We start from the raw sequence: 135,443 nt of genomic DNA on the forward strand, positions 1-135,443 counted from the left end.
CGGACTGGCTCATTTACATTAGTCACACAGTTTCATTTATTAATTGCGGACTTCGTGTTCTAAATTACGTCGCACAGAATAGAAAGATTTAGTGTCAGGAACTGTCTTGGGGTATGACAGTTTAGTAACAGCTTTTCGTTTTTTTTCTTTGTCACGACTCAGTACAGTTTCTGTCAGGAAAAGAACAAAATGTGTGATGACCCAGGACAGCCTCTGTCAGGATTTCTGTTCTATCTTCTGTCGTAGACCAGAAATCCTGACAGATTCTGACAGAATTTCAGAGAGATTAGAAGTAATTGCAAATGTAGTACACGGAAAAACTCATGTAAGTGTGAATAGTATTTGACGGGACCCCTTTGTGACTCATTTCGTGAGCTGCATTATTATTGCTAAACTATTACTCGATTAGACTCCAATATGACGGATGCGCCTGGCGGAGCAGGACGTGTTTACTCTGCTGGAGAACTTGATGTCATTCCCGCGCTTATATTGCTTTTTTGCTAGTGTTTTACTTTATTGTGAGTGACATCTTATTGTCCTTATCTTCAGGTTTTCTAATCTTTTTGTGTAATCTATTTCGTTTGGATTTTCATTCTCATTTTGTGTGTGTGTGTGTGTGTGTGTGTGTGTGTGTGTGTGTGTGTTCACGTTTAATCATGTTTTTGGATTATGACGTATTTGAATACTCCCGCTAGTACTGTTGACGCGTCTGTATATTATGACAATATTTGAACGACTTCTTAAAATCTCAAATAACAATATATAGCTAAAATATACAAAGATTCCTGTCTAAACTGAAACTGTATACATGCACCAAACATCTTAAAGAGGTAGACCTAGGGTAAGGGACATAACTCTTGAAATCAGTGATATATTTTTATCATATTCAATTTCACCAAAGCCTATCAAGTTTTCATTTGAAACAGAATGAAATCCGTTCAAGTTACTTTGATGCTTACACGAGATTGATGTAAAATGCTAAATACAAACATTCCTATGATTGATTTGTAAAAGTTGTGTCCCTTACGCTATATCTACCGTCTTAACCAGGCACTTGTACATGTCCCTTTACATCAATTCAAACGTGAGTTGAACCTTGGTAGACCAAACAAATCTTAAAGTAAAAACTCATTTAATTTGGACAAATTTTACTGTATTTCAAACAACTTCAAAAGCTAGATAGAATCGTTAAATATATGGATGAAACATCTGAAAAGGTGGAAATTGTTCGATATTTTACTTTCTAATAGGTTCATTACTATAACTTGACAAAAACTTTAATGTAATTGTTTACTACAAAAGTGTAATTTTAAAACTTTCCAGCCCTAAGATTACTTTATTTGCTTTTTCATTGTACTTTGTTAAGATCTGATGATGATTATAGATTCAACTTAAATAATGCAGAATAAATTCGATAAACTTCAAAACATAGAGAAATGTAAACAGATGAAAAAAACAAATTAAAATATCATCTCATCTAAATCTTTTTGTCCTTGTGTATTATTCATTCTAGTCTAGACTAGAATAGTGCAACATCAAAGCAAACACATAATTGTAGAATTGCATGCATTGAGATTGAGAAAGAATTGTCTTACGTTTGTTTTATTGTGTCATATTTTCCATTTTTTCGTTATTATTATTTGTTGGAAGTTATAAATTCCACTATTATTTTTTTTAGATGAATATTCAGGTTATATCAATTTAGAATAATGGCAGTTGTGTAATCGAAACAAAAAATCACACAGGGTGTATGTAGCTATTCAAACTGACATTTGTTCATTTCATCGGTGATGTCACAGTCGATTTGATGTAACGTTGTCATGGGTAACTCAGATATTTTAGTATTACAGCATTAGCTTGATATATAAAATATACACCCGCAATTTATCCGATAAAAGTTGCTTATTAACATTTATATTCCTCGATGTGTCTTGTATACGATAATACATTTTATGTTTGTGAAAATCGTGTTTATTCTGAATTTTCAATATAGGATATGAAAGAAAGTACGAAACAGAGTAAGACTTCAATATTAAAACTGCATACAAGCACATTTTACACAATTGCAATTTTAGTCACATTTAACATTGGCTATATACTTAAAAAATGATACCAATGTCTGTTCTTAATATTCTCAGCAAGATAGGAAAAATGACAACATTGTTTTTCATACGTTTTAAAATCACATGAAAAAGCTATGTTTATCTTTTTTTCAGATGTTTTTTTTATGACCATCATGAGAACATATGTTTCAGACTTACGAATTAATGCGTGAAAACAATTTGATAAATATCATATGGCATTCATATGATTTAAATAGGGTTTCATATAAGAAAATTGTATGATTTATAAATGATTTTCAATAAGTCCGTGTATTTTTAAAAACGCAAACAAATATTTTAACCATTCTAGTCCTAAACATATGTTTAAATGTTGCAAGTTTTCCTGTGTATATCAACATTATCAAACAAAAAGTGTACAGTCCCCATTATAAATTGCTCTAATCATCATGTTTCATATCTATACACATTCATGAAAAAAACACTAAATTCCTAGATGTCCAGTAGAGGTTTTGAATGTGAGTATAAAAGACTGTTGCAACAAGTTAAAATTGAGCATATTGGAACTTCCAGCAAGATCCGAGGTAACAAAATAGTACATACACATCCATTATTTAACAAACACAAAATTACAGAGCAAAACACGTGTACAAGATTACTATACAAAGTCGATATTCTTCATACTAAAACACACGAGTTCTTTATCTGACATTCTATTATTAATTTTAAAACAAATACGAGATTATATTCTTATAAAGTAATACTGACAGTATATAACACTTTGGTCCCACCTGTTTTCCTATCCTTGCACGAACTACCTGTTTTATTGTTCTAGGGTCGATATAGGGGGCCACTAGTGGGGAAAGTGTAAAACATTTCAACACGTCGTATGAAATGCAAATTTTATTTTAAAAGTGATTAGTATTGCAATATGAAGTCAATAACAGTGTACTGACTTAAACTAAAAACGGTATACGTCAAATAGTCTTTATTTTTTGTAATATGTCCCGTTTCAATATGGCTTATATCTTGAAATGTTAAAAGAAAATAGAAATGATAAGGTCTACTGAAAAGGAATTTTTCTTTTCACAGGCAAATTGTTTCAGTTAATTTTAATAAATTTAACATGATTTTAAACTTAATTTATCAATAAAATGTTGTATATATGCAATGTAAACCTCATGATTTATTTGGTGAAAATAATATTTTTCATTAATTCCATATGAAAACTCAAATTACATCATTTCCAGGTAAAAAAAAAGATAAATCCCAGCAAACTAAACCATATTTTAAAAAGGTGATACATGAGTCTCATAATCAAAATTTATTTCTAAGGTAAAAGCTTATCGTTACCTACATTTAACGAGTAAATGACCTCACTTCGTTGTGGTCAATTTCATTTCATCTTAAACTGGTTTACGTTTCGGTCTTTTCTCTTTGCAATTTAGTATTTGGGTTTCATTTGTAAATTTCAGAATTAAAAAACTTTCTTATCAAACCTTTTTTGGGCTTATGGTAGACGCATATGTTAAAATAAATCTAGAGAGATATTGAGCAAACATTTTAATACCATAGTAAGTTTATTCTTAAGTTAGTGTGAAAAAAATAGCAAGGTAAGTTTCAATATTTTAAATAGAAAAAGGAACAGATATGGCGAAACACAACAAATGCACCATCGTATAACCTTTATGTAGTGGTAAATCATTATAGGGGTCACTAAAACGTCTTAAATAAGTGTAAACACACCTTCAAGTAATCTCTGGAAGGCCCGGGCAACAAAAGTAATTAAATCCTACGCAACATTGTTAAAATTTAGAGTTGCAATTAAAGTTTATCGGAAGAAAATATCATTTCTATCTGAAATAAAATTGAAATTCTGTCTATCTTTTTATAATTCATTCAGTTCTCCTTGCACTTTTAAAAATATTTGACGAGAATTTATTTAAATTTACGAATGCTAAATTAATCGTTTGTAACAAAAAATGTATTACAGTGTATGTTCTACACGTTAACTGGATCTTGCTCGCAAATATACTTTCTGTTAACATTACATTTGGCATCATTCCAGACGTAATTATACGATGACTGTAACATGATGCAATGTTGAACACCATCACCATTATCTGGTTGATTTGGATACCAGTCTTGAAATCCAGTTATTTGGGTTCCTAAATGGTCCCAGACAAATGTTCCTTCCAAAGTTAAATCATTTCCACCAATAAAATGGTCACCTCCTATAAATGAAGAAATGTATGGCGACTTTAAAAAAGTATGTGTATTAGTACCATGGTTACGAGATACACTAATGCGGCGGTTAATTGTATAATTATTGAATCAATGTTTTTATGTCGAACAAGAACATTTGTTCAGTTTAGAAAATTTGTGTGTACGATTTGAACAAGTTCAAAGAGTTGACTCTGTGAGGATAAAACTTTAGAAAAGATAACGGTTCAAAATAAGTTTCGATGTACTGTGTGAATATTTTTTCTTTTTTTTTAATGTTGTGTTGCTTGATTGTTTCTGTACTTTCTTGTTTTTAATATGTATTTAAGTGTGTAAAACATTACATGTACAAATAATTGTGCAAACTGAATGCCGAAAAATAAAATTTATTAGATCGACTAGCAAGGTAATCATTGTTATATTAAAAGTTTGTAAAGCGAAAGTTTGAATTTATATATTTGCATGAACTTTAAACACAAGAACGTGTATTATTTATTTCAATGAAAAAGTAATCAAGGGAACCAAGGTTATAGCGGTAATCAAAAGAATGTAATCCAGGGACAAAGACCAGACATGGAAAACAGACATACACAACAAAGAACATAAAGTAACTAAAATCATACATACAAAGTAACAAAAGTAAATGAGCAACTCGGACTCCACTAAAAAACTGGGAGCATGGACCAGGTGTACTGAAAGCTCATGTTCAGGACTTTTTAAATTGTTTTATATAAATAAATTTACGTTTTCAACACATGTGCCACATTGAACAATTTTATTGTACTTTAATCTGCCATTTACAAATGATTCTCAGTATAAATAAATCTTACCTTCTGTCCCTGAAGCTGCTTTTAGTGCATTATTTTCTTCCAGAGATTCGATCGCTGCCAGGTAACCTCCGAGTGACTCACATGAATCCTGAAATATTTCAATGTTTTATGATGGCTTTTATCCGATTAATTTTGTTATATTTAGTTCTGTCAGAACGAATAACTCTTGAATAGACAAGATTAATAACAAACCATAGAAATGATAACGCGTATGTTGAAACACAATAAACACACCAGGGTGTAATCAATGTAAGGACATATTGCCATTGAACATCGTTTGAATCTGTAATCAAGGGGCAGGGAGGGTCTCGGCGTGACTTTAAAAAACTCGCCCATCAACTTCATGATGATATTGTTATACCTATTTACAAATCATTATGCCAAATGAGAATATTATTGTATCATTTTTAGTATAAACCTTTTTTTATATTTTCTGTATGGTAGTATCACAACTGATACTTTTTGGGGTCCTTTCGATAACTTGTGGCAGTTGAAAGCAAACAGGAAACAGATGATGCATGAGTCGGGAATTGAATCCTGGGATTTGTATTAATATATAAAGCCTCTAGCGAGATATTCTGTGGTTCTGTTATGTAGTAGCAGAGATAACTGTAACAAATGTTTGAACGGATGAACAACGGACGGCGAATCACCATTACACACTTTCAAAAGGGGATAGTTCACCTTCATATAGTAAACAATACGTGAATATATGCCATTTTATTATTTATTTTGAAAGGAGACAGAAGTGATACAACTTAACATTTTACGTAGCTGAAGAAAAAAATCAGCAATTATTTCTATTTTTTTTTAATTTTCAAAGCTATCAAAAAAGTGTCTAAAGACATGTAATAAATGTTTGGTTGAGAGTTGTACCAGGAAGTGACTACACTTATAAATCAGTCGTCATTTTTTGTATAAAAAATGTATTGAAAATGTATTATAATATCATACAATTGTCACATGTAGCATTCAATAAAACGTTGACATTTTTTTGAAATATATCGAACGTTACCTTTGCGACTAACCAATAAGCCATTCCTCCTGGTGTAAATTGGTAACAACCTGTACCAATCATTTGCCATCCTACGTTACATGATAACTGTAGTGTTTGTGTCGTTGTTGGTATATTCTCTGTCGTTGCTGGTACATAATCTGTAATTTTATTTTATATAATTCATGTTTGTAAAATGAACTTTCTAAAACCCCTTTCTTAAATACATAAGTAGTTTCATATGTACTTGACATTTGACATGTGCCTACTCTTAAGCTGATGACTGTATATAACTGTATACCACATCTATGTCGAATAATACAAATAAAATGGATCAACTATGGATGGCACAAATAAAATGATTTTAAAGTTCTCTACAAAGCAACAACATTTTGCACAAAATAAAGTTTCCCATTTTCCAAAGAATTTGAATGCTTTGTATGTAATTCATTTCTTTTTAACCGATGCAATTAATCAGATAACAACATACAGCGTTGGGATGCATTTGTGATATAGAAAGGGTAATTTATTTTTCAAGTGCAACCTACTCCCCTTTTGTTTTTCTTTGTGTGTGTGTGTGTGTTTTTTTTTTTTTTGTTTTTTTTTTGTTTGTTTGTTTCGGTTTTGTTATTTTTTTCATGAACACCTTCTTGATTAATAACCTTTCAATGTATACAATAAGAATTGTTTTGTGATATTTTCTTACATGGGCTTTTTTCATGAATCAATTACCCTATAGTTTTTCGTGCGGTTATACGCATTTTAAGTATTTTTTTTAAATTTATTTAGTTATTTGTGGAAAAACTGTTGGAGAACAAATACATAACATATATCTACACATTCTCGAGCTTTTGTTCGCAGTGGACACGAAAAAAGTACCCATAAGGTTGATCTTTAAAAACATGAAACGTTCAAAATTATTTGAAACCGCGAAAAAAAAATAATACCCGTAACTATGTTTACTGAAAAGGATCCACGATTAAAAAAAACCTGAATACTATTGTAACTTTAAGAATACCAAATCTTTTTGCTGCCTGTTAATACCTTGATATTTACTTTATTCTGTAAAGTTTGAAGAATAAATGAAACCACAAAAATGTCAATTTTTACCTTAACGAGTTATAAAGTGGTCCGTAAATAAAAAAATAATTCAGTTTATTTTTCAATGACAAATTGATTCATAAATGGGAAGGTCAAGGGTACACGAAAAACAAATTAAGTGTGATGAATGGTAGATGCACGAGGGTTATCAGAGCCCGCGTACTTTAAACGATGAAAGTGTCTAGATCTTTACGTTACGAGTTTTATATATCATTAGTCGTGGAACAGAAAAAAAAAGTCATACTCCGATGCTAGACATCAGTATATTAATGCTACTATATAGTTCTCATAGATAATGAATGCAAAGTACCGTTGCAACATCCTTCACTATGATTGATTGATTGATTGTTGCGGTTTAACGTCCGAGCAGCAATATTTCAGCTATATTCAGACGATGAACATGAACATGAAATGATGATGAAATGAAAAATGGGATGGGACACAAGGACAATGGGTCGACAAATTTTGATTGCGACTGGAAATATAGAGAGGTGGGTAGGGTCGGGCAATTTGGCCTCTTTTGGCGGAGCCCTATGGTTCCTACTCCGGGAGAATACCACAGTAGGGTTCTTTAACGTGTGAGGACCATTCCACCACCTTGGGCACACAATCCAGTTGCTTGGTGGGCAGAGCGCCTAGCCTCTGGCTAGGGTTCTGAGCACTATTTAGTCGCCTTTTACGACAAGCTTAGCGCTGCTGCTGGCCTTTTCTTTTGACACCCGGATCTGCACGGGGCTACATCACTATGAGTTAAGCTTCTTAGCTAAAGAGGAGTAAAGGTTCTCAAATGTTGAATATATTTTCTTTCAAACTTTTCATGCTATACTACATATGATTGGTGGTAAATATTTGTATATTTTGAATGTCAACTTGACTAGGTGTTATGCCAATAAAACTTTGCGCATGAAAATTTTGAAAGTGTATCATACTTTCATTTGAAAATCAGGACTGTTGTTAAAATTTGTAACGTGGTTCTTAGCATATTTGTACCAGGCCATTGCACTGAATGGATACTCTGTGTTTTGTTTCTTTGATCTTGTCGTTAGATTTTTTTCATATCTCTCGTACATGACAAGATATTCAAAGATATATGTCAAAACATTGGAAGTGATTGTGACGTCATTAGACCTTCTTTACACTGTTGAATGAAAAAGACGTCACGCACCGAAATTTTGTAGATTTTATGCTAATATTACGGTAAAATGATAACGAAAATACAATAATCAGATTACCGATAACAGGAGAGCAATTACTTTTTCAGTATTGATCTTTAATGTACCTTTTATATTTTTTATATTAGTATATATCATTTTTGTTCATTTGTTTGTTTGGTTTTTTTTTATTTGGTGTTGATTCATTTTTTTTATTCATTTTATTTATTTATTTATTTTATTTTATTTTTTTTTTTTTTTTTGGCTACCTGACATTACAATTGCATAGCTTTTGTTTACATTCCTGTTTATACAATTTATTGACATTCAATGTAAGCGAATAAAAGAACGTCATTCAGTGAGCGGCTTGACGTTGTCTTTGTGGAAAGCATTTTTAGAATGGTTCAGTGTCTTATTTTTTTTAAGTCTCTTAAGCTTTATGAAATCAAAATGATTTTTCCTAGTATAACTCATCAATTTATGTGCCTAGAATGTATAGTTTTCAATGGTAGTGTTAGAGAACCTATCGATAAGATCGACGAATTAAAATCTAATTACTGGTTTGGAACAAAGATATTACAAGACAAGATAAAACAGTGCTCCATTGTATTGATCAGCATCTGCTGTGACAATATTTATAAACCATCATTAGTTACGAAATCCATAGTAATGGGCGTGTTAGAATAACAATTTAAGTACTCGTCAATCTAAATATTATGCATGAGATCAATATTACATCTATTATTTTAGTATGCTGTTTAAAATACTTCGATGTACTGAAATTCAGCAGTGCCTCAATATTAATATGGTTCATTAATTTAATTATGGAACTCACGATATTGATAAACCTTGAGCAAATATACAAAATAAAAAAAGCGACACACTTAGTGTGTTCTATAAGTGTACAGAGGCAAAATTATTTCACATGATTTTTACACGAATTTCACATGAATTTCACATGAATTGAGCAAATAAACTAAGTGACAGAGTTAATGTGAAATTCGGGTGAATGGAGCCTTCACGTGAAATTCAAACGAAAAGTTTACATGAAATTCGTGTTTAGTGAATTTCACATGAATTTCACGTGAAAAATATTTGCCTGTGTATGCTTAATATTAGATCCAGCATAAACAAAAACATTAAACCAACCAATCATCAAGAGCAATTTAGAAAACAAAGTTTAAAACGTTTCTCCTAGGCATAAAATGAAGGTTTGCATGTTCTTATGTATTATATATTCATTTTGTGGCATTACGTAACTCTGTAGAAAAGTGTCGATAATATGTAGACTAGCTATTCTACCCTCTTGACATAAAGTACATATTTTTTATGAATAAAAAATTAAAGAATTAGTTATTCAGTATTAAAGATAGATGTATCCAAACTTCTTACTACTTATCAAAAACTTTGAATGGCAATGACCAGACAATGTTAAAGACATCATACAGGAAACAAACACATATATTTGAAAAAATAAGTAACTATGTCTGAAACAATTATGGGTGTGTACGTCATCTGCATAACGATAAATATCTACCTATTTAATCAAGTCATGGCCCTTGATTGGACGTAATTCGTATTATGTCAACGCACATAACCCTCATCATGCTGCACGCTGAATGCCTTGCAAAGAGAAGACATCTTCAAGTGAACATCGATTAATACAACTTTTTAAGTTAGTTTCGTTTTGCCCCTATCAGAATATGCTTGAATGGTTGTTTTTCGGGGCCTTCAGTTTTTGGAATTGATATACTTCGTTTACATATTTTGAGTTTACCATTTGTTACGTCGTGGTCCAATCATACCACTCTTATGATTACATATTACTAACATTTTTTTAAAAAAATACAGTCTGTACACTCTTACATGTATTCAGTTTTATTCCTGGTTATCAATTAAATATCATGATCAGCGTCGTTATCTTTGTTTATGAAATATGAAAAAGTACTTCTCCGTCTAAGAATCAGGCAAAATGTGTATTAGGTGTGGCACATAAAAAAAGTATAGAGATTTTATTGCATTATCCAAGTATTTATACCTCATAACCCCAAGGAATTACTGTCAAAGTGTTGGTAAAGTTTGCCTTTTTAAGATATTGATAAGTCAAATTTAGTTGAAATGCACTGTAAAAAATGACGGAACAATTTTCCCGAAATATTCTATTATATAAGCAGTCAAAATATATCTACGTCACCTATGCTTCAGGATAAGTTTAAATAGTTTTTCAGTTGTTTTCTAGATTTGTTTGAATATGTTTGAGGCTAAAAAGACTAAATTGAGAAAATTGATGTGCCGTTCATTGCCTGATTCTTACACAGAATGGTACTTAAAGAGTAATCAAGAGAACCAAGAAATCAAAAGAATATAATCCATGAACCAAAACGAGGCAGGGCAAACAGACACACACAGCAACAAAATATAAAATAGCTGTTCCAGAAGCCTATTTGTTCTAGCGCGATACAAAAAGTCTGCGTAGTTTCGGCAAGCTCTGGCATAACGTATGAGTTGTGATATGAACTCTCCATACGCAGGTGCTGAAGGGATGTTGCCACAGATGAAAGGAAAGTTGACAATTTTGAATGAAAAGTCATCACATTTGTCGTAAAGTTTAGTCAATAGTTTTCCATTATCATCGATTTCTAAGTGTAGGTCAAGATATTAGGCTGACTTCACAGTGTAGTATCCTTTATCTCAAGTTGTTTGGGGTAGATGCAATGTATCAAATCCCCGAAATTATGATTGATTAAAGATAATACGTCACCTATGTAGCGGAAACTGAGATTAAAGGATTTAGCCAAAAAAAAACGATATTCTTCCATTTGGATCAGATCAGCTATAAAGTCAGCCTCATAAGAGTGAAGGAATAGGTCAGCAAGTAAAGGAGCACAATTTGTTCCCATTGGAATGCCGACCGTTTGTTGAAAAACACGTCCACCACACTGGACAAATATGTTGTCGATTAAAAATTCCAACATATCAAATAATTCAATAATATATTCCATTTGATAAAAAATAATTGGATTATTGTAATGAAAATTGTATTATGTTTACTATATGTACATGTTGTAACTAGAATCCTTTGAATATGTCTAATTGGGGTTAATATTTTCATAAGAGTTCATGGATCAGTTAAACAGTTATACATGTAATGCCCCTCCTATATGATTTCCGCATAGTTAAAGAAAATAGTGAGCAAATGATACTACACAGCCACACGTGCTAAAGAATAGGTGACGTGTACGACATTTGCACAGATTTGTGTAGCACACTAGTTAAAACAATAGTTGTGTGACCATGTATTTTATTCTAATTCATATCATCGAGTATCCTGTCTTACACATTTTCGTTGCGGTAAAATGTTTCGAATGTTCTTACAGTGACTTTCCTACGACCATGACAGTCTTTTGTTACCAATCTGGTTAACAATTCAATGCATTGACAAAGATATTGGGACATTTAAACTAACCAGTTGCTATTGAAAGAGTTGATGAATACTCACTTATGAATCTTTTGAATGAGTTGATGAATAGGTAGACACTCACCCATGAAAGTTTACCTGGTCAGGTGTCAGGCAGCCAATACTGGCTATGTTTCACATCATATGGAATTTTCTCAGCTTGTGAATATTACTCACAATGGGTTTTGAGGGATTTTAATGTGTCTTTTACATAATTTGTATTTTTTGCACTTGCTAACACAGGAAAAGTACTTATGTGGAAAACTATTGGTTGTAAATATTGTTCATATTTTTCCAAGAAAAAAGCTTTTAACCAACAGGTCCCCAACTGGATAGCAAATATGAAATGGCAAATTGAAGTAAAATAGTAACACTTTCATGAAATGAACAATAACTTTAAGTTACAATGTTATGTTACTATATTTATTTGTCCCGTCTCAAAGCTGAATCCATTGAATACTGGTTTTTAAATATATGCGTTGAAATATATTCCTTCAAAGTATCTACTTTATCAATAGTTTGGATTCTTATAAATTTCTTGCACACATTTTATATTATTTAAAATATACATGTACAAAATGTATATATAGTTCTGACAAAATTTAATGCACTTCAGCCATAAGTATAATTCCAATAAAATCATTTTCACACATAACACTCAAATCAGAGCTGTAAATCATAGCACTTAATCCAGAATGAAAATGAAACTAAGAAATATTCTCCATATAATTCCAGTTACATGTACATCATTGCACGTAATCCCAAGCTGTACTTCCAATGGAAAAGAAAACCAAGTAATCCAAATCTTTAATTTAAAAATAACCATTGCACTAGATCCCAAACTACATTTTACAGTAATGAAAATCATTGCACTTTAAAAAATGCAATAAATCAAAATAAACTATTACATTGGAATGAAAATCATTGCACTTCAATAATCCACAAATGAAAATTATTATTAACATGAAACTTAATCCCAAACTGAAAACCAGTGTAGTTAATCCGGAACATCATAATTCCAATGGAAATCCTTCACAAATTGATGAAGCACTTAAATCACTTTTAAGCTTACTCATACTCAAAATTGAATAAAATAAACTCATAGCACTATTTCAAAAATTTTTATTCACGTGAACCTCGAACTGTTTGCATTTTGTATAACACTTGTTCCTTGACAATAGTATGAATCATATATTTTTCAATAAAAGGGCACATTGGTAGGCCTATTCCGGTTTTATGAATGAGGGAATAAATACTAGTTGAGGTCTCATTTTTATAATAATATTTAAGATTTCTGTGCAATGTTGTTAAGATAAAATAAGTACTTTAATATACTATTCTAAATCATGGTTTTCAACCTTGTCAACAAAATACAAAACAAAATATTATTTATTAAATTTGAACTCCCCTCACCAATGATAAATAGAATAACCCAGGTAGCTGCTTCAGATTTAAATAACTAGGAGCTAGCTATGATAAGATTCATAAGTCAGTATTCATCAACTCTTTCAATAGCAACTGGTCAGTTTAAATGACCCAATAGCTTTGTCAATCCATTGAAGTTTAACAGATTGGTAACAAAAGACTGTCATGGTTGTAGGAAAATCACTGTAAAGATAACTACAAATAGAGTTTGATGGTTTAGAGAGTTTTCATGGAACAACTGATATAAAGGCTAAACATGTATGTGCTTATAATATATGATTTTACAAATGTAAACCTACTTAATTCACACATGTAAATAAATCATCAGCGTCTGAAAAAAAATTATAATAAAAAGTTTGGCCTACACCCCTAAAAACAAATATATATTCTTACCTTAAACCAGATATTTTAAACAGTAAAAACAGAGAATAATATTGGCCTGTGGTTGAAAACATATTATCTGTCCCGTAAAATTTCAGAAAATATATTCTGACCCCACATAATTTGCCAGCCCAGCATCCCCTCCCCCATAGTCATTTCTAACATTTGGAAGTAAAATAATCGATTTTTTTTTATCACAAAACTCATTTTTATATTATTTTACTAATTTCAAACCCCGCAAAATAAATGATATTCTGAGATCGTGTAATATTGTCATGCGTATTTTTTGCAAGTCTGGGTACAAATTGATAGAAAATTCCCTTAGGATTTTTTTTCAATATTCTGTTGCTTTGACAGTGATACTTCATCTCGGCAGAATAATCAAGGTAAATGAATAAAATGGTTGGGTCAGACTTGTTTTCATTCGACTCACAAACGTCTGTAATTTAATTATTAACTGAAAGATTTTCAGGTATGGAGTATAAACAACTAATTCTGTACTTCTCATCGGCTTCAACCCACATTTTACATCATTCAATGGTAGTCCAGATCTACACCTTAATTTTAACCTACAACAGTATATCAGGTAGGATCGGAAAATAGCATGGAACATTCCTGTGTTTACATAAGATAGGGGCATAATTAAAAATCATTATGGATATTAAGTTGTGCAACACAATAATATACCTTTATCATAAAATAAGCAGACATGATCTTTCTTTTTGAAACAGTTTCCATTTATGAAGAAGAATATCTACTTTTTTTTACAGCGCCATGAGAAACAGGCGGTAATTTTAGCTTAGGGGTATGTGGTCCCTTTATCAAATTTCATAACACGTTACTTAAATTGCTTACATTACGTTCGATTTCACTATTTGCATGATAAAAACATAATGAAACATTACAAACCCAAAGCGATCAACAGAATAAAAAAAACAGTATTAGGTTTCGTTATCACTTCCGGTTCAAATGGCCAACCCGCTTTATAGTACCAACCATGCACTAAACATAGTTGTATGCATTGTGGATGCATAATACGTGTGTATTCTGAATAAAAGTAGTCAAATTAAACCTGAGGATATGAGTTTATAACTATATATTTTGTAATTTACTACAAAAGTATATACATATTGTTCACATGCGTGTTAATTTCCCTTTATGCTGTCAGAAAGGGTAAACATGGATTTTCAGTATACAGTTCCTGAACCGATCCGCGCAACTGTTCGACGGATCGATGACCGCTGACTGATTGATCGATCACGGGTGGATAAGCGATGACTGGGGACCGATCTGACCGCAGGTTTTGTTACGTAAAATGACGGATGATCGGTTCATGTAAATTAAGAATTTCCACTGGAATGAACCCAATACACTTCCATAATTGGTGTTTAAGCTATTATGTAAATATGCGTACAATCGACAAACGAAACAACGGAATCCGTAAAATCTGTCAGCGGTCACGTTATGCGATTAACGGTTTAATAGATCGGTTTGACGGATCGATGACTGATCGGAAACCAATCGGTGATCGATGACGGATCGCGATTTTAGTTGCACGGATCGGTTCAAGTACTGTAATTAAATCAGTCAATTTTGTGAAATCTTACACGATCATCGTATAGCATTGGCATGATGATTTAGAAGCAATTTTTAAGTTTCCATTGGAAAGGCAACTTTAAGATGCCATTTGTCCTCGGAATTCACAGTGAAACTTAAAAACAACTTTTTCTACATGCACAGTAATTAAAACGTTAGAAAAGACCTATCGATAGACAAATCGTAGTCAAAGTGCATGTACATCGATACAAAATAATAAATGGCACACTGCAATCATAATAAATGCGAAAACATGACACAGTATTTTTTTTCTAATTTTCTTTTATCTTATTTAACTCTTAGAATATAATCAGTCCAATTATAACATTACCTCTTCTCCTTGATGTATATATTTCTGAAATCATTAGGATGAAGTAAATTAAGAAATAAATCACGGAAACTCCATTTTGTCATTGTTTTACCACGGGCTGGCCATTTATGTCGTATGGTTTTACCCATTTACCCGAAAGCGAGAGGTTAAATAACGACATAAATGGTCAGCCGATAATAAAACATTATTTTTAACTTTCTGTTAAGAACTATTAACTCTCGGTTTCGGAATTGGCTTTCTATTACGATAGATGTTGTTTTGAGTACTTCTTTTATGCAAATCATGTTTGACTTTAGATCTTCCTATATGCCGCTGATAAGAAGTTACTACTTGAGATACGTGTATGATTGATTGATTGATTGTTGGGGTTTAACGCCCCAGCAGCAATATTTCAGCTATATTCAGGCGATGAACATGAAAGGGATGATAAAATGAACATGAAACGATGATGAAATGAGAAAAAGGGATGGGACACAAGGATAAATAGGGTCGACAAATTTTGATAGCCACAAGATAAAAGGTAGGGATGGTTAGGTTCGGGCAATGTAGCTTCGGACCGTATCGAATACTACAGCAGGGTTCTTTAACGTGCAAGGAACGTGGCATCTTTCCCAATACGGTGCACCACTATGGTGTGCGGTCAGGTTTTCCGTATTATTGCCTGAAGACCCCAGCATGTAACACGCTAGTGGTACCCCATTCCACCACCTGGGGCACACATCCCAGTTGCTCTGTGGGCAGAGTGCCTAGCCCCCGGCTAGATTTCTGAGCACTATTAAGTCGCCTTTTACGACAAGCTTAGCGCTGCTGCAGGCCTATTCTTTTGATACCCGGACCTGCATGGGGCGAGATACGTGTACAGTATATCGAAATTAGCAATATAAATGATTGGTATTTTTATATTTAATTACAGATGCCACTGCTGGTGGTTCAAAGGTCCCCGATAGTATCTACCAACTCCGATTTATTAGATAGTATTAATCATATTCAATAAAAGAAATGGTGTTATAAATTTTGAAATACCGGAAATACAGAGTCTTTATTCCTTGTATTGCATGTGATAGAGACTCCCGGTGATGGATTTTGGCTTCCTTTTTCGATAGTTTTAGGTCTGAGTATAACTAAATTAATTTAGTATTAATTTGTATACAATTAATGTTTTGTACTAAGATCTTCCTCGTATATTTAATTGTAATGCTGCTGATGAGTTTACTTCTTGAAAAATGTTAACAGTATATCAAAATCTGCAATATATATATTATTGGTATTTTTGAATTTGTTAGAAGTAATTTGATTAGCTGTGATTTAAACGTAGTGTCGAATGAAAATTAATATTTCATAATAATATAATAATGGTACATCAAATTTAGAGAATACACAACTTGTATTTGCTACTATCATTTCTTTTGTTTCCTCACAGTATTACTTAAATAAAACTCTTTTCCTAATACCAATAGTTGTTTCATTTTAAGAGTAATCAAGGGAACGAAGGTTGCAGCAGTTATCAAAAGAATGTAATCCAGGGACAAAGACCAGACATAGAAAACAGACATACACAACAAAGAATATAATCATACATACAAAGTAACAAAAGCAAATGAGCAACTTGGACTCCACTAAAAACTGGGAGCATGGACCAGATGCACCGATAGCGTCCTCTACTTTTCTAGAAACACCCGCCGAGTTGCTCATAAAAAGTCAAGTCCGGGTTAGACGAAAGAGATAAGAAAAACTATGACACATAAGTCCTAACAGTAATGGTAAAATCATTTGATTGCTTTCAAACATTACTACTTTTACATCTTGTACCAAAGTCCCATGAAAACATTGTCTGCAGCAAATTTAAGACGATATTGTAGAGCTTCCATTAAGACGTAGATTATGTTCTGCGTACCAAAATACAAAAACAAATGAAAGTATGCGATGTCTTAATAGAAAATATATTACTTTCAATTAAATAGGTTGCTTTTAGTTCAATTTATGAAAATTAAGATCAATATATCATTGCAAATAATACTTTAATTTAATAAGTGTATTTAATCTTAATCTTCTTAAATTGATAAAATAAAGCACTTTGATCATTTTTCAATCCTGTAAGTAATATCTAATATATTTTTTTAAAAACATTCCAAATGTCCATAGTTTGCTGAAAACGTGTACAAGGATATCTCACTCTACTGAGCTGGGAACGTTTAGTCGACTAACTGTGCAACCAAAATATCAATCGTATACATTGTAATTCAGATTTTATAATTGCAGAAATGCGCCAGACATAAAAATTCGCATTTACCAAAACTGAAAACTTGCATTATGGAATTTTGAACATATTGATAATTGATTTTACATATATCGGTGTGCTGTTTAATCGCTCCTAATTGTAGCATCTCATCAACAGCACCAGAACTTGATAGTAGGAAGAAACAAATATAAGGCAAAATGTGTAAATTATGCTATTGGTATGATTCCAAAGTTCAGCATTATTCAATAGTATTATTTTATCACGAGAACATTGCATAATTCTTCCATTCTATGAATTTATTGTTTTGGCAATCGGTCATGTTTAATCATACATCGCCATTAGAGCCACTGAACATAATTAAACTGTAGATAAGTTATAGATGTTCGTTATTCCGTTTAAACTGTAAGCTTAGATAAGTTATAGATGTTCGTTATTCCGTTTAAACTGTAAGCTTAGATAAGTTATAGATGTTCGTTATTCCGTTTAAACTGTAAGCTTAGATAAGTTATAGATGTTCGTTATTCCGTTTAAACTGTAAGCTTAGATAAGTTATAGATGTTCGTTATTCCGTTTAAACTGTAAGCTTAGATAAGTTATAGATGTTCGTTATTCCGTTTAAACTGTAAGCTTAGATAAGTTATAGATGTTCGTTATTCCGTTTAAAATAACAAGTTGTTGTTTTGTTAAAGATATTTAATGCTAAAATAATATAAGTAAAAAAAATATTGGGTCGGTGTACTCGTTTTTTTTTTAGATATAAACATTTGAAATGTTGGCGAGGAAAAGATTTTCCATAGATTTTGTCTAAGTAGGTTTTGTGTATTGAAAACAAGGCAGAAATAACAAGGTTTCATAAAAAAAAGTTATCAAATAATATTTAAAGATGTGTTTAATAAATAAATCATATGATTAATAAATCATACATTTCATTATCATTTGTGATCGCAGACTATTCTATTTCAGAATTATTCAAACATAACCTTTAAGTTTCATGCTATAACTTAGGTTTGTTGCATTTTCTGTTCTAAAACAGATCGTTTACTACTTCAAATATGTTCTTGAAAACTTTTTTTAATTACAAGTGCGTAAAGTTTATAAGCAAATCAATTGTATTTTCGTATTTATAACAACTAGTAAATAGATCTGTACTTGAGAATATTCCTTGATCATTTTATATTTAATACAAATAAACGGAAATTTTAAAAACACTCTCTTTCCTTTTTCTCTTATTGTTGGTGATGCAATTCGTTGTAGTTGAATCTACAAATAGCAGAGTGTAGCTTTATCGGAACTTGCGGCTAAGGATTTTTTTTATAATTGTCATTTACTAAATGACGTTATTGCTTAGAAAATAAATGGTCAGATAATAGTCAAAATATAACTCGATAAAGATTATAATGCTCGATGGTGATGAATTAGTTTACCTCCCTATCAATTTAAAAAAAAATAATTTTGTTAAAAATCTGGTCCAGTAAATACAGTGCTTTAGTATAGTAGCATGTACTCTTTCAGACACCTCCTTAGTATTTGATGCCATATATGACCGAGGAGTATTTTCTCAGACCTTTAACATGTATGTTAGCGGTTTTTACTTTAAAAATATACTAAAAATAATTTATCATATAGTCTTCAGACGCGTAAAGTTAAAAAAACAAATGATATTTCTGAAATCTATACCTTTATAAAACAAGATCAGCACTTGAAACTGGGCCTTGAGCATTCCTAAATTTGATATTGAAATGTCAAATGCAAATTTCTTTTTTTTCTCCGTGATTGCTGTTGATGCAATCAGTTCAGTAGTCAGTTCTACAAAAGGTAAGGTATCGGTATTTGCTTTTAATTGAATTTAATTGGCTGTTAAATGATGCAAATTTGTAAAAAAAAAAAAAAGTATTTGTACACAAGATTGACAAAATATTGCTAAATTTAATTCGTTGTTAAAGTATCGGTTTATCTCCTCCCCAATTTGCCTTTTTTTATTCTATATATATAGAGAGAGAACCATGTGTCGTTTCATTGTGCAGCAGATTGCAACAAATATCTTGTAATTGTCCTAATACAAGTTCCCTATTGGTACGGTCTGAAATATCTTTGGGCCTAATAGTCCAGCGTTGATAAGTTGATTACGTCTTTTGCGTAATCATTCGGGCGCCATATTTGACAAACCTTATCCTGGAAAATTATGTGATTCTTTTTGCAATTAATTAACGAAGCTAGCGAATGTTTTCCAAGACAGATGTGGTTCTCAATCGTAAGTACAAAATATACAAAAATAAAGAAGCCATGAAGCTAATTTAAGCTTTCTTTTGGTTTTGTTTTGTTTGTAAAATGTCCATTTTCTGTGAATTTCAATAACTTAGTTTACCAGACTGATATGAGAAAGCTTGATTCTGATGGTGCAAAAAGTCAAATTTAACTTTCATAATGATGGGTTTTTTTCACACCATATTTCACCCTCTGTATGCCTGATTCTATCATTCTGTCAGAGACTTAAAGACTTGAGTAAGAACCCCATATCCTGATACTTTTTCCTAAACTGTTTACTCAAGTTGAGGCGTGGCTATATTTATACTTAAATCTAGATTTTCAGTGATTCTTAGTGATGATCGCATGATTGAAATACAGTTCAACATATATTCACAACATTTAAACAGTAGGAAGTAGAATTTGAGCGAAATAAAAAGACGACGGCAACCAGTGATGTATGAATAAGGCTTAAGTGTTAAAGGGTTGACAAATAACATATATACCTACTCGTTGTACGTAGCACAAATCTTTTAGGGGCTTATTTTGTATTTGGTCTCCTCAGTCCCCGAGAGTAACTACTTATGAATACATAGTTTATGAAGGAGAGCGACTGCCTTATTCCTTTCCTGCTTGTGGTATTTTTTATTCTAGATACAAGTACTTGAATTATTGTATTGTGTATCTAGAATAAACATCCATATCCACTTTTTTATGTAAGCGCTTTAACTTGTTGTGCATTGTTGTACTGTGTCAGGTTGTATGACAACGAACTACCATTTTCATTCGAAGTAGATGCAGTTTTATTTAGGGATATATCCGGCAGGGGTGAGCTCCCATCTTATATCTTTTTTTAAATGAATTACCGGTATCATAACAAATCATTTTGCAAAAGAGGGGAAAATGGTTGATTTCCCCGTTGGAATAATAAAATAAAATTGACTCTATCTTATTTTTAAGACTTTTAGATGCCCACTCCTTTTTTGCTTTAGTTCCAAAAGAAAAAAAAATGGATCACTCAAATGAATGGGCAGGCCTTCCCTGACGGTAAAACAATACGTCCCGGTTGTATAGCTATATAATTAACCTGTGTCTCTTCTCTGATACTGCATCAACTTCTCAGCAAATGGACGACAATCAATAAATCAACCAATAAACAAACAGTGTTTCACGTTAAATTAATTCTCCATTTTATTTCAGCAAATGGACCTCCGGAATTTGTTTTGGTTGTTTTTTTTTTCTGCAATATTATCTCCATTTTATCTGAATTCAAAAATTTATCATAAAGGGATAAGCTACCTCATATTGTCCGATACAAAAGTCATGTTTTCCTTTCCTCTTTCCTCTACCCTGGACTTTTTATGAGCAACTCGGCGGGGGTTCCTAGAAAAGCAGAGGACTCTTACCCTACCGGTGCATCTTGTCCACGCTCCCAGTTTTTAGTGGAGTCCGAGTTGCTCATTTGCTTTTAGTACTTTGTATGTATGATTTTAGTTACTTTATGTTCTTTTACGTGTTTGTCTGTTTACCATGTCTGGTCTTTGTCCCTGGATTACATTCGTTTGATTTCCAATAGAATCTTGGTTCCCTTGATTACTTTTCCATGTTCCCAATCCGAAATGTGAAATCCTATTCTTTGATTGAATTTTTTAGCAAAACGACTCTTCAACCGCAACACCATATTGCTTCCAATATCGAAGGGGATTTATCAAGATTTTCAATCAAAACGTGACGTCACATATCGAAGATGACATAGTAGAATACACAAAAAATATTCTAATTCGTCTTCAAGAGAGTTATACGAACAATTTCATCTGAGATGGTAAAATGTATTAGTTTAATTAAGAGCATAAGCGAGCATGTTTTTCTATTTCAATTTTACCATATATCAAATAAATAGTTCAAACCATAAATAAGGAGAAATAAACGGTGGGTTGTACTTGACATTAAATTGTCCACTGCTATTTTACATTTAGGTCTTCTGCCGTTTCAATACGAGAAACCGACTCTACTCTAGCTTATATTTCTATGGTAGCTTGTAAGGGATATTGACATTATTTCAAGATATTTTTGTTATATTTCAATTATCAATTTGACTTGACAAAATAATTATCATGCTAAATTGCTAATTTAGCTAACACTAAGTCGACTTAATCATGTAATTATCATGATAATTTTGTAATACGTTGACATAATTGTCCTGTTTTCTTGCCTCAAAGTCATAATAATGCGCTGGTATGCCATCTTTCTTTCATAATGTAAGATAACTTATCATGACATTTTCATTTTAAAGTTATCTTGACAGGATAATAATCATGCTTATTTGTCCTTTTAGCTAACACTAAGTCGACACATTCGGAAAATTTTATGATAATTATAATAATAAGTTGACATTATCCTCTTGTTTTCTGGCTTTATCACAGCGTAGGCTTCCAGAGCGTAACAATTATATTGTCAAGTCCACTTGATAGTAGTAATTACAACATCATGACAAATTATCTTGACATCTTGACAAGTCAATATCCCTTGCATGTCACCATAGAATTAGAAGCTAGATGACTATATATTGGTTTACAATAAGTAATCTGTAGCAAATTTGAATGTAAAATGGCTAAATTGATCACCGCTTGCATAAAAGAGTTTCGAAATAATACCATATCAAACCAAGAACAAAAGAAAAGAAAACAAGCCAAAGTTCATATAGTAATAAAAGTTACATAATAATGAACGAACGCATAAAATGAAATGCTATCGTCCTAAGCAGCTTTAACTGTGATACAAATGTCATTTATATTATCACCAGAATGATTAAAGTCAATGCATTTAACGATTTCATAGCATTTGTTTTCATTTGACTTATTTGCGGGCTGTGGAAAACCCCCGTGATCCACTGAGTCCTTATCAATTTGATCATATTGGCTTTTACAATGTTATAAGCATATTACCGAGATACTTCAGTTTTTTTTTTATTTGCATAGTTACATAATGAATCATTAGAAGTGATGCAGACACATTGCTTGCATGATGACAACTTTACTTTCTAAATGATACAGGTTCGAGATAAATACATCCCGGTGCACCGACCTGCATGAATAAGTAGATTACATATCATATAGTATAAGTTGCTGACTTTATACGCTCTGATGAGCATTTTGTATAAGTAAAATAATTGTTGAAGGAAGTAAACTCTGTTAAAAAAATGAAGAACTTCTGATCGAGTGTATCATTTGAGTTACAAACACAAAATCCATAAGAAGATTATTATATTTCGTATTTAAAAGTTTCCATTCAAGCAATGTATTCCTGACACACCCATATTGTATGATATTGCACGCTCTACGTTTTGGTTGAAAGTGATATTGCACGGCTAACGTCAGGTGAAAAGTGTTACTTGTAGCAAAAATATCAGATTTAATATTGATCGGTCAAATTTCTTATAAGCATATTTGCCTAAATTTACTAACTAAACTTTAAAAAAAAAGAACATCAAAATCAAATACATACAAAAAAATGCTTATAAATACATAACTCGACCAAATTAGATGTGTACCAAAATATTTGTTTTAAAAATCGCGATGAAGAAAAACTCACTCGGTGGAAAATTTCTAAAATCTCTACAGAGAATAGTAATAAAACAATTATGTCAGCTTGGTGCATAGGCCTCGGTCCATATCTCTTTTGATAGCCATAAAAATGATATCACAGGCACTAAGCTGCCATAATTGCATAGTGTTACGTGCAGTATGTAAAGCAAGATTTAAAGATCATAACAATTACATAACTGGTTAATATAATTGTATTGCGAAGTAAACTATGCTACTCCACTTATAAAAAAATGCTTCTTTCCTCTTAATTACTCTCTAACTATGTTACATGTAGCCCTTCAGACTCACAAATACAACGCGTTCCAATAAATAAAGAAATGATTTTAATTTTTTAAAAGGTTATAGGCAAAAATCTGGTTTTGATCAGTTTATACTTCTAAAATACCGCTGTGCGGCTTAAAGGTGCCGTAAACGAGAATTTGTTTTATTAGAAACATTCCTTTATATCATATTCAAAATCAAAATTATACACACATACTGATAACGTTTTGTTATGAATTTCTTTGTCATTAATTTTAACAAACATGCGGTTGTTCTAAATTGCAATTTGTCGTTTTATTGTTGTTTTTGTTTGGGCCTTGTTTTTGTTTTTGTTTTGGCTTGTAATTTGTTTGTTTGTTTTGGTAGCTTTTTGTGTTTGCCTTGATTTTGCTATTTGTTATATGCATTTTCCTTCCTATGACTTTTTCCAAAACTTTTCCCTTCCTAGAGCAATTTCAGAAACAAAGCACAATAATAAAAGATTAATTCATGGCATTTACATATTTTATAGTGGTTTTCCTATATTCGAGCCTCGTGCAGGTCCGGGTGTCAAAAGAATAGGCCTGCAGCAGCTCTAAGCTTGTCGCACAAGGCGACTAAATAGTGCTCAGAACCCTTACCGGGGTCTACAGAACAACTGGTTTGTGTGCCCCAGGTGGTGGAATGGGGTACCAAAACGATTCTGTTCTCTAAAGTTTCGGGGGTATTGCCTCGTTTAAGCTTTTTAAGCTTTTCATTTGACGAAAAAGTAATACATACACTGAGTTTTATTTAATTTACCTTTTGGTATGTAGAAAAATGTCCCCATTTCTTCTATGCATAATGTAAAATCCGTGACAACAGTGTCATGAAGAGTGCAAGTTCCTGGCAGGTTTGAATTATAAAAAAACGATAGACATCTAGCGTTGGACAAGCAATTATCACTACATTGACATAAGGAAACAGAGTTTATTTGGGTAATTTTAGAGTTTCCACTGCATACGATATTTGAAACTCCGATGAATTTTTTGAACTCTTTGACATTGATCTGACCATCACAATATTGAAGTACAAAGCAAACTCCAAAAAATATCCAAGCATCCCATATTATGATATAAACCATTCTATTGTTGTATAACATTAGGAAGTTAAACTATGTTTTCCTGCTTTCAACTACTCAATCATATACAGCAAAGTGACTGCCTTGAAAATAACTCGGCACTTCTAGTCACAAAAGCTTTTATCCGTACATGTTTTGAATGAGTAAGTACAAACTTTTCAATACTCTCTCGTTTTTAGTTATTGGATTACTTAAGATAGTCGATTATGGCTGTGTTAGCGCAAATTATCGTATACCGTGTATCTATGCTGATGTAAAGCAAGTCCTTGCAGGGCAAATCGTAAAACTGTGCAGACCTATAATTTGAATCCAAGTGATGTTCCATGTATAAAATGATAATTGATTAATGAATTTAATTAGCAACGCAAGTTTCCGAGTGGGCTATGTCACCGCAATGTGTTAAATAACTTAGTTTTAATTTCTAATTTCAAGGTTGGCTTTATGTAGATATCTTACCAAGATATATTACTATTAAATGAGGTAAAACAGAGGAAATTGTTTATGTCACGTGATCAGTGCAACACCGATCAACTTTCATTAAAAAAGTAAATACTAGTATCTGACTTTTCTTATCGAAAAGTACGTACTCTTACCCAGGAATGATATTTTTTTAATAATTGTAGAAAACCATATGTTTATGACTAATACATTATTCATACAATGCACGTACATAACAATGACGTATTGATAAGAAACGAGAATAGTCGTATCAAATAAACGGTGGTGTCAAAAGAAGGAAAACCATGGGGGGAATTAAAAACGTGAAATATTGTCAAGGAGAAGCTCGTGATTTTATTTTCAATTTTTTCTTGATCTATGGTAACATCCCATCAGCATCTGCGTATTGAGTTTCATATCACAACTCATACATTATGCCAGAGCTTGCCGAAATTACGCAGACTTTTTGTATCGCTCTAAACTTCTTACAATTAGGTTTTTGAAAGAAAAGTGATATGTTGCTACAAAATCGAAGTCATCACTACAGACGTTTTATGGTCGTCATCGTGAACTCGTGGATCGGTATGGTGTATCCATCTGCGCCACGAGAACCGATTTGTCTTAAATTTCCTTTTCATTTTGTCTACCTCGGACCTCTTTCTAGATTTCCTTACTTGTGCACCTGTACCATGCTTCCAGTTTTTAGTGGGGTCTGGGTTGCTCATTTACGTTTGTTTCTATGTACGTGTTATTTTGGTTATTAAATGTACTTTGTTGTGTGTTTCTATTTTCTCTGTCTAGTCTTTTTCCCTGGAATAATTTCTTTTTTATTTTCGCTCGATTCTTGGTTCCCTTCATTAATATGCTATTTGGAATTTTGGATTTCGGTGTGTTTCTTTTTTCTATTTGTTGTATTGTTTTTTTTTTCTTTTTTTTCTAGTTTTTGGAATCATATGTTTTGCTTGGTGGTTTGTTTACTGGTCTTTTCCTATAGTGATCCATTTTAATCGATTATTTTATTGTTGAGTCGAAGGTCAATTATTATGATCATGAATAGAGGAAAATGTGCTGTGGTTCAATTTTTAAACAACTTTCCGAAAAAAATGTGTCTATCAATAACTTTGTACGTCACATCGTTTAGCACTTTGCAAAATAATTATTTAATCAAACACTAACCGAATTATGAAGTGCTTGTCTTTTCGCAGTAATTATTTATTTAGTTTATTCAATATGTTAATTCCTAATGTTTTTTGTGCTTTTTTACTCGATATTTGAATAGAAAACTTTTTTCAGGACAACAGCATAACGAAAATACTATGTAACAATCAGGCCATAGAATTCTTAATGAGATCTGCAAGTAAATGGAAACACAACACGCATCGTTTATTGTTTATGTAAATGTTATGTTAATCCCTTGGTCGCGTCTCACTCGAGTGACAGAATAAAAAGAATGGCATTTCATTTTTATAATTAGGTCCAGACGCCTTCAAAAAAGCATTGCCAAGTTTGAGCAGCATACTTGAAATTACAATGTATTTAGAAAGTTTGTGATATTTTTTTTTCACTCCAATAGGTAAATCTCTATAAACCAGGTCAGACTTAATCGGTGTTTTAAAAAGAATCTTAATCCGATGACGGACGAAATCAAGAATACTATTGTTACTTCATGTAAGCATTTATGAATAAGTTCAATTGTAACTGAAAATCAAGATATGCTGTTAAACTATTTATCATGACGTCTACCTCTGCATACAAAAAAGACGATTATTTGCGAGTTTGAATTACCTGGAATAAGGCTTCATTGCTCCAATTATTTACGACTTGGGAAGGCAATACCGACCTTCTTAGCCTTCGGCAAAATTCGTTAGGATTACTCTGTTTTATAATTTTGTGACTTTTCACTTGAATATATACACAACCGTAAGTTGAAGTAAACATGGTTTGGCTATTTTTTTATATCTTATCTTCTTTTGACTTATTACCACATATGGTCATGTTTCCGGTCTGAATGTAGCGCCCCGAATTAGTAAAACAAAAGGAAGAGATAATGCAAACTTACAAAAAACAAGCCCAGACAAGACTACCTTTTATCAAAATAATTCGATTTTCACACTTCGTAATGTTCGCCTTGTACATGAAACATTGACCTAGATAATAAATGAACAGGTTTTTACCTGAGATTACTGATTGGTTCAAATCGATTATAAGATACATGTACTTATATGTAATTATATTTTCTACGACATCATTTTCCTTTAACTTAGTTGTATCAGCTTAAAAACTAATTTTGCATCATTTGATTTTCAGTCATTCCTTATTATACTTTATATCATTTGGCTACCCCGGACTTGACTTTTTATGAGCAACTCGGCGGGTGTTTCTAGAAAAGCAGACGACGCTTACCCTACCGGCGCACCTGGTCCATGCTCCCAGTTTTTAGTGGAGTCCGAGTTGCTCATTTACTTCTGTTACTTTGTATGTATAATTTTAGTTACTTTATGTTCTTTGTTGTGTATGTCTGTTTTCCATGTCTACTCTTTGTCCCTGGATTACATTCTTTTGATTACCTCTAAAACCTTGGTTCCCTTGGTTACTCTTACATTACATGAAAGGGTCATTAATCAATTAAGTATTCAATAATTTCATGTTCGACTTTTACAAGATATATGTTCATATCTATATGGTAGTCACTTCTAAGAAATATATATTTTAAATCAACTCATAAGTGAACTTTCTTGTCATCACCACTAGATTTGGCCTTGAGTTTTCTTTGAACTTGCTTAACAATTTACACATTGTAGAGCAGTTATAGGTTATAGATACAAAGTATTCAAATTCATAAGAACAGGATCTTTATGGTTATTGATATAATTAATCAATAAGAACAAAAATAAAAGAATATGCCTGAGCATGATGAAATTGTGTTCAAGTTCGACCCCATCGAACGCAGTAGTAGAAGACGAAGTAACTGTAATTAATACGAAATTAACTATGACTTCAGAAGCACCGAGAGCCCGATTTCAGTTTGACATGAAGTTAATTTGTAATAACGATGAAAGGTCTTAACTACCTTCGTATTTTCAACAAAAAGAGAATGTCCAATGATCACATGTAAACATATCTGTTAAATTATGATAAATTTTATTTAATGTATAACTGTAAAAGTCATGGCCTATATGAACAAATTTCTACTTCTGGTACATTTGACTAACCGTTCACAATGAATAATTTGGAACGGGCCAATAGAACACAAGCTTGTGCAATGTATGGGTTGATACACAAAAGAAACTCCAATCGAAACTAGGACGAAGAACAACAAATGAAGCTCAGTTTGTAACGTAAAGGAAAAAGAAAGCGTGGTAACATATATATAGCTGCCATACTTGATTCTACGTCTGAATTGATCAAAGCGCTTTTTAACCGTTTTTAAAATGTTATTACACATTTATTAGATAAAAGAATGCGATACATTTTGTCTGCCAAGTCGATCTATTTCGATGTAAAGGGAACGTATTGTGTATTTTATTTGACTCATGGTATTTAAATCAATTACTTTACTATTTTCTTACTCATATAAATAGCGAGCATCCGTGCAAGCATGGGTATCATACTTATTTTTATAGTAAACTGCAGTGGAGGTCGAAGGCGATACCCTAAAACAAATTATAGCTCAATGGAGCATATGTGTATATTGCAATTAGTTCTATTTTCCATAGAGATTGTGTCACTAATTAAATCTATATGATGTTTGTGAAGTATGATCGATAATAGAAAAAGGCAAACTATCAAAATATGATAAAATATCAAAAGCTTACAAATTTAAATGTATCGGAAAATACTAAAATAGATATTTTACACGGGGGGAAGTGAAGTTTACATTTATTTAATTTAAAAATAAACAGAAAAATTAATTTTCTTTTTTTTTACATAATTTAAATATAGTTTGACTCTTCACTGGTTTATAGCTTCTCCAACTGTAAAATTAAAAAGAGCCTAAAGAAATATAAAAAAGAAGAGCTATATAGAAAATAAATAATTAACCAATTTACCAGAAAAAAATAACCGATTAATTGTTATTGTGGTCTGAAAAAATTAGTGACATCACTTTTAGCGTAGTTCATTCTACCAATTAGATGTAGAAGTCCATATTACATGTTCGTGTTGCAGTTAAACACGTCTTCTTTCAGGAACAAGAAATGTTTAGTTTTAGTTTATATAAAAAGAATATTTTTTGTTAACAACAACATATTTCATACATTAAATTGCTATCTTTTTTTCAATTTTCTCTTTTTCTTTTTTCTTTCTAAATTTATGATTAATTGTGAATTGACTTTGGTCATTACGAGAATAGACGAATATGATTGTGTCAAGTTTTATATTGCGTTAGTCGAATTTTTATATTGAGTTATGCAAACTTTGACTGTTTCGATACTAGTAATCTATTGGAAACGGTTTTAAAGACTTCAGCACAAAATAGTTATGTTTTCAAAGAGGCTGTCCGTGTAAAAATCAGGCAGCTCCTATGATATGGTTAGCACAGGGAAAATTTTATCCTACTGAATTTTTCGTTCAAATGTAATGTTTATAACCATATGTATGTCAAATATTAAAACATTTTTTTAAAGCGACAATGGAAGGCTAGGGAAACGATTTTCAAGTTCCCTAACAAAGCAACCAAATTTTGCACAAATAGAAGGATTGTCTCCCTTTATCAATGAATTCCAATGCTTTCTATGTAATTTCTTTTCTCTTTAGCTGTTGCAGTGAATAAAAAAACCAACATTGAACTCTCAGAAAGGATGCATTTGTGATATGAAATGGATGAAAAATGTTTGAAAAAAAATATTGTCATGTGCAAGCCACTGCATGGTTTTTGTATGGATATCCTCTTAGCATTTCAAAATAGTAAAACAAACTAAAAGTTACAATTTCGTTTAATATAAAAATTCAAAATCAACATATTTTACAAATGTATAACATTTTGTAAGTAACGATATCCGGGAAATAACAATTTATTATCACATAGTTTTAAAATGTACTACGATCCTGGTAGTTATAATCAATTATGTGAATATGCTCGTTTTTAATTGAATAAAGTATCACGAGCAGTACCTGTCAATATAATGAACAAGCTTTTGGGATATATGAAGTAGTATATTAAATGGAATAAAAGAAATTACAAAATTTTAATAAACTATATGACATTAAAAGCTTAATATTGTTCAATGAGTGAAATCATTGACTAAGGGCATACGGTTCTTTTAATTCCTTCACCAATCGGATGGAAATAGTTTTGGAGGACTTACAGTCCACAACAATACCTATTTTACTATTTATTCTCATTGCATTTGCTTTGGGATTTGATACATCGCATCTACCCCCAAAGAACTTGAAATAAAGGATACTACATACGGTGTAAAGTCAGCGTTATATCTTACACTTGATCTACACTTAGAAATCGATGGTAAAGAAAAACTATTGACCAAACTTTACGACAAACGTGATGACTTTTCATTCAGAATTGTCAACTTTCCTTTCATCTGTGGCAACATTCTTTCAGCACCTGAGTATGGAGTGTTCATATCACAACTCATACGTTATGCTAGAGCAGACTTTTTGTATCGCACTAAAATTCTAGCAAATAAGCTTCTGGAACAGGGTTATATTGCTACAAGATTGAAGTCATCACTACAAAAGTTTCATGGTCGTTATCACAAACTCGTGGATCGTTACGGTGTATCAATCTGCACCATGAATACTGATTTGTTCAACATGTCATAGTTTTCCTTTCCTATTTCGTCTACCGCGGACGTCTTTTTATGAGCAACTCGGCGGGTGTTTCTAGAAAAGCAGACGACGCTTACCCTACCGGTGCACCTGGTCAATGCTCTCAGTTTTTAGAGTCCGAGTTGCTCGTTTGCTTTTGTTAGTTTGTATGTATAGTTTTAGTTACTTCATGTTCTTTGTTGTGTATGTCTGTTTTCCATGTCTGGTCTTTGTCCCTGGATTACATTCTTTTGATTACCGCTAAAATCTTGATTCCCTTGATTACTCTTTTTCTAAATAAGGAAACAACCCTTGACATTGACTGATAGATTGCCTGAATTGACTTAATATTAAAAAACTGTTAATGAAAACAACAGCAGGACCACTACAGAAAAAAAAATAGTTACACAAGTACATTCTAATTAATAATGATTCTAAAACTCCTCTCTCAGATTAGATACATACATACATTGTTGTAGTTCTTTTATGAAAAGAAACCAAAAGGGGGATTAAGTGCCCACCTTAATAAAGCCACATTGTCATATATATTCTGTATTTCAAATTCTCCATACATTCTTTTGCATACATTTTGTACCAATACATTAATTTTGCTCTCTCTCTCTCTCTCTTGGTAGTAATTCTTTGTGAAAATGATTTTCTAACAACTACTAAAATCAAATAAATTTCAATATAGTATCAACAATGCACAACTTGAAATTAAAAAATACAACAAAACATTTAGTATAAGAATTAAAAAAAATATACCCAAGAAGTTAATGATAAATTCAAAAGAATAAAGCATGAACACAAACTAAGGAATTTTCTAGTGATAAAATATACTATTGACAAAATAACAAAGGCAACAAAATCTATCAATTATTTCATTATTTACCTATTAAAGGGAAATTAAATATGGTTGCTCAACAGAAACGGTGGCCAAACTCTGTGAAATAAGTTAATTTTCTCAAGTATAACCCTAATAAAATGTATATCATGGATTTACAGTTATGTTTTTATAACCAATAAAAAAATTATTTTGCTAAAGAAACAAAGTTCTGTAAGTCTTCAAGTGTTTTAATAATAAGTACAGGTTCGACTAATAATTATGCAAGCAAAGAAAATGTGATAAATTCAAAATTTTTGTAAACTTTTGTATACATCCTAATTTCTTTTAAAAAGTCACATTTATGATAAAAATGCCAATAGGAGTTGTATGGAAGGTTGGAAGTGTAAGGAAGTAGTCAAAACAAGTTGAATTCTGTTGACAAACATTTCCCACCAGTTTTTCCACTACAAATCACCATGTAACCAGTCAACTTTTTCCTAATTTTCTCAATTTATTGGTTTTCAAATCTGAGACATACTGGATGAATTAACCTTATCAAGAAAGTTGAGCAAAAAATCAATCATTGCTTGATTCTTATGTGGACTAGTACTGAAGTAGCTGTCCACTCAAGAATCATGTAAAAATAGAATCGGGTGGTTATAAAAAAAAGGTAACATACATGTATATGTATATTATCACTACAGGTTAGCTTAGTTAATCCATCTTATTTATGAAAGAAAAACATTTCATATTAACTCTAATAGTAAAAGATATGCCATTCTCAAAGCTATTTACAGAATGTGCGGAAAATTTTGTTTTCTGCTATTAGAAGAAGGGATTCTAAGTAATCTTTGGTTAATTTAATTATTCTTAAGCAGTATCAACAACATATTAAAACTTAAAATATGTGACCTTACAACCTATCCCTTGCAGGATTTGCCTAACCTTAAAGTATTCTTCAGATTTCTGCTTAAATTTTAACATGAACAACTCAATAACTCAAAATTAACAGTAAATACATCACCTTCAGCATGAAAATAAGATATTAGAATTGAAGAACAGGTTTATCTAAGAGTCATGCAGAGGGTAAAGATTTCTTGTTTTTGTCAACTTTCTTGATAGAGTAAATGCATGTAGTGTGTCAAATTACTGATGAAAGGTTGGGAAAGTAAACAAAAATTAACTGGACATTAGGTTATCTGAAGTGAAATAAAGAACAGACAGAAAACACCTTTCAATAGCATTGAAGTAAAGTGCCTAAGGGTGTTTGCTGCTCACATTTAGCCAGTTTGGTCATATAATTTCAGACCCATCTGGTGTTATCTACTTCATAGCAAGAATACATTTCGTCAAGTGACCCCCCTCTTTTCTTTTCATAATTTCACTAAATACACCTTAAAATTTTATTTCTTCTGGGTTTTAATAGATAAAACCTACTAAAGCAAAACTTATGGAAAATCTAGAGAATCATTTTCCCGTAAAAATTCCAAATACCTATATCTAAAAAATTAGTTTAGTTTACAACAACTTTAGTTTTGTTAACTTCATAAAAGGGAACTCAAAGATGAGTGCACTGACCCATCATTTTTTCTACTTATATTGTTCTAGCATGAGCATGAAAGATCATAAAAGATTTCACAACACTTTGAAATCCTTGTTATCTTTAAACAGAGCAGTGAACACCCTTTACTTATCCCTTTTCCTCCCTTAGATGCAAGATTTTTTTTTATTTTTATGATAAACAAAAAAAAATATGCAGTTTTTAAAGTTGATTTAAAAAAAACAACAGATCACATTTATCTAATTTGTATGTTTTTTTTTAAATAAGTCTGTGCTTAAATGTGGACATTTTCTAACAAAGGGGTCGATTTCAGACCCCACCAAACCCAAACCCCAAGCCAACCTTGGATCAGCCACTTCGAATTACTCACAACATTAGTATACCAAACTTAAAACTTACATGGGTTGACTGTTATATGTAAATGTATGCAGTGCAACCACTATAACTTGCATACTACATGATTGAGATTCTTTCTTAACAAGTGAAAAAATAGAATAGTCATTCCTTAAATGCTTTTTTGAAGAAATTACCTCAATAACATGGTGTACACTAAATAACCAGTGTAGCAGGTTATTTTCAAATGTGCACCGGTGGCATTGAGGTTATTCCAAATAGACATAAAAAATATAATGGTCATTCCATATAATTCAATTTTAGTGTCAAAATTCAATGAGTAAACCATTAAAAAAGGTTAATGAGACATCACACTCATATACAAGATTGGGTCTATGAGATGATGGACAAAATGTTTTATCCTGAATTAGAAAGTGTGTTACTTCTGAATTATATTATGTAGCACCATTCATTTTCCAATTGAAAATATACATTCTCATATTTCACAAAATATTGAGCAAGTTAATGGCCTAAGGTTTCAATAGTTTGTTTATGTATCAAGCTTTCTTACAAATATTGCATCCCCTTTGATCCCTGTAGTAATTTTTGAAAAGTCTTTGGCTAAAGATTTGACAGACATCACAGTTTCTTTGGCGGACAGGGGTTTATCATTTTCACTTTTATATCCACCATAATAATTTGTATGAACACCAAGTCTATGAACCTGTTCATCAATTTTTCTACACTCTTCTGTTCTTTCTCTTATCCTTTCAATCTTTGCTTTTTCATAAGCCTAAGAATGTAAAAAGAAAACTACATACAACCACTTTAGATATTAAAGATAAAAAGTTAAAACAAATAATTTTTAAGAACTAAAAATTATATGAGTGATAGATTTGACTTGTTAAGTCTCACTTACCACTTCCGGGTAAAATGAAATGGCCACCCCCCCTATTTAGTACCAAAAACACACTAAACCTAGATCCATGCATTGTAGTTGCATTATTAGTGTGAATTCTGATCAAAAGTAGTCAAAATAAAGCTTAGAACATGTACTTTAAAATCATATATGTAATTTACTACAAAAGTGTATGAATATTGGTTACATGTGTGAGTAATTTGCCTCCATGCTGTCAGTTAGCAGAAAAGGTAAAAATGTGGATTTTCAGTATTATCTAATTAAAGTAAATTTTGTAATTTCTATGATCATCGTACCATAAGCATAATGAAAGCCTTATTTTCCTAGCTTCACAATGGTATACAACATTAAGATGTCATTTGTCCTGGGAATTCACAGTGAAACTTTAAAATTACTTTTTTAACATTTAAAGTAATGGAAATGATAGAAGTGGTTAGTGAGACCTTAGTCTCCTTTTCAGATTCAAAGTCCATTGTCTTAGGAAGCAATAATATAGGAAAACCCATGAAAATATGAAAAAAATAGTAAAGTTATCTCCCTTTCCATCCTTGGCTAAAACATTGTTTTCATTGTTTTTATGACTTCACATATCACAAAACCTTAAAAACTATTTCTAAAAACTAACTTATATGGCTTTCTGCTTTATTCGAAAATTGAACTTCATAAATACGTGTAAAAATCCCAAAAAGCCAAACTTATAGAAATTATTTATTTTTATCAGAGGTAAGGTTTTGTTTGTTGATAGAAGTAGTATTACAGGTTTTGGATATTTTAACACTTTTTAGATGCTCATTTTAAACGATTTACTTTACAATTTTAAGAAATGAAAAATGAAAATATAAATGAAAAAATGGGTGTGCATATTTCCTCATTAATGTACATGCACTTCTAAATATTGCAGTTTAAAAATAAGTGAGAATGTGCAATTTGTCGGTAAAATTTCATTGAACAATTTAAATTATGGCAACTAATCAAAATGCAAATTTGAATGATGACATAGTTCATGTATGAATTACATGTACCTCTATTAATTTATATAAAAATTACAATTCAATATAATTGAAGGAGTTGCAGTGTCATTTGAATATCTAAGCTAAGATGTTTTAAAAGGTCAACAAGAACTTTAAATATGCTACCAGTATTCAGTGAAACCTGTCTATACTAATTTAAATTCCATTTAAATTGGTTCAATTTAAACAGGTCTTCAGTTTACACAGGTTAAAAACACGTAAACTTAATATAAAGGAACATCATACTAGAGTTTGGTTTTGACATATATTTTAGGTTAGGACAGGTTATTGTATGTAAATTATTATTTCAGTTAAAATTAATGTTTTTTTTAGGACAAAATAATTACCATTTCAGGCACAATATTGCCACTTCCTCCTCCTTTTTATTTTCAATTAGCTGTCTTGTGAAGACTTAACAGTTATGCTTATACCAACCTGTCTCCTTTCATCTGCTTGTCTCTGTTTTAGAAAAATTTCTTCTGAAGATGTCATTTTGTTCTTCTGTGATCTTTGTTGATATTCCAAAAACCTAGAAGGTGGTCGACCAGATTTAGGACGAATGTCGCCAAAGTCAACACTGAATGCAACTCCATCTTGTTTTGATTTTCTGTTAATGTCTGAAGTCTCCATGATACTAATGGACCAACAAGTTTTGAACAACTGAAACAAAGATAAATAAAGTTAAAATTTCGGTAATAATTAAGCATTTATGCATTTACACAGTGTATATACATGTGGTAGCGAAAGACAAAAAAGACTGTAGTAACTAAAAAAGGACCAATTGGGTTTAACTTTTGGTAATGAAGTACTGTCTTATAAATATACATTAGGGAATTAATTCATTGTTATGGATATAACAGGTTTGATTTTATTCAACAGTGTTTCAAATCAATTTTTAATACAAATGTGAAGAAATTAACTCTTATGTCTTTGTATAAGTATACTGTTTGAGACTCAATATCCTGTAATGATACCTACCTATATTTTCTTAAACAGAATCTAATATTTAAACTAATATTTCTTTAGTAGTATTAATGCTTTGTCTTGCACCAATTAAATGTACTTGTCACTGCATGTCTGTTCTATAAAAAAACTTGAAAACAAAATAATACATGTACATACAACAGAGCTAATTTAAATTAATAAAATTATAAAATAATTGATAATTACGTGCAACTGTTTTTCTACATATTTCATATAAAAACCTTCATGTAATTAAGAAATCTAATTAAGATAAGTATTTAATAAAACTGATTAACTGAATTTTATTCTGTTGCTTATAACTTCTAATTCAATTCAATTTAAAAAAAATTCAGTACTCCTAGATCAGTTTGAATACATTATATTGAATAAGTTCCCTTGCTTAAATAATAATGGATTTTTTAACTGGTGTGTATAAGATTACAAGAATTATGCCATTTCAATATTAATTGAGTCTTCTAAGCATGTCAAGACTGAAAAGCTAACAAATTGCAGTCTGTATGTAAATAAATGGAAACCCAACATGTTATAGTGTATATCAATTCACTCTTAAATATATATTCATACATTATTCATCCTTCAAATTTTATTTTATTCAATTTGGTATATTTTTTTTTGTTTTCATTATTTGTTTGCATTTACATTTATAAGGAAATACCTGACTTGTTTTGTTTTTGTTTTTGTTTTTTATTCTTTTGTTTTTTTTATTAATACCCTAGCTATCATAGTCATTGGATAACTCATATATCGAATATGATTCCTACAAATCTAGTCTAGATAAATACTGTCTTGGTGGGTGGGTCGGGGGGGGGGGAGTTATATTTATTTTTCTTAGTAACCTCCCTATTCATGAAACATAAAATCACATCATATAAAAACAAATGCCTAAAAAATACATCATGATCTATAATCTCGCTGACCTAACCTTGTGGTCTACATTTTATTCAAATTTTAGCAAGCACAGATTGAATGTAGCAAAGCCAAAGTGAGAGTTAAGAGCTTTACACCAACATAACCATGTAGTGTTTGTGGGGTACTGAATGATAAGAACAAAAACTGGTACGACAATGTCTCAGGCTGAGAGAAAATGCATAACAGCCATAGAGTCTCCAGTATTTAATATTTTCTATAAAAAGAAGTGAAATGGTGTCATGAATCCATATACTGACTACTACAATCTCCGAAACAGAGGTCCTTGTATCTCCTACGTCAAACAAACACACAGGGACGAAGGAGCTACCAACCTCTGTTTCGGAGATTGTGACTACTAGTACTGTCAATACAAATTTTGTTTCCACTCTCCACAGTGGAGATCCTATGAGTGGAGTCACAGTGTTTCCATTCTCCACAGTGGAGTCATCATATTTCAATTTGTTTTTGTAGTTCACTACTCGTCTTTATACCAAAGTATATTTAGTGGTTCTAGCAGTTTAACATTTCTCACATATGGAAAGAAAAAAATATTGAAAATACATCAAAATTTGATGTGTGCTCAAAAAAGTGGAGAAAATACTAATGAAAAAAAGAAGGAAAACATAGCATGAAAATAAGCTTTAGAAAACTTTTAACCAAATAAGAATTAACAAAACAATATGGAGGAGTTCCACTAAAAAAAATCCTATGTATATAAAGCTTGTTTACATACATACTGAGACAAGTAAGTTACTGCAGACGTGTAGTGTAAAAATAATTAGGCTACAGTATATATAGTCTGTACGTCACTAGTCACAGTAGTGTATAATTATTATACAATACAATATGAAGGCTTTATTTAATATCTATGTTATAAAACGATACAACAACATAAGCTCCTGAGCTCAGCTTTTAAAATCGACATACATGCACTACAATAAAAACATTTATATCACAAGTACAATACATGTCATCTATTTAGTCCTTTTCACGCAGATATACATAAATCATCATTTAAGGCAAATAGTATCAAAATTCAAATGCAAATAAAATTAAAATTAAATTTAAAAAAAATTTAATTATTACATTACCTAATAAAATATTTAAACTACGTTAAAAGCTAACGGTTCTTGTGTCAATGGTAAATGGTTTTTGTTTACTACCAGTATTTTTAGGTTTCTTTAAATGTCACAAGCACGTACAAGAATCAGGAACCAGCAAGAAAAGTGTGCAGACGGATTTTTTGTTTATATTGACAACGTTCCGAATGCTTATGGTAAAAGGTAGAGTATGGAGATTCCTTATTATATTTACAGCATTATAATGCGATAAAAATAGCACTATCTAAGCTGATGTGCTGTCAAATAAGATAAAATTAAAACACGATTTTTATCACAATTTTGTCATTATCAACAAATATACATTTACTTTATACTAACGGAAATGCTTTCAAAGCATTCTACCGTTATTTATTATTTATATCTAGTCTTTCGGACTGTCTCGGGTGTCGTCTGTAACACATGGTTCCAAAGCATGACCGAAAACGAAAGTTTACACAAGAAAGATTTATTTAGAGACACGCCAGTCCGATATTTAGGTATGGTTATGGATCTGAACCAATTATTAGATTTAATTTATGTTTGCAAACAGTTGTTTCAATATATGGCAGATGTAACCTGCATGTTCACTGTTCAGACGTCTTCAGTATTGCCGCCCCGTGCAGGTCCGGGTGTTAAAAGAATAGGCCAGCAGCAGCACTAAGCTTGTTGTAAAAGGCGACTGAATAGTGCTTAGAAACCTAGCCGGGGCTAGGCGCTTTGCCCACGGAGCAACTGGGATGTGTGTCCCAGGGCCAGGTAGTGGAATGGGGTACTCCTGGTGTGTTACATGGTGGGGTTGTCAGGCTATAATACGGAAAACCTGACTGCAAACCATAGTGGTGCACCATGTTGGGAAAGATGCCACATTCCTCACATTTTAAAGAACCCTGGTATTAAAATCCATTGCTTTTGGATCTTTTACCATTATCTTCATTTTTGTATTGTTGAAACTTTGGAATGGATGAAAACAGCAGATAGCAAATACCAAATGCCAAGTAGAAAACAGTTGACCTCTTAATTTTTTGCATGAAAAATCCTCTGAGAAAAGAAATGATGTAATTCATCAGTTAAAATTATTGATAGCTTAAGCTTGACTATAGACATATTGTTAATTTATTAACATGATTAGTGTTCTATTGTTTTCTTTAATGATTGATCCTTGATTCAAGTTGAGATGATATGAAGCTGAAAAGGTTAAATCACAGAAACATTGATCTTTTAAAGGGGACAGCTGAAGCCATTGTCCCATTCAAAATAGTCTCCCTGACAGGGATGTCAGTAGTATTTTAAGTAACAGAAAAAAAAGAAGCAGGTAAACTGATGAAAACTTTGCAAGAGTTCATCCATTTTTGAAAATAGAATAGTCATGAAAAGATGAGCAAGTAGACGTCCAATTTTACCTGTTGACAGCTTCTAATGACATACTTGCCTGATCTCTTTGACTCGCCTCCCTGTAAAAAAATAAAATCTGATGACATTTTCAGTTTCATTCCATCTACTCCTTCCAGAAAAAGGAATGTTTCTGGTAAATCTGTCCAAACAGAGGTAGAGAAGTAGATAATTATAGAATGCATTGAAATGTCAGAAAACTCTCTTATGCATTGGCAAGGAAATGTTGTTACATGTAAGTTTCCATCTTTGAGTAAAGTTGCTAGACATTACTTATCTATTCCTGCTACATCTACCCTGTGGAAAGAATAATTAGTGTCACTGTAAAGACGTCAAGACCAGACTGGTCAGGGGACAGTACCTTTGCAATTGGAAGACAATGATATACATGTGCAATTACGATTGGATGTACATGCTGAAAATCCTAGTTTATGACTAGATAAGTATATACAGTACCTGAACTGATGCATGCAAAAAAAATTGCGATCGGTCATAGATCATCGATCAGTTTCTGATCAATCATTGTACCGTCAAATCAATCCATTAAATTGGTGATCCTATCACATGACCACATAGCGATCAATTTGTTTTACAGTTTATGTTGTTTTCTTTGTCAATTTTACACATATTTACGTAATGCAATAGATTTAAACATCAATTTATATTTTTATTTTAAAACTGCAATCAGATCTGTCACTGGTCATTGGTTATCAATCTGTCAGAATGTTGTGGCGATCGGTTCAAGGACTGTATAAATGATATTTAGTTAAATAAAACTTTTTTTTGGTAAATGTAATGTGTAATTTTCATTTATTGCATTTGCAAAGTAATTGTTACTTAATTAAATTTCATTGATCACTGCAATGGTAATGGTAATTGAATTGAAGGTTTTGGGGATGTAAAGGTAATGTAATTGCCTTTTAATCCGTCTATTATTATCTGAGTAATTAAATGATAAAGGATCAGGGGATAGGTTGGCACTCTTGCAGGGGCTGCTCTGGCTTCCAAAATTCTGTTGCCAGAAAAATCGCCAGCTGCCATATTTTGTTGCCAGTTTTCAGAAATTAGAGCCAAAGGGTGCCCCCCCCCAAAAAAATATACTTTTTTTTAAAAAAGACAGTATTAAGTTCACTGATAAATTAGTTTTGTCAATTCATTATAATAACATCTCCATTCATGACATACATGTACCCAAGATTCACTCTTGATGCATGTATAAAGCACGTTTTTAGCTCTAGTCTGTCACTTTCATATGCATAAAATAATAAAGGACTACTCCAGAAACAGGTATTTTACTTCTATCAAAGACTTTATATTACTATTCTCATACAATCCCTGATTTAAAAACATGTTCACCTTTGTCCTTTATGGTCTAATTTATCTAATACAATATAATTTTTTTTTTTTACTATTATTATTTTTAACGAACCAGATTCTTTTTTTTCAAGTGATATAATTTCTATCAAACTACATTTTGTACCATGGACCATTAATTTTGTCCCTGTTTAATTATCTTGATATCTGAATAGCATTTCCTTAATTAGATTTCGGAAATCCCCATTCTATTTGTTTACCGATTTTCCCGCCAAAAAAGTCGCAAGGCAAAAGTGTAAACAAATGTCATCCATTTTCTTTTATCAATTCTTTCATTTGGAAGTATTTAGACACTTCCTGGTGGGATAATCATTGTTAATTGGATTTAATTTATTCTGTTATTAGGTAAGTCTGTTTCTGAATGTATTACATGGTTAAATAGGGCTGTGAAACTTGTGTGTAGCCACGTGCACATGGCCTCAATTGTGTTTACCTTTTATCATGGTATTCCTAGACAAAATAGATTTCCCCATCTATCATACTTACCAACTTACTCACCCTAGTCTGGATCTGACAAACATCAGCCATACCTACCATACTAACCCTGGGCTGAGAGCTTCCAACTATTCCATCCCCACATAGTCCTACCTCAGACTCAGCCCATATTCGTCTCATAGCATAGCCCACTATGCTCCTCAGGCCATCTGAAATAAACAAGTAGTGGAATTCAATGAATATGTACTGTGAAGCAGTTTTAAAGCAGTCTAAACACAAAACTAATCGACAGTTCTTGTAAGTAATATATGATTCAAATGTAAATGCTTATTTGTTACCATAATTAAAAGACTCAAAAGTTTTACTATTAAAATAAATAAGGCTACTAAACTAAATCAAAGTATAAAAACTAACTTACCATGAATTCAAAACATCTCCAGAACTCAACAAAATAAAACTAAAATGATGAAAAACAAACAGAAAATAAAACTAAATCATAATAAAATTTACATCAGTGTTTACTTTTTATATGACAAAATAAAATGAATATTTAGGCAGCCTGTTTACTAATACTTTCTTCTGAAATAAATCAATAATTAGAAGAAAAAACATAGTACAAGTATGTTTCATATACATACAACAAAAGATTGGTATTATGAGTCAATCAATGTGATCCTAAAAAGGCAAAAAAAATATTAAACCATAATTAATTAAAATTTAATGATAAATAATGTATATTACTAGGATTTTAAACCTTTTCCAAGCAATTGTACATGTATATGAATATTGAATAAGTAGAGCATCTACAATCCTCTAAGAAATGAATATGTAAGTTAGCTGTTAAAAATTGTACAATATGAATATATAAAGTAAACTTAAGAAGATGCAGGTCATATGTAAAATATGCAATTGCCACATATATAAATCTCATCAAATAATTTCTATTTATCAAGTAAAGTACAAGCAGGGCTACATGATAATTGTTCTAATAAAAGTCATAATTAATATATATTAAGTTAACTGATAAAATGAAAACCAGAAAAAAAAGTTGTGTATCATTTGAAGAAGCAATTTAAGGTTGATTTTTTTTTCTACATATGATAATTTTGAATAAATAAAACAGTTAAAATAAATATAAAGAAGGTTTATGCTTAAACATGTGAGTTTCATATAAATTAGGCACTACATATAAATTAAAATTGAATTATCAAGGAAATTAAATGCAATGTGTGCAAATTCTCCCAACCAATAGAAAAAAAGCAATGTAAAATACAGAGACTTCCGATAATATAGGAAAGTCGATAAAGTCCGAAAGATTTTGAATGGATTGCAATCAAACGTTGGGAGAACTTACCTCATTACATATTCATCGTTTAATAAAAATGTTATGGAAACATATTCCAACTAATGCTAAATGAGAGTAATCTTTTTTAAATCAGCTCATACAGAATCAAACGAAAATCAGACCTTCCAAGAAGGTGAATATAGTTTTTAAGCTTGCAGATGATAAAAGGTCATTCTAGAATTTGACCTTATAGAAACAGGGCGATTAGGCTTATATTAGACATAATTTAGGTACTTACCGTAAGTGATTGGCCTCCATGGCCTAGGTCCATCGTTGTCTGCACCACCAGTCAAAAGTCCGTCCAGAAAACAGTCGGTAAAAGGCATTTATCCACGAGTGATCGAAAATCTTAACAGAAGCTATGGGTACCAGTATCGTATTGCATATCCCTGAGCAGGTGTACGTCAAAACATGGATGCTATAAAAATATAGTGCATTTTCTTTTTGCCTCTCTACAAACTAATATTTTGTCAAAAGATATGAACAATGACTTATAAAATAGAGCAAACATCACACTGTAAGATGAAGAACTTTTTTGAAAGAAAATCTAACATAATATCATAAAAATGTTCCACTGAAAAGGTTGGTTTGGTGAGTACAAAACGAAAGTGAAAGTAGGGAAAATGGCTATTTATAGTTCGAGACTACTTTTCTGTCCGATCTTCATGGACTCACTCTATTTTCTTTGCGGGAAATTATTTTTTCACATGTCCTTAGAAATGCTACATAAGTGAAAGTTTTATTGAATCAATTTACATATTTTTTTAAAAAACCCTAAAAATATACACTTCACTATAGAAGTCTATGGGAAAATTAATACGATACTGAGACCTATGGCGGATCAGTAACATCCGGTTAGCAAGAACGATAATCGGTCCCGCTTTAATTTTTGTGAAAACCACGCCCTGACCACCCTAATATCCAATCGATTCCGCAAGCTATTATTGTTTTTCTTCTGAAACCAGGGTTACGGATGGACGCAGAAAGGATTAAATTTTCGGAATCCAACTGTCAGTGCATTCCGGGTACGCAAAAACTTTTTTTTTTCAACATGTTTTTCCTTAAAATTACGTAAAAATGTTTTTTAACCAAAAAATTAGCCTGACAACCGTATTATCAAAATTGAAGATATTTCCAAAAATTTAAGCCATAAATGAAGAAAATCGGTCCAGTAATAGCTTGCGGAATGAATTTTGAAATAGGTATGATCTTTGACACAAAGTTTTTCTGGCGGCCATTTTTCTCAAAGTATCGTCACTTCAAACGTTTGTACCAAATGACCGTCAACTCCAATAACTATGAATGTTGTATATTTAGAAAGAGAAATGTCTCAACTTCAATTACATATATTTTTTATTGTCATGCAATGGATTTTTAACCATTTTCTAACGTGTTAAAGTTGACTCAAAATTGAGAATTTTGCTCTTGCAAGAATATCGATAAACGCACTACCGACCTCCCTAATCATGGTATTCCTAGACAAAATAGATAATGTCGCAGGTGCGCCTCAGGAGAAGTAGACGATGAAGTACATTTCTTTTTTCATGCTCATCAAATAAAAAAGAGAGAGATATACTATATGAGTTAATAATATCTACATGTGCACATTTTATTAACCTCAGTGATGAAAACAAATTGATACGGATCTTAAATTGTGAAAACTCTGGTTTAAATGATCTTGTTATTTCAAGTGGTGTTTAAATTATATTTTTTCTTTTTTCTTTTTGTATATGTTATTTATTATTATTATTATTTTTTTATCTATCATTAATATCTTCCCATATCTTTTTCTGCTTATATTGTAATATGTAATGTAAGAATTTTGGGTAATTAAAAGCCCAGTATATGCAAATTTCATCCTTAATTTTCATACTTGAAGCCTAGAGCACCGTCCCTTGGTGTCCTTTGTTTTGAAGCAACTCAAAAGACTTGCTTCTCTGCACTGGGCACAAGGAGGCTTCTAGTGAGTATTATGTCCACTGCACTTATTTATTTATTTATTTATTCTTTTCTTTCTTTCTTTTTTTAATGCATTATTATCACTATTGCAAATAGATATGCTCTTAAGTGAATATACATTTACATTCTTTATTCATATAATAATTAGATGATCATAATTATAATCTCCATTATCATAATCCAATTTTGTAAATGAAACTGAGGTGTGCCAGTATGATAACTAAACACTATGTGCTGATTACTATGATGTATTACTCATAATGCAAGTAAAAGCTCAAAAAAACGTGACAATTATTTAGTTTGTAAATTAACTGTTGATATTATATGTTATTATATACAAGTATGTTCAATCAAAACTGTTGTATGTAAAAAAAAAAATTGTATTGTAATCATGTCCTTTATGGGCCCTTAATTGGTGAATAAACAGTTCTTCTTCTTCCTTTGACCAGATGATGAGAGTTTAGATTGGCTCAATAATATATTTACATTTGATAGACATCTCCCATGAGGATTTTGTCAGTCACGGTCGTCTGGTCTAATTACCTTTAATTGCCTTCAGCCGTAAATTGGTCAAAGTCAGTTAACTCTGACCAGGTGTCAACACAAATGTTTAATTAAAGAATATCCGTTGCTGATAAACTTCCCGTCAATTTTAATGTACAAAACCTAGGCGCCAAGAAAATCGCCAACTGGCTATTTTTGTCAAATTTCCGGCAAATTGCGACGTTGGCGAAGCCCAGCGCGACCCCTGTCTTGTAAGTATTGCCAGAATGTTTTTGATAGAATAGTCTGACAATTAAGTCTGTAAACCATGAAAATTTGGTAGAAAATGACATTGATGGATAATACAACACTTAAGTATGTGTAGATAGCAAAAATTTTAATTTTTGTATTGAGCAGAAATAAAAGCAAATTTTTCTCTCAAATGGAAATTTCTGAAGTCAAGCAAGTGTTACAAATGGAGGACCTCTAACATCCGTAATATGTTGAACTGAAACATTCAGGACCCACTTAGTAGAAAAGGTCACATTTATATTCTCTGAGAAATTACACAATTTGGTGTTTTGAGTAAATTAGCTAAGGTTTGCTGCCTATACATAATGTACTAGTAAATAATAAGGACCCAGAGAGAATGTGCAATATATATTTTCACCCAGAAAAAATCTGACTGACACTGTGTTGCATCAATTAACAAGGATTTAAAAATCGGCCTTTACTGTTAGAGAACCAAATGACCCTGTGTGTACTGTACAAGTAAGCAGACATTAAAGTAAAGTATCAATCCCATATAAATAAGAATTTTATCTCTTTGAAGTTTAAGTAGCACTCCAGCTAAGAATCATGCAAAATGTGATTCATGGGTGAAAAACCTATATATTTTTATTTTTGATATTTTGTTTGAAATGTCATAGTAAACAGAAATAAACTTGGTTTTTCATATAACCTGTGCCCTTAGGAGATAAAAATTATACAGAATGCACTGTAGATTTGAAAACTAAGGGAGATAACTCTGTAAATGACACTCATATACAATAGAATCTATTGGATTTTCAAAGTTGATTATCTCCTAAGAGCAGACAATTTTGAATGAATAATAACACATTTCATATATAGACCCATAAAACAACTTAATTACAAAAATAAAAATATGTAGCCTTTTTTGGGGTGTATCACATTTTTCAGATTTTGCATGATTCTTACAAAGACAGCTAATTAAGTTTTTTTTCCTTTTCAGGTTATGCCAATGAAGTAGGAGAGGCATTTAGATCACAAGTTAATGTTAATGTTGTGAGACTCTCATATCTTGTTGCTAGTGGTTATGTTGTAGCAGACTCTGTACACAAAGGTCAAGAAGCTTCACAGGTAAACTTATGTGATGTCTTACAAAAAATGCACATGCATTAAAACTTAAGTCTAAATGTATTAGAAAAGAATGATTAAATAGAATTCTGATTCCCCTGTTGATGGTTACAGAGTTAGGACTTTTAATCAATATTTTAAAAATGCATTTTGAATTTGAGGCATTGCTTTAGACTGTTCACTGTTGATACATGTATACTATGTGCATTAGTCCTTAAAAAATTCATCAGCCAACAGCCTTGTTGGATTAAATTTAAATTTTTCATTCAATTATAGCATGATAATTTGTCCTGTGTATACATGTACATGTGAGCTATTGCCATCATTTGGTGTCCGTCATAGTCTGTCGTCGTTAACAATTTTTTAAAACTCTTCTCCTCTGACACTACTTGACAAATTGGAACCAAACTAATAAATATTCCTTGGGGTATCCTGCATAGAACTGATGTGGGGATCTATGATTCGTCAAAAAACATGGCTGCTGTTATATCTCCAAAACCATTAGGTTTAGCCAAATTTTGACGGGGTAAAAGTGTTCAGCTTGATGAGATCTATCTGTTGTGTAATTTATATTTTAATCTGTTGAGCCATGTTGGAGTTATTGCCCATTTTGATGTTTGTTTGCTATTTTTAATGTAATTTCTTTCAAAAATCTTCTCCTCTGACACTACTTGACCAATTGGAACCCAACTTGGTATGAATGTTCCTTGGGTATCCTACATGGTACCGATGTGGAGAATTTTGATTGTCGAAAAACATGACCACTGTTACTAAAAATAAAACAAAGGGGTCAGACAGTAGTTTTTCACATATATCTCCAAAACTGTTAGATTTAGCCAAATTCTGACATGGGTAAAAGTGTTCAGCATGATAGATCTATAAGTGGTCAAACTTTCATCTTAATCTGTTAAGCCATGTTGGAGTTACTGCCATTTTTTCAACATTTATTTGCTATTTTTACTGTTATTTCTTCTAAAAATCTTCTCCTCTGACACTACTTGACCAATCGGAATTAAACTTGGTAAGTATGTTCCTTGGGGTATCCTGCATAGAACTGTTGAGAGGATTTTTGATCCGTAGAAATACATAGCCACCGTTACTAAAAATAGAACAAAGGGGTCAGACAGTACCGGTAGTTTTTCGCAAATATCGCCAATACAGTTCGTTTTAGCAAAATTATTTCAGTTGCTGAAATGACCTTTATTGTAAGGCCTTCAAAAGTCTTCAGGGATCAAAGTTGTCAAGGGACTCCTTGTAAGAGTTATTACCGTTGAAAGATGAAAAATGATTTTTTTTAGTTTTCAGCCAATATCTTGAAAACTATGATAAATAGAAAGAAACTTTCAGTTGCTGAAATCAGTCCTACCAAAAGTCTTCTTGAGTCAAAATTGTTTGACAACTCCTTGTTAAATTTATTGCCTTTGAAATACAATTTTTAATCAGGTGAGCGATTCAGGCTCGTGAGAGCGTCTTGTTTATTTATGGACTTGATTTGAATTTAACTGGCAGTGGCCTTATTTTTTCTGGTTTTATTAAATATTTTTTCGTTTTTTGTTCTAGAAATTACACGAGAGCTCAGAACAAAAACAGCGAAGGATAAAAATAGCAGTATTCGACACTTTAATCTGGCAAGGACTAGCATCAGTAGCGATACCAGGTTTTACCATTAACAGAATTTGTGCTTTGAGTGGGTTTGTTTTGAAACGTTCTACAGCCTGGCCTGGACCTATAAGAAAGTGGACCACAACATTCATAGGACTAGGGTGTATACCTTTTATTATTAAGCCTATCGATAGGTCTGTGGACTGGTTTATGGAGAGTACATTCAGAGAGTGGTGGAAAGAAGGACCAGTTCTAAAGTCTCTTGTTCACCATGATAGGAATGACTGATGTATAGCTGAGAACTAGTTATTTTAGGTTGTTACTAATGTTGCTTTTAGTCATATCATTTTACAATTTTTATTGAAGAATTTGTTGTTTTTTTTTAAGCTGTTTTAGAAAATGGATTGAAAATAGCCTAATAAAAATGGGAAGGGGTCAGAAAGAATTGTTGTTTGTAAGAATGTGAACAGTAATGAGGTTCTTCATCACCCTTTCCTGTGTTATCTACATGTACTTGTAAAATAGAACTATTTTGTCACTAAGTTGTGACTACAAGCACCCCGAAAGGGAGGGGATACACTGTTTTATAAAATTGATAAGTTAGTGAACAGTAGCCAGCTTTAAAGGTAAAAGGGAACTAAATACAAATAAAATACAAATAAAACACATAAAAATAGAGTGAAGCCCAAATTTTGGGCCTTACATTTTACCCTTGTCTGTGTGTCCATAACAATATTTTTGCATCACACTTTATACTGCAAGTACTTACCACAGGGCTCAAAATTTTCACACATTTTTCCTGTAGGTATGCTATATGGTGTGTCCATTTTCTGAAAAATTTGACAACTTTCCATTTACCACAGACTTTGTTTATTTTTTTATGTTATGTCATGTTTGAAAGTGGGGGTATCACAATTGCATCATTTGCTCACAGATTTCTTGTGGTATTTACATGAATATAATACTCAGTTGTAAAAGGTTTTATATTAAATCTTTTAAAAGCTGTGATTTTAATTATTTATTTTTGCAGGACTCTGTCATTTCTTTAACTTTATACCACCCTTGGGTCTGCTAACTACTTCAGTCTGGTTTTTGGAATAATTATTCACATGTACCATACTTGATGTCTATAATTTTGGAAATACTGTATTATTCGGGCAATTTTAGTGGATGTCAAATTTCATGATTTACTCTATGAATAGGGGTTTTTAAATGTATGTGGTCTTTATTGTTCAAGTATTCAGATTTAATGGAATGGAAATTATCTGAAAAAATATCTTTACTAAAATTTGACAAGCTTTTATTTTTTGCAATTTCCTAAAACCTTGCAATTGGGAATATGTAGCTAAACTTAGAACCTTGAGAAAAATTCTCACTATATGGTAATATGTAACTACAGATTTATTTACATGTACATGTGTGAATCTATGCAATGGTTCTATGCTAAATATGCAGGTCGAATTAATTAGCATTATACTGTGATTGTTCTTTTATTCCTGGATTTTAATTTTTGTTGTTTGTCAAAAGTTTGTAATTTTGTGGATTTCATGGGATTATTATAGTTTTAAACTGAAATTAAGCAATTCAATTTGAATTTGAGTCAAAAATATAACAGTAACCCAGAAAAATAGAATACTAAATGCATGACAATTAATCAACATGTACAAAAATAATGTATCAATAGCCTAAATCAGTTTTTATTAGACCTCTGCTGTAATTTGGTATGAAATACTAATAGTACACTGATGTCATGTATATGTATTGAGTTGTACAAATAATGCATGTTTTGGTAGTCTTATACAATTCATTAGGACATGGTTTTTCAGAAATAAATTTCTTTGACTACATGTATTTGAACAGATTACCATTGTTCATATCCAGATTTTTACTGTAAAGGTTCTTTGTTTTACTATTTACTGGTACATGTACATATTTTTATTTCCAAGTTCGCCAATTTTCCCTTGTTGTTCCATGTAAAATCATCCATGAATTTTACACAGATCTACAATCTGTATGCAAAACAGATTTTACTAAGGGATAAAACTTGCTATTTGTTAAAGTTTTTTTTTCAAGTGAAGATTATAATTTTTTTTCCTAAATATATGTATATGATTGACAGTCTTCAAGTATATTGCACACAATACACACAAATGCTTTTAAATTTTGATGGGAAAGTCAACTTTCATAATTTTGGTGCTGCTCAGCCTCAGGTATCTTGTGGTGGCTTCAGATTTAAATTACCATTGAAACACTATTCATGTAGAATAGAGATTCAGTTTCCTTTAGGCCCCTAATTATTTTTACATTGAATTTACATATAATTTGAGATTCAGCTTTTCATATGCATCTCTTTAGTGTTACATGAAGGTGTATACCGCTAGCATTACAGATTGTTACTTTTGCTTTTACTTTTGTTTTGGTTGAATAAATTTATTAAATCTGAGGTTTTTTTTATAATTAATATGCATTTTAAACCTTGTTATTCTGTTTCTGATATATCCTTATACAAGCAATCACTAAGGAATTTTGATATGTAACAGCTAGTAAACATATTTCTTCATTTACTGTAGGGCCTATTCAGGACATTGATGATAAGGAGAAGTTTTGATAAGTTATGTTGAAAAATATTAAAATATTGAAATTTTTGTCTATGTAATCTATCACAAAAACTACTCCCTGTCATAGACAAATGGGAGAAGTGAGCACAGGAAAGGAGAACTCCCCCTAGTATGACCGCATACCCCTTTGAAAACCTACAAACACTGTTAAACTCATCATTTTGATTCAACTATGACTATTAAAGTAAACATTACCCCTGGCCGATTAAGTTTGTAACCCCTCTTTGGAAAATACTGTGTATGGGCCAATTTGTATTAGGGAGGTTATTTGCCTATGCCTGAAAATGAATTTTTAGTGCTTTTCTACAGTACTGATCAAATTCAAATTAAGATGCCTCTTTTTTTTCATTCATTCTACATGTAGTTGGTAGAAAAAATGTGAGATTTTTTTTAGTGAAAACTTTTATGTATTTTGCAGGTACAAACTATGATAAATTTGACCCATTATGTGTCGAAAAATTTTAAAACTAGGTCAGAAACCCACATGATTTAACACATTTCACAAAAGAGTATTGTTTTATTGACCAGCTTAGGTGAAATATTATTGACAAAAAAAATTGCCAAAAATTTCTCTTCCTCCTAAATTCCTTGTTCTTCAAGGGAAAAATTAGTTTGATAAGGCTTATGGTTTCAAGTACAGCTACGCTTATCCTTTTTGCATTTTTTTTTAATGAACTGATCCAAATAAAAATATGACAACTGTTAATGTGCATGAACATAATAATTTAATTTGCATGATAAATGCAAGGGGAGATAACCTATCATAATTTCCTTGTATGAACAATACCTTTTTGATATTTCTATGGATTTCTTTTTAATCTTTTATACACAACAATAATTGAAGTTAAAGTCTCTGTAATGAGTGGAGCAACTTTAATCAATCCACTATACAGAATGTTGTGTGCATGCTTTGGCTATGTTTCACATGTACATGTAGATGTTAATAAAACTGGCATCAAGGAAAGGAAACAGAAAAATACAACATTGAACACAGAACCACATCAAAAACTTTATATGAACTAATAATCCTTGGGAATTTTTTTCCATAGGCATTGTTAATTTGCGTAAATGTGTAAAGGGCCAGGCAAAGCTGAAGAACTAAAACACTAATGGTCATAATGTTTTCTGTTCCTTCTGATAGGTTCTGCAGATAGCCATGGTCAGTTTCAGTAAAGTATTGAATTGAAATGGTCCTTGAATGACTGGGTTTACCTATTTTTTTTATATTTCAAGCTGTCTGATCATGATAGGTCAAATTTTTCATTATGGAAACAACATGCATTATTTCTATAAATCTGGCCTTGAATCACTTTTCAATGTATTTTTCAGACATTATGGAGTCATTTAGAATTAGTGTGATTCCAGAGAAGAATATATTTAGTGTGACTGGTACCAGAATAGGTTGTCTGTATGTAGTACAAAACCCTGATGTGATACATACATTCATAGAATTTTTAAATGGTAGGTCATTTAATAAAAATTAGTAAAATTCAGTCAGAGTCCAACAAATGGTCACGCTGAAACAAATTTTACAGCTGATGATCAAGTGATTCAGAAAAAAGAGGTGCTAACTTGCTTCAAAGGGAGCCCCACTCCAGTTATTCCAAATGTAATGAACCAAATATGTAGTTTCCAAAACATTGCGTCGATTCCAAATTATACTAAGCTGGACCTACAAAAGTTTTGTATACAATCTCTATTGATCTTCTGCTAATTGTACACACTGAAAAAACTCTTTTCCTCTGACACTACTGAACCAATCAGAAATAAACTTTGTATGAATGCTCCTTAGATTTTTGATCTGTCGAAAAAAAAAGTATATTGGGTGCTGTCACTTAAAATTGGACATAGGGTCAGACAGAAGTTTTTCACATATATATATCTCAAAATTAGCAAAATTCTGACAGTGAATTTATCTTTGTGTGATTATTTTTTTTGCGAAGCTTTGAATTAGTAGGACGCTTACCCTACCGGTGCAGCTGGTCCATGCTCCCAGTTTTTAGTGGAGTCTGAGTTGCTCATTTACTTTTGTTATTTTGTATGTATGATTTTAGTTACTTTATGTTCTTTGTTGTATATGTCTGTTTTCCATGTCTGTTCTTTGTCCCTGGATTACATTCTTTTGATTACCGCTATAACCTTGGTTCCCTTGATTACTCTTTTGAAGTCAAGTTGGAGTTATTGCTCTTTTACCATGTTTTTTGTACTTTCAAAAATTTTCTCCACAGAACCCACTAAACAGAATTCAATAAAAGTTGACATAATTGCTTATTTAGTACTGGTCTTAGAAATTTTAATCCAAAGAAAAAACATGGCCACTTGCACATATGGCCAAGTGTATGTTGCTTATTTAGCCAGGTGAACAATTTAGAGACTAGTTTTTCTACATGCAAATTTGAATAAGGAATCCTATTCAATATACATTGTACAAAACTAAATAATTAATAATTAATATATAGATAGCAGTGTTTTATCGCATGTTCCCAGTGTAATTAATTTCAATAATTCACACTGAAGTGAAGTCGGTAATATAATTTCACTCTCGCACTTTCTCCCGCCAAAACATCACAACTTTGATATCAATCCGCCAGTCACAGAATTCAAAATTCACGTTGAAAATATGGATAAATTATGAAGAAAATCTATATGATAAATAGGAAAATAAATTGGTTATCGTGAATGACCAAAATATGATCACTCGAGCCAAGAATGCTTGAGGATTAAACTCGTACGTGGAACAAGTTCCGCACTCTCCTTAAATCTAGGCGTTCTTCGGCACTCGTGGTTATATTATGATTGTTCACTTTTTCAAATTAATTATCCTATTAAGAATTTATTTCACATGTTAATTATCGAAAGTTGTAACGAAAGGAACATTCAATAAATCTCTACTATCTATATAATAAGAGGAAATCTTCGACACTTTCCAGTTAACATTTGGGTGCTCTCTTATTCCACCGGAACTTGAAATTCTAAGTTGAGTGTCTTAGATGACTTTCAGTGGAGTTAGATTCTTAGAATCTCGCATCCCTGTGATAATATATATACCTTAGGTGCACCTGGTCCATGCTCCCAGTTTTTAGTGGAGTCCGAGTTGCTCATTTACTTTTGTTACTTTGTATGTATGATTTTAGTTACTTTATGTTCTTTGTTGTGTATGTCTGTTTTCCATGTCTGTTCTTTGTCCCTGGATTACATTCTTTTGATTACCGCTATAACCTTGGTTCCCTTGATTACTCTTTTGAAGTCAAGTTGGAGTTATTGCTCTTTTACCATGTTTTTTGTACTTTCAAAAATTTTCTCCACAGAACCCACTAAACAGAATTCAATAAAAGTTGACATAATTGCATATTTTGTACTGGGCTTAGAAATTTTAATCCAAAGAAAAAACATGGCCACTTGCACATATGGCCAAGTGTATGTTGCTTATTTAGCCAGGTGAACCGCTATAAACTTGGTTCCCTTTATTACTCTTAGGCTTATAAGAAAAAACTTATTTTATTGTACTTTTATTTTTCAGTGAATAGTAAGCATATGTTTAACAGAGATGCCGTATCTGTAGAACCTGATCTGCAGTACGCCGGTTCTGATCTGTATGGACTTAGTAACCTACAAATATTGAACAACGATGCTTCGACTGATAGTCAGAATAGCCAGTTAGTCCTACTGAATTTAAAGACAAATTTTATGGGGAGGAGTACTGCAAACTTTTCAAATTCAATTCCTATTGATAAAAATTGTATGGAACATTATAACCCAAGTATAGTTGATGATTGTAAATCTGAAACAGAAAACTCTCAAGAAACTATAGCTGATGTGGAAAACTCTCACACTTTTTCTTCCTACAGCAATTCTATCAAATTAAAAATTTCTCATTCTGATTGTATTGGAAGCTTCATCACAGCAACTGATGATGATGTTAAAGGCTCTCAAATTCCTGTCTGGAACATTTCAAAAGTTGGTTCTAAAGATAACGTACAAGACAATAACCAGATGATAGCTGGTGTGAATAGTTTTGCCAGTGTGAAATTGCAAGAAGTGCCTTCTGGAGAACAAGGGAAAATACAAGAGCGATCTAATCAAACTGGGGAAACTATAGAAAGCATGTCGGCAATTAATGCAAGTAAAAGTATTAAAGCTGAGCCAATGAACTGTAGCATTAAAGACAGTGCCACTCCAGTTTCAGCAATCGCTATGTTTGGAAGTATTTCATCTGAGCAGATCGATTGTAATAATTGGAACAGAGAAATGTTAATGTCAGCCACAACTGTGAACGGCTGTAGCAGTGTGAACAGAACTAGTTCAGTGTCAGCCACAACTGTAGATGACTGTAACAATGGGAACAGAACCACTTTGGTGTCAGCATGGGCAGTCCCGACAGTGAAAGACTGTGATAATGTGAACATTGCCGCTTTAAAGTTAGCACCAACTGCAAGTGAATGTACATGTATTAAAACTGAACCAACATACCAATATGATATAAACAGAATCACTCCAATCTCAGAGCCTAATGCAGTGGGAAGTACATGTAACAAATCAGAACAAATCAACAGTATGATTGGTTCCACTTGGGTGCCAATACCCTGTGCAATAGATCATGTAAAATCTGAACCATTAGACTATAATGGTTCCTTTGTCAATGCAACATCAGAACTTATACCAACCTTAGATAGAACGGAATTTACTACACTAAAAGAAGAGGAATTAGAATACTTTGCGTCATCTACATGTATTTCACAAATACCTTATGAACAAGTGGTAAGTAATTACATAGAAGTATCTTCCAAGAAGCAAATCCCATCAAGACAAGGATATAGTCATTCAAAATCTGGACATATTGAGCCAACACCTGAACACTTTGAGTCAGAACCTGAACATATCCAGTCTGAACATTCTCAATTCAAGCCAAACTCCAGAGGTAACAGACCTACTTCAGTTGAAAGTTCTTGTGAATCTTGTAGATCTTCCAGCGTTACAAAAACTTCTTTAGTTTGTTCAAAGAACTCGAGGGGTCTAATGAAAAGGCCACATTCTTGTCTTACGGAAAGTGACCAATGGACAGTATGGTCGGGTTCTAGAATAAATAATGTGGTTAAGCTTAAGTCTGGAGAAGATCATTGTTAAAAAAAAGTGAGGATACATTTCGATGATGGAAGGAGTTCCAAGCTGTCTAATGATAAGTTGAAAAAACTATGTCCCGGAATATCTGTGGAGAAAATTCATTATGATTCAGGGTCAACTGAGGACATATTACTGAAACATTCATCTCCTAGTAACTTTGTTTCACCTGTAACGTCACCACAAAAAGATACAACTTGGATATCAATGTTTAAGTCATCGAATGACAGGTTACAACATGTTACACCTGTAACAGCACCGCAAAGACATTCAGCACCTGGAAACTCTCTGGTGAAATTGTCCAATTCAGCGTCTATAACTGCACCTGGAAACTTTTCCAATGTTACCTTTGTAACAGTATCACAAAATTATTCAGCATATGGAACATCCCTATCAAAATCATCTAATGCTACATCTGTAATAGCGACACAAAGTCATACAGCGCCTTTGAATTCAATGTTAAAATTGGCAAGTGTTTCCTTAATTAAAACACCACAAAAACATTCAGTGTCTGGAGTGCAACAGGGAGGTATAGTTCCTGTGACTTCAGTGTTAGGTTCAGAAAAGCTTGAAGAAGTTTCCCCGAAAAATGAAAGCCGAGCACAAGAGGATATTTTATTACCGAAACCTTTCCCAAATACATGTAGATTACAGGACGCGTTGTCAAAAGCACTGATACAAAAACAACCGCAACAGAAAAATCCTTTGTTGAAACCACTTAAAGGCATGTTACAAAAAGCTACTTTAAAAACTCAGTCCAAAACAAAAGAAGAAAGTGGGGAAAGTGATAGAGTTTCTAGAACACCGTCCCTGGAACCTGGATGTAAAGAAAATTTAGTTGCAGTAATAACAAGGACTTATAAAGGTCGTCAGTTACCGCTACTATATATTTCTGGAATAGCCAGCCAAACCAAAGGACCTAGTGAGGACATTGTCAAACAAACAATTACGATGCCAAATGTTAGAACTTATAGTCAAACCATTGGTCGTAGTGCTGGTAGTGTCAGATCTTCATTATTGTCCGGTGCTAGCATCGAAGGGTCTGCAGTAGTGCCAACTGCAACGGACGATATTCAATGTCAGTATGGATTTCACGATAGAGCATCAAAAAGCCTTGAAAGCTTAGATGTTGTATGTTCTCAGAATTGTTCAAGTGTCAACTTTCTAGCATCACAACCTTCTAAAATGGAGCAAAATATATATATTGGCGATCACACTTACGAGGCTTCCGATGGTGACAAAGAAGCATCGCTGTCGGAAGTAAAAATTGTTTATCCAATAAAGGACAAGCTTGTTGTAAAATCAGCAGCCATGCCTCAAAAAGCAATACGGAGTTACGAACGTGTCAGGTCTGTTGCGAAAAGTTCAAAGTTGGTAAACACGAATACCACGTGCACGTTGAAGAAAACATCAAATGTGATCCCTGTAAGCTTATCTTCTGTTCAAAAGAGTCATAACGAAGTCTCTTGACGACCAAGAAACACTTTCTTTGGCAGCAAATAATTCAAGTGAGTGCATATATGTCATTGTGCAACCTAATGCAATATGTGCCAAACTTAATAAGGGAAAAAGCCGTGATGCACCAACTAACATAGGCTTGTTAGGACAAACTTGGTAACTTGTCACAGTTGCCTGTGAGCAAATGAAAACTGTCATGATAAATTGATGCCCGTAAATGCGAACTTACATGTACTTAAGCAACATTGCCACACTTTCATGTGGCAAATCTACCTATGCGCTCCGCGACAATCTAAAGCAAATGCACTGTTTCCCGTGTTCTTTGATTCTGACAAGAAAATGAGCATTTTAAACTAGTTAAGATCGCAACGGTTTAGCAATAACATGTAAAAGAAAAGTTGAATATTTGTAGAAATACATTTTATTGAACCAAGTACATTTTAGATTTTTGTTTGATAGCCCACGAGAACAGTAATTATAATTTGTGTTTGAAATGTGGGGAGAGTGGTGGTTTAAAATGTTTATTATGAGATAGATCGAGCCAGAGTTTATGGTTAAATGTCGGTTCAGTTTTTTATGAGTGTTTTAAAATATAGATTAGTAGACCCGCGACCCGTGATTATAGTTTTTCATTGTATAATACAGTCTCGGGTCAAAAGTATTTCTGCAATATGGCCGACGTCATTCAACGTCATTTACTTTATACCACTAAATAAATCAATAAAAGGGCATTTTAAAGACAAAATAAATGAGATACTAACTTTAATATTTTGTTATTGCACCATTGGCTCTCAATACACGACGAATTCTAGTTGGAATAGAATTATATAATGTCCTTATATAGACTGGTTCAATGTCCATCCACACACGTTTAGACTCCCTGATCAAGTCCTCCTTCGTTTTGATCCTGTGCACCACCTTCTGTAACCGGATTTTAATGTACCTCCAAACATTCTCAATAATGTTGATATCTGGGCTTTGCGCAGGCCACACCATTCCTTTGATATCATTGTCTGCCTTCCATCAAATCGTGTGTCTAGATCGGTGGGGGGTAGCATTGTCATCTTGGTAGATCCACCTCCCTGTCGGAAAAGTTTTAGCCACAACTGGCCAAAGATGTTCATCCAGAATGTCTGTATATTTCTGTGAATTAATTGTCCCATTCACTGGTACAAAAGTTCCAACACCGTCAAATGTTATACATCCCCAAAACATAACACTCACAACGGGACCGGCTGTGTCGTCACCCTTCTCTCCAAGGCAAGAATTAAACCACTTTTCATCGTCTCTCCGCAAAATATGAACTTTGCTATGCTTTCCTATACATATTTGAGTCTCATCAGAGAAAATTATATTCTTCCAGTAATTGTTCACAGTCATATGAAGCTTTGATTGACACCAAGCCCTCCTTTTGAACCTGTTTCCATCACTGATCACAATTTTCTTCTTCACAACTCGTTTTTTGAATCCATAAAACTTAAGCCTCCTCTTAACAGTTGATTCACTTACCTTAACTGGTGTTCTCTCATTCAAAAGGTTAGTAACATCCTTTAAGTTCTTTCTACGCTCCGTTTTCACAATCCGTAGCAACTGCCTGTCCGTCCTGGCGTCACATTTTCTGGGTCGACCACTTCGTGTCCTGTTTTCTTCATTTTCACGGATCCGATAACGTTTTAAAAACTTTTGAACTGTAGAGGGATTCAAACCCAACATCTGAGCGATTTTTCGTCCACTATGTCCATCTTCATCTAATTTTACAATGCATTTTTTCGTATCAACACTCATCTCTTTTCCTCTCGGTGCCATTTTTTAGCAGACGACAAGTAAACAAAAGAGAGACAACTCTATGCATCCCTTCGATTTCCGGAAAATACTCTATAAATAGACCTTTTAAAAAACCAAATCTATTTTCACTTTGTTACAGGTCATGACAAAAATATCGGCATTTGGTTCACGCACCTGTCGGGCACGGATAACGTCGGCCGCCATTGTGCGGAAATACTTATGACCCGAGACTGTAGTTGACAGATACTGGTATGTGTACAGAGAAAACAGGGTGAGACTTTGATAAATACATAAAATAGTCCAACCAAATATCAACTCGTGATAAATTACGATGTTAAATGTTCTTCAACGTTTGGTATTCATTTGTGTATATTTATACAAACTCATAGACTTCCAACAAAATCAATGCACAATGTTGTAATGTAATCAATGTACAAATATACAATACATGATTAAATCGAATTGAATTCCAGAAATTTACGAAGTATATTACTGGTAGCATAGGTCAAATCTTTCAGAGGTGGGAGAAGCAAGGACAGAAGTATAGTATGTTCCCTGATTTATAGGTACCCCCTCCGAAAAGGTCGCTTAATGTCTGTAGGTGACTGTCAGAATCCTCACAATGCTAGCCCTGACATTGTGATGATGTCTTCACTTGTCACTATTTTTTTTCCTTTTAAGGCAAGAATTTAAAAAAAAAACATTGTTGGTATTTTCACCGAACTTTTCAAGATTTCGTTAGAGTGAGTCCAGCAAGTATGCATCGACACACAAACCTTCCATCCGACATTACCAAAAGAACTTTGCATGGGGTCAACAGGTCATGCATTCACCTGTATTAAGGATGTTTGCTGCTTTGTTAAATAATAACTGGGATTTCATAAAGTTATTGAATCATTATTTTATGTTAGAACAATATGTGGGTAAAAATATGGGTCAGTGTGCTCGTTTTTGAGATATAAGCACTTACTATTTTGGCGGGAAAAAGATTTCTATTGATTTTCCATAGGTTTTGCTTCGGTAGGTTTTATCTATTAAGTAGTAGTGTTTGTAAGAATCATGAAAAATCTTAACAATGTGATACACCCCCCAAAAAAGCTGCATATTTTCATTTTTGTAAATAAGTTGTTTTATGAGTATGTACTATGAAATATGTAATTATTCATTCAAATCTGCCTGCTCTTAGGAGATAATCAACACTGAAAATCCAATAGGTTAATTTTTTTTAAATGTTCTTCAAGGGTGGGTGTAATGTGGATATCTTTTGTGGTACAATTAGCGAGAAATTGTTTCAACCTAAAACTGCCTAAATCTACCCCTGACAACCTATGCTTTGCAAATTTTAGGGGGGGGCGCACGCCAGCCACGCCCCGGCTGAATCCGCCCCTGGAATCTGAATGATGACATTATTAATCGTCCGATCTAGCCATTCATATCATTTTACTCTAAATGATACACATTTTGAACCGCCGAGAATTATAAAGTTGAATAAGTTTGACTGTACTTCGAAAGCACCCGACTTTTATTCAAAATAAATCTCTGTTTATGAAAAAAAAAAAGAAAATCGTTTGTTTAAATGTCTTTTGGTAGACAAGCAGTTTATCACAACTCTTGTTGGAGCACCGTCGATCTGCTAATACATACACATGTAAGACGATGTGAAAAATACTTAACCAGGTAAGAAAATATGTTAATTTAGCACATAAGCGTTGTAATTTCATGTTTAACTTTAAAAGAGCTATTTATTTATTCTTGTGCATTTGGTTTCATTTGTCAGATGAAATTTAACAAGTTATTTATATATGCTCGAAATGTCCTCCCCCGTGCAGGTCCGGGTGATAAAAGAATAGGCCTGCAGCAGCGCTAAGCTTGTCGTATAAGGCGACTAAATAGTGCTCAGAAACCTAGCCGGGGGCTAGGTGCTCTGCCCACAGAGCAACTGGGATGTGTGCCCCAGGTGGTGGAATGGGGTACCCCTGGCGTGTTACATGCTGGGGTTGTCAGGCTATAACACGGAAAACCTGACCGCAAACCATAGTGGTGCACCGTGTTGGGAAAGATGCCATGTTCCTCGCACGTTAAAGAACCCTGCTGTGGTATTCGATAGGATTAGGAACCTTTGCGCTCCGCCACAGGAGGCTAAATTGCCCGATCTTACCCATCCCCCTTTTTCCAGTGGCAATCAAAATTTGTCGACCCTATTATCCTTGTGACCCATCCTTTTTTTTCATTTCATGTTCATTGTCTGAATATAGCTGAAATATTGCTGCTCGGACGTTAAACCCCAACAAACAAACAAAAAACGAAATGTCCTTATTTGTTCTAAAACTCGGTCACCATGACAGATATCCGGATATATATATAATATGTGTGTGTGTCGAGTCTTATCTCTTAACATTAGCACTATCTCTTAATATCTTCAACAGTTCGTGAAAATAACCATTCAGTTAATATGAACCCTCTTTCAGTATATGGTTATTTTGTAGCCTTACTAACTGTCTTTTCAGGCAGCTCTATGGCGTTTCTGATACCAGGCTCGAACTCCGGTTATGCAATGTATGTTTGGCGGGACGGTTATGACGCATCAATACCCGGATGTACTGAAACGGACTTTCTTCACTGGGACAAGCATGGACACTGTTTTTCTCATACTTGGGATAGCCCAACAAAACGACAGTGGCTTTGGAGTACGTGTAAAGTGCCCGGAAGGGAAGTCCAGAAAATATTTCTTGCGGATGTTCACCACAAGTTGCGCGATGGTTATAACGGACGGTCTTGTCAGAATAGTGGTATTTTGACGTTGAAACAAACACTTGCAGACGGACATAATCAAGTTTCCGGGCTCCAGATTTATGCCCTTTTTGCCGTCAGTGATATTGGTGTATCAGAAAAAGATCTTGTAAAACATGTGGTGTGGTACAACGATAATTGTGCAGGTTAGTAAGTTTACAATTCGTAGTGTAAACCAAATTTGATATAAAGGAAGACTCTACTGTATATTTGCCTTGGAAAACCCCGAAAAAAGTTATTATTAATGATTTAGTGAAAATGCAGACATTTGTTATGATAAACCATTCCTTGTCAGACACCTTATGTACACCAGTGTTGACCTTAGAACTGATTCAATGAACATAGTCGGATATAAGGTGTAGCGGGCCTCCTCATGGAAGTTTGGATTGTAATATACATATAAGCATTAATGCTTTAGATATGCATAGCCACCGCCACCCATGACATGTTTATTGTATATTTTAGGTAAATTTACAAATTACGTTTTTTTTTGTGTGTGTTTTTGTCAAGAACATTTATTATTAAGGTGAAATCAAGGAAACCAGGATTAGAACAGGGACCGAGAAGAATATAATCCAGGGATAACCAGAAGATGAAGAAAATTGACACAAACATCAAAGAAAATGAAATAAAAGAAATAGCTCGTACAAAGGAACAAAGATAATTTGGTAACACGACTCCACTAGAATATGGGAGCGTGGACCAGGAGCGCCGGTAGGCCAAGCCAGTTCTCTGTTTTCTAGGAACACCCGCTGATGAATATGTTCAAATGAATGAATCGTATTTCGTAAAGAAAAATCAGGAAATCACGGAAGAGTCACAACCTTTAAGCCAGGCTATCACTTGGCGTCCGTCGTCGTTGTCGTGGACAAATTTTTGAAAATCTTCTCCTCTGAAACTACTGGTTTGACAGGTTTTAAACATTGTATGATTGTTCCTTAGGGTGTTTTGCACACAATGGCCGTTGGGATTTTTGATCTATGAAAAAACATGGCCGCTGTTGCTGAAAATAGAACATAGGGGTCAGATTGCAGTTTTTGCAAATAACTCAAAAAACATTGCCTTTAGCAAATTTCTGATAGGGTGATATTGTTAAGCATTATGATATGGACCTATGCCAAAATTTTCAAAACGATTGGTCAACTGGTGTAGGAGTTTTGGCCCCTGAAACAGTTTTTTTTTTTGCATTTTTCGCATGTGCACTTTGAAAATCTTCTTATCAAAATCCAATGCACAGAATTCAATGAAAGTTAGCATTTATGTTCCTTAGGGTATCCCACACAAAATGATAGTTGGGATTGTTGATTCATGAAAAAACATGGCCGTCGTTAATAGAACATAGGGGTCATATGGCAGTTTTTTGCAAATAACTCAAAAACCGTTGCCTTTAGCAAATTTCTGGCATGGGTAATATTGTTCATCATCATGAGACGGACCTATGCAAACATTTTCAAAACGATTGGTCATCTGATGTAGGAGTTACGGCCCCTGAAACAGTTTTTTTTTTTGCATTTTTCGCATGTGCAACTATGAAAATCTTCTCAAAATCCATTGCACAGAATTCAGTGAAAGTTGGCATATATGTTCCTTAGGTTATCCCACACAAAATGATAGTTAGAATTGTTGATTCATGAAAAACGTTGCTGTTGTTACTAAAAATAGAACATAGGGGTCAGATGGCAGTTTTTTTGCAAATAACTCGAAAACCATTGCCTTTAACAAATTTCTGGGTAATATTGTTCAGCATCATGAGACGGACCTATGCCGAAATTTTCAAAACCATTCATTGATTAATGTAGGAGTTACGACCCCTGAAACAGTTTTTTTGTTGTTTTTTTTTCACATGTTTAAGTATGAAAATCTTCTCTAAAACCATTTAAGGTCATGGAATGAAAATAAGCATAATAGTTCTTTAGTGTATTGTGCTCAAAATGACTGTTGTGATTTTTAATCCGTGAATAGATATGGCTGCCTATACTAAAAATGGAACTTAGGGGTCATGAGACAGGTTTTTTAAAAAAATTCAAAAATTGTTGCCTTTAGCAAAATTCTGGTTCATGTCATGAAAATGCTATGAAAAGCATTTCCTGCATTTGACGATTTAGTTGATTTTAACTTAGCCTGTCTCATTCCTTGAGTTTTTCAAATAAGCAAATGGTTAATCAGGTGACCGATTCAGGCTCTCTTGAGCCTCTAGTTCTGATTTTTACGCCCCTGATGAGTGTTTCTATAAAATTAATTGCAGGATCTGTTCAAAATAATTAAGTACCAGTACATCTAAAATCAATTTCAGACACTGTTTATGGTTGTCTAAGAGGTGATTTAGTGTGTATAAAAACTAACCAAACAAACAATGCTTTCTGTCTACATATATATATACTATATTTTCATTTAATGCATGTCCTATCTGTATTCAGTTTGTATTTTTGAGAAAACAATTCATTCATCTCCCACTAAAATCAACCAAATAAAAGCAAATCAAGAACGATAACTCTTGCTTATTCAATGACATTTTTGGCCTCAGTCTTGTATTCTTAGAACAGAAAAATGCAAAAAGAAAGCGCACTATTTGAACGTACATCCGCTCAGGAATATGTAATACAATACTGATACCTTTTATATCGAAAGTGCAACAACGGAATGACAAACTTGACTGGTTTTGTGGTCTGTAACTGTTTGTGAATTTGAAATTAAAGTGAATTATGTGTTTTTTACGTGCATTAATCACGTCCAGTTGGTTTAGATAAAGACGAACTGTTAAATCAATCGTTTAAAACTTTCTGTGAAATTCATTTCTCTTTGCAGCCGAGGACAAACAAAAATTTGACGGAGTAGCCGTTAACAACGAGGCTTATGCGCAAATCAAGTGCAAGAATGGTGATGCAGAAAGAATCCAGTACCTTCACAATCTTCAAAAGATCAAAACTGAAGCCATGAAACAATCAAAAGGCCAACTGCTGACGCATTATTCTGTCAGTTGGCATTGGGGACGATGTGGAGATACGCAGAAAATGATGACATTCAACGGTAAAACTCAGGATGCTGTACACCACATGATAGACATATTTGACAGTGTCGATGTTCAGGTAATGAAACAACCAGAACATTGTAATTTTTTGTAAGCAATAAGCATTATATGGGAAACTTGGATAAGTTTTCAGATATTGATTGGCGTCATAAGAAACCAAAAGAAGCTCATACAAAAGTTATGATGTTGTCTGCATTATTTTAGAACTGCCTGTACAAACTATCCCTGGAAACTCTTTTTAGATTGATACTAAGTCTTTCATTAAGTCTCCTCTACTGTCGGGTTTCTCCAATGAGATATCTTTTATTCACCTAAACAAACTGCATCCGTTACACTATCAGTGTATAATTCACCTTATTTAAAACTTTCTATATTAGAATAAAATTAAAGGGTAATCATTTGCCTACAACCCATATATGGAGCATATTAATGATTTTAGGCTATGTCTAAGATGGTCGGATCTCAATGAAAGGGGCTGGGAAACCGAGGTTCATGGGGATAAAGTACCCCCTGTCTACTCATATATATATATATATCGCTGACGCTTCGTCCATATAATATATGTCTTTTCACTTTAAGGTGGGTTACATTATATTTCCCGTCATATCTGACAGGGTAAAGATGGCTGGCTATCAACATGCCTTGGATACTGGAAAGGAAATGTTTGTTACACTATACACCAACAAGGTACGTGAAAGTACATGTATGCAGTGTTGTTTTTTGCTATCTATCATCATTACTAGTATAAAAAGTTTCAACATTAAACATTTAATGAAGGGGCAAATGTGTATGTAAAGTTTTTTTTAATGACATATTACGGAAACAGGCTTCCGAATACATAAAAACGATATTGGTTGGTTATTCCTTTTCGCTTTCTTGTTCATTAAAAGTTATGTATTTTTCTGTGGTTTTAATTAAACGCTCAGTGTTGCATACTTTAATTGACCCTTAATTTGCAGTTTACATTTTTAAAACAATGTATACATGTTCTCTTTGTATACGTTTCCTTCTCGTGTTTAAAGGATAAATAAAAATGCGTTTTTGCATAAGCCCTTTAAAATCATTTTATTTTCAAATGTATGTACAGACGATTAAACCAAGCCTATTAACACCGAGCATAATTCAAACCAAATTCACCACACTTTTAAATGTGTGTACTATACTAACTAGCTATGTAACACCACTCCAAATTCTTCCAATTATTGCTTGGATTTTACATTATTTATAAAATCAAATAAAATGATTTTAAAACTCTTAAGTAAAAATGCATTTTAATTTATAAAGTTTTGATTAAGTAAAGAATTGAGAAATGGTCTTGAGACAGCTACAAACAGTCTATATGTACCAAAAAAAGTTATAGGAAATTCATCTCGCCTTCAATACAGAAAGAGTTTGAGATTTTAAAAAGTTTTCAATTTAACTCTAAATGAGCCCCATTGTGCAAGTTCTTGAAACGCTTAACTAACACAAAAAAAATTATTTATAATTTGATCTGATTGGTTGGTTCTTTTTGAGCAAACTTTGTATAACCTGTCTTGGAACTGTGACGTAATTAACGCGACTGTTCCGCACTCCACGATTTTTAAGTACTTCTTCGTCTAAGAATCAGGCATAATGTGTATTAGGTGTGGCCCATGAAGAAAAAATACACAATGATTTTATTGCATTATCCAAGTATTTATACCTCATAACCTCAAATAATTACTGTCAAAGTGTTTGTAAAGTTTGCCTTTTTAAGATATTGATAGGTCAAATTTAGTTGAAATGCACTATGGAAAAATGGCGGGAAAATTTTCCCCAACTTTTTCCTAATATAAGTCTGATCTGGTTCAGCTTACGCTTTTCAACCGCTGAAAACTGTTGAAAAATTAGAAACCTTCCTTAAATATAATGTATATTTGTAGGGTGACCCTTGCCAGACAACCTTTTTCCCGTCGTCTTGCAGCAAAGGGAACCATACTGAGGCAGGAATGTTTAGTGTTTTTGACAACTTTAAATCTAATGGCATTTCTCAGGCTAGACCATGCATTCATTACTTCCGTGGAATATACTCAAGTGGAGGAAACTCGGATTGGCCGAGGCACTGACCAAAAATAAGTCAAAGGACCCGCTGCATAAACGGATCATTTACGCATAGTCCCGCCATGTTCGCCCTTTACTTGTAAAAATGTTTTAAAAATATTAAAAAGCTCCATCTAGAATTCTTAAAGATGTGTTTTATCATGTATTTTCATTTCTTATAACATTTTTAGAATATTCTGAAATGAATTTTATTGCAGACATTTGTCGACAAAAAAATCATAGAATCAGTTGGTTATTATAAAACCACCAAAACACACCATTCCTGTTAGATAAAATTGTCACCGCTGATTTCGTTTACGTTAATTGTTTGATGGCGAAACTTCATTTCCAGCTTTGTTGTTACAAGAACCCATTTCCTCATTTCTAGATTCCGAATCGTCATTTTTAGACTCTGTGAATTTCTCTAGCGAACATGTTATATCTTCTTCACTTACAATGGAATTCGTTTTGTCCTTTTCTAACAATATATGTTCGGCTTTTACTTTTGAGAGATCTGCTGTTCCTATATCACCGTTTTGCTCAGTACATGTATCCTGTTGGGTCGATTTTTCAGAATATGCATCTCCTGACTTAGTACTAATTGTTTCAAAAAATGTTGGGTGTGTACACAAAGTAAATGGTTTGTAACTTTGGTGGACACACGAATCGTCCCTCTCAATTTCTCGTTTGTGGACACTGTTACAAGATACCTTATCATTGTATAGGAGGTCATAACGTGAAGTCTTGTCACACCATACGTGAAGTGGTCCCCGAAAACCATACTTGTCGGGCCTACAAAGGCTACCATAGGGTGTGAAACATCCGTAAAACGTGTAATCAATGCCGTCGTCATTAGGTACCCGGAGACCTGGTTGCTTAAAGATTTCCGACAATCGCCATTTTTGTTGTCTTGTACCCTTGACGTGGTCGTGCTTCTCTATTCTTGTTGCGACTTTCTCTGCACGTGAAAAACTTTTCTTTGGTTCGACGTCTGTTATAGCTTCAAGAATGGCGCATCGGTTAAAAGTTGCATCTGAGTCTTTCAAGTAGTTCATCGAGCAACTTACGGCGTGGTCAGCTAATGATCGAACGTCAGTTTCAGATATGAGCATTGTAATTTGATATTCATAGGCGACGGCCAACTCGACGCCGATGTCCTTTAAAGAATCTATCATCTCGTGTGTTGAGATATCGAGGAGCTTGCACTCAATCCGCGAAGCACGTGCTCTTCTAACAATTTTGTATATTTGCCGGAAAAGTCCTTTTACGTTATACAAGCCTTTAATTTTGCAAGCGTGTTTGATTTTGTTTCGTTTTTCACTTACAATCATTTCAACTTCATCTTCGAACGAGGCACAGAAATTCACTGACGAGTTGCTTATTCCTGTTGAAAGATTTGCGCCATGTTCTTTCAGAAGTTTTCTGTACTTCCTGTGTTTCTGTATAAATCTTGCAATGTACCGAGTGGCGAAAATATCTTTGGCGCGCTCGGTTTCTTCAAGTGTCGGTAGAACTGTTATTGTTTTTCCCGTCTTTGTGTCTGTGTCTGTCATTCCCCCGGTTTCCCTAAAAATACAAAATAAAATTGATGTTGAATGAAGAAGAGAATAGTTTCAGCGAAAAGTAAATTATGATATGTACCAAAGGGTTATTTTAGTGGAGCGGAAATGGCCGATGAGTTCTCATCAAAGTGACAACTTACATAAAAGCGTTTTAAATGGTTTCATGATGCTCACTTGCACTTATTTGAAATTATTGCTTCCTTCTTTCGCGCTCTGTCTTTTTTTAGGTTGAAACTTATCAGGGCTTTTGTTGTTTATTATATAAATTACTTGTACCGAATCTAAATAAAGTTTTTGCGTTCCTATTCGTTTGGTTTTGTTAGGGCGAGTTTCGTATTCAGTGTAAATCTCTTTACCACAACAAGGAATACTTGTGCTTTTCTGTGTTATTCGCTGTTCAAAGTTATTTTCAGTTTATAAACAAATTGTTTGGGACGGATGTTACAGTGTATATACATTTTTTCAAGAGCAATCAATGACTCCTTATATGCAATGAGGTGATTATAATATGTCGTCGACCTCCAGGACACATTCACAATAACTCGAGTGGATTTAACCTATACGCATTGAATGGTCGATCGGAACCGACATATAGCAAAATAATTTAACATGTCTAATTAATTATTTAAAACTCTTCATTACTTTTGTAATTCAGGAGATAAGTATGCCCCTCCTTGGGTATCATGAAAGCCTACAAATTGTATAGAAAGCGGCGAAAATGATAAGTCTATCCGAATCATTGGGTTTGCTTTATGTCCTGGGTTTGACAAAAATTCTCAAATTGAAGATTTCTTCAAATATTTCCTCAACTGAAATTTCGATCAACCAGATTGCTTGAAATCGTCGGTTATTTGTGGAAAATCTTGTAAACTTGATTTTTTTAATGAAACCGGGCACAGTCATTGCAATTTGGAAGTGATATCATAGTAAAAGCTATGCCCAAAACTCGGACAAATTAATGAACGAAAAAAAGAAATGAAAACTTGTCATAATACTATAATAGTAAATAAACAGCTGATAAACAAACACAAACACATATTCGATGTAAAGGTTAAAGCATCCAGACTCCACCAAAAACTTGGAGTGTTGTAAAAGTTTTGGGTATTTGTTCACAACTTTTCCGCATTCAAGATCAATTAGTTCACTAATTCGAAAGATCTTTTGGAGACAATCAGTTCAAGACTATTATCAGAATATAATAGCATTAAAACCTATGATTTTTCAGCACTGTATACTTCTATCCCACATACTTAGTTAAAATCCCGACTTAAAAACATTGTACATCGTTGTTTTTTCCAAAAAAAGGTAGTACACCTAGATACAAATATATAGTTCTTGGTAGAGATTCCTCATACTTTGTAAGAAATAATTCCAAATCATCTTCCAAATATACAGAAGATGTTTACAAAATGCTGGAATTATTGAAAGGCAATATATTTGTCTAGTGTGGTGGACGCGTTTTTCAACAAACGGTCGGCATTCCAATGGGAACAAATTGTGCTCCTCTACTTGCTGACCTATTCCTTCACTCTTATGAGGATGACTTTATAGCTGATCTGATCCGAAAGAAAGAATATCGTTTAGCTAGATCCTTTAATCTCAGTTTCCGCTATATAGGTGAGGTATTATCTTTAAACAATCCTAATTTTGGGGATTTGATACATCGCATCTACCCCAAAGAACTTCAGATAAATGATACTACAGACACTGTAAAGTCCGCCTCATATCTTGACCTACACTTAGAAATCGATGGTAAAGGAAAACTATTGACCAAACTTTACGACAAACGTGATGACTTTTCATTCAAAATTGCCAACTTTCCTTTCATCTGTGGCAACATCCCTTCAGCACCTGCGTATGGAGTGTTCATATCACAACTCATACGTTATGACAGAGCTTGCCGAGACTACGCAGACTTTTTGTATCGCGCTAGAATTCTAACAAATAGGCTTCTGGGGCAGGGTTATGTTGCTACAACATTGTAGTCATCACTACAAAGGTTTTATGGCCGTCATCATGAATCGTTACGGTATATCCATCTTCGCCGTGAAGACTGATTTGTTCGACGCGTCATAGTTTTCCTTTCCTCTTTCTTCTACCCCGGACTTGACTTTTTATGAACAATTCGGCGGGTGTTTCTAGAAAAGCAGAGGACGCTTACCCTACCGGTGCACCTGGTCCGTGCTCCTAATTTTTGTGGAGTTCGAGTTGCTCATTTGCTTTTGTTACTTTGTACGTATGATTTCAGTTACTCTATGTTCTTTTTTGTGTATGTCTGTTTTCCATGTCTGGTCTTATTCCCTGGATTACATTCTTATGATAACCGCTTTAACCTTGGTTCCCTTGATTACTCTTCCCGCATTCAAGGTCAATTTGGTCACTACTTTCCCGCATTCAAGATTAATTTGTTCACTGCTTTCCCGCATTCAAGATTAATTTGTTCACTGCTCTCCTGTAATCAAGATCAATTTGTTCACCACTTTCCGCATTCAAGATCAATTTGTTCACCACTTTCTGCATTCAAGATCGTAGTGGACAAATTACTGAGCTGTTTTTGGTCAGATTGGGAGTGTTGATAAGACGAATAAGTTATATTGGAACATACAATATTGTCCAGACACCATATGTTACCAAATTATGTTTGTTACACAATTTTTTACTTTAATAAAAATACACGAGTACAAAAATAACGTTTGGAACTATAAAACAAACTGTTAAAATTTCCATACACAAAAATGTCCGTTCCAAGTATAAATTTTAATAGACCGATTTTGGTTTTGTTTTGTTTTAATTGTATTGTGCAAGTTTATAATTTTTATTTCTGCCAGATTCTTACAAAAACTTGTACCTAAATCAGTTAACGAAACAACAATGAACGCACATTTTGTCAAGAAAGAACAAACATTGCCACTTAATCGGCCTAACTTGATATTTCGTCGGTCTAAAGATCTGTCAAACTTCACACATTTAATGTTTGTTCTTGCGAGTAAGAAAATGATACTGTACACTGACATCCTACGTACATAAGTGTCTGCTTATCAACACATAATTTGACTTACTTTACTGGGTGTGTTTTTGCTTAAGGTCCGAAATTCGTTTCAATATGTCCGCATACATGAATATGAAAGTTGAAATATGGTATTTCAACAGTCTAAATATAAATTAAATATATTTGCATATCTTTACATTTTTACCTGTTGTTACAACGAATGATATCCATATTAGTGTCTAATCAATATACAGTTTACGCTCTAGTAACTTGGTTTTATCAAATCAAAAAGTACTGTGTAACAGTTCGTGGTCAGGCTTTGAAAAGCTGATACTACATGTTCATGCGCATATAATGGACAAAACAGCAATTTTCATATAATGGCAATTTTTTTTTTATTTTGTAAAATCCTGTAAAATACCAGAAAAACATCATACTTTACAGTGAAAACTGATTTTTTTAAGTCCCGACTTATAAAAAATGTCAAATTAAGAGACATATTTTACATTTTGTTGTAATAGGATGTTTTGCGGACAAACATTTAGTATAATCATATCACTTTCAATAAAATGAGATGGAATATAGAATACTGATGAATTTTATTTCAAATTCCAGTCGTAGTCGCAGGTTTGTAAACCACCAAAGGAAATATATTGGGTGTACCTGTATAATTATGTATGCAATTGAATGTTCAAAGCATATGCATACAATTTGAAAGCAGGAATATTATTTTCATACCGGGCTTTGAAGTTGTCATTAACGGAAAGCCGTCTTTGAATATGCGCATCTCAACATATTCTTCTGTTCATGAGAGGCTTTAACTATAGAAAAACAAACACATTAGCTTTGTGACATATTAAACAATGTTTATGAATTGTGATAGAACTAAAATGTGAATGACTTCCTTTGAACTTCACTTAACCCACCAGGCACACTTAACATGCTACTTTTTGTATATACATTGTACATGTTATGTCTTGATGGTGATGTCAAAGTCGATATATTTAGATAAAATCGTACGTTTTTAATATGTACACGCGTTATAAGTTTACCCTATATAGCACCCCTACTTTAGGAACACATGTACAGTTTAAGAATGAATAATTATAAAAATACATCATGTATATGATATAACGAACATGACATGTAATAATCTGCATCATATGCCGTACCAAACCGTAACCCTATGTCACCCTAAGGGCCATCGATTGCCAATAATAAAATTTTATTTAATAAACCAAATATATACCTTATACATTTGTATACTTAGTACACTTCAACTGTGTGTTTAATTGGTACTTACAGTTTTTGAAAATTAAATTATTCCGTAAATGATGTATATTAGATCATCAAAACAACAAGTGTTTTAAAATTAACATTTTATGAGAATTACAATTACATTTTTCGGAAAACCTGTATGTTCTAACATTGAAGCTGATTTATTACTGACATTAACGAACTTTCAATCTGTTTTCACAATGAATTTGTAGACAAATCAACGCCCACATTACTAGAATACACTTGTTAGTAATTTCAAAGCAATAAACTTGCGTGACAGAAAAGATGAGACCATTATTAGAATGTAAACAAACCCTTAAACGTGATTTAAGTTTGTTTGTTTGTTTGTTGGGGTTTAACGTCCGAGCAGCAATATTTCAGCTATATTCAGACAATGAACATGAAATGGATGATATAATGAACATGAAATGAAAAAAAAGGATAGGTCACAAGGATAATAGGGTCGACAAATTTTGATTGCCACTCGAAAAAGGGGGGATGGGTAAGATCGGGCAATTTAGCCTCCTGTGGCGGAGCGCAAAGGTTCCTACTCCTATCGAATACCACAGCAGGGTTCTTTAACGTGCGAGGAACGTGGCATCTTTCCCAACACGGTGCACCACTATGGTTTGCGGTCAGGTTTTCCGTATTATAGCCTGACAACCCCAGCATGTAACACGTGATTTAAGAGAATGCGCTTTAATTCTAAAAAAAAACCCACGAAGGTATAATATCTAGATCTTTAAAGGGGTGCGTTCACGCCCGAGAAAAGTGAATTCCCCTCTTCATGTAGACAGAACGATGGCGACGTATTCAACGGGTCATAGTTTTCCTTTCCTCGTTTGTCTACCCCGGACTTGACTTTTTATGAGCAACTCAGCGGGTGTTTCTAGAAAAGCAGAGGACGCTTACCCTTCCGGTGCACCTGGTCCATGCTCCCAGTTTTTAGTGGAGTCCGAGTTGCTCATTTACTTTTGTTACTTTGTATGTATGATTTTAGTTACTCTATGTTCTTTTTTTTGTGTATGTCTGTTTTCCATGTCTGGTTTTTTTCCCTGAATTACATTCTTTTGATTACAGCTAAAACCTTGGTTCCCTTGATTACTCATTCAGCAGGAGCCCCGAGCTTTTACAAAATATATAACATGTGCGTATATATATGCTACATCTTGACAGTTATAGTGTTCTCTTATTATCACAAAACGAACACAATTTAGTTCGTGCAGTATGCACTATATGTAATGTTACGACAAGGTTAATATAAATTATGGCACAACAAATATTACAGTTATGCACAGCAAGTATTGTTGATATAAAAGGTGTAAACAATGTTTATTATACAGTACTAGTCTCTGTAAAAACCCGATTGAATACGTAAAATCTCAAACGTACTATGTACAATGTATAATGGTGTCTAATTTGCATTAGTAAACGGAAATCAAAGTTCTTTGAACACAATGTAGCATGTACAAAAACACAAAAAGTTCTCGATTCCTGAATATTGAATGCCTGAAACAAACTTAGGTGTCTCCACAGATCATGAAGTTTTTTGGTCAAAATTTTCAAACCAAGTCATACGACCCCCCCCCTAAATATGTAATAAAACAAATCCCCTATCAGCCCAGCAAAATATTTAATCACTGCAACACTGCAGAAATAATTATTAAAAAATTCAGAAAAGTGTTGTATTAGTACGTACAGTATATTTACATATATTTTGTGAAAGTATCGATGATTTAGTTGAATGAAGAATATCATTTTCAAAAACAAAATAAAAATAATTAAGAACGGACAGACGAACACCATGACTCCTAATGTACTGGTCAAAGTTGGTTGATGAAGCAAAGTAAATAATAATGGACATCCTAAATAACGATTAAAATATACGACAACGAATGTGAGAAAAAAATGTGCAATTAGGGATGACGTTGTTAAAGTTCAAAGTAAAATTACAATGAAATAAATATGAAAAATAACAGTTTTAACACTTACATGTAAACACTATCTTTAACTACATGGACATACAGTTCACACTTGTCAGCGTCCTGAATCACGCCATACCTCGGAAATAACATATATTGATCAAAGATCCTGGATTATGAGGCCTCATAGGGATGTTACTGTGGCTCCGAATTGAACAAAATTAATGTAAACTGAGAAGTTAACGCTAATGGAAACACTGCTAAACCCTAGAGATCCCCTAACGTGTCAGTTATGAATATGTAAATGATAAATTCAGCACAAAGCCTAGACTAGAATGAAACTTAATCTTTCTATCGATCAAAACAAGACGATGGAATGATATCATAGGTTGATTAATGTTTGATCGACCAATTATTTTACACTAAAGCAACAATGTCCGTCGAAAATAATCATTTGCATAACGCTTCTAAAAGTATTTTAATATGCTTAATCAAATATCGCTAGATTAGCACATCGACACTGCAAATTTAGTTTAAATTAGAAAATCCCAAAGCTACATTTTTCCTTGAAAACCACATATTGCATGTACATTTTTCTCTAACTACGCATGGTAAATTGCACTCCGGGTGATGTTAAAAATTATATTGCGCCAGCATGTTTTGCGCATTACGTACGGCAACATGTCTTCAAATTCCAAATTACAGTATCGTGTAGTAAATTGCTTACATATAAAAACCAATGTAGCTCTTTTATATTGCGTTTCTGTTAATACGCTTTGCAATTGTTTCTGAAAAAATCAAGATAGTTCACAACCATAACATGTACAAAATATTGACATTTTTTTCGGATGAAACAAGATTTGAAAATCGAAAAAAAAATCTAATTGCATATGATATACTTCAATATTCGCGCAGTAGTGAAATATCGTTACGGTGTATTGTTTGAAAGCTAACTCCCCTTGAAATGTAATGGACAAATTTCTTAGAACCAACATTTCCACACAAAATATGTGTTAAAATAAGAAAGTAAGTAGGTATTGCTGTTCTTGGGTGTGTGGTTTGTATATTAGTTTCAGGGATGGTTTCCGAAATTTTAAATTGGAAGGTTCCAGCTATATTTGTTCATTTTTATCATAATTTTGCACGAAACAAAATATTCCAAAAAGGTGCGTTTCTATCTCCGGAACCCTCCAGCCACAGACTTTGAATAGCGACACACACATCAATCCATATTGATATAGTTCATGCAATACTACTCCGTTTAATACTGTGTTATAAAGTAAAAACTCGATCGTGTTTCGATCGCGGAAATGCACAAGGTGTCTGTCATACTAATAAAAAGTTGCCCTGTTGACAATTACACTATACAATATATAATGATCTAGAGTAGTGGGCGTTTCTTCATACTTAAGAGAAGTGGTGAACTATTAGGTTTGGCGTTGTTCTCTTAAGAGATTTCAATCGCAGCAATTCACTTCAAAGATTAAATGAATGTTATCCACTTAAATGCATGTCCATGTAGCTCATTAACCCGAGTTTAACCCGGACGATAAAAACGCAACCTAAAACTCAAAATATTTTTAGTATTAACATTTCGACATTACAAAACACAGACACCTGTTTCCGTAAAAAATGTGTATAAACCCGTATAGGACGCGGGTCACAGCCTCGACTGTGTCTATGTTGGCATGTGACGTGGATAAAGAGAGAAACTGTGGACACGGGTCACAGTCTCGACTGTCTATGTAGGTATATGACGTGGATAAACAGAGAAACTTAGGACGCGGGTCACAGCTTCGACTATGTCTATGTAGGTATATGTATGTGACATGGCTGGATAAACAAAGAAACTTAGGACACCGGCGACATCCTCGACTGTGTCTATGTTGGTATGTGACGTGGATAAGCAGAGAAACTTAGGACACCGGCCACAGCCTCGACTGTGTCTATGTTGGTATGCATGTGACGTGGATAAGCAGAGAAACTTAGGACACCGTCCACAGCCTCGACTGTGTCTATGTTGGTATGCATGTGACGTGAATAAACAAAGAAACTTAGGACACGGGTCACAGCCTCGACTGTGTCTATATTTATGTGACGTAGATAAGCAGAGAAACATAGGATACGGGTCACAGGATCGACTGTGTCTATGTTGGTACATGTATGTGACATGGCTGGATACACAGTGAAACTTAGGACAGGTGTCACACCCTCGACTGTGTCTATGTTGGCATGTGACGTGGATAAGCAAAGAGACACTGGACTGTGTCTATGTTGGTATGTTACGTGGGTAAACAGGAAAAGTTAGGACACGGGTCACAGCCTCGATTGTGTCTATGACATGGATAAGCAGAGTAACCTAGGATACAGGTCACAGCCACTATGTTTATGATATGGATAAACAGAGTAACCTAGGATACTGGACACAGCCTGAACCGTGTCTTTTTTCCAGAAACAATGATACATGACGCAATCAGATCACAGCCCACCTGATAGACAGAGAAACGGGCCACAGACTCGGTTGTTACCATAAACTGAAAAACAGAGGTACAATTAAACCTGGAATTTACAGATCATAGCTCACCTGATAGACAGAGAAACAGGTCACAGTTTAGATTGTCGTCTACGACATGGTTGAAATGAGTTTTTCAAGGGTATATCCAACAAATAGACATGAAGTGACAACAGTCATCATGGGTGTGTACATGAATGTATGTTTTGTCTAGCTGACATAGACAGCATGTTATGGATGACTATAGGGTTGAACCTGTATTGCATGTGAAGTTCACATGTTTTACTAAACATTCTACAAATATCATAAGAATAAGAATTAGTAACCTAATTTGTAGACTGAAAACCAGAATGCTTTTCTTCAATAATAATACAAAAGAGGATATAGAAAAATAACTTTATTTCATATCCATTAAATACAGTGGTCCTTTTCACAAAAATCGTAAGAGTGAAATTAGTCGTAAGTTATGACGTCATAGTAAATAAAAGTATTGTGACGTCATAACTTATGACTAATTTTACTCTTACAAATTTTTGTGCGAAGGGCCACAGATGTTTAACTTGGTAACAACAAAAGTAATAACAAAAATTAAAGTAAATAATGTTTTCTGGGTAACTCTGAGAAAACACTGATTCTGACCTGAAATAAAACTTATTTTTCTGAAGAGCAGCTACCTGTCAAAAGATCAAGGCCTGGAGTCTTAACTTTATCATTTTTATGATAGCTTAATATAGCAAAAAAAGCACAAAAAATTATTTTAGAAACTGGTAATTTGTTTGGAACAGACAATAAAATGTGATACATATGTACATATATTCATATTTAAGTTCTTTGTAAATCCTCAGAAACTTTTCACTGATAAATATTTTGAAGTTTAAATTAAACTTAAAATTGCATTAGATTTAAGTTAGAAAAATATAACTTACACCAATGTACCTCAAATATAACTTAAATATTGATCACAGACACCATGGATTCTAAGAGGGCTCAGTTATTCATCATGAGACAAATTTGAGACAATCTACTGTAAACCAATTTATTTTCACAACCAATTTCTTAAGTCATGAGCAGGAAAAAAAATCATTAAAAAATTAATTGCTGTGGATAAATTTCTTCATTGTAGAATACATGAAAACTGGGTGTTAGTCACCAAATTTGTTTGATATCTTAAAGAATAAATTTAGTATTTTTATACATTTGTATGTGGCATTTGTATCAAGTGGAAAAATCATGTATAATTTATACATTTGACCTTTTTATTCAAGGATAAACCTTGTACTATTTCTACATGTCACAATGTATCCAGTGGATAAATCTCATACAATTAATGCATGTTACATTTGTAACCCAAGATAAATCTGGTACAACTTATACATGTGACATATGTCCTTATGTTTAAATCTGGTACACTCTGATCAAGTTGTCCAGTGGATGAAATTTTGAAAAACTGGGCCAAATTAAAGGTTACTGGCAAGCATATTTTCTTCTACTATTTAAACAATGTTATAATGCTGTGTCAAGTTTTTACACCAAATAGATACATAGTAAAATGCTAAAAATAACATTTATTTATAGTTGGTCTCACTTACCCTGAGATATCCAACTATGAATAAATAAAATGTAACATTATTTTTACGAATTATCTTGCCGTCATAACAAAAATATACGATGTATACAATGTATTAAATTAATTTCTTCCCAAATAAAAAAAAATTCAAACTAATTTACTGACCTTACCATTATAGAAAATTGCAATAAAAAAATGAACCAGAATCATATACTAGCACCAGAAACATTAACAATGGCAAGAGTTATCAGGCCAACAGAAAAAAGTTCTTAGTTCTCAGGCCAGCAAAAAAAAAATTAAATTATCAGGCAAGCAAAACAACAATTCCTAGGTTCCAAGCCAACAACAACAACAAAAAAAACAATTCTTAGTTCTCATGCAAACAGAAAACAATTCTTAGTTATAAGGCACTCCTTTGTCCCTATTGAGGGTGCCCCATTACCCTTTTTTACTTCCTCGTCAACAATTTAAAAAAAAATTGAAGCAGACTCTTATAATTTGTTCTGACTATTTACTAAATAATGATTTGAATGTTTTCATTTTTACATCTTGGCTTCTACTACAAGAATAGCAACAAAAAAAAATACATACTACATGTATTATATTGTTAAAGGTATTGTAAATGTTTTAACAGTAGTTGAAGGAGATAAAGACAATAACAGTGCACTGATATGACATAAAACTGATATTCAGATGAGATTTAGAACTGCGGGAAAATGTGAGACTGTGTTAAGCATTTTTACAGGTTTGAGCCAAATTTATATATCAAAGTTTTTGTCATTCAGTGCACTGTTATATTTATGATCTTTATACTGCAATAAGATTTTAAACAAAAAATGGAATTTTAAGCAAGAAAAGACCTTTTTTATTCAAAACAGACAACATCCTAGTAACTTCAAAACACTGTAACATTTGTGACGTCATAACAGAAAGTTATATTCAGTCAATGACTGTATATCACTTGTAAATATACAGTAGATGCATTTTGACTGCTAAAATAGAATGGTTGCAAAAAAATACAGTAAAATCTACCCAAGTCAAACCCTGAATATTCTGAAAACCTTTTTAAATGAGACACATCATGTCACTTCCAATGTATTTAAAACCTTGAAAAACCCAAACCAATATTTTGACAGGTTTAAAATAGATTTGGACCTTTGTGAACAACTGATTTTAATTGAGGGAAGATATAAATGTTAAAATTATAACCACAACCATTAAAGTAAATAAACATATAATGCGAAACAAACAAGAATAGAAATATAAAGACTTATCAAGCATAAATACATGTACATGTACATGTAAATTACAAAAATTAAAAAAATACCTGTAACTGCACATTAGCAAATATTTGCTGCAGTTTTCACTTCACCACTTAGAATAAGAAAAAAAAACAAATATAGGGCCCTCGAGAATATTGTAAATGAAAAAAAATAATGCTTGCCTTAATCAATATACACCAATAATTAAGGAGGTAGACCTAGGGTAAGGGACATAACTCTTGAAATCAGTGATATGTTTGTATCATATTCAATTTCACCAAAGCCTATCAAGCTTTCATTTGAAACAAAATGAAATCAATCCAAGTTACTTTGATGCTTACATGGGATTGATGTAAAATACTAAATAGAAGCGTTCCAATGATTTGTGAAAGTTGTATCCCTTACCCTAGGTCTACCTCCTTAAGTGTAAGTCTGTAAGAATCAGGCAAAATGGGAAAAATCAGAAACATGCATGTCAAATACCCATCGATCTGATAAAACTATTTCCCTCAAGGATGATTTCTCTGTTTCAAAAAGATAATTTCACTTGATTTGTTCGTATATTTTTCAATAGAATGTTAGAAAAAGGATATTTTAGATAAGAGTTATCTGCTCTTGAAATGTTCATTTTCAATGCATTTCCACGAAATTACATATGTATAACTCAATGTACCAAAATGATATGGAAAATGGTGTCTTTTTTCCTTGATTCTAACTGTGAAAATGGTCAAATATCATTTTCAAAACGATGGGATTTTACATACCATGTTTCACTCACTGCCTGATTCTTAAGACAGTGACACTTAAGCACACTGTAAATATACACTAATGATTTTTAAATAAAAAAACAAAACAACAAAATGAATGATATTACAATTACTGACTCAAATTTCTTTCCATGTAAGGAAAACTATATGGCAATATACATTTATATATATATAAACTATAAATCTTGTTCTATAAGTAACTAAAAACTATAAAAAAAATGGAAACAGAAATGACCCACCCTCCCACTGTACACAACATGACAAAATACTTTTACACATAAAACTAGAAAATCTGTGGGCAAAATGATACTCCCTGATCCTACCCTAGAAACCTTATAGGAAGTCATTCAAATGAAAGAGCATGATGACATCATGTGATAAAGAATTTGTGAAAGTTTCATCAAATTCCATTCAGCCGTTTGAGAGGAGTTGCAGACAAGAACTGGGAATGGACAGAATGATCACTATATTCCTCACACTTTTAAACAGGTATAACTTAAGGCAAAAAAAACAAGACAGCACATAAAAAACTAAAGCATCAGCAGTATGAACTCAAAAATAGATATGATAAAATTGACATACATATCCATTGAAAACCTACATGTAATTACTATAGGATACATGTAACTACATGTACATGAAGCACCATAATTCTAATATTGCAAACTTTGAGGATTCACAAACGTATGACTAACAATTAATGACTACATCAAACATTTATATATCAAAATATAAGAACTTCAATTCTTCAGCTTTCATCACTGAACACTGAAAGTAACAATGCCATCTCATCTTAGTACAGACATGTAGCACATCTGTATTACAGTAATGTAGTATATACAAACCAATGGCCTCAAAATTTTCCTTGAAAAAAATTGAAAAAAGATGTCTATTACATTCACTTGCACCAGTAATACAATACCATTTAAGGTTTGGTTTATTGAAATAATTTGAATTCTGAGTATTATTCATTGTTTTAACAAAAAATATAAAGTATTTTCCATTTTTTGTAAATTTCATCATGTTCCTAAGCAGAATTTCTATTCCCCCTTTTAAATATCTTATTAATTTTAAAGACCCTCAAAGCATAATATTTTCAGGATCTAAGCTTTGAGAGAACATTCAATTTATTAAAAAGTTACAAAAAAAATCTTCATGTTAAAAAAAAAAGTTGTCCCCCATCCTTACATGTGTTTGTTCACTTGTAGTAAATTGAACAACATTCCATTAAAATGGCATCAGGGGTTAAAAACGGAGAGAGCATTGAGATTCTGATTCAATGAGGAAAACAGAAGGGTATTTGATCATGACAATTTTGTTTACTGAAGATTTCAAACAATATTTAAATTTGTTATCTCCCTTTACCATGCCAAACTGGTAGAACTTTAGCACTGTGGAACATGTCATCAATATCCAGTGGTGTATGAATACCATAAACACTAGTCCTATACAACATGTGATGTAACAATAACATGGTCTGTGGATTGACATGGTGAAATGTTACAGAAAACTGGCTACAACATCCAACACTCTGCAAATAGAAACAAACAGATTTCTGACAACTCTTCACCAGGAATATTTTGCCCATTTTTAATATTTCAATGATCAATATACATGATGTAGCCTTGCCCAGTTAAAATTCACTATCATTCTTAAAATTATATCAAAATTTTCAGAAAAGAAAAAAGTTCATGTCAGTTTAACCTTTGAAAGACTTATAGGAAAAATTTGTTCATGTAATAAAAAGACACAGCCTGAATGTAGATGTACAATGTGACATGTACATTACCGGTATGTACACCGAAAAGGAAACCACTGTGGATACACTTCTACTGTGAAGTTAGTCATCTGTCATACATGTACATTTACTAGTACAATGTTTCACATTCTAACCATGTCTGTATGGGCATTAAACCCCAATAATCAATCATTAATCATGTCTGTGGGTCCAAATTTGAACCATATCATATTAGAACTGTGAATTGTGAATTGCACAGTTTAGGCCATAAAAAATAATAGCCTTGTATACTGCTACCGGCAAAAAAATTAGGGTAGATGTAGGTAGGGAAATTAATTTATTTTTCAAAAACATTTTACACTGAGGTAATAGAGAAATACATGTACAAAATGTAATCTAGACTTAAGCTTCAGGGTAGGCACAAAAAAGTGAATTTATATTTAAAATTTTGTAAATAAAAGAAACTTGCTTTTAACACAATATTTTTTTTATTCTATATTTATATTAATTCTAAAATACTGAGATAAGCCACCTGTGCATGATAATTAACTGTACTATAAACCACCAGTAGGTAAATGTAGCTGTTCAGTAAATTAGTCATTTCCTGATGTATATTGGATAAAGGTGATGCTGGGGGATGGGGGTCTTGATAATTACGAGCTGTACTGTAATCTAGGCTTAAGCAGTGCTCCAGGGTAGGCACAAAAAAGTTGGGTAGGGTGAAAGGAAAAAATTTTTTTTTCCTTATCACCATTTAACCATGGCTGTGGGTCCAAAGGCCTTTAAAGCATGTCATATTAGAACTGCTCGTAAGTTTCACAGTTTACAGTAAATAAACCTGGCATTTGTACTGTGTGATTTTTAGGCTATCAAATATATTCAACAGGAAAAGCCAAATTTTAATGATAACATTCTTTACTGTAAACCAGGGAAATATTCATAACTGGTTTATACATGAACATATACATGTATTTGGGGTAGAACCTGTAACATGAAAAAAATGCTGTTCAAAGTGGTTTCTTCAATGAAGTTAAATACAGTTTAGCAAACAATAACAAACTTAAGTCATTGTGCAAAAAAACATCTAGACTGCAAAAATATTAAACAAATTTTCCTAGTTAAGTTAACCAGTATCAAGAACCGTCTGCAGGAATATCTTAGGACTCAAAGGTCAAATTTGAAGATTCTAAGAAAAGAAATTAAACTGGGAGATCTCAAATTGTTTATTTACATCAACACAAAACACTTGACTCAATAATTGTGACAATATCATTCTTTCAAAATTTCAAAGTCTATAGTACATGATAGAGTGAAGTCTGTCTAAATCCTATTTAAAAATTTGATTGGTTTAGACAAGCATCCAGGTTAAAAATACATTTAAACTTGTAATAAAGAGATTTCTAAAAGTGTCTGATTTAGGAAGTTATTGGTTTTCAGAGATTGGCTTAAATAGGTTTTCATTTGTTGAATTTTTGTTCAGAGATAGATTTAGACAAGCATCCATGTTAAAAATACATTTAAATTTATGAACTATAAAGGGATCCCTTAAAGTGTCTGCTGTAGACAGGTTTTCATTTTTTTTCAGAAATTGGTTTAGACAGATTGAACTGTATCAAAATTCACTTACATCTTGTAAACCATTCCATGAGTACTTGTCCAAGTAACTAGGATATGTGCCATATATATGCTGCCAAACTTTGTCTGTGTGGAATGTTTCACGACCGTATTTATCATAAGACACAAATGGATGCACTCCCGCCATTTGTAAACATTTCCCAATTTCCAGGTCTTCATCGTATCCGTCCACAGCACACACATTTTCCTTAAATGCTTCCTCGACCATTTTTTTCAGACCTTGGCGGCTGATGACATATCCTGCACCCCCGCTCATGTACCCCTGAGCCATTTGGCGTTTGAAATGGTAACCAAGGTATCCAGCTACATTTGGATTATGAAACGATAACAGGAAGCGTAAATTTTCTACTATCACATATGTGTCATCATCAGCCTTTAAGAACCAATCATAATCATTCAAATAATGTTCATAAACATGACGAAACATTAAACGAACTTTTCCCATCAGATGCCGCTTGGATTCTGTTACTGTGCAAGAATTTAAGAAATCAGTATGATTTGCATTACTACACATGACATAAAGAATTTTGTTACATCTATGACCCCAGGTGGCATTAACCACAGGTATCTGTTTTTGACGATGTCCATCCACAGTAATTACCAAACATAAAACTCGTACTTTCTTATACATTTCATCTGCAGCTGTAGTGTTTTGGTACACTGGAAAAAAAAGGCATTAAGGAGGTAGACAGAGAGTAAGGGAAATAACTCTTGAAATCAGTGATATGTTTGTACCATATTAAATTTCAACAAAGCCTATCAAGCTTTCATTTGGAACAGAATGAAATTAGTCCAAGTTACTTTGATGCTTACATAAGATTGATGTAAAATGTTCCAATGACTTGTAAGAGTTATGTCCCTTACCCTAGGTCTACCTCTTTAAAAGAAGTGTTACTTTAAATCTATACACAATGTGGTATCCATTTCTGGTTACCAATAGCAGTAAAATTTAGCCTATAGAAAGTAAAATCTCCAAGTTTTTGCATGTTGATATCTCTTGAAACAATTTGTTTTTTTATAGTGTTGTATGTACTAGTATCCCAAATATGTGGTGTTTTGTAGGTATTGTATTTTACATTTGAACTTGAGTTATGTATATGAATCAAAGTGACCAACCAAATGTCAGGAATATAATTAGATGACATGAATACCTGTTAGCCTTCAGAACAGTTCATGTGGGAGATTCTCTACAACTGATACTGTCAGAGTGTATAAATTCAATTATTTAGTATATTTTCCTGAAAATATATGTCAAAGAGTAGTTCTCACCAGCAAGTAATTCTTGCCAACCAATTTTTGTCCTCCTAAGAAAAAAGTTCATGACCAAAATTTAAGTAAAAAAGTCTAACAAAAAGTTGATATTTTGTGCTAAAATAAAGAGCTACATGTTTTTACAAAGATTTTCATTGAAGAATAAAATTTTGGTGAACAGATTGATGAAAATTTCTTCTGTCTTGGAAATGGTGAGATCTACTCTCTGACCAATAGTGATTTTAAACAAAAACTTCCAAAAAATCTTACATTTCCATGTGAGAGATTCTAAATTTTTCAAGGATTTTGAGAGGGTTAATAGGTACGCATAGTAATACCTGTTTTATCATCAGCATACTGAGCTGCCATTCTCTTTACATCAATTCTAGTATGAAAGGAGGCAAACCAGTCAACTAAATCTACAAATACAGTTTCATCAAATTATATCTGTTACCAAAATAATTAACAAATACAACACATAGCCCAACACTTCCTCACGGCATAATCCTATGTTCTTACCTTTTGACCTAATTTATGGAGGAATACAGGTAGGTACATGTGTGTATAAAGTTTGCTCTATAGTGGTCGAAGGACACTAATTCCCAAATGTTCAGAAAACTTTAAAAAGTGTTTTTGAATTTGTGTATTTCATAAGATCATTACAATATACTGTAGTTTTTCTTTTGTGAGTGTCTAATTTTTGCTTTGTTTGTGGTAGCAACAAAAGCACCAAACTTAGACACACTGAAAATTTTCAATAATGTCACTAAGACTAAAAAATTGAAATATAGCTGAAGTTATGACATTAAAACTAAATGCCTACATAAAGGAAACAACAATGCCACTAGTTTAAGATTGCTAATCTGCATAATGCGTAAAAATTTGTGTTGTATAAGTAAAGTATGAGGTTAGAAAGAATTGTGCTACCAACCTTCACTCAGAGTTACACATAGCATTGAAGTGAACGATATCACACAGGCAACTGTAAGGTACTTCAAATACAGTCTCCAAAATGGTCTATGGTATTTAATGAAGGATTTCAGTCTTACACTATTAAAAGTGCACCTGAAATATTTAAAAAAAAGAAAAGATAAATTTGAACCAGAATTAATGTCAGAGAGGAATGAAAACACTTAAAAAACAAATGTTAAAGAAATTTTAACTCCTAAGGGAGGTACATGTAACTACATGTAACTATGGTCACCTCATTTTAAGTACTTCATCTTTCTCTATTTTCACTATTGCAGCAAAGTACAATAGATTAGGTTTATGTATTTGTGTTACCATTCAAATGTTCTCTGCCCAACTAATTGGGCAAATATAGTGATACTAATATCAAACCTACATGCAGAGATGGGGTAGTTGTAATTGTAATCGTTAATCAGCTGTAATTGTTTACATTTCTTCAAGCAATCTTTGAAATCATTAATCAGCCAAAAATCAGATTACATGTAATTTAATTTAATCAATTACTTTTCAAAATACACTGTAATTCTGATTACTTTATGATTACATTATGATTACAATGAAAATATTAAAGCCTCAGATGGTATCTATGGATAATGCATCATGTCAACAACAAAAAAAGAGTAAAATGATTGTTTATCATTCAATGCTTCTTTGTGTAAATTTTCATTTTTTTCTTCTTCTTTTTTTGTGATGGTATTACAAAATGTTAATTCAATACCAACAAGTAAAAAAAACTAGTTATTTTAATGAAAAAAATGTTTGTAAGAGCTATCAAAAGATCCTATACAATTGTTTTAATGAATTTTATAAGAAGGACAAAAGTAAAAACCAAGGGTATTATGGCTATTTTCTTTTATATAATATCCCTAAGGACATAATTGTTTACGAAACAGGTGCAATGGTTCTTAAAATTCAAGTGAAAGTCACAAATTGTTATATTGAACTTGTATATATTTTATAGATCTATGTGGTTAATAAATTGGTGAAGGTTGACGTTCTACTATAGTTTAAAAAATAATATTACCTGTTAAATTCAAAGAATTTAAGGCCTTATGAAAAATACAAATATCATAAACAAAATGTTCCCAACCTATCAATTAATTCATAGTGATTTGTTAACTTATCATGATCAGATGTAATCATGATTACTTGCCAATGTAATCATTAAATTAATCAATTACTTTAAAAAATGCTGTAACCATTAATTTTATTTAATAATACATTTGATAAAGTAACTGTAATTGAAAGTAATCGGACCCATCTCTGCCAACATGTATTAATCTGTTAGTGTTTACCATAACTTGACTTGAAATCAATATTTCAATCATCTTTTTTTTTCATTCTCTACAGGCTTACATGTTTATTTGATTTTTTATACAGATCTCTTTAAATAAGAATCTGTCAGACAAAAGACTTTTCCCATCCACTCCTGAATTTGGTACAATGTATTCAATCAACAGGCTTTTTGTGGATGTTTCAGTTAGTACCATGCAGTCACATAGATGTACAGTGTATAATATTTTCACATAAAATCATTGGCATATATAAAGAGTAAATCTCCAATATATAATCCAGGTGTAATGAGGTGTTACATTTAAAGTCAAATAAAAATTACTCTTTAAATTTGTTGTAAGATGACTTTTTGAGTAAACGTGTCAAGCAATTTGAATGTTTTACCTCATTATGTCTACTCCTTCAGATATCTGTCCACTTATTGTCACATCACTTATTTATAAATCTTTTCTTCTCTCCTAAAATGAAGACAGAAAATCATGAGAATAGTTTGTCTGAAATGAAGAAGAAAGGTCACAAGTTCTTATGGATTCTCATAACCTACCTGCGATCTGAAGTAAAAAAATCTAGCAGTAGAGTATGATTTCTCCCCATTCATGACTCACTTCTCCCTATCACTCATGGAAGGGAGAAGTCACTTCTCCCATTCAGTGAATCCTAGATTATGCTCTGTTTAATCCATATTTATGTGCTTTCGCAAGGGACATGGGTGCCACTGTTAAAACTGCTGGAGAATTGTAGTGAGGCCCTAGATAAAAACTACTATTTGGCACACTACTCATGAACCTTTCTTAGGCCTTTAACTGCATCGGTATGAAATTTTTGTGGATCAACTGCTTTTGAATGGTATTACACCACATGCTGTCTCTTTACTAAAATCTTATCTGACTGGTAGAAAACAGCAAATTACTGCAAATTCAGAAACATTCCTAGCAGTTCGACTGGCATTTATAAAAGGGTACCACAAGGCTCTATATTGGGTCCCCTCCTTTTTAATGTATTTTTAAACAATATTTTTTTCTTCATAAAATATGGATCACTCTACATGTATAACTACATTGTACATGTATGCGGACGATCATTTTCAAGCCCAGACTGTGGAAATCTTATATCAACCCTTTAAATGGAGTCAAATCAGTTGATAGAGTAGTTTAAACTGAACAAAATGCAGACAAATCCCGACAAGTTTCAGGTAATACAAATGTAGCAGTTGGGAAAAATTTTGACATGGACCCAACAACTGAAGTTCAAAAGAAAAACTTTAACATTAACTTGCGAAAAAGTAGTCAAGTTGTTGGATATAGATTTACTATCAGCTGAAATTTGGCATCCATATTAGTACCGTATTTACCGGACTATAAGTCGATATGGAGTATAAGTCAAATTTTGACCAAAATCGACCAAACAGACATAGATAAGTTGAGAGTCAGATATGCCCATTTATATTGTAGGTGTCAGTGGAGATCTGAGTTGAGCGGTGTGTTATCAACAGCATATTATCCCAGCGATGTTACTAAGTATAATATTTCTGAATTGAAGTAATAATTGAAGTTTTGTTAAAGTGTATTTTGTCTATGAGTTCCAACTATTTTTATAGAATGGGGTGTCAATGATCTGAAGCCTTAGAACAGCAGGTGTACGAAATCGTAAACATGTCAAACATGGGCACCCATGTGTGAAATAAGCAAGAAATTTGTTTGATGAATTGGTCATAATTACGAGCGGTAATTAATAAACAATATTACCAGGTATTACAAAATACAATAAAAGATAATTTGTTACCTGCAAATTTGGTTACAATTAACCAATTAGATAACACCTTAACTAATTATAATTTGAGCCATGTGCGATTGTATTACGAGATACATGTACTGTAAATGGGTATAAATTTTCATATTACCAGAACACTTGATAATGTCTTCTCAGTTAAAAAGAGTTTTGTTATCGTATCTTCAAGAGTTTGTTTATATATTTTAACGGTTTCAAGATTTCAATGTTTTTATTAACATCGTCGTATTCATTCATAAAGGATAGCTGCAATGATCAATAATATTTGAATTCAATCGTCAGTTTGACTGTCTGAATGACGGCTTTCGTTGATTGCAGTTTACCAAAAATTTTGAATTAAAGCCATCAAAAGTGAACTAACCAAATCTAATGAAATGCATCGTAGATGAACATTTTTTCTTGAAAAATCCTTATATAAGTCAAAGTGGGCGATAAGTCGAGGCCGACACTTTGCTGAAATAAAATATCGATTTATAGTCCAGAAAACATGGTAATATAAGTAGAAAAGCAGCTCTACAACTCTGTTTTCTCAAACAACAGGGCTCATTTCTTTCAAGGCTTAATAAAATTATAATTTTTCATACATTCATTCTTTTTTGGCTACTTGATTTTGAGATGGGATTCCGAACTTTCGAGGAAAATTTAGTTCAACATGTAGCAATTCCAACAGACACCAGCTCTGGGCCAACAGTTTGAAATTCTCAAGTTTTACCTGATAGCAAGTTTAATTTTTGTCCTTTGGCTTGGTATTTCTGCTCGGAAACTTACAATAAAAAATGAGAGAAAGTGCAGGAATGAGCACTCTATGATGATTACTTGATTATGATTATTTGGATTTATTATAGAGAGCTCAGCTGCCTCCTCTACAGATCCATCACATCAGAACCATGACACTGGAAACACTTAAAATCTTAAATAATTTATCTCCAATTTGTCTCAATAACCTAGTCAGTAAAAACCATTCCAATTATTCTTACAGACACAGCAATATTTTGGATATTCCATAGATCAGAACTTGTTCTTTTGGCAAAATTTCATTTTGGTATGGAGCTCCTGTATATGTTATTCATATTCGATGAAAAGCTCATGAGAGCTTATGTATGTTATAATCATGTCGAATCAAAATATGTAGTTTTAAGGACTTTAATATTATACACTCTATAGCTGAAAATTAACCACTGATTCGTTGAAATAGAAAACAGCAATCTGATTGAATTTGCACTTACTCTATATTTACAGATGTGAAATTCTTTGAGAAAAGCTATAATTCTAAATTCGTAAGAAAATAATTAGAAGGTTTCATTATACGGAAGTAGGAGGGCAATAGTAAGCGAAGTACTATATCGGGTAGGGGACATGAGCTATTCCGGAGTTCACGATCACAAATTTTTGTTTGATTACTACCTCCATTTTTTAACACCCCCTAACCTGAAATTCTGATTCCGCACCAAGTTCTAAGAGGAGCTGTTTTATCGGGAGATTAAGTCACAACTCATTTGCGCCAGTATTCGATCATTAAAAAAAAATGGAAAAAAACGGTGATAATTTACGCTGTACACGTTCAACAGAAACATAAATATTCATCCGTGTATTATATGTCTCTGACCTTCATCTAAGACATAAATATTTTCTTTTCGACGGGACGGGGAGAGGGGGTGGGGGCTGAATTTTATACTGAGTTAGGATTTTTTTTTAGCCCGAGTTAAACATTTTTATTTGAAAATATTTATTGTTCAGTGATGGGAGAATATTGAATTTTTTTCTGCCCAAGGGTGAGTATTTCTTTTTAGATTTATTTTCAAAATAATTCCAGCCCCAGCCCACCGTATAAAAATTGTCGGTACCTAACCTTCCATTCTTTCCTGTAGTACTCATGTTTCTCTATTGCTATCACTAGCTTGCCTCTATCCCATTTTAATTCACAATAATCTGATTTTTTTTTCGCGATTTTTTGCGAACATTCATCTTGCAAAATAGTCTTGATTTTACTCACTATTTTTTATTCAGTAATGTTTAATCAAGTAAGAGCTAGGATACTTTGTCCTGACCAGCACTAACCATATACATGTACTCGAGGTATAACACTGAATAGTGTGTAGGTAGACTGGCGCAAATGAGATCGCCAAATCCATCTCTTAAAATCGTTTTTAAAATGTTTGTGGCACAATTGTTACATCTAAAATAAGTAACTGGCGCAAAAAGATTATTCTCTTAATTCCCATGCTATTATATAATTTCCATATTGTATTAAAACCCATGTAGATATTTTTTTTCGATTTTAGATATTCTATTTTTAATGTGTTCTTTATTTAATTCGGCTAAACAAATGTACAGCAGATTTTATGTGTTTTGGACCGTTTTCAAGTTAAAGGGGTCAAAGTTGGGCAACGCCTAAAACATTTTCATAACTTTTTTTTTTGGTCCGATTTCGATTTTTTTTTTATTTCATTGGATTCTTCATTGGTTTCCTCACTAATAATCCAACCTGCATTTTTCAATCTGATTTCGGATATCTCTTACGGTTTTCGAGTTATAAGGGGTCAAAAGTCAAAAATGCCACACCAGAATAAATATTTTTTTGTTTTGTTTTTGGTCCGATTTAAAAAAATCCAAAAAAATATTTCTGCAATATTTGTACAGCTATTATATCTTATAGCTAAAATAATTGTCAGATGGTAATTAGACGATCAAGAAATACGTTGATTTTACAATATTTCACTAGCGAATGTGCAAGCGCGTGTCTACACATTTCAAGATACTTTGATGCAGGCACGCTGATCCCGATTTCACCACGACATCATTACATAAACAGACAGGAGTGCGCACAAGGGTTTTCTTCATAATGTTTTCTTTTTAATCATTTCTTTCATTATTTTATCGGATTAGCTAAAATCGTATTTTTTTATTCATTATGTCGATCCACAGTCGTAATAATTTAATCTAGTATCGTAACTTTTCAATACTTTTTATTGTTTTTAAAATTGACGTTAAAAGAGTTTTTACGTCGCAAAACAGAACGTTACTTTGGAAACGTCAAAAATTCGCTTTGTGACATTTTTGTTAGACACGGTTTTATATATATATTTATATAACCCATTTGTTAAGCCAAAGAAAAAATGAAATGATAAAACCATAGAGGAGGAGGAATACATTTTTAAATATATGAAGAAATCGACTCAACACCATTTGCTTTTTTGAACAATTCGTTCGAATTTCGCATGGTGTACGCGTGAATAAATAAAATATACAAATTTTAGATGTTGTGACATTTTGGTTAGACACAGACAAAATGCTGCGCTTAGATACATGTTCAGCCAACTACCATTATTTTTAGAATATACTATCTGCAGCACATATACATGTAAAATTCAAAATTTCATAGTTAACGAAAAAAAAAAAAGCTTTTGATAAAGACTGGGTAGCACGCAGCGCGTAGAAAACGTCAGCAAAAAGACAACGTGACATCACAACATACGTGCATATTAATCTACTATTAGACAATAAAATTCATTATTTTTTAGAATAAACATGATTTTCTGAATATTTATACAGTCCTTTAAGCGTGAATGTACTTTGGTAAAAATACTATTTGTTGTTATATTTTACAACCGTAAACAAGAAAGTAGCCATGGCCAACGTCGAAAAAAATAAGATTTGTGACATAATTGCAATACGGACAAAAAGGCTTTTAACAATAAGACTGATTGAACATTTTATATATAATTTCATTGGGGTTATGTAATAAATTGTCAATATAGTTAAGAAAAGTCCCGAATGAAAAAGGCTGTTCACATAACTTTAAAAAATATGTCTAACATTTTGTCTCCGAATCGGTTTCTTTCCATTTTCACAATGTCCACATCAAAGGGGAGATATTTGTGATATTGTAATACGCTTTGAACTTATCATTACGTCATGAAAGAGAACTACAGAAATAAACATGTAAGAGCAATCAAGGGAACCAAGGTTATAGCGGTAATCAAAAGAATGCAATCCAGGGACAAAGACCAGACATGAAAAACAGACATACACAACAAAGAACATAAAGTAACTAAAATCATACATAAAGTAACGAAAGCAAATGAGCAACTTGGAAAAAAAATATGACATCGTCTGCAGCACAAACTGCTCTTTCCCAAAAAGTATGTTTTATCAAAATACGACAAGAAACAACTTAGATATATTGTTGAAATAGGAAGCAAGCATTTCTTAATGTTATACCCGTCCACATATGAAAATGGATGTTCTTCTGATCGAATAATGCTTAATCCCCCCCTAATTAACGGCCATATTTCAAAGATTTATGATTGTAATCCTAAAACAACAACCATTTTCGAACATTTTACTATCTATATTGCCTTTGATAACTCCACATTCTAATAGTAATATTTCGGTTTTCGTAACCAGCCCCGGTTCAATCGAATGCGACACCAACAACCTACACAACGTCAATGTGTTCACAGTTGTTAATAATATTTGAACAGAAATTTAGGAGTGTAGTTGGTCAACGTCCATCATTTTTTTCGAAAGAATCTCGGGCACAAAATGTTATATGTGTATCCCTTACTGGAGCACATAAAATGATATATAACTGTTCTTAATTTACCAATTCTTGAGAAAGTATAGGCATTGGCGGTACTATGATCTGTAAAACGCAAACGAATATATTTTTGTTTCATTCTTCCGATGGAAACTGAAAGCGATGAGCTCCAAGAGTTTGCTTTTTGATTTGGATAAATGGGGTAAAACAATTAAAACGACCATGATGATAACGACGAACAGGATATTGATAATCATCATCGACCAAGCCCACATGCAGAACATTAACAAAACAATACAAATAACACAACATATACAAAAATTTACGGAAGAGCATCCCGGATTCCACTTACAGAAATTCACGTTTACTGTTGTGAAACGCTGACTCTAAATAACAATCACTTGACTTGACGACTGTAAATTGCTTTAAGGCTGTTGCATAATACTTGAGTATTAGTTTCATTGTATGTCTATTTTGAATTATTTTTTTAACTGTTTCGTTTCGTTTCAATTTTATTTCGTTTCGATTTGATTCGTTTCGCATTTTATATGTACCCAAACGACTACAAAGCAATTTAAAGTATTGTTTTACAGCAAAACAATGGGTGTTTAATTTCCATTTACGCAACATTAATTAAATAGTCGACATATAATCATCTTGTGGGGGCATGTTCTTCCGTACACACAAGGCGGTAAGTCATTTTCTAATAATTTGTTAACTGATGCAAAACTTGTGTCACCAAAGCAATTCATTCAACAGTTTTGTATGTTCAAGCTTTCAAATTTGTGCAGAAAAAAAGTTGTAATTCTCATCGACCTTACTTAAAAAGAACATATATCGATCATATGGCGGATCTGAGGAGAGGGTCCCCGTTTGCTCGAAATATCGAAATAAAATACTGTTAATTGATTTATATAGAGAAAATCATTGGAAATTAGTTCAGTCTCTCTCAAGACAATTACACCCCTCCTGAATCCGCCACTTTGATATTGAAACGTGTGAAAGATTTAGGTTGGTCAATTAGTATCAATGCTACACCAGTTTTCATAGATCCCGATGTAGCAAAAACATTGTCTACTATACATGACAAATATGTTGTCGTACCAGCAGACAAAGCCCAAAACAACATTGTTTTTGTCTGCAAAACGTATTACGTCCAATGTTTATTATCAGAGGTAGACGTAGAAAATAATAGCAGTGATAAGACTCATACTCCCACTGTGTTGTCCTCTTTTTGTCTCTCAACCAAAACCGATAATCGAGATTTACCCTCTATGTATTGGATTCCTAAATTCCACAAGAATCCATACAAACAACGCTACATAGCCGCATCTACCAAATGTGCCACCAAACCTCTTTCAAAACATTTTACTCCTATACTAACAACTGTCAAGGAGAGTCTCCAGTCCTCCCACATCACTTGTTACTCCCGTAGTTGTATTAATTTAATGTGGATCCTGAAAAATTCGAAAGATCTTCTGGAGACTCTCAATTCAAGATTATTATCAGAATATAATACATGCATCATTAAAATCTATGATTTTTCCACAGTTTATACTTCTTTTCCCCATTCTCGACTCAAAGACATTAAACATCGTTGTTTCTCCAAAAGATGGTACACCTAGATACAACAATATATAGTTCTTGGTAGAGATTCCTCATACTTTGTAAAAAAATAATTCCAAATCATCTTCCAAATATACAGAAGATGTTTTCAAAATTCTGGAAATTTTTATCAACAACATATTTTTCCAGTGTGGACGCGTTTTTCCACAAACGGTCGGCATTCCAATGGAAAGAAATCGTGCTCCCCTACTCGCTAACTTATTCGTTCACTCTGGTGAGGTAATTTTGTAGCTGTTCTGATCCGAAAGAAAAAAAATGTCGTTTAGCTAGATTCTTTAATAACATTTTCCTCTACAGAGATGACGTATTATCGTTAAACAATCCTAGTTTCGGGAATTTGATATATCGCATCTTCTCCAAAGAGCTTGAGATAAAGGATACTACAGACATCTAGAATTCAGCCTCATATTTTGACCTACACATAGAGATCAATGGTAATGGAAAACTATTGACCAAACTTTACTACCAACGTGATGACTTCTTTTCATCTGTGGTAAGACCCCTTCAACACCTGCGTATGAAGTTTTCATATCACAACTCATACTTTATGCCAGAGCTTGCCGTAACCACGCAGACTTTGTGTATCACGCTAGACTTCTTACAATTAGGCTTCTGGGACAAGTTTATGCTGTTACAAGATTGAGGTAATCACTACAGAAGTTTTATGGTCGTCATCATGAACTCGTGGATCGTTACGGTGTATTCATCTGCACCATGAAAACCGATTTGTTCAACGTGTCATAGTTTTCCTTTCCTCTTTTGTCTACCCCGGACTTGACTTTTTATGAGCAACTCGGCGGATGCTTCTAGAAAAACAGAGGACGCTTGTCCTACCGGGGCACTTGGTCCATGCTCCCTGTTTTTAGTGGAGTCCGAGTTGCTCATTTACTTTTGTTACTTTGTATGTATTATCTTAGTTACTTTTTGTTCTTTGTTGTGTTTGTCTGTTTTCCATGTCTGTTCTTTGAACTGTCAAATTTGCAAAGATATTTTTGGTCGTTCCCTCCGCTGGATTCGAACTCATACCTGCCTGATCTATATATCAGAAGAGACATATGGAACGCCAAATCATTCTACAGAAACTCAAAAATTAGATCTTTATTCAAATGATTACATGTATAAAGATCTTTAAATTATTTTTTTTGCACTGTACAATAAAACATTGTTTTACAGTTTTACGGTATAGACGAATAATCTGTTGCGAGATTCAATTGATTGTAACACGTTATTTGAAAACAGGTTGAAAATTTTCGTCTTATGTAATCTCCTCTCATCATACCCTCGCAACTAAAACATTTATTTCACGCAATATAGCTTTAGTTAGTTAATATTTATACCGAGAGCGGTGTACATTTGTGAAAATAATACTTGAACATTGTAAGGTTCAATAATTTGAGTTTGTGAAGATTTGGCGTTCCATCGAATTCGGCTTAAATATTTATGGTTCTCACTTAACGCCATATTTAAATTTTTTATTTTTTTTTGGTTTCAGATGTGTAGACAGTGTCATTTAATTTAGAGGACGCTTAGAAATGGGTAGAATATTACCTTATTTGATTGTTTTTGGTATATGTTCCGTTTTCTTATTACAACATATCAGCCTATTTAAGAGTAACTATAGAAACGGAGCGGAACTATCAAAATTGTTTACAATAAGAAAATCTACTTTAAAATCAGCAACAACATACACAAGAAATGAAACGTCAGTGTTTTTTGAAAAGAAACGACCGGTAGAAATGAAGTGTCGTGTTGCGACGTTTGATGGTTACTCGTGGCAGTGTTTGGAGGACGATGCGTGCAAGAAAAAAGACGATTTTATCCTTAGTTACACAAATTACAACAAACGTAAAAAGAAAATACCCTTATTCCTACACCCATCTGAACATGACGTTCATATTTCTCGAGTTTTGTTCAACGGGGGAGCGTGGGAGAAAAGTCTTTTGCACAAGATTGAAAATGTCATGACTGAAAACCCTACGGCTACATTTATTGATATTGGTGCTCATGTTGGGGTCTACTCTATTACGCTGGCATCACTTGGCTACGAGACAATTGCTATTGACTGTTACCGACCAAATGTTGAGCGGATCTGTGCATCGGCGATGGTTGGCAGGAAGCCCAGTACCCTTCACATCGTGCACAATGCTGTATCAGACAAGCGTGGAACCGTCGGGGTCAAAAAGTCATCAGAATACAATGTTGGCGGAAACTTTGTGGAAAGAACAGATGCATCACGATCCGCCGACACCAATTACTTAGAATACGTTGACGCCATCATGCTTGATGATCTGTTGACACAATTTGAAATCAAATCTGCGGTGATCAAAATGGACGTCCAGGGACATGAGCATGAAGTGTTGAAGGGTGCCGAGACATTCTTCAGTGTTGTTAATGTTTTGTACGTGCAGATGGAATTCAATTTCCATAGAAAGTCACCATCAGGAAATTATATCAAAGACTTTATGACCCGTCATAGGTTTAAACCAGTTTTACCTCCATTAGTCCCGTTATCAAACTTAACCAAGTGGCCCCTGGACGTAATTTGGACCAGAGACGGCTAATGTTTCAAGTTAGATAATTGATATCATGCAGTTCGAGAGTGAATAAAAATTTGAATTCTCTCTCATTCCCACAGACATGCAATTTCGTCATACCGCCACTAAAACCATATATGCCATGGTAGTACACTAGAATGGAATATCATTTAGGAGCTTTTTTTTTCATTTTGTTTATATATATATATATATATATATTGAACTTTCAATTATGACTTCTTAACCACACTAAATGAAGTTTGTAACTATTATTCAAAGTTAACCATATGCACCCCAGTTTAAAGGCAAACCTTAATCAATGGTATATATTGCATGCGAGGGGAATTTCATGTCAACTTTCCCTTCATCTGTGGCAACAGTACACTATGCCAAATCTTGCTACATTTACGCGAGCTTTTCGTATCGTACTAGGCGTCTTTCAATCAGGCATCTGTTGCTACAAGATTAAAGCGATATCTACAAACGTTTATGGTTATCGTTATATAAAATGGTGAATTGTTTTGGCGTATCCATCTGCACCATGATAATTGGAATTTACCCTGTCATAGTTTTCCTATTTCGCCTACCCCGGACATGACACCTATAATAAGCACCTCGATGGCGGGTATTCCTAAAAAGATAGAACGCTTACAATACGTGGTGCACTTGGTCCACGATCCAAGTTTTTAGAGGAGTCCGGGTTGCTTTTAACTGTTGTTTCTATTTATTTTGGTTATTTTTAAATACTTCTCCGTCTAAGAATCGGATAAAAATGTGTATAAGGTGTGGCATATAAAAAACGCAGAGATTTTATTGCATTAACCAAGTATTTATACCTTACAACCTCCAGAAATAACCATTAAAGTGTTTGTAAAATTTGCCTTTTTATGATATTGATAGGTCAAATTTAGTTAAAATGCACTATGGAAAAATCACGAGGGAAATTTCCCCGCACTTTTTCCGACGCACTCGGTATAGTTTCGCTTTTTACTCTTTGACCTTAAGGACGTTCTTCTATGGAAACGCAAGTCACCTGATCGCAATTCTATTTCCCGATTGTCCAAATACTGATAACTTAGTGGCGTTCGAAAAATCTGTATTGAAAATTTGAAATTGCGCGCTATGGGTTATTTTCTTGAAAGAAATATAGAAACTTAGAAGTTAAAAGAACAAATTTTACTGCGTCGGCTATCTTTTTTAAAAGACATTACTTGTTCCTTATATAAGCAGTCAAAAATATGACAGATGCTTCAGGATACATTCATATAGCGTTTCAGTTGTTTTCTAGATGTATTGAATATATTTGCGGGGAAAAAGATCAATTTAAGAATTACATGTATGATGTGCCACCCATTGCCTGATTTTGACACAAACTGTTACTTTAAAATGTTCTTTGTTGTTTGTGTTTTTTTTTTCTCGCGTTATCCCTGATTTATTATCGTTCAAAACCTTGTGCTCTTGATTTTCCTTTCTTATTTTCTCGAATGTAACAATACTGTCAAATCACGTTAGTTTTATTTTTATTTGTTCATCAACCGTGTCTCCAATAAGCACCGTTTAGGAAGCAACGGTTTACCCAGGTGGTGATTAGGGTTGTTATTTCACACACAAATGTTACAATCTTTCCTCAATTGTGTAATTATGCTCTACATCCGTACAAATACGGTTTAATGTGTGAATTCTATATTAACTGTCTGTGATTACTTTAAAAGTCCCTGGTCTATAGTATATAAAAAGTTAGCGTATATACCGTCCGAAACCAACAAAGACGTTCAATGTATGTTTTAAAGGTCGAAGATAAGATATTGATATAGCTGTCGCCTGAGCCAAGATTTGTAAATCCTGTTAGCAATCAAATTCTTATTTGGATTTTCGTAGACCATGCATGACGCAATAAAAACTGCAAATATTTTAAACACTTTTATTCGCGCCACTTTTCAATTTGCTAACTTTCCTTTTCCATAACAAATCTCCAGGCCATGTACTATAATTGGCTTTATTTACCCATTGTGGAAGTTCTGGTTCTAAGTCATATTTATCTAGAAAATCTATGATGTATTGACCTGTAGCATCTGTTGTGTGGAAACGGAATTCTAACAAAATAGCGTCCACTCTCACTTTTTCAAAAAATATTTTTGCCCCTTTAAAAATTTCATCTTCGTGTTTTTCAACGTCCATTTTCAAAATTGCACTTTCAATCTTAAAAATTTCTAATAAATCGTCTAAAATAATTGCTGTTGAAGTCAAACTTTTAGTCACATTGGAAGTAGAGGACATTGTTTCGACTCCCATTCCACCAATATTTGGCTCCGATGATTTAACAAGTATGAGGTCTTTTCTTTGATCAGATATACCGTTATGAACAATTGAAATTTTATCTGTTAAATTTGCTTCTGATGCTGAAGCACATAGTCTCATTACGTTTTGTTTATTGCAGTCCACGGAAATTACACGACGACCTTTTGCTGCCATTGTTATCGAGTACACCCCGAGATTAGCGCCAATATCTATGAACACGTCATCCGGGTACTTTTCCATTGCCTTGACGACTTTTTCTATCAGATGGGCTTCCCATGATCCAGAATTGATTATCATTTCAGAAATATAAATATCTTCTTCCGGTTTGTAGACATAAATTGGTACGTTTACGGGATGCAATCTCGTCAAAACAAAGTCAGATTTCGGCTCACACCACATCTTATCAAGAACGGTCCATCCGTAATCTCGGCTACGGGTTACGATTTTACCAAGAGTTTTTTCCTCGGTAATCAATGCAAATCCAGTGTTTCCATGGTTTCTGTAGTCCGAACTAAATCTGATAAATAGGTAAACGGGAAGGACTAACGTAGCGCATAGTAAGCTGCAGATTAGTAGCTTGCTGCGCATCTCTCGGTATGAAGGACACCTGTTTTACAAGTTTATAAATCCACATGTGTACATGGGTTTCGTGTCAAGTCATTGTCCACTGCGTTGATCTCGTAGTTTGTCTTCAGGATTTGGAAGGACAAGTCTTGTATAATTCACGGTTGAGGAGCTAAAAATAAAATTTTAAAAAATTGCACTATGTACATTTACATACGTTTTAAATGTTTTAATTGATACGATAGGAAGAGCAATTCACTTACACACAAACTCACACACACACACAAGGTAGAATTATATAAAGTGAGAGGCAAGAACAACAATCACATAATATAAAGGTGCAATGACGAAATATTTGTTCTTACCCCATTAAAATCATTGTTCTTAACCCATTAAAATCAAGTATTAGCTTCCTTGTCGTACTTACGACCAGGATACGGTATACAATCGAACAGTTCTATCGATCTAAGTTAGCTTACATACACGTTACGTATAATATCACGTCCACAGGGATGAAACCTGATTACAAAGGAGAGGACTAAATATTTCCTAAAAAATATGTATCAGAATAACAACGCTAAATAACGAATTTGCATTATTATGTAATGAAATATACTGCTTCATGCAATTGGCTTCCTGAGTATTTTGTTAATAAATGTATTTTTTATCTATAGCACCTTAATTCCGCCTATGGTCCATATAACAGTAACAATTGAATGCAAAAGTTCAAAAGTTCAAGGTATTTAGTTATACCAATAATGGGCCCACAGGGGCAATTACAAAATTACAGATTCATGATATACGAACACACGATAAGAGTGCCTTGTACAACCATGTAAAATTACATGTATGTCATTCAGGATGGTGTACTCTATCAGGCAGTGAGATGAGGGAAACAGAGAAACTACACTTTGTTATCCAGCATAGGGTTGTGCTTAAAAAATGATCAATATTCACTGGGGGTAAAGCGGATGACAAATGACTAACTTTGTCATATTCGTTTTGTTTTGTTGAATAACTTGTATGGACAACTTTATTAAAAAAGAAAACTATTCTGACCCGAATTTCAATCCTCCATCATGGGATGACCGTAACGAAGACCCTTGTTTTTCTAAGAATGACCGAAACATGCGGCAAGAGATGTCCGTAACATTAGAAACGAAAGTATTTCGTGATGCGAGTTGCACTTTACCATAAGACAAAGGGTGAATTACGAATTACGAACTGAATTATGTTAAAATTGATATACTTGATAAATTCATTCCAAATGGCTTCTACTAAAAGCGGTGTTTTCTACAAAATCCTGAAAAATAAGCACGTTGAATCAATGGATTCGGCAATCCAATCTTTGAAGAATTTCCTGATCTTTTCGTGGAGCAAAAATCCTAAACGTTACAGCCGAACGGCAAAGTAAAAAATATACCTCCGTGTTAAGTAATGCAGAAACATCGTGATAATGTACAAATATGACTGCCGTGTACGGTAGGCATTATTGTTGGCTTGAAATGAGAAACGGCTATGATAATAGACAAAAGAGGTAAACATTTGTTCATATCAAATGACATGAGAATATTAAGTAGTGGAGATTTTTTTGTGATTCAACAGATTCATGTGGTAAATTTACTCGCTACAAATCTATTAGTTCAAGTTAGTGTAATTGTATGTAAAAGTGTCAGAGTGCATGTTTCAAAATATACTATAAAAATTGAAATTGCTGACTTTCTACCAATTTTTTTCTGATTGACATTATATATTGCAAACTTTCATTAATTTTGATGGCATCTTATGGCAAAGAAAAAAATGTCTGCTAAATGTTACACTACCGACCCAATATTTTTGCCAACCCTAGCATATTTATTATGGTATTTATGATAAAATGCCGTTAAACTATCATTTCTTAGCTGAGCACTACTACAGTGAAAAAAAACCTTTCCCATAAGTGTCGATATATAATATTTAAAAAAAAAGATACCTACCATAATAAATAAAACCTTTAAAAAACTTTTTTTTTCTTCCGACGCAGTCGATATAGTTTTGCTTTTTAACCTTTGACCATAAGGACGCTCTTTTATGGAAACGCAAATCACCTGATCGCAATTATGTTTTATTACCGATTGGCCAAATACTGCTGAGTGGTGTTGGAAAAAAAAAACAATCGAAAATTTGACATTGTGTGCCATGTGTTATTTTCTTGAAAGAAATGTAGATACGAGTAGATGCCAACGAAGTTAGATATGTTTATTATATAAATAGCACTGTTTTTTCCGAATATTCCTAGTGAAAAAAAAAATCGATAATTCACACTGTGAAATAAATTGGGTAATTTCACTCACGGACTTTCTCCCGCCAAAACGTCACAACTTTGAAATCAATCCGCCGTTCACAAAATTTGAAATTTCTCTTGAAAATAGCAACGAATAATAAAGGAAATCTATAAAATAAATGGGACAATCAATTGGTAATCGTGAATGACCAAAAATATGATCACGCGTGCCAAGAACGCAGTAAGATTTAACTCGTGCGCGGAACAAGTTCCGCACACTCTATAAATCTAGGCGTTCTTCGACACTAGTGATCATATTTTTGGTCATTCACGATATTCACTCCTTCAAATTCATTATCCTATAATTGCTTCAGTTTAATTCATTTTTCATATACCTTCTCTATTATATAACATAAATTATTACAAAATTATAATATGCACCTTTAATGCTGCACTTAATTTGATACCGAGATAAACCTGTAGCCAAAAAAAGAGAGAAAAGGAAGTGATTATTTTTTAAATAATAAAATTAAACGCACAAAAACTCTCAAATATTTACTTCAGCAAGTATAAAAATGTTAAAAACATTGAGAAATGTACTGTTATTGTGGTGTCTCCTTTGTCATCTTAAATGAGAGGTCAGACTTCAAAAACGCAATAATCAGTAGACTTGCTATCAGAGGGACATACTTGAAATCAACAAACTTGTTCATATATTCTTCAATATAAAGAGAGGGACTTGTAGCAAGTGTATCGCATCATGTACGATTGTGGTTTTGTTTATTTGTACATGTATCTCCGGGCTGTAATGACTTGTAGTGACAACTCAAACTAACGTGTTAAAAGCGTGTTATGTATGTATACACAAATTTTTTAATAGGTGACCCCTTTAAGTCAAACGCGTGTGTAATTGAACTATCGATCTGCATCCAACAGCAAAAATACAGCTTACTTTATCAAGAAACTTTAAAATAATACCAGGAATATATATATTCACGTGTTTTCATAAAATTATGACGGAGAAGCTTTTATAATTGATAAGTAGAAAATAATGTAGACTTATATATTCTTACTTGCTTTAGTTAGTTTCTCCTGTCAAATTTTCGAACTATACATGACACTCCGCGTGTAGCCGGCTCCAAACAAAGTCCCTCTAACAATAAATTTACATCTGACAGCTGCAATACCTAATCAGTTGAGTTTGTACGTACATATATCACTATAATACATGTTTTATCATCTGTTATCACCAAGAATGTAATACATTGTCAATGTACATAAAAGTTTAAGATATGTACTAGTGGCCTCAAATTAAAGTCTCCTGATAAAACGAGCTGATCCACTTTGTCACATGTGGTTTGGTTTCATTAGATATATAACAATCACGTGTATAAAACGCAGCAACTGTAGCTGTCATTTAAAGATAATTTCCATTTAACCTTTAAAATGCCGATTTTACACATATAGAAAATTATTAGTGTTTTGATTTGAAGTTTAAATTGTGTATAACGCTATATTTAGTTGTCATATGTAATGTTGTGTATAAGAATCTGGCAAACTTTAATTATGAACATTCGTGATTTTGACACAATAATTTTAAATCCTGACTTAATTTGTAAAGTATATACGATTTATATGATTTGATTGTTAAGCTAAACAATTTTAGGATGATGGCCCATAAGGCATAATTCTGTCTACCTCAGGGTGAAATTATTATCATTATTTCGAAAGAAAAAACTCAATGATAATGTAAATTGTAGATTGTAAATTTTCATCTGTATGGATTAGGTTTGTATAATACGGAAGGTTATTTAGTAAATAAAATAGCTTTTTTCACTCTTTAGCAACTTATATTATAATCATATCCAGCGTTAACCACAAGTAATTGAAACTGGATGGTTGTACTCATTCTCTCTATAGGAAAAATGATTGTGTGTTTAAGCCCGGATCAAAACTTAACCTAACACTAGTCATGATTACACACATGGCCAACCGTGTATGGGGTGGGATATCCGCCAAAATTATGATCTTTTTAATTTGCAAAATGTTGTTTCTACATTTTTTAATTTGTAAATTTTCGGAAAATGCCGAACGTGGCAGATTTGAGCTCCACCCGGAGGACGGTCAAAAAACGGGTACATTGTATCACGGAATGAAATAACAGGAGGCTTGCACCGAAAGCAGGAGACCTAATGTAACTTGTACACATCAATTTACTACTATTCGTTAGTTTAAACATATGTATTCAAGTATATAAGCACAAAATACTGAAGTACGTCTCTGATTAAGAATCAGGCATAATTGTGTATAATGTGTGACACACGAAGAAAGAACAGCAGATATTTTATGGCATTATCCAAGTGTTTATACTTCATAACATACAGAAACAATCATTAAGCTGTAAACTGGTCTTTTTAGCGGATATAACCGTTTTTCCGTGTAATTTCATTTTTGTTGGGAAACTCGCTTGATTTTAATAGTACGATTTCTACGGGACTAGGCGGACACACATCTAAGCGGGACTTTATTAAAAGACGAGGTTCTACCTAAACACATTTTATTTCCCCAGTCAAGTCTATATTTCTAGTAATTTCCAAGTATATACATGCAAAATAAGACATCAATTTAGCTTTTTCTTTTAACATTATTACAAACAAATGCAATATATAAGACGATGAACATTAAATGATGATGAAATGAAAAACGGGATGGGACACAAGGACAGTAGGGTCGACAAATCTTGATTGCCACTAGAAAAAGGGAGGGATGGGTAAGGTCGGGCAATTTAGCTTCCTGTGGCGGAGCGCAAAGGTTCCTACTCCTATCGAATCCACAGCAGGGTTCTTTAACGTGCGAGGAACGTGGCATCTTTCCCACCACGGTGCACCACTATGGTTTGAGGTCAGGTTTTCCGTATTATAGGCTGACAACCCCAGCATGTAACACGCCAGGGGTACCCCATTCCACCACCTGGGGCACACATCCCAGTTGCTCTGTGGGCAGAGCGCCTAGCCCCCGGATAGGTTTCTGAGCACTATTTAGTCGCCTTATACGACAAGCTTAGCGCTGCTGCAGGCCTATTCTTTTATCACCCGGACCTGCACGGGGGTGATGATGAACTGAAAAAGGGATGGGACCGAAGGATAATGGGGTCGACATATTTTGATTGCCACTGGAAATAGGAAGAAATGGGTAGGGTCGGGCAATTTAGCCTCCTGTGGCGGAGCCCTATGGTTCCTACTCCGGGAGAATACCACAGTAGGGTTCTTTAACGATCGAGGAACGTGGCATCTTTCCCAACACGGTGCACCACTATGGTTTGCGGTTAGGTTTTCCGTATTATAGCCCGACAACCCAGGGATGTCATTAGAAGCCGGCAGCCGGCAAAAATGGCCGGCTACTCTTTCAAACGTCGCCGGCTACTTTCGTACCCCACAAAAATAAAATTCATGAAATATTCTTCAAGACCCTCTTTATATAATATACTGACAATATTCATCCACAAATATTAAAGATTGCACTTGAATGACGCATCGATGTGACTTTAATGCAGTTCGGTTGCTAAAATAAATAGTCCGCGTTTTTTCCCTGTTTCTAAATATAGACTTTCTATATAGATTTTTACCGAACTAAAAATACTAAAAAAAAAAAAAAGCCTGTGACACAGGGACAATTACTATCTGTAGTTTTTTGTCACCAGGGCCAGCTAAGGCCAAAAAGACAGACAGTGACAATGGTAGATATAAATTAACAATCATATTATCGGTGATATTTAATATCTTATTTTAATTTGATAAAATACTAGCAAGGTCATTGGGTATGACAAGTGCCATTTTTGTCAAAACAAAATTTTCAACAAGATTGGATCGATTGATGGTTCAAGCGTGTAATGAGAGAAAAGATTGATATGGGAGTGGTTAATTATGCTAGTTAGCAAAACAATTTAGAAAAAAAAATAATTAAAAGCTCAAATTATTTATAATTAGTTTGTGTTTTTAGATACTTGTCATCAAGAAAATTTAAAGGAAAAAATGGAATGAATGTGCATGTGACAAAGACATTTATTTGAAGAAAGAAACAAAGCAAAAACTTAGCAATTTTGTTGCCCCGTATTCACTTGCAACTTTATTCTTAGTTAGAAAAAATATGACATTCATTACAGGAAAAAAGGAAATGCATCGTAATGTATATAATATTGTATTTTGATTTTATTTATTTTTTTCTACATCTAGTTTTCACCCTAAGATTATGCATTGGAATATCATATCTTGTTTAGTTATTATTTTCTGTTAATTTATACTTTCTTATATATTTTAGTTCTTTTATTTACAGTTGCCCCGTGCAGGTCCGGGTGTTAAAAGAATAGGCCTACAGCAGCGCTAAGCTTGTCGTAAAAGGCGACTACATAGTGTTCAGAAACCTAGCCGGGGGCTAGGCGCTCTGCCCACAGAGCAACTGGGATGTGTGCCCCAGGTGGTGGAATGGGGTACCCCTGGCGTGTTACATGCTGGGGTTGTCAGGCTATAATACGGAAAACCTGACCGCAAACCGCAGCGCTAAGCTTGTCGTAAAAGGCGACTAAAGAGTGCCCAGAACCTTAGCCGGGGGCTTGGGCGCTCTGCCCCCAGAGCAACTAGGATGTGTGCCCCAGGTGGTGGAATGGGGTACCCCTGGCGTGTTACATGCTGGGTTTGTCATGCTATAATACGGAAAACCTGACCGCAAACCATAGTGGTGCACCGTGTTGGGGAAAAATGCCACGTTCCTCGCTCGTTAAAGAACCCTACTGTGGTATTCTCCCGGAGTAGGAACCATAGAACATATTGGTGATAGATATGGCTTTCTTTTTCGATAGATTTAGTTTTGCGTACTTCTTGTGTACATTTTAACTTCCTATGTATTTTATTATAATGCTGCTTGTGGTAGTTTACTCCTTGATTGATTGATTGATTGTTCTCTTTTAATGCCGTATCGGCGACCAGGGCCATATCACGGCAAGAACATTTAATGAAATTAAAATATTAAAAGCAAGATCAAAGTCTCTTCATAAAATAATGAAATTGAAACAAAAAGCTATTTACATATAAAAAGGTACATAAAAGGTTAACCTAAGACATAAAATACATTTAGAAACATAACTTCGATAAAACATTTAAAACATTGAAAAATCAAGGAAGGTATCAAATTTCGATTTTTATTAAATAAACCGATGTCCCGCAAGAAATCGATAATGTTTTTTAGATGAAACGATCTTAAACAAATCAAGGAGATTTTAGTTCCTCTATAGAAAACTGAGAGTTGTAGGGTTCAGCATTATTTGATTTGAAGTTTAATTTTGTCTTTTCTCAGATTATTGCATTTTTTTAAAATCCGGTCTGTAGTTAGTTGAAGATGAATGTTTAGCGAAAGTTTCGGCAAGGTTATTGGCAATATCTTTTTCGGTAGTTAGAGTGGTATTACCAAGGTGTTTCACTGAAGAATTCGAATTTTGTCTTTTTACTTTTCTGATAAAATTCCATACTTTATTGAGAGGAGTGTGAGATTTAATACTAGAAACAATTTTTTTCCAAGAGCTTCGTCTGGCTTGTTTACATGTACGTCGAGCTTTTGCTCGAAATATTCTGAAATTTGACAAATTTGCTGGACATGTGTAGGATTTTTGTCAAACCGGCGATGGGTATTGTTGCGTAAAGAGGTTGTTAAGACCTAAATTCAATATAATAATTTCCCAAGCTTTATCTCATAAATTGAAAATCTATTATAATCGAAATCAGCCACAATTTTAAAATCCTTAAAATAGACGAGGTTTAACCTATACACATTTAATTTTCACATAGTCAAGTGAAAAAAGTGTAAGGGAAATGACTTTAGTCTGTTAATATGTAAATGTGGTTTTGCTACTATCACGTGATTAATACGAGACAAAAATTTTACCAAAAATTCCACCCCCCCCACCCACTGAGCACTATTTAGTCGCCTTTTACAACAAGCTTAGCGCTGCTACAGGCCTATTCTTTTGACACCCGGACCTGCACGGGGCTTTAACGTAAACGACAGCTGCAAATTCAAAACAAAAAATGATTGCCTTTCCTATCTTAGAAAACCTATGCTTCGGTTTTGATAATATTTGTTTGTTTGTTGGGGTTTAAAGTCCGAGCAGCAATATTCAGACGATGCACATGAAATGAAAAAAAAGGAAGGGACACAGGAGGCTCAATTGCCCGACCTTACCCATCCCCCCTTTTTCCAGTGGCAATCAAAATTTGTCGACCCTATTATCCTTGTGTCCCATCCTTTTTTTTGGATTTCATGTTCATTCTTTCATCCATTTCATGTGCATCGTGAAATATTGCTGCTCGGACGTTAAACACCAACAAATAAACAAACCTATCGGAATACCACAGCAGGGTTCTTTAACGTGCGAGGAACGTGGCATCTTTCCCAACACGATGCACCACTATGGTTTGCGGTCAGGTTTTCCGTATTATAGCCGGACAACCCCATCATGTAACACGCCAGGGGTACCCCATTCAACCACCTGGGGCACACACCCCAGATGGTCTGTGGGCAGAGTTTTGTTTGTTTGTTTGTTGGGGTTTAACGTCCGAGCAGCAATATTTCAGCTATATTCAGACGATGAACATGAAATTGATGATAAAATGAACATGAAATAATGATGAAATGAAAAAGGGATGAGACACAAGGGCAATGGGGTCGACAAATTTTGATTGCCACTAGAAAAAGGGGGGATGGGTAAGGTCTGTGGGCAGAGCGCCTAGCCCCCGGCTAGGTTTCTGAGCACTATTTAGTCGCCTTATACGACAAGCTTAGCGCTGCTGCAGGCCTATTCTTTTAACACCCGGACCTGCACGGGTCGGTATTCGATAGGAGTAGGAACCTTTGCGCTCCGCCACAGGAGGCTAAATTGCCCGACCTTAGACATCCCCCTTTTTCCAGTGGCAATCAAAATTTGTCAACCCTATTATCCTTGTGACCCATCCTTTTTTTTTCTTCATTTCACGTTCACAGTCTGAATATACCTGAAATATTGCTGCTCGGACGTTAAACCCCAACAAACAAACAAACATAAATTTTTGATCTTGAACTTGTGAAGTTCAATTGTGAAGTTCAAGATTGCGAAATCAAACAGTGTTCAATTTAAGAAAAAAAGTGCTGTGCAAATCACGTCAGTAGCGAAAAGCACGCCATTAGTGTAATCTGATGTATATGAACAATATATAGCTGTAATGACTGGAATTTTTAAAATTGAGACTTTCTAGCAATATCCCATGTTTTTGATGTGGGAAGAGCTTGGTTCGAGTTCGCTCTTACGCACAACGGCTTTTATGCCAGACAAGCTGGTGCAGTGAGACGTCAGAGTTTGGCCTTTATCAAAATCATTGATTGATTAATGGGATTTAACACCCGAGCAGCAATATTTTAGCTATACTCGTGTGACAATTATTTAAAGTATGAGATTTTGGCGCATCAAATTTGACGCCCTTTACCAGATATACTTTTTCTCTTAGCTCTTTAGAAGTTAAAGACTTGTTATGTTCCCTAGATTGTATAAATATTCAGTACATAACAAGTTTCCGAAATTCATACTATTAAGAATATTACGTTAATGCTTTACTGGAGTACTGAATTTGTTGAGGAAAGAAATACAAAACAATAAACATAATTTTGTGAGTTCAAGAGTGTGTAATCCAATATCGCGGAATTTAAAAAAAAAAAGAAAAAAAAGCAGTGTGCTAATTTCATTCTGAAAGCAAAACATGTCGGTAGTGTATCCTGATGTTAACTGCAACGATCAATAATTATATTTTGTTGAATAGATAGTATTTTGACTCCCTGGTTTTATTCAGTGGCTTTAATCAGGGTAAGTCCCTGACGTCCCACGGTCCTTGGTTGTTTAGTAGATCAGCCGTTGGACGTCAGTGCAATCTCGAACAACCCGTGCAGGTCCGGATGTCGTAAGAATAGTGCTTAAAACCCTAGCCGGGGGCTAGGGCGCTCTCTCCACAGAGCAACTGGGTTGTGTGCCCTAGGTGATGGAATGGGGTACCCGTGGTGTTATATGCTGGGGTTGTCAGGCTATAATACATAAAACGTGACCGCAAACCGTAGTGGTGCACCGTGTTGGGGAAAGATGCCACGGTTCTTGCGCCCCGTGCAGGTCAGGGTTTTTAAAGAACAGGCCTGCAGCAGCGCTAAGCTTGATGTAGAAGGCGACTAAATAGTGCTCAGAAATCTAGTCAGGGGCTAGGCGGCCTGCCCACAGAGCAACTGGGATGCGTGCCCCAGGTGGTGGAATTGGGTACCCCTGGCGTCTTACATGCTGGGGTTGTCAGGCTATAATACGGAAAACCTGACCGCAAACCATAGTGGTGCACCGTGTTTGGGAAAGATGCCATGTTCCTCGAACTCTGCTGTGGTAATTGATAGGAGTAGGAACCTTTGCGCTCCACCACAGGAGCCCCGTGCAGGTCCGGGTGTTAAAAGAATAGGCCTGCAGCAGCGCAAAGCATGTCGTAAAAGGCGACTAAATAGTGCTCAGAATTCTAGCTGCGGGCTAGGGCGCTCTGCCCACAGAGCAACGGTGTTGTGTGCCCCAGGTTGTGGAATGCTTCAGTGCTTATACCTTCAGCCTTTGTCTTGCACTGCCAACTCCATATCCATTTTCTTTTTTCCTTGTTTTGATAGTGTTCCACTTACTGCGAAATCTCCATCTTTCTTGCAGTAGTTATCGGCCTGCTCAACTGTGGCTCTCATGACGCAGGTCCGGGTGTCAAAAGAATAGGCCTGCAGCAGCGCTAAGCTTGCCGTAAAAGGCGACTAAATAGTGCTCAGAACCCTTGCCGGGGGCTAGGGCGCTTTGCCCATGGAGCAACTGTGTTGTATGCCGGGGTTGTAAGGTTATAATACGGAAAACCTGACCGCAAACCATAGTGGTGCACCGGGTTGGGAAAGATGCCACGTTCCTCGCACGTTAAAGAACTCTACTGTGGTATTCACCCGGAGTAGGAACCATAGGGCTCCGCCACAGGAGGCTAAATTGCCCGACGTTACCCTTCTCCCTTTTTCCAGTGGCAATCAAAATTTGTCGACCCTATTATCCTTGTGACCCATCCTTTTTTTTTCATTGCATGTTCATTTTATCATCCATTTCATGTTCATTGTCTGAATATAGCTGAAATATTGCTGCTCGGACGTTGAACCCCAACAAACAAACAATGAAATATTCAGCTCTGACGTTAAACACCAAGAAACAAACAATCAATTTTACCCTATGATTACTTATGGTGAAGTTGACAAGGTACAATCTTGGGATATATATTTTATAGAAAATATCCTGAATTAGGCAATTTCTGTTCTGATTTGTTTGTTTGTCGGGGTTTAACGTCCGAGCAGCTATATTCAGACAATGAACATGAAATTGATGATAAAATGAACATGAAATGGAAAAGGGATGGGACACAAGGACAATGGGGTCGACAAATTTTGATTGCCACTGGTAATAGGGAGACGTGGGTAGTGTCGGGCAATTTAGCCTCCTGTGGCGGAGCCCTTCCAGCCCCGTGCAGGTCCGGGTGTTAAAAGAATAGGCCAGAGGCAGCGCTAAGCTTGTCGTAAAAGGCGACTAAAAAGTGCTCAGAAACCTAGCCAGGGGCTAGGCGCTCTGCCCACAGCAACTGGGATGTGTGCCCCAGGTGGTTGAATGGGGTACCCCTGGCATGTTACATGCTGGGGTTGTCAGGCTATAATACGGAAAACCTGACCGCAAACCATAATGGTGCACCGTGTTGGGAAAGATGCCACGTTCCTCGCACTTTAAAGAACCCTGCTGTGGTATTCGATAGGAGTAGGAACCTTTGCGATCAAAATTTGTCGACCCTATTGTCCTTGTGACCCATCCTTTTTTTTATCATTTCATGTTCATTGTCTGAATATAGCTGAAATATTGCTGCTCGGACGTTAAACCCCAACAAACAAACAAACCTATGGTTCCTACTCCGGGTGAATACCACAGTAGGGTTCTTTAACGTGCGAGGAACGTGGCATCTTTCCCAACACGGCGCACCACTATGGTTTGCGGTAAGGTTTTCCGTATCATAGTCTGACAACCCCAGCATGTAACACGCCATGGGTACCCCATTCCATCACCTGGGGCACACATCCCAGTTGGTCTGTGGGCGGAGCGCCCTAGCCTTTGGCTAGGTTTCTGAGCACTATTTAGTCGCCTTTTACGACAAGCTTAGCGCTGCTGCAGGCTTATTCTTTTAACACCCGGACCTGCACGGGGCTCTGTTCTGGTAATGCAGTATTTAGGTGGGTTTACGACAAGCTTTTTTTTTTATAATTTTTAATTTTTTTTCCAAAATTTTCAGCATACAATATACATTCAATACATTACACAATTATACATCATAATCATCTTTTAACACAATATGTATATATAAATGTTCAAAAATTGGTGTTTTTCAATTTATAGAAAAAGAATGAGCTACAGAAAGATAAAAAAGGAACTAGGGATAGCATATAGAAAAGATTTAGAAAAGAAGAGAAAAAAAAATTAAATGAATAAGTTGTTGTCCTGTTTACAATATTGACACAATTATGTTAAAACATTTTGGAATTGTTGCCATTTCTTGTTAAATAGTTCAACTCTTTTGTTTTTTACAGATAACATTTTTTTCTAATTTATACATGTGTTTAAGTTTTTCTTTCAGAGCAGTTAAAGATAACATTTGTTTAAAACAGCGTGTGTTATAAATATATTGTTTGATATTTAAAATTATAATATTATATGGTTCTCCCTTGGAAGTATATGATGTGTTTCCAAAAATGAAATTTAACTTAGTTAATGGTATGCTTATGCCATGTATCAAAAACCAATTATCAATTTCACTAATAACATTTTGTACAAACTCACAATTCCAAAATAAATGTTCAATAGTTTCTGGTTCTACATTGCAGAATGTACAAGCAGAATCATTGATATCATTTATTTTAATCAAAATTTGTTTGTGGCTATTATACGATGGTTTTTTCTGTATTGTAACCATTGCAATTTCGTATTATTTGTGACTGTAAATGGTAGCACAAAAATCTTTTTCCAATTCAAAGAATCGTTATCAAGTACTTCAGTCCACTTAAGTTGTCCTTTTGGAGTAGAATCATTTTGGTTTAGTACTTTATACATATCTCTTGAGCCCTTTTTGCTTCTTAAAATAGTTTGCAAAAAAGATGGAATAAATGGACGCTGTAATTTACAGTTTCCTACATAGAAAGCTTTAGCAGCATGTTTTACTGCCTACATTATACTATTATACTTCATAAAATTAATATTGATTCCATATTTGTGTTGTAACTGTTCCAAAGAAAGATATGATCCATCATCATTTATTAAATCATTTATATAATGAACACCATTGACAAACCAATCTTTGTAAAAAACAGTTTCACCACCAATCTTAATTAATTTATTATACCAAACTGGATTGGCAAGAAAGAACTCCCAATCTACATGTCTTTCTTTCTCCAAGACCATTGCCCAGGAATTTAGAACATCTTTCCAAAATTTATTTTTTAAGTTTTTTTGAACATTTTGTACATATCCATCCCCACAATTAAACAGTTTTTCAGAATCTAAAGATGACATAAAGATACTTAGCCACTTTGAATTATTTTGAAAGGCTCGTCTTATCCAAGTAGATTTTAAAGCTGTAATGAATGAAAACAGATTAATCATTTTAAGACCCCCATCTTGATACTCTTTTTGCAACACATCTTTCTTTACTCTACTGATAGGAGAATTCCATATGAATGTAAAAATCATGTCATTAATTTTTTTGATAATATCGCTGCTTGGGTTGGGTAATGAAATAATAAGATGATTTAACACAGGCAATATAAGTGTTTTTACAACTGTTATTTTACCAATGACTGTAAGGTTTCTTTTTGACCATTGATTTATTAAGTTTTTAATTTGTACAAGTCTTTCGTCATAGTTCAGTTTAATCATTCTATCTAGATCAACATCAAAATTCAGACCAAGGAGCTTAAATGATGTTTCACCCCAAGTAAGATTCTTGTTTTTGCACAAGATATCTTCACAATATCTTTTACTTCCAATCCAAATTACTTGGGTTTTGGAGAAATTAATATTCAAACCTGAGATTCCAGCAAACCAATCTAATTCTAACAATGATTCTTGTAAAGATTTTTCAGTTCCGTCTAAAATTAATGAAGTGTCATCTGCGAATTGTGACAGTTTATGTTCAATTTGTGTAATGTGAAGTCCATTAATGTTTTTATTACCTCTAATTTTTATTGCCAGAATTTCCGCGCATAAAATGAAAAGATAGGGAGACAGTGGGTCACCTTGTCGACAACCCCGCTCTATATTAAAAAAATCTGATAAATGTCCCCCCTGTATTACTGCTGACTTAATATTACAATAAAATACTTTGACCCAATTTATGATACTGTCCCCAAAATTGAAAATTTTCATAACTCTGTAAAAAATCCCAGGAAATAGAATCAAAGGCCTTCTCAAAATCTATTAATAACAAAAGCCCTGGAATTTCATGTTCTTCTGTATATTTCATAATATCGTATATAAGTCTCAAGTTTTCTCCAATGTATCTCCCACTTATAAAACCAGTTTGATCTAAGTCAATAATTTTATCCAAAACTTTTTTTAATCTATTTGCAATTGCAGCAGAACCTATTTTATAAATTGTGTTTAATAAAGAAATTGGACGCCGGTTTTTTAAAAAATGGCGTGGTTTACGATAAGCTTAGCGCTGCTGCAGGCTTATTCTTTTAACACCCTGACCTGCACGGGGCTCTGTTCTGGTAATGCAGTATTTAGGTGGGTTTGGTATCAGGGGTGTGGAGCCCCGTGCAGGTCCGGGTGTCAAAAGAATAGGCCTGCAGCAGCGCTAAGCTTGTCGTAAAAGGCGACTAAATAGTGCTCAGAACCCTAGCCAGGGGCTAGGGCGCTCTGCCCACAGAGCAACTGGGATGTTTGCCCCAGGTGGTAGAATGGGGTACCTCTGGCGTGTTACATGCTGGGGTTGTCAGGCTATAATACGGAAAACCTGACCGCAAACCATAGTGGTGCACCGTGTTGGGAAAGATGCCACGTTCCTCGCACGTTAAAGAACCCTGCTGTGGTATTCGATACGAGTAGGAACCTTCGCGCTTCGCCACAGGAGGCTAAATTGCCCGAACCTACCCATCCCTTTTTCTGGTGGTAATCCAAATTTGTCGACCCTGTTGCCCTTGTGTCCCATCCCGTTTTTCATTTCATCATTTCATGTTCATTTTATCATCCACTTCATGTTCATCGTCTGAATATAGCTGAAATATTGCTGCTCCGACGTTAAACCCCAACAAACAAATCAGTGGTGTGGAATAACACGGATAGATTTGATACCAAATATGGCTGTTTTAAGTTGATATCTAGAAATTCTTACTGAAACAATTTCTAATTTACCAAGATAAAAGTAAATAGCTGAGCAATGAGAACTGAATTGTAGATGTATTACCCGGTATATTTCTTCGTACTTTTATAAACCCCGTGCAGGTCCGGGTGACAAAATAGGCCTGCAGCAGCACTAAGCTTGTCGTAAAAAGGCGAGTATATAGTGCTCAGAAACCTAGCCGGGGGCTAGGTGCTCTGCACACACAGCAACTGGAATGGGGTACCCCTGGCGTGTTACATGCTACAATACGGAAAACCTGTCCGCAACCCATAGTGGTGCACCGTGTTGGGAAGGTGCCACGTTCCTCCCACTTTAAGGACCCTGCTGTGGTATCCGATAGGAGTAGGAACCTTTGCGCTCCGCCACAGGAAGGTAATTTGCCCGACCCTGCCCATCCCTCCCTTTTATCTTGTGGCAATCATAATTTGTTGACCCTATTATTCTCTTGTCCTGTTCATTTTCATCGTCTGAATATAGCTGAAATATTGCTGCTCGGACGTTAAATTCCAAAAATCAATCCATCAATACAGTTGTACAGTTGAAATATCATTATGCCGTGATTTTGGTGTTTTCAGTGATATTTCTGCAATATTGTAAGGTAGTAAGAAAAGTAGAACTATAATGTAACACACAGGTTAACTCTGTGTTTTGGCCTTAAGAAATCACACATCTCATGTAGTCGATTCTATATTAACGTTGACTTATAATGACATCAGATCAATACAATTCAAACAAAAGACCCTAAAACAAATACAATTAATCAATGCAAAGAGATCACTCTATTGTGCTATTATATATTCAATGCACAGAAAAATATCAATTTTTCTCAAAAAGATCAGCCAATAGTCAACACAAATGATAATCATTATGAACTAGATCATAGGCACAGCAGATGCGTAGCGAAAATATATGATCGGATGGGCAGTTATTTCCTATATGAATTAACCCGACATTTACTTATATAAAAATAACAATGAACAAACATATTAAGCAATCATGCTAGTCGAGACAATGCTAAGCAAAATTATTAAAAGAAAATAGCGAATAAGCTTATCATCGCCTGAATATAGCTGAAATATTGCTGCTCGGGCATTAAACCCCAACAATCAATCATAAGCTTATCATGCTGTAGACACACACAAAAAAACATAAACATGAACACCTACCATCTGTTTTCGTACAAAGGCCGGTAATACAAGTTTCTACACAGCGATTCTTGTTCTGCCCTTATCAATCACCCCTTTCTGTCCCTCAAAACAAAAACAAAAAAAAACAAACCATAAGGGAATAGTATTTGACGTATAGTTCTATCTAAAATTTATTTTACAAATTGTGTACGACTCTGACTTATGTAGAGATGTAAAATACAAGTTTAAAACAACTTGAACAAAATCATAACAAAGGAATATGGTAAATAGAAAAGAATAGTAGACCAAGCTAAACGTAACAGAAAGAATAAAAGACTAGTATTTCTGGTTGCTACTTCCTTCAATTTAGCCGCATGCAGATCCGGGGGTTAAAAGAATAGGCCTGCAGCAGCGCTACGCTTGTCGTAAAAGTGTAATAAATAGTGCTCAGAACCCTAGCCGGGAGCTAGGCGCTCCGCCCACAGAGCAACTGAGATGTGTGCCCCAGATTGTGGAATGGGGTACCCCTGGCGTGTTGCATGGTGGGGTTGTCAGGCTATAATACGGAAAGCCTGACCGCAAACCATAGTGATGCACCGTGTTGGGAAAGTTCGTTTATTGATCCTTTCTGCAGCAGTTCTTGTGAGATCGAAGATCACCATTTCTTCACCATTGTACCCATGTTTTATATCACTACTTTTTCCATTTTCAAACCTCGCTGCTCCGTTCATTAACGCCATGTATTTTCTTAAGAAAGTTTTGCCAGCATTTCCTTCTGGATCTACTACAAACAGGATCTTCCTATCATCCTGTCCTACCATTTGCCAGCTTCTTAGCTCTACATCTTCTATTTCTCTTTCTTCTTTCACTTATTTTTCCTTTGTTGACTATATAGCCACTGCCATGAGCCTCAATTATTGCTTCAGAGCTCATACCTTCAGCCTTTTCTTGCACTGCCAACTCCATGTCAATTTTCTTTTTTTGCCCCGTGCAGGTCCGGGTGTTAAAAGAATAGGCCTGCAGCAGCGCTAAGCTTGTCGCAAGAGGCGACTAAATAGTGCTCAGAAACCTAGCCGGGAGCTAGGCGCTCTGCCCACAGAGCAACTGGGATGTGTGCCCCAGGTAGTGGAATGGGGTATCCCTGGCGTGTTACATGCTGGGGTTGTCAGGCTATAATACGGAAAATCTGACCGCAAACCATAGTGGTGCACCGTGTTGGGAAAGATGCCACGTTCCTCGCACGTTAAAGAACCCTGTTGTGGTATTCGATAGGAGTAGGAACCTTTGCGCTCCGCCACAGGAGGCTAAATTGCCGACCTTACCCATCCCCCTTTTTCCAGTGGCAATCAAAATTTGTCGACCCTATTATCCTTGTGACCCATCCCTTTTATCATTTCATGTTCATTTTATCATCCATTTCATGTTCATTGTCTGAATATAGCTGAAATATTGCTGCTCGGACGTTAAACCCCAACAAACAAACAAACAATCTTGGGATATATAACATTAGAATATATCATGAATTAGGCAATTTCTGTTGTGGTAATGCAGTATTTAGGTGGGTTTGGTATCAGTGATGTGGAATAACACGGATAGATTTGATACCAAATATGGCTGTTTTAAGTTGATATCTAGAAATTCTTACTGAAACAATTTCTAATTTACCAAAATAAAAGTAAATAGCTGAGCAATGAGAACTGAAATGTAGATGTATTACCTGGTATATTTCTTCGTACTTTTATAAACCCCGTGCAGGTCCGGGTGACAAAATAGGCCTGCAGCAGCACTAAGCTTGTGGTTAAAAGGCGAGTATATAGTGCTCAGAAACCTAGCCGGGGGCTAGGTGCTCTGCACACAGCGACTGGAATGGGGTACCCCTGGCGTGCTACAATACGGAAAACCTGTCCGCAACCCACAGTGGTGCACCGTGTTGGGAAGGTGCCACGTTCCTCGCACTTTAAGGACCCTGCTGTGGTATCCGATAGGAGTAGGAACCTTTGCGCTCCGCCACAGGAAGGTAATTTGCCCGACCCTGCCCATCCCTCCCTTTTATCTTGTGGCAATCATAATTTGTTGACCCTATTATTCTCGTGTCCTGTTCATTTTCATCGTCTGAATATAGCTGAAATATTGCTGCTCGGACGTTAAATTCCAAAAATCAATCCATCAATACAGTTGTACAGTTGAAATATCATTATCCTGTGATTTTTGTGTTTTCAGTGATATTTCTGCAATATTGTAAAGTAATAAGAAAAGTAGAACTATAGTATTTGACGTATAGTTCTATCTAAAATTTATTTTACAAATTGTGTACGACTCTGACTTATGTAGAGATGTTTAAAACAACTTGAACAAAATCATTACAAAGGAATATGGTAAATAGAAAAGAATAATAGACCAAGCTAAACGGCCCCGTGCAGGTCCGGGTGTTTAAAGAATAGGCCTGCAGCAGCGCTAAGCTTGTCGTAAAAGGCGACTAAATGGTGCTCAGAACCCTAGCCGGGGGCTAGGGCGCTCTGCCCACAGTAACTGGGATGTGTTCCCCAGGTGGTGGAATGGGGTACTCCTGGCGTGTTACATGCTGGGGTTGTCAGGCTATAATACGGAAAACCTGACCTTAAACCACAGTGGTGCACCGTGTTGGGAAAGATGCCACGTTCCTCGCACGTTACAGAACCCTACTGTGGTATTCTCCCGGAGTAGGAACCACAGGGCTCCGCCACAGGAGGCTAAATTGCCCGACCCTACCCACCTCTCCCTACTTCCAGTGGCTATCAAAATTTATCGGCCCCGTGCAGGTCCGGGTGTTAAAAGAATAGGCCTGCAGCAGCGCTAAGCTTGTCGTATAAGGCGACTAAATAGTGCTCAGAAACCTAGCCGGGGGCTAGGCGCTCTGCCCACAGAGCAACTGGGATGTGTGCCCCAGGTGGTGGAATGGGGTACCCCTGGCGTGTTTCATGCTGGGGTTGTCAGGCTATAATACGGAAAACCTGACCGCAAACCATAGTGGTGCACCGTGTTGGGAAAGATGCCACGTTCCTCGCACGTTAAAGAACCCTGCTGTGGTATTCGATAGGAGTAGGAACCTTTGCGCTCCGCCACAGAAGGCTAAATTGCCCGACGTTACCCATCCCCCTTTTTCTGGTGGCAATCAAAATTTGTCGACCCTATTATCCTTGTGACCCATCCTTTTTTTCATTTCATGTTCATTGTCTGAATATAGCTGAAATATTGCTGCTCGGACGTTAAACCCTAACAAACAAACAAAATTTATCGACCCCATTATCCTTGTGACCCATCCTTTTTTTCATTTCATGTTCATTTTATCATCCGTTTCATGTTCATTGTCTGAATATAGCTGAAATATTGCTGCTCGGACGTTAAACCCCAACAAACAAATCAAGCTAAACGTAACAGAGAAAGAATAAACGACTAGTATTTCTGGTTGCTACTTCCTTCAATTTAGCCGCATGCAGGTCCGTGGGTTAAAAGAATAGGCCTGCAGCAGCGCTACGCTTGTCGTAAAAGTCTAATAAACGGTGCGCAGAACCCTAGCCGGGAGCTAGGCGCTCCGCCCACAGAGCAACTGAGATGTGTGCCCCAGATTGTGGAATGGGGTACCCCTGGCGTGTTTCATGCTGGGGTTGTCAGGCTAATACGGAAAACCTGACCGCAAACCATAGTGATGCACCGTGTTGGGAAAGTTCGTTTATTGATCCTTTCTGCAGCAGTTCTTGTGAGATCGAAGATCACCATTTCTTCACCATTGTACCCATGTTTTATATCACTACTTTTTCCATTTTCAAACCTCGCTGCTCCGTTCATTAACGCCATGTATTTTCTTAAGAAAGTTTTGCCAGCATTTCCTTCTGGATCTACTACAAACAGGATCTTCCTATCATCCTGTCCTACCATTTGCCAGCTTCTTAGCTCTACATCTTCTATTTCTCTTTCTTCTTTCACTTATTTTTCCTTTGTTGACTATATAGCCACTGCCATGAGCCTCAATTATTGCTTCAGTGCTCATACCTTCAGCCTTTTCTTGCACTGCCAACTCCATGTCAATTTTCTTTTTTTGCCCCGTGCAGGTCCGGGTGTTAAAAGAATAGGCCTGCAGCAGCGCTAAGCTTGTCGCAAGAGGCGACTAAATAGTGCTCAGAAACCTAGCCGGGAGCTAGGCGCTCTGCCCACAGAGCAACTGGGATGTGTGCCCCAGGTAGTGGAATGGGGTATCCCTGGCGTGTTACATGCTGGGGTTGTCAGGCTATAATACGGAAAATCTGACCGCAAACCATAGTGGTGCACCGTGTTGGGAAAGATGCCACGTTCCTCGCACGTTAAAGAACCCTGTTGTGGTATTCGATAGGAGTAGGAACCTTTGCGCTCCGCCACAGGAGGCTAAATTGCCGACCTTACCCATCCCCCTTTTTCCAGTGGCAATCAAAATTTGTCGACCCTATTATCCTTGTGACCCATCCCTTTTATCATTTCATGTTCATTTTATCATCCATTTCATGTTCATTGTCTGAATATAGCTGAAATATTGCTGCTCGGACGTTAAACCCCAACAAACAAACAAACAATCTTGGGATATATAACATTAGAATATATCATGAATTAGGCAATTTCTGTTCTGGTAATGCAGTATTTAGGTGGGTTTGGTATCAGTGATGTGGAATAACACGGATAGATTTGATACCAAATATGGCTGTTTTAAGTTGATATCTAGAAATTCTTACTGAAACAATTTCTAATTTACCAAGATAAAAGTAAATAGCTGAGCAATGAGAACTGAAATGTAGATGTATTACCTGGTATATTTCTTCGTACTTTTATAAACCCCGTGCAGGTCCGGGTGACAAAATAGGCCTGCAGCAGCACTAAGCTTGTGGTTAAAAGGCGAGTATATAGTGCTCAGAAACCTAGCCGGGGGCTAGGTGCTCTGCACACAGCGACTGGAATGGGGTACCCCTGGCGTGCTACAATACGGAAAACCTGTCCGCAACCCACAGTGGTGCACCGTGTTGGGAAGGTGCCACGTTCCTCGCACTTTAAGGACCCTGCTGTGGTATCCGATAGGAGTAGGAACCTTTGCGCTCCGCCACAGGAAGGTAATTTGCCCGACCCTGCCCATCCCTCCCTTTTATCTTGTGGCAATCATAATTTGTTGACCCTATTATTCTCGTGTCCTGTTCATTTTCATCGTCTGAATATAGCTGAAATATTGCTGCTCGGACGTTAAATTCCAAAAATCAATCCATCAATACAGTTGTACAGTTGAAATATCATTATCCTGTGATTTTTGTGTTTTCAGTGATATTTCTGCAATATTGTAAAGTAATAAGAAAAGTAGAACTATAGTATTTGACGTATAGTTCTATCTAAAATTTATTTTACAAATTGTGTACGACTCTGACTTATGTAGAGATGTTTAAAACAACTTGAACAAAATCATTACAAAGGAATATGGTAAATAGAAAAGAATAACAGACCAAGCTAAACGGCCCCGTGCAGGTCCGGGTGTTTAAAGAATAGGCCTGCAGCAGCGCTAAGCTTGTCGTAAAAGGCGACTAAATGGTGCTCAGAACCCTAGCCGGGGGCTAGGGCGCTCTGCCCACAGTAACTGGGATGTGTTCCCCAGGTGGTGGAATGGGGTACTCCTGGCGTGTTACATGCTGGGGTTGTCAGGCTATAATACGGAAAACCTGACTTTAAACCACAGTGGTGCACCGTGTTGGGAAAGATGCCACGTTCCTCGCACGTTACAGAACCCTACTGTGGTATTCTCCCGGAGTAGGAACCACAGGGCTCCGCCACAGGAGGCTAAATTGCCCGACCCTACCCACCTCTCCCTACTTCCAGTGGCTATCAAAATTTATCGGCCCCGTGCAGGTCCGGGTGTTAAAAGAATAGGCCTGCAGCAGCGCTAAGCTTGTCGTATAAGGCGACTAAATAGTGCTCAGAAACCTAGCCGGGGGCTAGGCGCTCTGCCCACAGAGCAACTGGGATGTGTGCCCCAGGTGGTGGAATGGGGTACCCCTGGCGTGTTTCATGCTGGGGTTGTCAGGCTATAATACGGAAAACCTGACCGCAAACCATAGTGGTGCACCGTGTTGGGAAAGATGCCACGTTCCGCGCACGTTAAAGAACCCTGCTGTGGTATTCGATAGGAGTAGGAACCTTTGCGCTCCGCCACAGAAGGCTAAATTGCCCGACGTTACCCATCCCCCTTTTTCTGGTGGCAATCAAAATTTGTCGACCCTATTATCCTTGTGACCCATCCTTTTTTTCATTTCATGTTCATTGTCTGAATATAGCTGAAATATTGCTGCTCGGACGCTAAACCCTAACAAACAAACAAACAAAATTTATCGACCCCATTATCCTTGTGACCCATCCTTTTTTTCATTTCATGTTCATTTTATCATCCGTTTCATGTTCATTGTCTGAATATAGCTGAAATATTGCTGCTCGGACGTTAAACCCCAACAAACAAATCAAGCTAAACGTAACAGAGAAAGAATAAACGACTAGTATTTCTGGTTGCTACTTCCTTCAATTTAGCCGCATGCAGGTCCGTGGGTTAAAAGAATAGGCCTGCAGCAGCGCTACGCTTGTCGTAAAAGTCTAATAAACGGTGCGCAGAACCCTAGCCGGGAGCTAGGCGCTCCGCCCACAGAGCAACTGAGATGTGTGCCCCAGATTGTGGAATGGGGTACCCCTGGCGTGTTTCATGCTGGGGTTGTCAGGCTAATACGGAAAACCTGACCGCAAACCATAGTGATGCACCGTGTTGGGAAAGTTCGTTTATTGATCCTTTCTGCAGCAGTTCTTGTGAGATCGAAGATCACCATTTCTTCACCATTGTACCCATGTTTTATATCACTACTTTTTCCATTTTCAAACCTCGCTGCTCCGTTCATTAACGCCATGTATTTTCTTAAGAAAGTTTTGCCAGCATTTCCTTCTGGATCTACTACAAACAGGATCTTCCTATCATCCGGTCCTACCATTTGCCAGCTTCTTAGCTCTACATCTTCTATTTCTCTTTCTTCACTTATTTTTCCTTTGTTGACTATATAGCCACTGCCATGAGCCTCAATTATTGCTTCAGTGCTCATACCTTCAGCCTTTTCTTGCACTGCCAACTCCATGTCCATTTTCTTTTCTCCTTGTTTTGATAGTGTTCCACTTACTGCGAAATCTCCGTCTTTCTCGCAGTACTTATCGGCCTGCTCAACTGTGGCTCTCATGACGCAGGTCCGGGTGTCAAAAGAATAGGCCTGCAGCAGCGCTAAGCTTGCCGTAAAAGGCGACTAAATAGTGCTCAGAACCCTAGCCGGGGGCTAGGGCGCTCTGCCCACAGAGCAACTGTGTTGTATGCCCCAGGTGGTGGAATGGGGTACCCCTGGCGTGTTACATGCTGGGGTTGTCAGGTTATAATACGGAAAACCTGACCGCAAACCATAGTGGTGGACCGTGTTGGGAAAGATGCCACGTTCCTCGCACGTTAAAGAACCCTACTGTGATATTCACCTGGAGTAGGAACCATAGGGCTCCGCCACAGGAGGCTAAATTGCCCGACCTTACCCCCTCTCCCTATTTCCAGTGGCAATCAAAATTTGTCGACCCCATTATCCTTGTGTCCCATTCCATGTTCATCGTCTGAATATAGCTGAAATATTCAGCTCGGACTTTAAACCCCAAGAAACACGAACAATCAATTTCACCCTATGATTACTTATGGTGAAGTTGACAAGGTACAATCTTGGGAGCCCCGTGCAGGCCCGGGTGTTAAAAGAATAGGCCTGCAGCAGCGCTAAGCTTGTCGTATAAGGCGATTAAATAGTGCTTGGGGGCTAGGCGCTCTTCCCACAGAGCAACTGGGATTTGTGCCCTAGGTGATGGAATGGGATACCCCTGGCATGTAACATGCTGGGGTTGTGAGGTAATAATGCGGAAAACCTGACCGCTAACCATAGTGGTGCAACATGTTGGGAAAGATGTCACGTTCCTCGCACGTTAAAGAACCCTACTGTGGTATATTCCCGGAGTAGGAACCATAGGGCTCCGCCACAGGAGGCTAAATTGCCCGACTGTAACCACCTCTCCCTATTTCTAGTGGCAATCATAATTTGTTGACCCTATTGTCCTTGTGTCCCATCCCTTTTTCATTTCATCATCATTTTATGTTCATTTTATCACCAATTTCATGTTCATCGTCTGAATATAGCTGCAATATTGCTGCTCGGACGTGAAACCCCAACAAACAAACAATATATTGGATTTACACAGTTAATAGAGCATTCCTTGACATAATGTCAAATCTCGAGTAACGTTGAAAATTAGGTATGTCTTTTGAAATTACGGTAAATAATGTTATCATGACAACTTACTATTGTGATAGGACTATATTTTTTTTGTCTTGTCAGGAAATTCATTTTTAATAGTTGTTTCGTACAAGCCCGAGTTCGTGGTGGTCCCTGAAGGGAATATATAATGGCAAGACCTTGTCTAAGTACATGGTACTGGTAGATGGTGCAGTAAGATTTGAGAATGGAAAGAGTGGTGATATAAAGCATGGTTATAATGGTGAACAGATGGTTGTGTTTGATCTGACTCGTATTGCGGCAGAGCACATAAACTGTAAAGTATGAAAGCAAGATGAAAATATACCATCCTCCAAAGATGGTAGTTTTTATGAACACAGAACCAGATATGGAAAAGCTGAGCAGTGATAGATATGAACTGATTTATATCCCTTTGTGATAATTAATAAAATTTGTAAAAAATGGCTTCCGCATAGCGGCCGCACCAGCCCTTCTCCACATGCCAAAGGGGAGAATTTGTTCCCTCCTTAAACCCTCCTTAAAACTTATTTTTTGTGATAGTGTTGTGTATGTATTTGATATAGGAGGCAAGCCCCCTCGCACCCCCATTAGTTAGAATGAGTTTCATAGTATTTGCTTGCCTTGGATAGGGTCCCTAGGAGAGCCTGGCAGTGCCGCGTGCGCGGTAAATGTGCTAACCCTTAACCTTGCCCCCCTGTGGATCGCTATCCTTGTCGTGGTATGGGGGCCTGCGTGCCTCAGTGATCCTAAGAGCTATGCCAGCTGGAGGTCCTTCTCCTGGTAGGGTTACCCATGCTGGAAAGGTGTATACAGATGGCTCAAAAGATGGCGATAGCGTTGTATGTGCTGCTGTCCATGATGACTGAACTGTAACTGAACGGTTGCCATCAAGCGCTTCTATATTCACAGCTGAAGCTCGAGCTATATTGTTTTTATTGTATTTTTATTGAATTTATGTTTCTATATGTATTTTATGTCTTAGATTCACCTTTTATGTACCTTTTTATATGTAAATAGCTGCTTGTTTTAATTTCATTATTTTATGAAGAGACTTTGATCTTGCTTTTAATATTTCCATTTCATTAAATGTTCTTGCCGTGATATGGCCCTGGTCGCCGAAACGGCATTAAAAGGTAACAATCAATCAATCTTACGGGACATCGGTTTATTTAATAAAATAAAATCTAAATATGATACCTTCCTTGATTTTTCAATGATTTAAATGTTTTATCGAAGTTATGTTTCTATATGTATTTTATGTCTTAGGTTTACCTTTTATGTACCTGTTTATATGTAAATAGATTTTTGTTTTAATTTCATTATTTTTTGAAAAGACTTTGATCATGCTTTTAATATTTTCATTTCATTAAATGTTCTTGCCGTGATATGGCCCTGGTCGCCGAAATGGCATTAAAAAACAACAATCAATCAATCTTAGTCTATTCAAAGAGTAATCAAGGGAACCAAGATTATAGCGCTAGCGGAAATCAAAAGAATATAATCCATGGACAAAGACCCGACATGGAAAACAGACATACACAACAAAAGAACATAAAGTAACTAAAATCATACATACAAAGTTACACAAGAAAATGAGCAACTCGGACTCCACTAAAAACTGGGCGCATGGACCAGGTGCACCGGTAAGGTAAGCGTCCTCTGCTTTTCTAGAAGCACCCGCCGAGTTGCTCATAAAAAGTCAAGTCGGGGTAGACAAACGAGGAATGGAAAACTATGACCCGTTGAATAAATCAGTTTTCATTGTGCAGATGGATACGCCGTAACGATCCACGAGTTCATGATGACGACCATAAAACTTCTGTAGTGATGACTTCAATCTTGTAGCAACATAATCAAAGGAGAGAAAAACAATGTCGTATAATATATTTCTAATTTATTAATTTTTTTTTAGATTTTGTTTTAGATATAAACACAGGTAAACTACAGAAAAAAATGTCATCTCACTGAAAGATAATCTGCCTTCATCAACATAAAAAGCATAAAAGATTTATTTAAGTCGGTTTTACATATAACAATACAACATAAGCTCTATAGAGCTTTTATCCGACAAACATATATGACAAGCACAATACATAAAACACATAAATCAGTAATCACATCATGCAAAGAATAAATAATATTTTAAGCACAGCAGTTTGTAAGCAAAGTTAATACATATAAAGCAAACATAAAATGCAGATAAACTAACATTCATGCAATAGCTATTATATAAAGCACTAAAAGTAATTCAAGCATTTAAAACACAAATAAAAAGTTATGCATCAAAATATAAAAGCCAAGAGTATATAAGAATAAATAAATAAATGATCTACAACTCACTAAGATCTGCAGGAGAAACACTGTCACGAATTGCCTGACCGAAAGGCATTTCTTCCCTCATCTTATTCGGCACTTCGTTCCAGAGTTTAGCTCCTGCATATCTGAAAAAGTGTAGGCCATGGGTAGTTGTCCTTACCCTCGGAACATCTGCTATGTTATTTCAAAAAGAGTAATTACATTTTTGTTTAATTTCAATAAATTCATGTAGATATAATGGACACTGTTTAATAATTATTTCATACATCTCTGTTGCTATCATTTTAATTCTTCTGATTTTTAAACTAGGTAATTTTGATCTAATTAACAGTTGTTGATAAGTACTACAATAGTCTTCATATATACATCTTTGGTTACGCTCCAGTATTTTCTCTATTTTTCTGGTATTACAATCACCACAGAAGTGGCATATTACAGGACAATAATTGAAATTTGACATGATAAATAATATACAGTAAGTCTACCTAATTTTGTTAAATGTTTACCAATACGTTGAAGTACAAGTAACTGTCTTGATGCCTTTTTACAAATGTTAGAAATATGGGTATCAAAAGTGATAGTCAATTGTTACACCAAGTAATTTCACTTCTTTTTCACAGTGTATGATATTACCATCTAGATTAATAGAAAGATTTTTGTTTTCAGCTTTCTTGCCAATGGCTATTGCCTCAAACTTGTCAGGGTTGGCCTTCATATGATTTAAACTAAACCAATTTTTTAGCTTTAAGCTTTCTTTTTCTAAAATATTTACAACAGTGTTTATATCAGAATGTGAATATGACAAAGTATTGTCACCTGCATAATTATACAATGAACTGCTTGTTACAAAATGAAAAATATCATTCAAGAAAATATTAAAAAGTACAGGTCCTAATATAGAGCCTTGCGACACACCTTTATATATATATCTTTCCAGGTACTTATATCTATACCAACTTTTACAAATTGATTTCTTTTACTTAAAAAGTTCTCTATTAAGCTTAAAGATGATTCAGATAAACCATATGCCTTAAGTTTTAAAATTAATAAATTATGAGGAGGGCAGTCGAAGACTTTCGAGAGGTCCATCAACAGAACTGCAATATATTGATTATCATCAATAGCCTTCTTCCAATCCTCAGTGATTTTCAAAAGTGCTGTCTGGCAGCCGTATCCTGCTCTGAAGGCAGACAAATATGGATGCAAAATATTTCGAAAAAAAAATCAACTAGCTGTCGGAAGATGGCTCTCTCGACAGGTAAAATACTGACTGGCCTATAGTTACCAACTTCGAGTTGACTATTCTTCTTGTGAAGTAGCACCACTTGAGCCTCTTTTAGGTGGTCCCGAAATACATATTGTTCAACAGATTTGTTAATTAATTTTGTTATTGGTGTCACAACTGCTGCAGTTTCAGTATTTTAACGGATAACCCGTCTTTACATGTAGCCTTATTTACACCAAGTTTGTTTATCGACAAGTTTCTATACATTAAATTAAATTACCTTCAGTTATACAGTTATTATATATAACTTTTATACTAGGGTGGTTCTGATCTACAGTACAGTCTGATCCAATATTTTTTGCTACATTAACAAAAAAATCATTAAACATATTAGCAACCTTTGACTGATCATGTATAATGTTATCATGGTCACATAAAATTGATAAATGTTGTTCTCAAAGTAACTACCTTTGTTTGTTAAGGGGAGGTTTGATGGTGGGCCAAAAGTTTTTACTTTTTTGTCCCCCTACACAACGCTCTATAAAATAATTTCTGACTGATTTACGCTTGATTTTGTTCACAAAATTTCTCTGGGCTCTGTTTTTTGTCAGTTTTTCTTAGATTTTACCTGGTTATATTTATTGTACAACATCTTTTTCTTACATATAGATTGTCTAAGTTCTTGATTCATGCATGGAGCAGGATTTTGTACATTTTTCCCTGTTTCAATGGTATGTGTTTATTTACAATATTTAGAAGAGCAGATTCAAAGTCTTCATATGCTTTGTTGACATCATTGTTCTCATCAATTTTTCTCATTCAATGTGCTTTGCTCAAGATCTCTTAAAAAGTGCTCACAATCAAATTTTTTTGAAACTTCTATATGATTTATATTGAGGTTTAATTGCTGGCACATTGCTTTAAATTGAAAAGATATCATATTGTGTACATCACTTATTGCACAATTGAAATTTACTACATTTTGTATATTGTGTTTTTTTTTTGTTAGTATAACATCATTTAATATTGGTTCAGCATGTTGCCTTCCCTATTTCATTAAGTTAGAATTATATAGTGAAGCGGAACCTCTGTTACATGTAGAACGGTACTGTTTCTCATTATTTTAGGTTGGTTTTTGTGTACCCAACTGAAGTAAACTCTTCCGGACACTGTGATTGGACAAATTGTTCTGATACCCAAAATATTTTATTAATTCCAGGCTCTAACATTATTATACTTTTAAAATATTGCCTTTTATTTTTTAAAAAAAACCATTTTGTATAAATATTATGAATTTTTAAAATTTATGTGCCATTCGCAGAAAAGGGGGAAACTTTGACCCCAAGCATCATCTGCTTAAACATTTTTAAAATTAATGGCTTTAACAAGAGGAATGGAAGAAAAACTGGCTCGGACGTCGCCCAGTATAAAAAGGTCCGAACCTGACAGCAGATCGGACACTGTTGTCTTGTAAGAATGTGGTGTCCCCAGATGGGAATCTTAGCACACTCACATCTGGTATTGAAAGTGCCCCGACCAATTCAACAAAAAAGTACCCAATCACACGTTCAGTCTGCAGACCATCTATTCCAGTACAAAAATTCTGACTATTTCAAAATTATCAAACCATGTTCCATCACTGTAGATGATATATTTGACTACAACGATGATGAACCACATTGTATCATATCAAAATGTGGTTTTTAAAATTGCAAAACATGCAACATTCTTATAACCGACTCTTACTTCTCCAGTTCCCTTACAAACAATACCTTCCATACAAGAAGTCACGATGACTTAAGTTGCAAATCAACAAACTTAATATATGGATTAGAATGCAACTTGTGTGGTTTAATATATGTCGGAGAAACGCAAGAACGATTAAACAAAAGAATGTGCAGTTATCGTTCGGTAATTAACACCACCAAATTCCCGACAATTTATCAACACTTTAATCAACAAGATCATTCAATCCTGTCTACCTCTCATTGTACTACACTCCCTTTACAAAACAAGTCTTGACCCTCCTGTTTCTGACCCCACCTCATCATTATACAGACTTGTTGCCATCATTTTGGATATTGGTTTCCACAGACTCTTTAAACCATTTTGTGTGAAAAGTCAAGATGAAGAAAAAGGATCATTTTTTCCTCTACCGTTTGTCAACAAAGGTATAGATGCAATTAATTTGGCTAACATCCTCCATCACAAAAACGTTACCAACAAAATACCCCCATATTTCAAAGACAAATCCATACCAATTATTTCATATTCCTATACTTCACCCATTGCATCCAAAATTTTCAATTATAAAAGGCTACTGCAGAACCTTGAGATTGAGGACTTCAAGGCTAAACCACCTGACTGTTCTTGCAAAAACTCTCCATTCAAATATGGTCCTTCTTGTCACGGGAGATTTAACCATCATCGAAAACGAATCTCTGCCGTGAGGTCTTTAATTTTTAAAAGAATGAAAGTTTTAAGTAGGTCAATGAGTGCCAAGGCTGCATCGGTTACAAAGACCCCGATGTAGCAAAAACGTTGTCTGCTATACATGACAAGTATGTTGTCGTACCAAAAGACAAAGCCCAAAACAACATTGTTTTTGTCTGCAAAACGTTTTGCATCCAATGTTTATTATCAGAGGTAGACGTAGAAGATAATGGCAATAATAAGACCTATATTGCTACCACACTCTCCAAAGAAGAGATTGTGGAAAACCATAAATCTGTGCTATCCTCTTTTGGTCTCTCTATCAAGGACGATGATTGTGATTTACCGTCTATGTACTGGATTCCTAAACTTCATAAGAATCCATACAAACAACGTTTCATAGCTGGATCTGCAAAATGTACCACCAAACCTCTTTCAAAACTTTTAACTTCTATACTCACAACTGTCAAAGAGGGTATGCAGTCCTACCACAACACTTGTTACTCCCGTAGTGGTATTAATTCAATGTGGATCCTGAAAATTTCGAAAGATCTTTGGAGACAATCAATTCAAGACTATTATCTGAATATAATAGCATTAAAACCTATGATTTTCAACACTCTATACTTCTATTCCCCATACTCAGTTAAAATCCCGACTAAAAAAACATTATACATCGTTTTTTTTTTCCAAAAAAGATGGTACACCTAGATACAAATATATAGTTCTTGGTAGAGATTCATCATACTTTGTAAGAAATAATTCCAAATCATCTTCCAAATATACAGAGGAAGATGTTTACAAAATGCTGGAATTTTTAATAGGCAACATATTTGTCCAGGCCCCGTGCAGGTCCGGGTGTTAAAAGAATAGGCCTGCAGCAGCGCTAAGCTTGTCGTATAAGGCGACTAAATAGTGCTCAGAAACCTTGCCGGGGGCTAGGCGCTCTGCCCACAGAGCAACTGGGATGTGTGCCCCAGGTGGTGGAATGGGGTACCTCTGGCGTGTTGCATGCTGGGGTTGTCAGGCTATAATACGGAAAACCTGACCGCAAACCATAGTGGTGCACCGTGTTGGGAAAGATGCCACGTTCCTCGCACGTTAAAGAACCCTGCTGTGGTATTCGATAGGAGTAGGAACCTTTGCGCTCCGCCACAGGAGGCTAAATTTAAAACTTACCCATCCCCCCTTTTTCCAGTAGCAATCAAAATTTGTCGACCCTATTATCCTTGTGACCCATCCTTTTTTTTTTCATTTCATGTTCATTTTATCATTCATTTCATGTTCATTGTCTGAATATAGCTGAAATATTGCTGCTCGGACGTTAAACCCCAACAAACAAACATACTTGTCCAGTGTGGTGGACGTGTTTTTCAACAAACGGTCGGCATTCCAATGGGAACAAATTGTGCTCCTTTACTTGCTGGCCTATTCCTTCACTCTTATGAGGATGGCTTTATAGCTGATTTGATCAGAAAGAAAGAATATCGTTTGGCTAAATCCTTCAATCTCAGTTTCCGCTATATAGATGACGTATTATCTTTAAACAATCCTAATTTCGGGGATTTGATACATCGCATCTACCCCAAAGAACTTGAGATACAGGATACTACAGACCCTGTGAAGCCTCATATCTTGATCTAAACTAAAAAATCGATGGTAAAGCAAAACTATTGACCAAACTTTACGACAAACGTGATGACGTTTCATTCAAACTTGTCAACGTTCCTTTCATCTGTGGCAACATCCCTTTAGCACCTGCGTATGGAGTGTTCATATCACAACTCATACGTTATGCCAGAGCTTTTCGAAACTACGCAGACTTTTTGTATCGCGCTAGAACTCTAACAGATAGGCTTCTAGAACAGGGTTATGTTGCTACAAGATTGAAGTAATCACTACAGAAGTTTTATGGTCGTCATCATGAAATCGTGGATCGTCATGGTGTATCCATCTGCACCATGAAAACTGATTTATTCAACGGGTCATAGTTTTCCATTCCTCGTTTGTCTACCTCGGACTTGACTTTTTATGAGCAACTCGGTGGGTGTTTCTAGAAAAGCTGAGGACGCTTACCCTACCGGTGCACCTGGTCCATGCTCCCAGTTTTTAGTGGAGTCCGAGTTGCTCATTTGCTTCTGTTACTTTGTATGTTTGATTTTAGTTACTTTATGTTCTTTTTTTTGTGTATGTCTGTTTTCCATGTCGGGTCTTTGTCTCTGGATTGCATTCTGTTGATTACCGCTATAACCTTGATTCCCTTGATTACTCTTAAGTTAAAATACCAAAGAATCGAGACGGTTTTTCTATGACTTGAATCGCAATATTAGTTAGGGAAATGAACGGATATTACTGGAAAAAGTCCATTTATAGCTCCGTCATTGTTTTAAAGGTGTGAATTTTTCAAATGTTTCACTATGGCCGCCTATGGGAAATAAATAGTACCGTTCTACCTATAGAATACAGGTTCGT

General features: G+C 34.4%; 9 protein-coding genes across 21 annotated transcripts; 4 read left to right on the forward strand and 5 right to left on the reverse strand.

Annotated features, from left to right (window-relative positions):
- Nucleotides 1-1,501: 1,501 nt before the first annotated feature.
- LOC148598630 (aggrecan core protein-like) lies at nucleotides 1,502-25,261 on the reverse strand. Its single transcript, XM_088562057.1, has 4 exons — nucleotides 24,679-25,261; nucleotides 6,129-6,268; nucleotides 5,114-5,201; nucleotides 1,502-4,294 (listed from the first exon to the last, which is right to left on the reverse strand). The coding sequence occupies exons 1-4, from the start codon at nucleotides 25,016-25,018 to the stop codon at nucleotides 4,062-4,064; spliced, it is 801 nt and encodes a 266-aa protein (XP_088418183.1). The 5' UTR covers nucleotides 25,019-25,261; the 3' UTR covers nucleotides 1,502-4,061.
- A 5,090-nt stretch (nucleotides 25,262-30,351) lies between these two features.
- Nucleotides 30,352-39,185, reverse strand: LOC148598631 (uncharacterized). Of its 4 annotated transcripts, none has more exons than XM_088561596.1 (4): nucleotides 38,869-39,183; nucleotides 36,829-36,932; nucleotides 36,286-36,510; nucleotides 30,352-34,714 (listed from the first exon to the last, which is right to left on the reverse strand). In XM_088561596.1, exons 3-4 carry the CDS (start codon nucleotides 36,478-36,480, stop codon nucleotides 34,472-34,474), a joined length of 438 nt encoding a protein of 145 aa, XP_088417722.1. In that variant the 5' UTR covers nucleotides 36,481-36,510; nucleotides 36,829-36,932; nucleotides 38,869-39,183; the 3' UTR covers nucleotides 30,352-34,471. The 4 variants fall into 4 exon arrangements, with proteins under 4 accessions (XP_088417722.1, XP_088417721.1, XP_088417723.1 ...); XM_088561595.1 differs by having other exon boundaries at nucleotides 36,829-36,943; nucleotides 38,835-39,183; XM_088561597.1 differs by lacking the exon at nucleotides 36,829-36,932 and having other exon boundaries at nucleotides 38,869-39,185.
- Nucleotides 39,186-39,237: 52 nt separating this feature from the next.
- On the forward strand, nucleotides 39,238-51,250 carry LOC148598632 (mitochondrial fission process protein 1-like). The gene is made up of 3 exons (XM_088561594.1): nucleotides 39,238-39,340; nucleotides 47,081-47,208; nucleotides 48,766-51,250. The coding sequence occupies exons 1-3, from the start codon at nucleotides 39,277-39,279 to the stop codon at nucleotides 49,093-49,095; spliced, it is 522 nt and encodes a 173-aa protein (XP_088417720.1). The 5' UTR covers nucleotides 39,238-39,276; the 3' UTR covers nucleotides 49,096-51,250.
- Nucleotides 48,983-56,884, forward strand: LOC148598633 (uncharacterized). Its single transcript, XM_088561583.1, has 3 exons — nucleotides 48,983-49,122; nucleotides 52,755-52,886; nucleotides 54,946-56,884. Exons 2-3 carry the CDS (start codon nucleotides 52,760-52,762, stop codon nucleotides 56,547-56,549), a joined length of 1,731 nt encoding a protein of 576 aa, XP_088417709.1. The 5' UTR covers nucleotides 48,983-49,122; nucleotides 52,755-52,759; the 3' UTR covers nucleotides 56,550-56,884.
- A 4,501-nt stretch (nucleotides 56,885-61,385) lies between these two features.
- On the forward strand, nucleotides 61,386-67,813 carry LOC148598634 (uncharacterized). Of its 2 annotated transcripts, XM_088561593.1 has the most exons (5): nucleotides 61,386-61,463; nucleotides 62,294-62,722; nucleotides 65,382-65,662; nucleotides 66,184-66,291; nucleotides 67,509-67,813. In XM_088561593.1, exons 2-5 carry the CDS (start codon nucleotides 62,302-62,304, stop codon nucleotides 67,689-67,691), a joined length of 993 nt encoding a protein of 330 aa, XP_088417719.1. In that variant the 5' UTR covers nucleotides 61,386-61,463; nucleotides 62,294-62,301; the 3' UTR covers nucleotides 67,692-67,813. The 2 variants fall into 2 exon arrangements, with proteins under 2 accessions (XP_088417719.1, XP_088417718.1); XM_088561592.1 differs by lacking the exon at nucleotides 61,386-61,463 and having other exon boundaries at nucleotides 61,626-62,722.
- Nucleotides 67,814-67,849: 36 nt separating this feature from the next.
- Nucleotides 67,850-75,686, reverse strand: LOC148598635 (uncharacterized). Of its 6 annotated transcripts, none has more exons than XM_088561587.1 (3): nucleotides 75,487-75,583; nucleotides 72,955-73,037; nucleotides 67,850-69,231 (listed from the first exon to the last, which is right to left on the reverse strand). In XM_088561587.1, the coding sequence occupies exon 3, from the start codon at nucleotides 69,216-69,218 to the stop codon at nucleotides 67,986-67,988; it is 1,233 nt and encodes a 410-aa protein (XP_088417713.1). In that variant the 5' UTR covers nucleotides 69,219-69,231; nucleotides 72,955-73,037; nucleotides 75,487-75,583; the 3' UTR covers nucleotides 67,850-67,985. The 6 variants fall into 6 exon arrangements, with proteins under 6 accessions (XP_088417713.1, XP_088417714.1, XP_088417710.1 ...); XM_088561588.1 differs by lacking the exon at nucleotides 75,487-75,583 and adding an exon at nucleotides 73,520-73,537; XM_088561584.1 differs by lacking the exon at nucleotides 72,955-73,037 and having other exon boundaries at nucleotides 75,487-75,686.
- Nucleotides 75,687-78,312: 2,626 nt separating this feature from the next.
- Nucleotides 78,313-91,517, reverse strand: LOC148598636 (glycoprotein-N-acetylgalactosamine 3-beta-galactosyltransferase 1-like). The gene is made up of 6 exons (XM_088561591.1): nucleotides 91,425-91,517; nucleotides 88,795-88,868; nucleotides 87,080-87,213; nucleotides 86,487-86,567; nucleotides 84,890-85,557; nucleotides 78,313-83,055 (listed from the first exon to the last, which is right to left on the reverse strand). Exons 2-6 carry the CDS (start codon nucleotides 88,797-88,799, stop codon nucleotides 82,876-82,878), a joined length of 1,068 nt encoding a protein of 355 aa, XP_088417717.1. The 5' UTR covers nucleotides 88,800-88,868; nucleotides 91,425-91,517; the 3' UTR covers nucleotides 78,313-82,875.
- Nucleotides 91,518-95,297: 3,780 nt separating this feature from the next.
- On the forward strand, nucleotides 95,298-99,774 carry LOC148598637 (uncharacterized). Its single transcript, XM_088561071.1, has 2 exons — nucleotides 95,298-95,429; nucleotides 97,857-99,774. Exon 2 carries the CDS (start codon nucleotides 97,897-97,899, stop codon nucleotides 98,923-98,925), a length of 1,029 nt encoding a protein of 342 aa, XP_088417197.1. The 5' UTR covers nucleotides 95,298-95,429; nucleotides 97,857-97,896; the 3' UTR covers nucleotides 98,926-99,774.
- A 1,031-nt stretch (nucleotides 99,775-100,805) lies between these two features.
- On the reverse strand, nucleotides 100,806-105,491 carry LOC148598638 (uncharacterized). Of its 4 annotated transcripts, XM_088561073.1 has the most exons (3): nucleotides 105,097-105,491; nucleotides 104,465-104,500; nucleotides 100,806-101,932 (listed from the first exon to the last, which is right to left on the reverse strand). In XM_088561073.1, exon 3 carries the CDS (start codon nucleotides 101,782-101,784, stop codon nucleotides 100,810-100,812), a length of 975 nt encoding a protein of 324 aa, XP_088417199.1. In that variant the 5' UTR covers nucleotides 101,785-101,932; nucleotides 104,465-104,500; nucleotides 105,097-105,491; the 3' UTR covers nucleotides 100,806-100,809. The 4 variants fall into 4 exon arrangements, with proteins under 4 accessions (XP_088417199.1, XP_088417201.1, XP_088417198.1 ...); XM_088561075.1 differs by lacking the exon at nucleotides 104,465-104,500 and having other exon boundaries at nucleotides 105,101-105,491; XM_088561072.1 differs by lacking the exon at nucleotides 104,465-104,500.
- Between the last annotated feature and the right edge of the window lie 29,952 nt (nucleotides 105,492-135,443).

Source organism: Perna viridis, chromosome 14, assembly GCF_037379345.1.
Source record: "Perna viridis isolate PV_CMFRI_1.1 ecotype Kerala chromosome 14, ASM3737934v1, whole genome shotgun sequence".
NCBI classification, from domain to species: Eukaryota; Metazoa; Mollusca; class Bivalvia; order Mytilida; family Mytilidae; genus Perna; species Perna viridis.

Bases quoted from the DNA above. Each gene is read 5' to 3' on its own strand.
- LOC148598630 (XM_088562057.1), bottom strand. From the start codon at position 25,018: ATGTTATACAACAATAGAATGGTTTATATCATAATATGGGATGCTTGG. The intron at 6,269-24,678 runs GTAAATTAAATA...ATAAAATTACAG, and splicing joins ATTTTTCTACATACCAAAAG to ATTATGTACCAGCAACGACA. The intron at 5,202-6,128 runs GTAACGTTCGAT...GAAATATTTCAG, and splicing joins CTTATTGGTTAGTCGCAAAG to GATTCATGTGAGTCACTCGG.
- LOC148598631 (XM_088561597.1), bottom strand. From the start codon at position 36,480: ATGGAGACTTCAGACATTAACAGAAAATCAAAACAAGATGGAGTTGCA. The intron at 34,715-36,285 runs GTTGGTATAAGC...TTACATTCTTAG, and splicing joins AAGCAGATGAAAGGAGACAG to GCTTATGAAAAAGCAAAGAT.
- LOC148598632 (XM_088561594.1), top strand. From the start codon at position 39,277: ATGACCGAAAACGAAAGTTTACACAAGAAAGATTTATTTAGAGACACG. The intron at 39,341-47,080 runs GTATGGTTATGG...TTTCCTTTTCAG, and splicing joins CACGCCAGTCCGATATTTAG to GTTATGCCAATGAAGTAGGA. The intron at 47,209-48,765 runs GTAAACTTATGT...TTTTTGTTCTAG, and splicing joins AAGGTCAAGAAGCTTCACAG to AAATTACACGAGAGCTCAGA.
- LOC148598633 (XM_088561583.1), top strand. From the start codon at position 52,760: ATGGAGTCATTTAGAATTAGTGTGATTCCAGAGAAGAATATATTTAGT. The intron at 52,887-54,945 runs GTAGGTCATTTA...TTTATTTTTCAG, and splicing joins ATTCATAGAATTTTTAAATG to TGAATAGTAAGCATATGTTT.
- LOC148598634 (XM_088561592.1), top strand. From the start codon at position 62,239: ATGAACCCTCTTTCAGTATATGGTTATTTTGTAGCCTTACTAACTGTC. The intron at 62,723-65,381 runs GTTAGTAAGTTT...TTCTCTTTGCAG, and splicing joins GTACAACGATAATTGTGCAG to CCGAGGACAAACAAAAATTT. The intron at 66,292-67,508 runs GTACGTGAAAGT...GTATATTTGTAG, and splicing joins TTACACTATACACCAACAAG to GGTGACCCTTGCCAGACAAC.
- LOC148598635 (XM_088561584.1), bottom strand. From the start codon at position 75,569: ATGTTATTTCCGAGGTATGGCGTGATTCAGGACGCTGACAAGTGTGAA. The intron at 69,232-75,486 runs GTAAGTGTTAAA...TTGTATTTTTAG, and splicing joins GTTAAAGATAGTGTTTACAT to GGAAACCGGGGGAATGACAG.
- LOC148598636 (XM_088561591.1), bottom strand. The intron at 85,558-86,486 runs GTATTACTATGC...TTTTTTTTCCAG, and splicing joins GTATGCTGATGATAAAACAG to TGTACCAAAACACTACAGCT. The intron at 83,056-84,889 runs GTAAGTGAATTT...TTCTATTTGCAG, and splicing joins CATGGAATGGTTTACAAGAT to AGTGTTGGATGTTGTAGCCA.
- LOC148598637 (XM_088561071.1), top strand. From the start codon at position 97,897: ATGGGTAGAATATTACCTTATTTGATTGTTTTTGGTATATGTTCCGTT.
- LOC148598638 (XM_088561075.1), bottom strand. From the start codon at position 101,784: ATGCGCAGCAAGCTACTAATCTGCAGCTTACTATGCGCTACGTTAGTC.